The 124,113-nt window shown below is 37.0% G+C and overlaps 3 protein-coding genes across 11 annotated transcripts; all 3 read right to left on the bottom strand.

Annotated features, from left to right (window-relative positions):
• Positions 1-5,113: 5,113 nt before the first annotated feature.
• On the bottom strand, positions 5,114-27,404 carry LOC109275064 (transmembrane protease serine 11B-like). Its single transcript, XM_053900716.1, is given in 12 exon segments — positions 5,114-5,275; positions 5,916-6,058; positions 6,434-6,547; positions 6,784-6,926; positions 14,765-14,939; positions 15,755-15,793; positions 17,194-17,374; positions 19,011-19,082; positions 19,168-19,283; positions 23,387-23,390; positions 23,686-23,800; positions 27,313-27,404. Coding segments are annotated over 12 exon segments (1,356 nt in total).
• Positions 27,405-27,727: 323 nt separating this feature from the next.
• LOC109278246 (endogenous retrovirus group K member 13-1 Env polyprotein-like) lies at positions 27,728-36,619 on the bottom strand. Of its 7 annotated transcripts, none has more exons than XM_053901506.1 (3): positions 35,849-36,619; positions 35,513-35,617; positions 27,728-30,698 (listed from the first exon to the last, which is right to left on the bottom strand). In XM_053901506.1, the coding sequence occupies exon 3, from the start codon at positions 29,377-29,379 to the stop codon at positions 28,528-28,530; it is 852 nt and encodes a 283-aa protein (XP_053757481.1). In that variant the 5' UTR covers positions 29,380-30,698; positions 35,513-35,617; positions 35,849-36,619; the 3' UTR covers positions 27,728-28,527. The 7 variants fall into 7 exon arrangements, with proteins under 7 accessions (XP_053757481.1, XP_053757484.1, XP_053757483.1 ...); XM_053901509.1 differs by having other exon boundaries at positions 27,728-30,666; XM_019468421.2 differs by having other exon boundaries at positions 28,729-30,698; positions 35,849-36,613.
• Positions 36,620-52,201: 15,582 nt separating this feature from the next.
• LOC109278226 (transmembrane protease serine 11E-like) lies at positions 52,202-94,701 on the bottom strand. Of its 3 annotated transcripts, none has more exons than XM_019468402.2 (11): positions 94,598-94,701; positions 79,128-79,252; positions 74,733-74,854; positions 72,334-72,401; positions 69,307-69,470; positions 67,451-67,510; positions 65,623-65,661; positions 63,377-63,554; positions 62,002-62,261; positions 61,270-61,412; positions 52,202-55,822 (listed from the first exon to the last, which is right to left on the bottom strand). In XM_019468402.2, exons 1-11 carry the CDS (start codon positions 94,603-94,605, stop codon positions 55,661-55,663), a joined length of 1,329 nt encoding a protein of 442 aa, XP_019323947.2. In that variant the 5' UTR covers positions 94,606-94,701; the 3' UTR covers positions 52,202-55,660. The 3 variants fall into 3 exon arrangements, with proteins under 3 accessions (XP_019323947.2, XP_019323950.2, XP_019323956.2); XM_019468405.2 differs by having other exon boundaries at positions 67,451-67,495; XM_019468411.2 differs by lacking the exon at positions 67,451-67,510.
• Between the last annotated feature and the right edge of the window lie 29,412 nt (positions 94,702-124,113).

The raw sequence follows: 124,113 nt of genomic DNA, 5'->3' as shown, positions 1-124,113 counted from the left end.
CAAAATAGATTATAGACCTAAATAGAAGACAGGAAACCATAAAACTCCTAGAAGAAAATGTAGCAGTAATTTCTTTGAAATCAGCCATAGAAATATTTTTCTAGATATGTCTCCTCAGGCAAGGGACACAAAAGCAACATTAAACTGAGACCACACCAAAATAAATGCTTTTGCACAGTGAAGGGTACTATTAACAAAACAAAGTGTTGCCAATGCTTTCTGTCCTTTGGATCTTAACTATTAAAATCAGAAATGCCAGTTTCTATCCCTTCCCCTGGCATCAGTTTTCCATTATTCTATGAATTACCCTTGAGGCTTAGCCTAGAGCCTTCATCCCCAGCTGTTATGACAATTTTTGACAACATAGTTTTCTGCTTCAAACTCCTTTCTGTTTAACAAGCCTTTCCTGCTCTGAACTATGACTGATACATTTGTAGATCAATATAGAAAGACTTCAAGAAAAAGTATTGAGTGAAAATATGAAATGCAGAGGTGCACCTGGGTGGCTCATTGGTTAAATGTCCGACACTTGATTTCAGCTAAGATCATGACCTCACAGTTTGTGGGTTCAAGCATGTCTCCATGCAGACAGTGTGGAGCCTGTTTGGGATTCTCTCTTCCTCCCTTCTCTCTGTCACTTGCATGCATGTGCTCTCTCTTTCTCTCCCAAACTAAATAAATAAACTTAAAAAAAAGAAAATACGGAATGATAATTCAATATGATATCATTAATACTTCAAAGGAAGAGTAAATAATACTTCACATTTAAATGGATGCTAATATGTGTACTTAAATCGATGTATTAATTTATGAAATATTATTTTTTTTCAAGTATGCTTATTGAAATGAAATAAAACTTTGTCCTTAATATGATCTGAGTCGAGGAAAAAAGTGAAATTGGCAATAAAAGACAAGCTCCCAGGGAGTCAGGTCAAGTTAATACTGACTAAAAATAAATCATATCTGTTGGCTTTGTAGGACTTTCCAGGGTGAGATGATGGCTTGATGACAATAAGCACAAAATCCATGAGAGCACAAAGGATAAAAATCTCCCAAAGGTGTCAGATAATTTTTAAAGGATGGAAGGGGTTTACCAGAAAAAAAAATCAGGGAAAGACATTCTAGACAAGGAGTACATCATTTGGAAAGGCCTGGGATAGCACATTTCAGAAATCTCCAGTAACAGGAGATTGGAGAACAGGTTAAATGCAAGGGCCCAATGGGTGATATAACAGAAATATATGTAACAGCCAGATCCCAACAGTGCATTTCAGCATCATTCCTTTGGACACAATGATTACCTCCATTGAACCAGCCACAGGTCCAGGAACACAGAGATGAAAAAGAGCCCTTGAGAAGCTCATGGTCTAGTAGGATATTCAGATGCATAAATAAAAGTTTTGCATCTTGTGGAAAGCATAAGGACCAGATGTACGCCTGGGGCAATCTGGAGCACCAGCCGGGGGATGTCAGGAAAAGCTTCCAGGTAAAGTAACACCTGAACTGTGTCTTGAATGAAGAATAGGAAGAGTGAGTCAAGGCTTTTATGGATTCACAAGTCATAATACAGAGTTTAGGTTTTATTCTCTGAGGGTGTTGAGGTTAGAGTGGAGTAGGATGTTAATTAAGGAGGAGAAAGAGATGCTCCTAGACTAATTCTCCCTATTACTAAAACTTTGTCCTTCCTCTGATTGTGGCTTTGTTTGATTGCTCCTAATTCTCTTTTATCAGTGAGCTAGAAGGAAAATGTGCAGACAATCTCCCATTACCCTGGCTAGTAATTCCTCCCTTGCTGAATCACTTTTTCAGAGATAAATGTGACTTAAAGAGTATAAACATAGGCTTTTAAAACCAGAGATGGTTATTTAATTGAATTCTCACATAATACGTACTCCTATATTTAGTGTAAATAAAATTTTTTTACTCAGCTATGTCAACTGTGACAAATTTTAAGTGAAGATAATTAAATTTTTTGAAGAAACAACATAAGAAAATAAGATAGGATTATTTTATTTCCATAATTAAATGTAATAATTGTAGAGGATACAACACATTGTAATAATAAATAATTGTCTTTTCTGGAATCCTTTAATCACTACAAACTGCAAATCTGAAATGTCCTTGACAAATCATTATGACATGTTTCAAAGATAGCTTCTTCTGGAACTTCCTTTTGCATTAAAATTACAAAAAATGAAAACCAGTATCAAGCCTCATTCACCTCAGTGATGAGCACTTAAGGCACTCAATAAAACATCTGGCACAATGACCAAAAACCCAGTTTGTAATGTCAAGATATAGAAATTGTGCTCCAGTTGCATTATCTGGTGTTTTTTTTTAAAGCATAAATGAAGAATAGGTACATTCAGTGATGTACTGGTAAGTATTTAAACCAGGTGTCAGGGTTAGGGGTTTGTGTCACTAATTTGTGACATTGGTCAATTTCTATGGTATAAATACTGACAACATGGACAATTTAGAACTACGCACATTATATCACTGAACATGAATTTGGGAAGGGATGAACAATAGCACTCTATTATATTTATTTTTAACATACAGATACCATAGATATAAATAACCTCAAGACCCAAAGTACTAGTAAAATGTAGTAACATAATTAGGACATGATGAGTTTTGGATATTTAGTACTCTTAATTTTCAACTGCAGTGTGTTTCACAACTGGCTAACATAATTCCTGAAATTTTAACATTAAACTCATACATTGGTACAAGCTAGTTTCAGCACACCACTGCTGCACTTTTAAATATTAAACTTCAAAAAGATTTCACAAGTTTACATATTTGAAAGGAAGCATAAGATTCCACAGGGAACACTTACATAAAGCTTGTATAACACTTACATTCCATAGGGAATACTTACATAAAAAAAGCAAAGGATACAGTACATTGAGAGAGTACAGGCAAGCATTGGAAGACCAAAAGATACACAGGTGTAAACTCCCACTGTCCTTATTCACACATACATATATATTTTGTCTCCAGATTGAACCACCAAACTCTGTTAACATCAAGATCCAGAGGATCTTGGATTGGGAAACATACTGGCTCAGAGTCTGCAAGGACAGTTTCTGATTTTAAACCTCATGTAAATCTCACACAAATCCTTTGGCCTTATTTTAGCCAAGAGTCAAAACCACATATCCAGGCATTTCCAAAGATAAGGACAGACCTTTCCTAATCCAATTGTAAGTTCTACATGAAACCCAATAAGGAAAATTACAAAGGATAGCATTTCAAATATATTCCTACCCAGGATGACTCCAGGATCTTTTCCCTTTTTTAGATGTAGAAGACTCAGGAAATATGAAGAATTCTGTTTTGAAATGCTAATATAAGTTGTCTATTAGACCTTCAAGTAGAAATTTTAGTCATGCAACTGAAGATCCAAGGGGAAGTCAGAACTAAAGTTAATACGTTTAGAAATTGTCAGCAAGCAGTTAGTATTGAAAACACTGGACGGGATATGATGATATAGGGTATGAGTGTAAGTGGAGAAGAGGAGAGATCTGAGGATTCAGTCCTGGGACACACCAATGTTCAGAGCTGGGGAAAAGCTAGTAGCAGTTCTGGCAGTACAAACTGAGAAAGAATAGCTGATGACATAGAAAGATTGCAAAAAAGTACTCTTTTTTTTTTCCTGGAATCCAAGTAAAGAGAATATTTCATAAATCAGACAGAGAAGGACAAGTACCATATAATTTCACTTATATGTGGAACCTAAAAAAAAAAAACAAACAAGCAAATCAAAACAGACTCACAAATACAGAGAACAAACTGGTGGTTGCCAGAGGGGAGGGGCGAAGCAGGGAAGGGGTAGAGTCAATATGTGTCACCTGCCTGAGAAGAGAGTGAGGAGAGAAAAACACCAGCTTGTCACACCTGGCTATAGTTTGGTTTGACATCATGTCATTTGAGTCCTACTTTATAATAAAGAAAGAATGAGAGAGTAACATCACAAACAATTGAAGGAAGAAGTATTTTTTTCTAGATTGTTTTGGCTGCTTTTGAAAACTTCAGCTGCTTTTACCTATTTTAGGAAATTACAAAAAGTAAATTATTTTCAGAGACTACAAAATCAGCCCCCATACATTTATTTGCACATACACTATAAAGAGACTTATTATAATAGATGCCACACAGTCACCTGCCCTTGAGGACCTCACATTATTTTTGCTACAAGTGAAGACAAACACATGACAAAAAGAGGACGTGAGGAGAATGTTATATAAGTAATTGCAACCTAAAAATCATTTAAAACTTCCAACTAATTTTGCATCTAAATTCTACCACATGAGGGTCACAACTTATAGGAGAGGCTGAAGAGTGACTTTAAGCAAGCAAACTTTCCTCTCTAGTCTTCGGTTTTCTTATCTATAAATTGAGAAACTTTTTCTAGCTCACACATCCCTTCTCCACTCCAAGATTATATGATTATGCAAGGTATGCAAACGATTTCATACATAAATAAGAAATGAATGTGTGTTATTTATCTGACATATTCCAGTTTAACATATTCCATAATTTACAGAATTAAAAACAATTTATTTGGTAGATCCATCATATATAACAAAATATATTTTTTTCAAAATTCTGATAAATAGGTGTGCCTCGGTGGCTCAGTAGGTTAAATGGCTGGCTTCAGCTCAGGTCATGATCTCATGGTTCATGAGTTGAAGCCCCATATTGGACTCTGCTGTCAGCACAAAACCCTCTTCAGATCATCTGTCACCCTCTCTCTCTGCCCCTCCCCCGCTCATGCGTGGGCGCTCTCTCTCAAAAACAAATAAACATTTAAAAAAATTCTGAAAATTAATTAAGGCGAATTCTAAATATAGTGGTAAGATAAATCTGAACTAGGCTATTAATAAAATATTTTGGCCCTCGTTTCTTTTTTCCCCTATATTCATTAAATAGGTAAATATATGAATGGATAGCATTTTAGATATTATAAAATATTAAAGAACTTTAGGTATTTGAATGTAAGAAAATGATTTATATCAACAATCAAAAGTGAAAAAGATTTGAAGCAACGGATAAGAATACCCTGTGGCTAGCTGTCTTTATGGTCCGTTCCAAAGTTACTTTTCTTTCAGAGCCCAGTCTTGGATGTAATCCAATCATGATAAGCAGTGACTGGAGTATAAACACCTGGCTTATTCCTTTTAGCACATCCATCACTCCAGCTTACTATTCCAACAAGGTGCCAGACTTCTCTAGAGTCAGGGTAAGCTAGCAGTCCACCAGAATCATTCTAGAAGAAGATAGGAAGACATGTTTCTTGTCCTGTCAAAGAATATCCTTTTACTGCTTCTCTGGACTTATCAGAAGCCCCTGGGTACTGAAAAGAGTCCACTTTCTTTTGAGCTTAGAACTGTGGAACTTAGGTTTATTCAAAACCAAGGGTAACTACAAATCAGAATATACTGCCTACAGCTGCCATATGTTGGATTGACCAGAATTGAACTTTATAATGAGTTCAGCCTTGACTATGAAGAAAAAGTGACTTGTCTGCTTCATCATGAATGAAGCCTGAGAAATGGGTGACATGTATACATGCTAAACCTCTGGCCACATTTCTGGATAAGGAAGAGACAGCAGCGCATTGTGCAGATGGCCCAGAAAATAGGGCCAAATTTATTTTATCACCGTGTAAGTATTATCCTTTGTATGGATTCCTAGACTGCCATGAAGGCAGAGATTTTGTTCAGCAATACATCCCCAGCATCTAGGCTGGTGTCTGATATATAAGTGGGATTAATAAATATCTGTTATGTGGATCAAAATAAGCTACTCTATGGAAATCATTAATACACAAAAAAATTGTACTGATAAACACTTCAATTCAATTAGTACTTTGGGACAAAATGATTTGATAATATGTCTAGACATACCTGACAGGCATCAGCTTTTCCTGACTTAAATACAGCACATAGCATTTTGTTGGTAACCAGACCAGATAATGAATGTGGATGATTGCAAACTTTGTTGTCAATAACCTTCCCAAAGGCCTCTTGAAGTATCACTGGAAGAGGACCTAAAGGCAACAAATTCTGTGTATCATGGGGATCTTAACCTTGGTTGTAGAGACAAAGAATGTCTATAGAACAGATATTCTCTTTTTTTTTTTTTTGGTCAGCAAGAACCAGGCCAGTCCCAGGGTAGATTTCTCCCTTTCTGGTGTTTATTGTAACTGGCTGCCTCACACATAATTCCAATTTTTCCACTTCTTATTCCCAAAGGCATTTTAGGAATTGAAGACAATGCCAAGTTTTTGGTCCCAACACTTGTTTGTTTGTTTGTTTGATATATTTAGTGACTGATTAATTGCACGAGAGAGTGGTTGATTGGCTAACTGATTGTTGAAATAATTATTCCCATGAAGCTATTACCCTTTTACAGAAAAACTTACCATTCATAAAGTGTTCCCATCCGGTAACTACAACACTGGCATTTTCCGGAAGCTTCATTTTGGCTTCAGGAAGACAAATCCTGCGAACATACTTTGTAAAAGAGACTTCTTCAGGGGCTCCTGGGTGGCTCAGTTGGTTGAGCGGCCAACTTTGGCCCAGGTCACGATCTCACGGTTTGTGAGTTCAAGCCCTGCGTCGGGCTCCATGCTGACAGCTCTGAACCTGGAGCCTGCTTCGGATTCTGTGTCTCCCTCTCTCTCTTTCCCCCTCCCCCACTCATGATCTGTCTCTCTCTGTCTCAGAAATAAATAAGCATTAAAAAAAATTAAAAAAAAAGAGACTTCTTCAGCAAGCTGTACAAGGGCAATATCATTAAAAACCACAACCCTGCTGTAATTTTCATGAAAAATAATGTTTTGGACTTTCTGTGTCATATATGGTTTATTTACTATAGTTCCAAAGTTGACAGTCCAATCTCCTGAATTATTTTTCCTGGAAAACACAATTTAATTAAAATATATGTAGTTTTCGAGTGACAACAATGTTCATTAGTGGTCATTATCTTATAAAGCGTTAGGCTCCCAACCAACACTAGAAAGCACCAAATTTTAATTTTTAAAGATGTCTTTGACATGGAGATGTTACAAATAAAATAGTTCAAAGGACAATTAGAGCTGTCAGCTTTCTGCAAATACTCCTAAGTAGAGTCACCGATATCTTCTGCTACTAAAGCCCCATCCAGTTCCTGAGTATTCGACTTAAGTGGGAGTCATAGAAGCAAGTCAACGCATCTTGACTTCTAATTTAAATTTTCTGGTCATTTCTCCAGTTCCCCACTGAAACTCTTTCTCAATTTAAGACATAACATACTGTCTAACTATTCTCACTTTCCCTCAAAATGTCAGGTGCTGTTTTTTTTTTTAATTTTAATTTCTAAGAACTTTATATAATGGTGACATTGTTCAATCCTTCTCCCGTTCTATAACCTTCAGTGACTCCACACTCTTAATGTGTTTCTTAAACTCAACTCCCTTAGAATCAATTCAGGCTTCACCTCTTGAGATTTATATTTAAAAGGTCTGGTGTGATGCTTAAAGATCTATACTTTTAACAAGTCCCCTGGGTAGTTCACGATCCATTGACTACTGTTTGAAAATTGCTTCAGAAACACAAATCCTGCAAACATTCTTTCTAAAAGAGATCTTCAGGAAGTAAGCATCTTGTCATTTAGAGACATGCCCAATCAATATAACAAATTTTCTGAATATATTTTCTAATAATGTTTTCTTTTTTTTTGATTTAACTTTATTTTTTATTTTTTAAAATTTACATCCAAATTAGTTAGTATATAGTGAAGCAATGACTTCAGTAGATTCCTTAATGCCCTTTACCCACTTTGCCCATCCCCCCCCACAAACCCTCCAGCAACCCTCAGTTTGTTCTCCATATTTATGAGTCTCTTCTGTTTTGTCCCCCTCCCTGTTTTTATATTATTTTTGCTTCCCTTCCTTTATGTTCATCTGTTTGTCTCTTAAAGTCCTCATATGAGTGAAGTCATATGATTTGTGTCTTTCTCTGACTGACTAATTTCACTTAGTATAACACCCTCCAATTCCATCCACGTAGTTGCAAATGGCAAGATTTCATTCTTTTTGATTGCCGAGTAATACTCCATTGTATATATATACCACCTCTTCTTTATCCATTCATCCATAAGTGGACATTTCGGCTCTTCCCATACTTTGGCTATTGTTGATAGTGCTGCTATAAACATGGGGGTGCATGTGTCCCTTCAAAACAGCACACCTGTATCCCATGGATACATGTCTAGTAGTGCAATTGATGGGTGGTAGGGTAGGTCTATTTTTAGGTTTTTGAGAAACCTCCATACTGTTTTCCAGAGTGGCTGCACAAGCTTGCATTGCCACCAACAATGCAAAAGAGATCCTCTATCTCCGCATCCTCACCAACATCTGTTTTTGCCTGAGTTGTTAATGTTAGCCATTCTGACAGGTGTAAGGTGATATCTCATTGTGGTTTTGATTTGTATTTCCCTGATGATAAGTGATGTTGAGCATTCTTTCATGTGTCATTTGGCCATCTGGATGTCTTTGGAGAAGTGTCTATTCATGTGTTTTTCCCATTTCTTCACTGGATTATTTGTTTTTTGGGTGTTGAGTTTGATAAGTTTTTGTAGATTTTGGATACTAACCCTTTCTCTGATATGTCATTTGCAAATATCTTCTCCCATTCTGTCAGTTGCCTTTTACTTTTGCTGATTGTTTCCTTCGCTGTGCAGAAGCTTTTTATTTTGATGAGGTCCCAGTAGTTCATTTTTGCTTTTGTTTCCCTTGCCTCCAGAGACGTGTTGAGTGAGAAATTGCTGCAGGCAAGATTAAAGAGGTTTTTGCCTGCTTTCTCCTCGAGGTTTTTGATGGCTTCCTGTCTTGCATTCAGGTCTTTCATCTGCTTTGAGCTTATTTTTGTGTATTATGTAACAAAGTGGTCCAGGTTCATTCTTCTGCATGTCGCTGTCCAGTTTCCCAGCACCACTTGCTGAAGAGACTGTCTTTATTCCACTGGATATTCTTTCCTGCTTTGTCAAAGATTAGTTCCCCATACATTTGTGGGTCCATTTCTGGGTTCTCTATTCTGTTTCGTTGGTCTGAGTGTCTGTTTTTGTGCCAGTACCATACTCTCTTGATGATTACAGCTTTGTAGTATAGCTTGAAGTCTGGGATTGTGATGCCTCCTGCTTTGGTTTTCTTTTTCAAGATCGCTTTAGCTATTTGGGGTCTTTTCTGGTGCCATACAAATTTTAGGATTATTTGTTCTAGCTCTGTGAAGAATTCGGGTGTTATTTTGATAGCAATTGCATTGAATATGTAGATTGCTTTGGGTAGTATCAACATTTTAACAATATTTGTTCTTCCTATCCAGGAGCATGGAATCTTTTTCCATTTCTTTGTGTCTTCTTCAATTTCTTTCATCAGCTTTCTATAGTTTTCAGGGTATAGATTTTTCACCTGTTTGGCTAGATTTATTCCTAGGTATTTTATGGGTTTTGGTGCAACTGTAAATGGGATCGATTCCTTGATTTCTCTTTCTGTTGCTTCATTGTTGGCGTATAGGAATGCAACCAATTTCTGTGCATTGATTTTATATCCTGCAACGTTGCTGAATTCATGAATCAGTTCTAGCAGTTTTTTGGTAGAATCTTTTGGGTTTTACGTATAGAGTATCATGTCATTTGCAAAGAGTGAAAGTTTGACCTCCTCCTGGCCGATTTGGATGCCTTTTATTTCTTTGTGTTGTCTGATTGCAGAGGCTAAGACTTCCAATACCATGTTGAATAACAGTGGCAAGAGTGGACATCCCTGTCTTGTTCCTGACCTTAGGGGGAAAGCTCTCAGTTTTTCCCCATTGAGGATGATATTAGTGTTGGGTCGTTCATATATGGCTTTTATGATCTCGAGGTATGCTCCTTCTATCCCTACTTTCTTGAGGGTTTTTATCAAGAAAGGATGCTGTATTTTGTCAAATGCTTTCTCTGCAGCTATTGAGAGGATCATATGGTTCTTGTCCTTTCTTTTATTGATGTGATGAATCACGTTAATTGTTTTGTGGATATTGAACCAGCCCTGCATCCCAGGTATAAATCCCACTTGGTCATGGTAAATAATTTTTAATGTATTGTTGGATCTGGTTGGCTAATATCTTTTTAAGGATTTTTGTATCCATGTTCATCAGGGAAATTGGTCTATAGTTCTCCTTTTTAGTGGGGTCTCCGTCTGGTTTTGGAATCAAGGTAATGCTGGCCTTATAGCAAGAGTTTGGAATTTTTCCTTCCATTTCTATATTTTAGAACAGTTTCAAGAGAATAGGTGTTAACTCTTCCTTAAATGTTTGGTAGAATTCCCCTGGAAAGCCATCTGGCCCTGGACTCTTGTTTTTGGCAGATTTTTTATTACAAATTCGATTTCCTCACTGATTATGGGTCTGTTCAAATTTTCTCTTTCTTCCTGTTTCAGTTTTGGTAGTGTATCTGTTTCTAGGAATTTGTCCATTTCTTCCAGATTGCCCATTTTGTTGGCATATAATTGCTCATAATATTCTCTTATTATTGTTTTTATTTCTGTTGTGTTGGTTGTGATTTCTCCTCTTTCATTCTTGATTTTAATTATTTGGGTCCTTTCCTTTTTCTTTGATCAAACTGGCTAATTGTTTATCAATTTTGTTAATTCTTTCAAAGAACCAGCTTCTGGTTACATTGATCTGTTCTACTGGTTTTTTTTTGGTTTCGATAGCATTAATTTCTGCTCTAATCTTTATTATTTCCTGTCTTCTGCTGGTTTTGGGTTTTATTTGCTGTTCTTTTTCCAGCTCCTTAAGGCATAAGGTTAGGTTGTGTATCTGAGATCTTTCTTCCTTCTTTAGGAAGGCCTGGATTGCTATATACTTTCCTCTTATGACCACATTTGCTGCATCCCTGAGGATTTGGGTTGTGGTGCTATCATTTTCATTGACTTCCATATACTTTTTAATTTCTTCTTTAACTGCTTGGTTAGCCCATTCATTCTTTAGTAGGATGTTCTTCAGTCTCCAAGTATTTGTTACCTTTCCAATTTTTTTTTTGTTGATTTCGAATTTCAGGGCGTTGTGGTCAGAAAATATGCATGGTATGATCTCGATCTTTTTGTACTTGCTGAGGGCTGATTTGTGTCCCAGTATATGGTCTATTCTGGAGAACGTTCTATGTGCATTGTAGAAGAAGGTATATTATGCTGCTTTAGGATGAAATGTTCTGAATATATCTGTTAAGTCCATCTGGTCCAGTGTGTCATCCAAAGCCATTGTTTCCTTGTTGATTTTTTGATTAGATGATCTGCCCATTGCTGTGAGTGGGGTGTTGAAGTCTCCTACTATTATGGTATTACTCTTGATGAGTTTCTTTATGTTTGTGATTAATTGATTTATGTATTTGGGTGCTCTCACATTTGGCACATAAATCTTTACAATTGTTAGGTCTTATTGGTCTATAGAGCCCTTGATTATGATATAATGCCCTTCTGCATCTCTTGATACCATCTTTATTTTAAAGTCTAGATTGTCTGATATAAGTATGGCTACTCTGGCTTGCTTTTGTTGCTCATTAGCATGGTAGATGGTTCTCCATCCCCTTATTTTCAATCTGTAGGTATCTTTGGGTCTAAAGTGGGTCTGTTGTAAACAGCATATAGATGGGTCTTGTTTTCTTATCCATTGTGTTACCCTATATCTTCTGATTGGAGCATTGAGTCCATTAACGTTTAGAGTGAGTACTGAAAGATATGAATTTATTGCCATTATGATGCTTGTAGAGATGGAGTTTCTGGTCCTTTCTAATCTTTTGTTGCTTTTGGTATTTATATATATATATATATATATTTTTTTTTTTTTCATCTTTTGTCCCCTCAGAGAGTCCTCCTTAATATTTCTTGCAGGGCTGGTTTAGTGGTCAGAAACTCCTTTAATTTTTGTTTGTCTGGGAAACTTTTTATCTCTCCTTCTATTTTGAATGACAGCCTTGCTGGATAAAGAATTCTTGGCTGCATATTTTTCTGATTCAGCATACTGGATATATCCTGCCACTCCTTTCTTGCCTGCCAGTTTTCTATGGATAGGGCTGCTGCAAACCTGACCTGTCTTCCCTTGTAGGTTAGGGACTTTTTTCCCCTTGCTGCTTTCCTGATTCTCTCCTTGCCTGAGTATTTTGTGAATTTGACTATGTTGATGGTCGGTTTTATTTTAATCAAATGGGAGTTCTCTGTGCTTCCTGGATTTTGATGTCTGTGTCTTTCCCCAGGTTAGGAAAGTTTTCTGCTATGATTTGCTCACATAACCCTTCTACCCCTATTTCTCTCTCTTCCTTTTCTGGGACCCCTATGATTCTGATGTTGTTCCTTTTTAGTGAGTCACTGATTTCTGTAATTCTTAAATCGTGCTCTTTTGCCTTAATCTCCCTCTTTTTTCTCTGCTTTGTTATTCTCTATAAATTTGTCCTCTCTATCGCTGATTCTCTGTTCTGCCTTGTCCATCCTTGGTGCTGCTGCATCTGTCCATGATTGCAGCTCAGTTATAGCATTTTTAATTTCATTCTGGCTATTTTTTACTTCTTTTATATCTGCAGAAAGGGATTCTAATCTATTCTAATCTAATCTAGTCTATCGACTCCAGCTAGTATTATTATTATCGCGATTCTAAATTCTGGTTCAGACATCTTGCTTGTGTCTGTGTTGGTTAAATCCAACACAGTGGATTGTTGCAGTGCTCGTGGGTGTGCATGCGCATGCGCGGGAGGGGTGAAAAATGGTGCCACGCAGCCACACGGTCTGTTCTCCCGGATCAGCAGTCGTGCCCGATCCTCTGTCTTCAGCTCTTGTCCACTCCCAGCTTTTCCACTCTCCATGACTAGGCCCCAGGGAATACCTCTCTCCCAAGTTTTGTCTCAGATGCAGCTGTTTTCCCCAGCCCTTTACTTTCGAAGGACTGCGGCTTTGACCGGCTCTGCTCACCGAGCGATGGCTGAATGAGCAATGGCCGAATGTCGCCTGCACCCAGGAATGCCTGCTGGATCCTGCTGTTTCCAGTGCCCTGAGACTGCAGCCAGGTGCCAGCCCGCCCCCCCAAAAAATCGCGAGACAGTGTAGCCTCAGCTTTTCCGGGACCATGGAAAATCACAACACACATCTGACACCAGGCTTCACCCTCAACAACCTTGCCCCAGCACCAGCGAATGTGGCTGCCTTCTGGGGTCTGCTGGGACCAGGTGACTTCAACAGTCTCTACCAAATGTCCTTCCAGCAGTGGAACCACTTTTCCCCGTGTGGCCCGAGAACCTCCCGGACCCCACTCTGTTCCTGGGGATTCACCTTTCCCACCAGAGCACCACCAGGTATCAAGCTGCTGAGTTGCAGCCTTTGCACTCCCCTTGTTTACAGTCTTAGTGAAATTGAAACCCTCTCCTTTCTCCTTTCTCCCTTTTTAGTTTAGTGCTTGCAACTGTTTCCAATTTTCCACTTTCTCTCCAGCTGCTTTTGGGGAGGGGTGCTTTTCACATATGCTCCCCCCTCCCCAGTCTCCATCCTCTCTTCTACCACTAGAGGGGTTCCCTACCTTTTGGGGCTTCTTGCTCCCCAAGTTCAGCTCTTCATGTTGCGTACCTGCTGAATTCTGTGGTTCAGGTTGTGCAGATTGTTTTGTTAATCTTCCAATCGGTTTTCTAGGTGTGTAGGATGGTTTAGTGTTGGTCTGGTTGTATTTCATGGATGTGAGACACACAAAAAGCTTCCATGCTGTTCCGCCATCTTGGCTCCTCACTAATGTTTTCTTTTTTTTAACGTTTGTTTATTTTTGAGAGAGAGAGAGAGAGAGAGAGAGTCAATGGAGGAGGGGCAGAGAGCAAGGGAGACAGAATCCGAAGCAGGCTCCAAGCTCTGACCTGTCAGCACAGAGCCCAACACGGGGCTTGAACTCACAACTGTGAGCTCATGACTTGAGCCAAAGTCAGACACTTAATAAGCCACCCAGGTAACCCTCTAATGTTTCTTTTAACAAAGTTTCTCTACTTCAAATTTGCTCTATTTGCTGTCCACAGAATGCAAATTGTGTTATTCTATCTCAACACATCTGAAAAAAGTGGTTTCCCCAACCCAAAATGCATATTATTCTTTCCCATCTACCCACTGTATCAATCATATCTTATATCTTTAGAGTCCTGGTCAAATCTTACACTTTCATACCTCAGCTGGAATGCTCCTTTCTTCATCAAATTTTCATAGAACTTACTATCTTGTTGTATATGTGACATTTACTGCACGATGCTGCCTACCAGTTTTAACATATCACATTTAAATATCTTCAGTTAGGTAGTAAACCTCTGGAGGGTAAGGAAAATAAGCACATAATAACTGGAGTCAGACATACCTGGGCTTACATTCAATTTCTGTTATTTAGGAGCTGTATGAACTTTGCCAAGTTACATCACCATTTCTGAACCCTACTTTCCTCATCTTTAAACAGGTTAAATTATAACTTCCATACAGAACTATTGTTACGATTGAATAAAATGATGTAAATAAAGCACTTAATGTCAGGCCAAAGTAGCTTTTTGGAAAATGTGAATTACTTCCTCTCACTTTTTCCTCTTTGACAAATTTAAATGCCTCTGCTGCCCTTTGGTTATTCAGGTTAATTATAAATTTCACTTGGCTTTGGTGAACATTCATGTATTTAGGTTAATCCCCACAGTTTACCCCAAATCCTACATTTAGTCAGATGTTCACACTTACTCAGCAAAGCAGTGAGCTGCAGATGATAGCCACCTGCTACTGATCAGAGATGCCCCACAGAAGTGCTGGCCTTTCCATTTCATGCTGGCTTGTCATGGCCATGCCCCCACCAGGGCATTCTTCCCATTCACAATTTGGTTGCCTGCCATGATACTGTTGGCTGGTCTTCCACAACCTGAAGAAAGGATGTATTTATATAAAAGCAGCCATCTTTGATTATGCTTTATGAGAAATACATCTTAAAACAATACTTGAAACCCTTCGGTGATTGTCCAGAATCTCCTAAGCAATGCTACCTCTTTCCTGGAATGTACTGTGATCATGGTACCTGACTGTATCTTGGCTTGGGTGACTTTTACTTATCCTCTTTTTCACTCTCAATCATCTTCCAATGACTGTTATGTTATCTATTTGTTGTAAGTCTCATCTCTCCAAGTAGATTGCAAAATTCTTGAAGGTAGAGACTTTACTTCTGTATGCCTGCATCTTGCATAGCATATGCAGTGCTGTCTGTAAAGCCCCATGTGGATAATAGATACACCATAAATATCCATTAAGTGAAAGAATGCATATATGTATCTTGTGGGCAACATGATAGTCTAAAGAGAATTTATTTAGAAGATACAAAACTATTTTTACTCTATAATAAATGTATTTGGGATAGCCTACTTTTATATTTTCTTATTATCCTTCGTTGTCCTTTTTCCCTTCAATCTTTTTTATTTTAACTTACTCAGATATGATATTCTTCACTAATGATTCCATTCTTTGGAAACAGCTCTTATTTCATCCTTTTGGACAACTCTTACAAAAGTTAAAATTCACAGGCCAGTGTTTTTCAAAAAGCAATTCCAGATATATATCTGATATAGCCAATAATTTTGAAAGACTACTATAGATTTCCATATTACATATTTCAAGATACTTTTTAAGAAAGTGATAGGGAAATATTTGTGAATGAGTTAAGTTTGTCATAATTTCTGAACTTACAGTTGTTGGTAAACATTTCAACATTAGCCTTGCTGAGTTCTGAAATCAAAACAAAACATAAAATTAATAAAATATCACCAAGAAATTATCTTCCATCCAAGGACATACGTGCTAACTTTTCTAGCCCAATTACACCCAGCATTTAACTATTCAGACTAATTCACATATTAGCTTTCAGCCCCTCTACCTCCTACCTGTTATATTTTGACCATCTCTCCACATCTCTACTAGCTAGTAAAGGAAAGGGGAAAGGGAAATAAAAAAAAAAAAACAAAGTTCTCAATTTTACGATAGTTGCAGTAAAATATTTAGTGAGATAACAAGCTGACATTCTCACTAAAAAAGGCACTGGGAATTAATTATCTTTGGATTTATTTCCTTATGATAATTCTCATATGAATTACTCCAAGTTATCTATAAAGAAAAATTTTCCAATTAAAATCATATTTCATTGGGCTTATCCTTTTCTTTAGAGTCATCTCATTACCATGACTGAATTATGAAATTTTGAGAATTTAACTTAAATTCAAGTATCTTTTCTATTGGGAAGAGACTTGAGAGACAGAGAGAAGGTGGGGAACTACAATAGGACCCACTAGCAAGTGTTCACTTTAAATCCCTAGGACACAGAGAGGCAACCTTCTTTCCCAATAGCTACCCACAGAGGAATTGTATTGTTCTTTTGAGAAGCTCTGCCTCAAACTCTGTTCTCATAAGTGGTCCAGTGATAACAGGTATTCTGAGGTAAAGGAGCTGTAACTGGCAGTTGTCAGCCTTGATAGCCTTAAAGGACACTAGGATCAACTGTTGGTCTGGAAGAACCACAAAACTGGGTTCTGGAACCACACACTTATCACCTAACAGGCCTTTTAACAATCCAAATGAGAGTTTCAAGACCTTTTCAGGACCCTCAAGATATTTACAGACTTCATTTTCTGAACTGGGGCAAAATCCTATCATTTTCTTCCCTTGTTTTCTAGGAAATTATTCCAAACAATTGGTTTTTCTTTGATAGTATCATTCCCATTCTTCCACAAGAGCAGTGAAAACTCCCTATCCCCAACTTCCTTCTTATTCTAGCAGTCTCCACAATGAATGATCAACTAAGCCCCAAATCTGTTTCCTGTAATGAGATCCTGACAAGAGTAGAGGGAAGGGAGGAATAATGCTTTGCTTAGAGTCCTTCATCCCATTTTTCAAACATAAACGTGAAACCTTCCAAGCTCACATGCATGTCCATACTTTAGTCCTCCTTTCTATCACTCTTCAAAGATTTTATGCCACTGTCATTTCCAACTCGTTCATAGGATTGCCAAAACGTGAGAAGTATATTTTTCCCCGAAGCAAATACCTGAAACTCCTTATTAATTTTTTTCTAATATTTTTTCAAACAGTCCAAAAACCTAAGTAATAGAAAATAATGGAAATAAGTGAAATACCTATGAGTCTAAAGGAAGTATGGACTGCATTCCAGGATGCCATGTTGTTTTTCAATATCTGATGTAAGATAGCTTCAATTTCAGTCTTCATGCTGTGCCTTTTTGCTGGAGGAAACTTGAATGTCAGTTGTAACTGTACCCTTGAACCTTTGGGATCAGGACGAGAAACAACAGAAATGTTCTAGTGTGTTGTTTCTTGATATTTCAAGATGTCTTGTTAACACATTGAATTTCCCACATTTAATCATCATATTTCCTTTACATATATATTAAAGAACAATACACAGATATTATCTCAGTATATATAAAGTGCAAGTGTCCCTAAAAATCTTCTAACTTGTTCAAAGGTATTATTCATGGAATAAGATATGAACTACAAACTAGAAATCAGAATAATTCAAACACACATGAGAAACTGAGTACTGGCCAGCAAATGATTGGTGTAAGATTTTATTAAAACAGTAAAAACCTGTACAGATATTTTCTAATTACTTTAGAGAAAGAGATAAATGGAAACAAAAATGCAGTACCAGGAAACATTCAAAAGATAACTCCTAGCATATATTCAGGAGTCAGTACTAAGCTTCTCCCTATAGTTTCTCATACATCTCTACCCCAGCAGAACTGCACAATGAGAAAGCTCAGAAAGATAACTCTAAAGCATAGAGAGAATCTTTATTATCTATATATTCATTACATCCTTTTTATTAATTATGAAAGGAGATTAATTCATTTTTGGAGACTTTCAAAACAAATCACATTTTTAAAAAAATATCCACAACTCTATTTTCAAATAATTATGATCAATAGAAGAGTCTTTGAAAGTTTTTGTTTGTCTATAGGTAAGTAGGTTAGTTGGTTGGTTTTTTGGCAAGCTGAATTTTTTGTTTTATTTTGGTACTTCAGAATTCCCCCCGAATGGATATTGGCAATTACCAAAATACAAGTACTGTCCCTCTTTATCACTCATCCCCAGTGTTCCATGATACTTCCTCCTTGCATCCTTCCTGTCTACCCCCGTACTCAAACCACTTCAAAGACATATTCAGACAAGTATTATCTTAAATTATTCACTTTGCTCCACAGTCATTATAGTGATAGTAATTATTAAAGAGACCAAAAGTAAGTTATTATAGTAAAGATATAGCCAGATGGGAATGGATGGGAGAAGAGGAGGCTAGTATATGAATACCAAAACAATAAGATTGGACTCTGTTTTCCACAGAGTTACAATGATCTTTCATCATAGTAGTCAGTTAGGACTGGCTGCTATCAACAACCTTATAATTCCCCTTCAAGTATGGAGGTTACAGGTTTGTACACAACAGTTCTTATTCTGAACAGAAATTTGTTAACTGCAATTATATTTTGATTTATGGAGATTTCTTCCTTCCTTTCTTCCTCTTTCTTTCTTTCTTTCTTTCTTTCTTTCTTTCTTTCTTTCTTTCTTTCTTTCTTTCTTTCTTTCTTTCTTTCTTTCTTTCTTTCTTCTTCTTTCCTTTTATTGTTGTTATTTAAAACCACAGTTGAGGGGCGCCTGGGTGGCGCAGTCGGTTAAGCGTCCGACTTCAGCCAGGTCACGATCTCGCGGTCCGTGAGTTCGAGCCCCACGTCCGGCTCTGGGCTGATGGCTCAGAGCCTGGAGCCTGTTTCCGATTCTGTGTCTCCGTCTCTCTCTGCCCCTCCCCCGTTCATGCTCTGTCTCTCTCTGTCCCAAAAATAAATAAAAAACGTTGAAAAAAATAAATATATAAAACCACAGTTGATGTGACATATCATCTACCTCCCTTTCCATAAGATCCTGACTGAATTTGTACTTACAGAAGTTTGATGACCTGAGAGTTGATATATTCTTTATATATACTAGAATTTTGAAAAACATCAGACATCTGTCAAGAGAAAAAAACAAAATAGCCATCATGTCTGTTTCAATCAAATTTATTATGAAATTATTAAAAGGAATCTCTGATTTACCTTAGTCTCTATATTTTTGTCCAGATCTCTGCTGGCTTGTGAAGCTCCATTTTCACAACTATCATTGTGTGTAACTCCAGAAATATGAAAATCACCTTGGTAATAGAAAATATTTCCTATGAAACAAAGAAATACTCAAAGAATTTAAAAATAACAGGTAGACTCAAATCCCTCCATACTTTTGTCTCAAAATTAACATTCGACCCAGATTTTTAAATTATCAGAGGGAGGGAGAAAGGAAGAGGAGGGAAATGAAGGGGAGTGAATATCCACCCATTCTAGAAATAGCAACTACCTAGTATTCATGAAGTGATCCCCCTCCTTCCTTCATATGGTAATAGACACCACTGCCCTGCCAAGCCAGGTATACCCTCAGCATCCACAGCAGAATGGCAATCCAGGCAGCCACTAACAATCCACTTTAGTGTGCACTAGAAATGAAACCTACTTTTTATGTGTCATCTAAATTCTTGATCTAGTGATTACCCAGTTAAACTTTCTAAACACTTCTGACACAGGAAACATTACAAACATTTCCCTTTTCTTTCTGGATGATCTATACCCTTTTATAACTTTTCTTCTGCCCCATTTCCTATCTGCGTGCTTTCCACTCCTTTAAGTCATTCCTTGAATTCCTGCTGCCATCCTACTTGCCTCTAGCGTATATGGTGGAGCATCACAAGGTCTCACATTCCCCATTCCTTCCTGTCCCCAAATGTAAAATGTCTCACCTAATATACTAGGGCCACTGTAATGTTAAAATAGGACAAGCCTAGAGGTAGTTCTTCTACATTATGCATGTACTTTTAAAAATAGAAACTCATATGAAATGGTACTCTGTTTTGGTTAAGCAATCATCCATTCATATATTTTGAGAGCAATTGTACTTTTGATTCACCTTAAAAAGTACTATAGAGTCTCTAAGAAGTGCTAATAATAGGCTTTGAAACATATATGATCTCTGAGACGAAATAATGCATTATCCTGGGAATCAGAAATATCATTTCAATCCAAAATAAAAATTAGTTTCCTATATTCCAATGGTTTCCTATATTTTTCCTTAGAGCAACTGGTATATATGAAAAGCAAATGCTAGGTTCTAGCTAAGAAGTTACCTAAGGCCATTCTGAATAAAATAATGCATATGAAGTTAGAGAAACTAGTTTAAGCTCTGCCACCAATGGGCTGTGCTGTATTGGTATATCACTTCAGCTTTCTGGGATTTTTTTTCACTAATCACAAAGACTAAATTGCAATAAATAAACTCCAAGATCCTCTTTCATACCACTTCATGATTTTAATCTATGAAGTCTTTCATCAAATAGAAGACTGACCAACTAGAATCTGCTAATTTTGTGTTATATCCAGTATGCTGAACTTGGGTATTTACAGGTAGGCAGATTAATTTGTCAAAAGTCACATATATCATGCCCATATTCAAAGAAACCATGATGTTTAGATACTTGAGTCTAGTTATATTACTGAAAATCAGATTGATTTGAGGTACAATTTTTAAAACATTTTTTTAAGGTTTATTCATTTTTCAGAGGCAGAGAGACAGAGTGTGAATGGGGGAGGGGCAGAGAGAGAGGGAGACACAAAATCCAAAACAGGCTCCAGGCTCTGAGTTGTCAGCACAGAGCCCGATGGGGTGCCCCAACCCATGGACAGCAAGATCATGACCTGAGTCAGCTCAGGTCTGACGGACGCTTAACCGACTGAGCCACCCAGGCGCCCCATTGAGGTGTAATTTTTAAGTTTATTTTCCCTTGGTTTTTATTTTTATTTTATGATTTGATTTGATTTGATTTGACTTGATTTGATTTGATTTTAGAAAGAGAGAGAGCGAGTAGAAGACAAGGCGGGGTGGGGGGGAGAGAAAGAGAGAGAGAGAATCTTAAACAGGCTCTATGTGCAGCACAGAGCCCAGTGTGACCCTGGGATCATGACCTGAGCCAAAATCAAGTGTTTGACACTCAACCAACTGAGCCACACAGGCGTCCCACCCTTGATTATCCTTATGAACTGAATTGTCCCCTTAAAATTTATATGTTGAAGCCCTAACCCCCAATGCACCTATATTTAGAGATATGGCCTTTAACAAGGTTATTAAGGTTAAATCAGATCATGAATCAGGTCATAGGGTTAAGTCAGATTCTAGTAGCCTTATAAGAAGAGACACCAGAGACCCTTCTCTCTTTCTCCACAAACTACCCACCAACTCCATATGCCACAGAAAAAAAGGCATGTGAGGCAACATTGACCATGCTGGCACTCTGATCTTGGCCTCCAAACTGCAAGAAAATGAATATCTGTTGTTTAAGCCACTCAGTCTCTGGTATTCTGTTATGGCAGCCTGAGCTGAATAATACAATTATTTAGACAACTTGAATGGGAATCTACCCTGTACCTTACACTGTGGCCTATAAAATCATAGTCAGTTTTACAGGCATAGCAGTAGTCAGTATTTACATTAAATCTGAGCCCATCCCAAAGTTTATAATAAAATCTTTTATTTTAAGATAGAAATAAATGTTATTACCTTTATAAAACATTGCCTTAGATGCATAGATTGCAACACTGTCTATCAGAATAACACTATCAGAATAACTACAGAGCTCCTAAAGGCACACATGGACAGGTCCTGCCTCAGTTCCACTGAATCATAAAACATAAGGGAAGGGCCCAAGGAATGGATACTTCTTTAGAAGAGCTCTACATGTGATTCTGAGACAAAGCCAGGGCTTAGCACTGCTAGATAAACAATCTGAAGGACTTTTTAATTGTTTATAAATGTCTGGGTAAGCTTTTGGAAATAGTTTAAATAGTAGTTAAATAAAATAGTTAAGAAAGGGCTGAACCAGAGTCATTTCTAGAATAATGATCCTTGTGGAATATTAATTTCTGAGGTAACTCAAGAAGTAGAAACTCAAAACAATGTCTTGAGAAACAATATATTCAACAGACAAGCGAATTTCATACCACTTGAATGAGAGATTAGGTCTCATCCAACTCAAGTTGTTCTTAGTATTAACAAAGACTGTATTGGTTCCTAAGCCAGAATCTGAGAGCAAACCCGTCTTTTAAGCTGACTCTAGGTGACCTTTACAACAGAGTTTGGGTACCCATTTTTACTTCACAAGGAGCCCAGTTCAATTAACTTCAGGTAATAAAAGTCCATCTAGCCTTATATTTGAAATATTAGGTGGTTCACCATACAGAGAAAGTCAAGGGCAAATTCTCATCCCACACATATCTTGCTTAAGCCAGGATGCCTACAGTTCTCCTTTTGTCTCCTGTTCATGAATGCATTGTTTCTCCAGAAGAAGGGACTTATTAAAATGCAAATTATATTTTGGAAAGATTACTAATTAAGCTACTGGGCTTCTTCACTGGGCTTGATTTGGTAAACTCAGAGCACTTTCCTTAAGGAAATTATATAATGGATGTTATTCTTTAATGAGGAGAATCAAGCAGAGGGCAGAAGAACCCAGACTACAGAGAGTTCAAGGACAGAAATGGCACGCAAGAGACTGTAAGCATACATGACCCTTCTGAAGGACAAGTTTTGAAATTGGGAGATCAAGATGGTTAGAGAAAACAAAGGAGAGGCCAGAATGAAGGAAAAACTAGAATTTTCACTGTATTAGGCAAAATGTATCCTACACTGGATACATATCCTACACTATACAGGGTAATATATTTCAGAGGAATAAAAAAGAAAAACTTATGATAAAGTAAAATAATACACTTAAATATTAAGGTTTCAGTTTATGCTCATCTATGACATTTAAAAGCCTATGATAACAAGTGTTTGACTTTTCTTAATCTTGGTTTTTTGCATGTGAAAAAAGAGATAGTAAAACCTACCCTCCTTCACTCAAAGGATTAGTATGAGGATCAAGCAGAATAATGGATATCAAATTTATTTGAAAACATTAAATAGCTACACAGACTTAAGGGTTTATTTTTCTGAAAGGTAAAAATAAGTTGGAAAGCTAAACTTTTTGATTGTAGTATTAATTTTTTTTAAATAAGATCAAATTTACATAAACATTCAGCCATTTAGCCACTTCTACTATCTACTATTAGATGAGCCATTTGTGGATTATCCATTCTTATTTTGCAATTGTATCTTAACAACCAGAATTGAGCCAAGAAGAATAAGGATTTCCAAAATTTTAGGTATATTTACTAAAAGACATAACAGCTCAACTACTGACCTAATACATATGTTCCTTTATTGACAATGCATCTTGGCATCAAAATATTGAGCTTTTCAGTCTTGCCATACTCTCATAGTTGGTAATATGTCAGAGTGGCTCAAGGAGGCATTTGATTCAAAAAAATTTTTAACTGGTATTAAATAATAGAGAATGATTATGTTGGAACATAGTTAATAGATGAGAAAACTTCCATTAAGAAATTTAATATTTATATTATTTCTTATCAATTTCTAAAAGTAAAAGGAGATTTAGTAGTAAGGGTGAAAATGGAAAATAGTCAATACTGATGCACTGCCAGAAAATGAACAAGGAAACCAATAGTTACTCCCAAGACTGCTGTCACTCCAAGAAAGATAAGGATCACCATCCATACTGGCCAAGATCTTCTCTGGGAGAATATTCTATGCCTATGAAAAGAAGAAAATAGCTCAAACCATATGGGCTAGACAGTCTAAATTTGCCTGGCTCTCCTCACCTCATACAACACAATTTATAATTAGGCTCTTATGTTAGTATGAAACATAGAAACCTTAAACATCTCAGAGAAGATAGACTCTAATGTCCATTCCTTTAACAAATCATATTCGATTTGTTAGCTATGTTAGCTTCTAGGGATATAGCAGTGAGCAAGATACACATGGTTTTTGTCCTCAAAAAGAGAAATTAATTTGCTCTTTTTATTGATCTAAAGCAAGTTACAAAACATTAAGTGTGGTCTGATTGTATTCTTGTAAACTATAGTCACATCATGTACATTAATATATATAGACTTAAAAATAAATATATAACCATTTATAAGTTTTAATTAAATGTGAAAGGAAAATCATGAGGTCAACTAGAGTTGTCCCATGTTATGAGATTATGGGTAGATTATTTTCTTTTTTTGTTTACTTTTTTCCTAACTATATTTTCTAATCTTTCTATAATAAACATGGATTCTTTGCATCATATAAATTAAGAGACAGGCAAATTTCATCACTAAAACCAATCAATTAGATGAAGAATAATCAGAAAATATGGTGACTTGGCATCACCCTAATAGAGTGATCAAGGTTACAATTAGGTCTTATGGCTACCCTTAGTCTAATCTATATAAAGTTTGACACTAGTTATTTCATATACTTTGAAAGACATGATGTCATGAAATTGCTGATTTGGAGGAAGTACTATAACACATACACATAATAATCTGATTTCAAATTTCAAAATAGCCCCAGCTCTTTCCTCAATCTTTTGTGTTCATCATCCTAAACAAAACTTGCAAAACAGAGGAGTTTGTAATCAGGGGATATATGTGGCAGATTGGCAGATATTCCTTATGAATATGAGAATCTTTCTGTTTTGATTCCTCTAAGACCAATTTATTTTTCGGTAGAGAAGTTCCTTAAAAAAAAATTACCTTATGACACAACTGTGCAACTCCACCCAGTCTTATTTCCTCTCTGCCCTGTTCTCTACTCTTAATCCTGCCTCTTCTTGATACCCCTTTGATGATTTGTTAATGAGTGCTTCCCAAAACTGGGATTATTTGTCAAAGCTCTTCAAAGGAACTCCCTATTTCAGATGCATTGCATGCATGCCTTCATTCTGGAATCCTGCTGCTTAATCTCATCCTCAGAGCAAAAAGGCTATTCAGGTATTATGTTTCTTACACTAGATAAATCACACCTTAAAAGGAGTATGCAATTAAGGTAATTGATAATAATATTTACAACCTTATGAATATCTGATAATATGTCTCTTTTAATAACCAGAAAAGTTTACCGTGATACTGAGGTCTCAAATATGTTTTGGATTAGCCAGGTGGAGGTTAGTCTGGTAGCTTAGTCTTTCTGAGACATGCAAATTAGTTTGAGGGACTTAAACATTTATGTAGCCTGAGTGGTGACTCTAAAGTGGCTGAAATGGTTTCTATACAAAGAATCACTATGCTACAGCTTATAAAATATTTTTCTTTGAAAGCTTCTTTTAGAAGCTCTGGGAAGTGGTAGAGAATACATACTGTTGACTAGAGCACTGATGCTTTTCTCCCCCTCATTGTGGATGTCTTCCTATCATAAACAATTAAGGAGATACTTTTATATCTAAAAGATCACAGTGGTGTGTGATGTATTCAACCTTTCCTCCAGAAAATGTGATACTTGGGCTCGAGGAATTGGTCATTATTTTTGAATAATAGCTGAAATTATTAAAATGAAGTTCTAAATATTTTAAAAGTTCCATTCATGAAACAACTTACTTTCTCATTTACCAAATTAATCTTGGCCATTTTTTAAAAAAACTTTATTTATTTTTAGAGAGCGGGCAAGAGAGAGAGAGAGAAACAGGTGGGGGTGGTGGGGAGGAGCAGAGTGATAGCGAGAGAGAATCCCAAGCAGTTTCCACACTGTCAGCACAAAGCCCAAAGCAGGGCTGGAATTCACAAGCCTTGAGACCATGACCTGAGTCGAAATCAAGAGTTGGATTCTTAATCTCCTGAGCCACCTACATGTCCCTTGGCCATTTTTAAAGACAGAAACCTGCCTTCCAGGATGAACTCATTGAACAAAGAGAATTGGTTAAAAATTAATCTACAATGAATTTAACCAACTGTATGTACATAATTAAACTATAACTGCCTCATTTTTGTATTGAATCTAATTCAAGTTAGGGCTCATCAGTATTCTGGTATAATCAACTGTTCACCTTAATCAATTACAATAATAATGTCGATAAAAATAATGGTAACTACACGATTCACAATTTTAAAACATCAGTCTCACTATAATTTATCCCCACAGTCCATACTAGGAATCATTTCCTAGATTATATTCTAACTACATTCTGATATTGCATTAGCTGTTAAACCACAAAGCATAAACATAACTATAGTTTTCATTTATTAGAACTTCATTTACAAACCATTTGAATTAGATGCACCTGAATTCTGTTATACAGTGAACAGCGTGTTAAAAAGCAAGATTCCAGTGCGAAATTCCCCAAATTTTATAAAGATAAACCTCCCCCCCCCCCCAGAGGACTTTAAATCATTAGGGAAAGAGTTGTGAATAAGGAACAGGGAAATTAATGATCAAATGAGTTGAATGATCTCCACCTCTAACTTTCCCCTAAATTCTAGAAAAGCAGAGAGCCTACAGAAGGGAATTCATTTCAAAATCTATGAAGTTCTGAACCCCTCTGTAGTCTGCCTGCTGCCAATTCAGGACCTAAGTTACAAAGTACATTATGCCAAAAATCCATGATGGAATTTATATTTTTAAATTATTTCCCAGAAAACATTTTCATATTAGAAGATACGATTTCAATTACATTACTAAAGAACAAAAATGGTAGGGTTCTTATAAAAAAAGTAAGCAAAATTTTGCTAAAACTGGATTCTTTTATTCCAACTTTGTAAAACTTTCCCAGAGACTTTGCAGAGCCTTTAAACCTCAAAAACAGTAGCATGTTTTTTAGCAGTGTCTAGAAATAAAAATCCAACTTATAGAAAGCAACCAGTTTTTAAAAAGCTAGAAGATACTCTAGCAACTTGCTAGGGTTTGTAACTTACCTCCCAGATAAAATCCCATTTACCTGTACATAATATTCTGATTGTTGTGGTGGTGTCAGGGACAATGGTGGTGGTGATGATGATGGTGACAACGATGATAGTGATAATTAAAATGACCTCTTAGAGTAGCTTTTAAGGTGATCAATGTTTCACAGGCTTATGTGCTACATTCAGTGTTGATTGGTTTGTTTTTATGGGCTGTGTGAAATGTACAGAACAAATATGATGAAACTTGTCTGACTAGTACTAATGACTACCATTTTTCTATGGTTTCAAGAGAGGAGTCATCCAGAGAATCACAAACTTCCTTGACTTGACTATTTAGAAAAAAATAACAGCCTAGTCTTAGATTGGTCACCTAGAAGGTACAGCCAAGAAACAGGTTTGTGGTAAAGAGGGATAATCCTAAATCTGTGTTTGACCGATCCATTATACTGGCTTCTTCTTCCACAGTTTGACATCGGCTATAACGAGGCAGAAGTTTCTGTCAAATGATTTTTCACAAGGTATCCATTTTAATATAACTAGTATTGCCATCATTCTGATGTAAATGAATTGTATTCATTATGGTTTACATTTAAATTTCCCTAATTGCCAGTGAGAATGATTCTCATTCTCATTCTGGGCTTCCTCTTCTGAGAATTCTATTCATATATCTAGCTTACTTTTTCTATTGGGTTATTTATCTTTTTTTTTTCCTATGGATATGTGTGAGTTCTCTCTGTATACCGGATATTGCAATTCTGCATGTAAGGAGCTTGGAGGTTGCCATTCCATCCTGGCTGATTTATTGTAGCAAATGTGGCATTATATTTGCTAGTGATTTCCTTATAGCATACGACATCTATGTTTTTCTAACATTACCTAATTTTAAAAACGTTCCTTTGTGTAATCAACCTTTAAGAAATAACATCGCGATTTTCCCGTAATGTTCCCACATACCCTTTGATTATTGATTAATTTCTTACATTATTCCATTATGCATCTGCGTTTATCTATAATTATCTATAGTCTATGAAGCATTTGCTTTGCTGTTCGCATGAAACACCTCAAGTGGAACAGTTACAGGGACATGACCTCCTAACCACTTGAAGCCAGAAGAACAATGTGTTTGCCTCAGTCCGAGGTGCCAGAAAGGGGCTGAAAAGGCCTTAGAAACCCATGCCTCCTACATTCTCAGAGAGACAATGCACCTAGGAACCAATGAACCATTCTGTACCTTAACCGACTAGTTTCAGTCATCATCTGGAATGCCTCCGGGGGGCCAGGTGGGGCTATGGGTTGAAATCACCTGTGCCCAGAGATACACTCCTTAGTTGCCAGAGTGAGGCTTTCAAATCCTTATGTCTCTCCTTTACAGGCCCTCTTTGCTAGCAAATGCATGAGGCTATCCTTCCTGTAAGTAGAGGAGTCTCCATAGGGGATGGCAAGGGCTAAACATAAGGCTACACAATTTCTTGCGGAACCTTATTTTCTTTCCTAATGGTTCTTTTCCCAGGGGGCCTGTCAAGGGCAATTCCCCAACAGACAATACCCCAGGTTGTTTTAAGGCCGAATTACCTAAAAGCGGGAGTACAAGAAGCTTCACTGTCTGTGGGCCGCCTTGCAGTCACCAATCTGTCCACAGCCTGGGCTTTGCCACTCAGGCTGGGATAGCTCAACTTCCAGCATCTCCCCCTTTTTATTTTTTAATTTAATGGCATGAAGTTCCATTGCCAGCCCCTGGATACTACCCCTCAACAGTCTGACGATGACTGGAAGCAGAAGAAGAAGAATTATCAATCCTCCAATCAAAGCCACTTTAATCATAGTGGTAAAAAAGCTTTTATGAGAGACATAAAAGGATAAATTTTGAAAAAATGTGTTTGATATTTGTGAGGCAGAAAACTCAGCCTCAGCTTGACTAATATCACGAATATCTTTATGTAAAGAATTTAAATCAAAATTTAAATCTGAGTGATTCCAGATACCTAGGATATGATTTTTAACTCTCTCCCAAGAATACAGAGATTCGTTAACTTTTAGGGGCATTACACAAATCCAATGAAAATCAATATGACATCTCAAGGCAAGGCGAACCTTAAAAGAGGTCTGTTCCTGACCAATCATGGGAACAGCTTCTTCTAAAGCATTAACCTTAGAGTCTAGTTTACTATCTATAATTTCTTGTGTAGGTAAAGCCATGGGTACATTTTTTGATAATTGATCAGTAAAAGTTGCTGTGTGAATTTCTTGAGATAAGGCTATAGCAGAAAGCGAAAGGGAAGTTGCTAAAGCTATAAATGCTGTAATTCCAAGAATAAGAGGAGCTATAAAGCGACGACCATGAACAAGAAGTGCATTTACATCCTGCAAAGCTTGCAAACCATAACTATCAAACCATGTAGTATTTAGAGTGACAGGAACCATTAAATATGGGGGTCGCTGAACAATCATCAGTGTTTTTACATTTGTTAAAGGGGAAACACAATTTGTAAGATTACAGCGGATACAAGATACATGATATTTGTCAGCATACTCAGAGATATTTACGGAATTATAATCTCCGGAAATTAAAATGCATATGGAGACTGTAAGCAAGCCTGTACCTGATATCTGCTCTGATTTTCCGGCCTGCGCAGTGTTAACCAGTTTTGTGGCAACAATCACACGCCATATTTCAGATTGAAAATATCCTGCCTTTTTTTGTAGAAATAGTCAAGATGCTTGGTACCCATCCATTAATATGCCATCTATTAATTGGCATGCAGCAAGGGATATATTCATTTTTCCAAGAGTATCTAACATTAGTTGATTCCAAGAAAAGCCTATAGTCTACAGAAGAATCTGCACAACTTCTATCAATTACAGTTAAATATGTTCCAGGAATAACAATATGAATCTCTTTTTTATAAGCACAATATCTCCATTTTGGGAAGCCTATTTTAGGGTTAACAAAGGCCCATTCCTCATTAGTGTCATCCTTCTCTGGAGGAGATGCTGCACAAACAGGGAGGGCTTTCAGATAATCTTTAGGAGTAAACATTTTAGGAGAAGAGTCTCCAGGTAAAAGCAAAATTAGAGACCATAGGAGTCTTTTGTCTGCAACTGCATAATTAGGAGAATCTGTCAACACCCCCTTATAAGATGTTGGAGCACAGCCATTAATGGAGGGAGACTCATCCTTTATAGTATTGGGGATAACAAAGCAGATAGGAACAGAACTTGAAACTCCATAAAAGGAGAAGTTTTTAGTATTAACAGCCTGTCCCAATTGAATAGGAGACTGAGCTCCTCCCATCAAAGAAGGAATGTTAGTATAAAGTGGAATAACCTCATTCTCCCAAGTTACCCGTTGAAAGGAAGGAGGGTTAGGTAAATAAGCCCAATAAGAAGTACCCGGTTTGTCACATTTTGCCTGACAAGCTAAAATGGCAAGTATAGCAACAAAAAGAGTAAAAGGAGAAGGTTAAAGTCCTTGGTTGAGAACCAGTCTCTCAGCTTCATTCGTCAGTTTCTTTATTTGGCCCCATGCTGGTGGACTACTGTCTTGAGTCGCTTGGGTCAGTCTGTGCCGTGGCATCGGGGTTGGTCTCAGCGGTTGCCAGTCATCTTGAAGGTGAAGTTCTCTCATGCGATATGTCAGTGGTCCTCCTCGGCTCTCCTCCGATAGACGTCTCTTGTGTTGAGTCGATGTGTGGAAAGATGGAGGAGGTGGTGGCGGGTTGAACATGTCTAATGAGTCTGTCCGGAATCCACAAAGGAGAATCTGAATCCTGTGGGAAAACACAAGCATATCCTCTCCCACAAGTTAGTAAAACATCAGGCCCTTTCCATGTTCCTGTAAGAAGATCCTTCCATTTTACCAATGGTTTAGGAGCATCAAGATCAGGGTTCCAGTGACGCTGCATGGCAGAAATGCCCGCAGTATCCACATTAAAATTATTAATAACAAACATGGCATGGCTCAAAATATGATGAGGGGAGCTATACTTAAGCTCTCCTTCTTGCAGTTTGGTAGTTTGATGTTTTAAAGTCTGATGGGCTCTTTCTACAATAGCTTGTCCCTGAGGATTATAAGGAATTCCTGTAGTATGTTTAATGCTGAAGGTGTTGGAGAATTGCTTAAAAGCTTTTGAAGTATAGGTAGGTGCATTATCAGTTTTTAAATGAAGTGGCATACCTAAATAAGAAAAACAATAGAACAGGTGCTGAATGACATCTTTGTGGGCTTCTCCAATTCTGGCTGAGGCTAGAGTTACATGGGAATAAGTATCTGTAGTAACATGTACATAGGAAAGTTTCCCAAAGCTGGAAATGTGAGTTACATCCATCTGCCATGAATCATTAGTTCGTAGGCCTCAGGGATTAACTCCCATAGATTGTGCACTGACATGCATAGGACAAGTAGGACAATCTCTTACTATCTGTCTAGCAGCTTCTCTGGTAATCTGAAATTGATATCATAAGGCAGCAGCATTTTGATGATGAATTTTATGAGCTCTCTGAGCATCCTCTATTGCTGTTCCCAGAACAAACTTCACGTATTTATCAGCCAATGCATTTCCCTCATGTAAGGGCCCTGTCAAATTACTGTGAGCCCTGATGTGACCTATGTAAAAAGGATCTCTTCTTTCATGAATAAAATTTTGTAATTCCAATAAGTATCTAGGAATAGTAGTTTTATTAATAGCTATTGTAGCAGTTTCTATATGGGGAAAGAGCTTAACCACATATTGAGAATCTGTGTAAAGATTAAAACTTTGTTCAGTTAGTGTGGAAAAAACAAACAGGATTGCCATTATTTCTGCCTTTTGAGCTGAAGTTTCCTGAGTCTCTTGTATATGCGGGTGATAGTCAATAATAGCCACAGCTTTTCCATTGGATGAACCATCAGTAAATACCAGAGATGCATTAGGAATAGGAGATGATTTACATTTCTCTGGAAATATAACAGGATGTTCACGAAGGAATTGTAATATAGGATTTTTTGGCAAATGAAACAGTATTTCGCCTCTAAAATCACTCAGAGCTATTTGCCAATTTTCACTGGATTCTATTAAATCTTGTAATTGGTTTTTGGATCTCCATGCTTCTTCTTCTGTCCTTAGTTATTAAGCTGGCAGTCAAATCAATGTATGCTGTTAATATTTTCTTTCCAGTAGCTGGCATATGTAACCATTCAAGTGACCCCTCCTGCCATAGGCAGCCTGTTGGAGTATATATTGTGGCCAGAATTATTAGAGACCAAGGTAAATTATAGTTGATTCACCTTAAAATCTACTTATTAATGGCTTATTCTACCATATTCAAGGCTTCGGAGGCCTCAGGAGTTAAAGTTCTTTTAGATAAAGGATTAGAGTCTCCCTGTAATAAATCAAATAATGGTTTTAAATCGGCAGTGGGAATCTTAAAAAATGGCCTAATCCAATTAATATCTCCTAATTGTTTTTGGAAATCATGTAAAGTTTGTAAATTGTCCTTTCTAAGTTGCAAAGATTGAGGTGAAACTGTATGTGTGTTTAATATCCGTCCCAAGTATGTATGGATTTTTTCTGGTGCCACCTTTAACCCATGAGACGACAGGGTGGAGGTGGTTTTGATTAACACTTCTTGTAAAAGTGTCCGGTCCAGATGAGCGATTAATATGTCATCCATATAAAGGACCAAATAAAGGTCAGGATAAAGGCCTCTTATTTCTGTTAAAGCTTGATCAACATATTTTTGACATAAGGTAGGACTGTTTTCATACCCTGTGGCAACACCCTCCATTGATATCTTTGATAAGGCTGCTTAAGATTATCTGATGGCAGACTGAAAGCAAAGTGCCTTCTTAAAGGAATGGTGGACTTAAAGGACTTAAGGACTTAAAGGAATGGTGAAGAAAACAATCCTGCAGATCAATAACAATTATGTTATGAGTGGAGGGTACTGCCACAGGAGAAGGGTTGCCTGGTTGAAGAGAACCCATATCCTCCATAGTAGCATTTACTGCCCTTAAGTCTTGTAATAATCTCCATTTTCCTGATTTTTTTTTAATGACAAAAATAGGTGTGTTCCATGGACTATTGGAGGGTTCTATATGCCCTGCTTCTAACTGTTGCTGTATTAACTCTTTTGCTGCCTGTAACTTTTCTAAGGGTAGAGACCATTGTTCCACCCAAACTGGATTGTCATTTATCCAATTAATGGGATCAGCAGCTCTTTCAGCAATGGCCTCCATTAAAAATTTTGATATCCAAGTCCCTGTCTTTTAACATTAGATATTGTCTGTATAGGTTCTTTAATGTCCTGATTGTGTTTTCCCAGTCCTTTATCTGGATCAAAATGCATCTGTAGCATCTGTGCAGGCACCTTGTCATCTGGACTATATAGCAGCATCCCCATGTGGGATAATATGTCCCGTCCCCATAGCATTATAGGGATAGTGGGAATTCCACAAGGACAAAAAACTCCAGATTGACCCTCCTCGTTAGCCCATGGCAAAATTTGTGTGCTTTTAGCAATAGAAGGAGCTCTTCCTATACCTATAAGTCCTATAGGAGCAGCTTTAGTGGGCCACTCAGAAGGCCAATCCTTTCCTGCAATACAAGACACATCTGCACCTGTATCGAGCAAACCTGTAATTTTTTCCCCTTGAATTAATAATTCCTTAAGAGGTCGCCAAGCTGTGACCTCTTGGATCCAAAAAACCAAATCACTAGACCCAAATCACTTTGGACCTCTATCTTGTTGAGAGTCTACTTTTCCTGTCTCATGGTAAGGCAATAATAATAATTGTGCTATTCTTTGTCCTTTCTCTATTTGAACTGTTCTTGTTGGAGGAGAAACGAGTACCTGGAGTTCTCCAGTGTAATCTGAATCAATCACTCCTGGAATAATTGACAGCCCTGTAAGGCCATAGAGCTTTGACCCAAAATGATTCCCACTATGCCTTTGGGCAAAGGTCCTTTTACCCTGGTGAGTATAGGGGTAACAGCCACATCTGGTGTTAATATTGTTGAGGTGGAGGAACGTAGGTCCAATCCTGTGCTCCCTGGAGTGACTTTGAAGAGTTCTAAGACGGGACAAAAGGAATGAACGGGTTCAGGGAAAATGCCCCACTTATTGTCTGGGCCTGGGACAGGCCCCTCTGCCCGTTTCCAGAATTCCCTTGATTAAAATCTAACTCTTGTTAGGGTTCAGAGGAGTGCCATCCTTATGAAACATGGACCTACAATATTTGGCCCAGTGAAATCCCTTCTGGCAGCGAAGGCAAAGTGCCTGAGGAAGGCGAGTATTTACATTTTGTCCGGACACTTGAGAAACAAATCTATTCTGGGGACATTGCCGACTAAAATGCCCTGGTTGCTTACATGTAAAGCAATTTACATTAAGACCCTTTAAATGTTGTTTACCATTTTTATTAGACAATCCTTGCATGAATTGAGAATAAGTTTCTCCTTTCAGGGCTGAAGCAATAGCTACTCCCTATATAAAAGCAGGACTGACATCTGCACATTGTTTGACATAATTGGTTAAAGAGCCAGTTTTTCGTATAGACCCCAGCAAAGACTGACAAGTAGTATTGGAATTTTCAAATGCAAGCTGCTTTACCAAAATGTTGGCTGCTTCCTCATCTGTTATAACTCTTTTTACTGCCACCATTAGGTGAGAGACAAAATCCTCAGAAGGCTCCTCTGCCCTTTGTTTAACATTCCCTAATGCTGTTGCTTTTTCAGTGGTGACTGGCAAGGCCTTCCAAGCATTGACTGCACAGGAATTTACTTATGCAAGAATATCCTTGTCTAAATACATCTGACACCAGGCAGTATTATACTCTCCTCTTCCTAGCAACATGTCTAAAGTCATAGGGGCATCCTTGGACTTCCTTTTCATAGAAACCTGCCTCTTAGCCAATTCCTCATATTCTGCCCTCCATAACAAGTAATTACCTCCAGACAAACAGGCCTTGGCCACTTGCACCCAATCATAAGGTGCCATCCATCGGTTAGACAGTGTATCCAAAAGAGTTAATGTATAAGGAACAAGAGGACCATAGTCCTGACATGCAGCCTTTAATTCCTTGAGTATTTTATATGGCAGAGGTTCCCAAGAGATCTCCTCATCAAATTCGCCTCCATACATGACAGGAAAACATTGAGCAAATTCAATATCCCCTGCCTGTTCTGCCTGTCTTAGTGCAGCCAAAAAGCCTGAAGTTCTATGGACCTTCTGTTGTGCCAAGGTCATTGGAAGAGGGGGACGAGGTGGCAAACGTCTAAACAATTTATCACAATGTAAAGGACTAAGGGGAGCCCGAAAAGGTGTAGGAGGCTCTTTATTATTTAGTGGAGCTGCACAAACCCCTATAGGGCTTCCCTCATCATGATATTTGGCTGCAGCATCCTGCAAATCTTGTTCCTCCTCAGGTGTAAGCTTATCGTCATCAGGCAGGGCCGAAGCCAGCATTGCCTGAGACTTAGCAGGAGAAAGCAAAGGAGTACCTTCCCCTAAAGAAAAATTCTCCCATTGGGGGAGTTTTTCAACCTTTGCTAGGGTTCTAAACATCTTTAATTAAATTCCAAAGAGCAAAGGCATCTACAGTTACCTTTTCTGGTCCATGGAGAGTATAATACTCCCTAAGCTGATCTCCTACTCTATTCCATGTCTGTAAGTTTACTGTATCTTCTTCAGGAAACCATGGACAGCATTCCTGAATAAAATGTAAAAATTTAGCCAACTGGCTATTAGTAACTTTAATTTTTCTTTTTCCAAGCATATGCAGTAATACTTCAATAGTCTTCTTTCTTTAGACTTAATATGGCCCATAACTTCTCAAATTTTTGTTCTGACTATCCACCCTTCACTTACCTGTCTACGTCTGCAGGGGTCTGCAGCACCCCAGGTGGAGTCCTAGCCCTCCCGAATGCTCCTATCTGATTACCTTTGGGTCCTGTTTGGGGGCCACTTGCTGGAGATGAGCTCCAGCAACCAGGGGTTCCCGAAGCAAGAACAGCGTCGGTGAAAATAAAACAAAACTAAAATTAAAAAAACTAAAAATAAAAAACTAAAATAAAAACCTAAAACTAAAATAAAAATGGACACAGACAACAGCAGTGTGTTGAACTGGCTGATTTATTGTAGCAAACGTGGCATTATATTTGCTAGTGATTTCCTTGTAGCATACGTCATCTACGTTTTTCTAACATTACCTAATTTTAAAAATGTTCCTATGTGTAATCAACCTTTAAGAAATAACATGGCGATTTTCCCGTAATGTTCCCACACACCCTTTGATTATTGATTAATTTCTTACATTATTCCATTATGCATCTGCGTTTATCTATAATTATCTATAGTCTATGAAGCATTTGCTTTGCTGTTCGCATGAAACACCTCAAGTGGAACAGTTACAGGGACATGACCTCCTAACCACTTGAAGCCAGAAGAACAATGTGTTTGCCTCGGTCTGAGGTGCCAGAAAGGGGCTGAAAAGGCCTTAGAAACCCATGCCTCCTACATTCTCAGAGAGACAATGCACCTAGGAACCAATGAACCATTCTGTACCTTAACCGACTAGGTTCAGTCATCATCTGGAATGCCTCCGGGGGGCCAGGTGGGGCTATGGGTTGAAGTCACCTGTGCCCAGAGATACACTCCTTAGTTGCCAAAGTGAGGCTTTCAAATCCTTATCTCTCCTTTACAGGCCCTCTTTGCTGGCAAATACATGAGGCTATCCTTCCTGTAAGTAGAGGAGTCTCCATAGGGGATGGCAAGGGCTAAACGTAAGGCTACACAATTTCTTGCAGAACCTTATTTTCTTTCCTAATGCTTCTTTTCCCAGGGGGCCTGCTGAGGGCCATTCCCCGACAGACAATACCCCAGGTAGTTTTAAGGCCAAATTACTAAAAGCGGGAGTACAAGAAGCTTCACTGTCTGTGGGCCGCCTTGCAGTCACCAGTCTGTCCACAGCCCGGGCCCTGCCACTCAGGCTGGGATAGCTCGGCTTCCAACATGTTTCACCATTCAGTAGGATGTTTGCTCTCACTATATCAGATTAAGGAAGTTATCTTCTGTTTTTAGTTTGAGATGTTTTACATTAAATGAATTTCAAATTTGATCAAATGTGTTTTTTTGCATAATTGAAATAATGATACTTCTTTTCTACCTGTGTTTGATCAATGTTGTAAGTCACATTGACTGATATTTACATGTTAAACCGACTTCGTATTTCTGGAATAACTTCAACTTGATTGCAATTTATTATACATTTTAGGTATCACTGGGTTTCATACACTATTTTGTTCAGGATTTTTGCATTCATGCTTCTGAGAAAGAATGGCACAGTTTTCCTATCTTTTAATGTCATTGTTAAGTTTGTAATCAAAGTTATGTTGGCCTTATAAAACAAGTTGGGAAATATCTATTTTATTGCAAATAAATTTAAAAATTTATATGAAGTTAACAAATTCCTACAAAAGAAACTTAAGGGTGCCAAAACTGACATAATCACCACTATAAGAATTGTTACCTGCCCTTTGAAGTATATCACATTTTGGACTTTGCATAATCTTGAAATACACTTTCCGTTTTACCAACTCACTGAGATTCAGTAATTTATCTCTTGAAACAGCTAATAGAAATATCATCTATAACAAATATAAATGCTGTATAATATTTACTGTCAATTTATATTTTTAAAACAAAACTTAAACATTTGAAAGTATTTATATTAGATATAACTCTTCCCATATGCATCTCTTCTTGCTTTTGATTTGCTTCTAGTATTAGAAATAGAAACTGTGGTTCTCCACCACTGGACAGTGTTGCTGCTGAAACAAGACAAATCTTTCTTCCATTTTGAACAAAGCCTAAACTTTCAGTACTCATGCCATTTTTCTCCTCTTAGCCCCATAATCACAGAAGTCCTGTCAGTTATAAAGAAAAAGTACATACGTTATAGTTATGGTCTTATTGAATCATCATTCTTTAAATGGATGATTTACAGAGGCGCCTGGGTGGCTCAGTCGGTTAAGTGGCCGACTTAGGCTCAGGTCATGATCTCGTGGTTCGTGAGTTCGAGCCCCGCGTCGGGCTCTGTGCTGACAGCTCAGAGCCTGGAGCCTGTTTCAGATTCTGTGTCTCCCTCTCTCTGACCCTCCCCTGTTCATGCTCTGTCTCTCTCTGTCTCAAAAATAAATAAACGTTAAAAAAAATTTTTTTAAATGAGTGATTTACAGAATGTACCTTTGTTCCAAGGACACTCCCACAGACATCATGTTCTAGCTTCAATGCAGCCATGAAGTCTCAATGTCAACTTGGATAAGAATTATTCAAATGCTTTGCAGCCACTGGAATTATCCACCCCATGACAGCACTTTCTCTTCCTGGGTTTATATTTTCCCCCAAAGTTTTATCCTGGTATTTGCATCTATATCCATTTATTTTCAAAATCCTTCAAAACTATCTTAAAACTTATTACAAAACCTTCCAGAAAAACTCTGGCCCACATTAATTTCATTTTTTCTGATAAAATTTCATGTACTTCATAGCAACTAATTATTACTTACTATTCTATTTGTTCCATGTTTATTTCCCCAAGTAGATGACAAAATCCTGAAGTATAGGGTTTATGACTTATACTAATTTTCTATACATTCCAGATTCTTAATAAACACTTATGAGTTGTCTAATTCTTACAACGTGGAACAGGAAGCAAGCACCTCTTCTCTTTTCTTTCTATTGGTTGTTTATTCCTACATAGTATTTGGTTCTTCTTACTACTATTTTCTTCTGTATTTGCAGTAATATTTTGGGTTAGCTTAGCGAACTAACAGAGACTTTTTTAATTACAGCTAAATTGAAGCTCAGTAAAGCCCCTATGACCCAGCTGTAGGAAATTGTTTATATTTATCAAACTCATAAGACATATTTATCTGACCAAGATGTCATTTAGTTAACTTAGAATGGGAGCTACCCTATCCCCTGTGTATAAAATCCATAACTAGGAAATTAGCTTCATATTCTCAAGGAAACTGTACAACCTAGCCAATAGGCCTGTTAGTTAATAAGCAATGTATATGCATCAGAACCAAATATTCTGATGCTTGACTGCCTACTTCCTGTAAGTCCTCTAGAGTTAAACGTAATTTCCTGAGCATTGGTAATTCTAATTGCTAAAATTACAACTTGATTATATAATCTGTTCCTCCAGAGGAAAATTAAAGGGGGATTGACATGCCTTGCCAGCATGAAGTGAAGCCCAACATTAATAAAAAGATTATGAGACCAAATTGCTGTTCAATGAGTTTCAGTCTTCTTGTAAGATGAATTACTAATAGTACTTACAAGAGAAACTGTGGCAGTGTTATAACTAGTGTCTGTGGAATTTTGATATATCATAAAATGAGAGAAATACAAGAACAGAGATAATACAATTTATTTTTTACATGAGTAAAGTTGATATTTAAAATCATGAGTGTGACACCAATTTTAGGTCAAAAAAATCCAGAATAAATTATTAAAAGTATGGCTTGGGCAAATCTAAAAATTGGAAACAATTGTTACTTGAAGCCTGTGTGTTGTCAGATTCACTTTATATCCCCTTTAGATTAGAAGATTAGGGCAGTGTGGTGATCAAGATGGACGAGTAGCATGGAAACCCTCAGCTTGCCTTGTGCCTGAAACGCAGCTAGATGAGCACCATTTTGCATACCTTGGAAACCATTTTGCATACCTTGGAAATTGATCCGAGGATTAACACAACAATCTGCATAACTTGAGCCACAGAACTCAGAAGATACATGGTGCAGAGAAGTGAACAGGTGGAGAGGAAAGCCATGGAGGATAAGGAATGTTTCTGCAGAGAAAGGACAGAGGGGGAGAGTGCAGGAAAAACACTCGCCTGAAAGTATCTGGAGAGAAAGAGTGAAAGCACTTGCAGGGGACCGAACAAGAAATCTGTTCCCCCAAATCACTGATGGGAAGAAAGGAGAGGGTTTCAATACCACCAGGATTCTATAAACAGTGGAGCACAGAGTCTGAAGTTCCAGAGCCCAGTGCCTGGCAGTGCTCTGATGAGACAGTAGGGTGAATCCCCGGGAGCAGGCAACAGGGTCTGAGTGGTCCTCTTGCCACATGGGGAGAAGTGGTTCCCCTGCTTGGAGTTCATTTGGTAGAAGCCATATGGTCTCCCCACAGGTAAAGGTCCCAGTGGACCCCAGAGAACAGCCATGTTTGCTGATATTGGGACAGAAACATCGGAGTGTGGTGAAATCTGGCACCAGCTGTGTATTGTGATTTGCCATAATCTCTGAACCTCTGCCACTATACAACTTCACCAACGTTTTCTGGGGCAAGCTAGCACCCTGCCTTTGCTCAGCAAGACCCTCCCCTCCCTTCAGGAGTCTCTGAAGTATGGGGTTTTGAAACACAACCCCATCATAGATAGAACTCTGGAGGGAGGTGCCACCTGCCAGGCTCACGGCTTGGACACACAGGGTATAGGCAGGGAGTGGATGGAGGCGTGAGACAAAGGAGGGGAGGGGTAGTGGGGGAGTGATTGGGGGTCGTGAGAGCACAAGGTCCCATACCAGAGATTGGAGAGCCGGGTGAAACCAACCCCACCTCTCCTGCGCACCCACATGCATGCACAAGCGCATGCTCACCACACCTATCCACCCCAGTAAGCTAAGCAGGGCCAACTAATGTAGAACAGAGCCATTACACCAAGCCCCACCCAACTGTGCCCTCCAAGCACATCCCTTAAAAGAACAGCACAAGTCCCTCCACCTGCTTAGTGTACAGACAGACTATAGAGTGCTTCATAGTTTTAGTTCTAGGGGAAACTGGATGTAACTTCATTTGGGTTTCATTCTGTTTTCTGGTTCATTTCTAGTTTTTTTTTTTTTTTTTGGCTTCCATTTTTGTTAAAATTGGTTTCTTTTCTTTTTTTTCCTTTTTTTTTCTTGGATACAGAAAGAGAAAATTTTATTTTTCTTTTCTTTTTTTTAATTTTTAATTTTAAAATTTAAAAATTTTTTCACTTTTTAATTTATTAATTTTTTATTCTATTTCATTTTCTTTATTTCTTTATTTCATTTTATTCTATTTTATTATATAAAATCTTTCTTAATTTTTAATTCTTCTCCAAACATCATCTTCATGTTCTAACTGGAACCTGACAACTCCAGCATAAAGGTTTCTTTGCCACCATTTCAGGTGGTGGCTACTCTTTCTCTCCTACCCCTTTTACCATTGTCCATATAGGTAGAAAGGATATTTCCTTGCTCCTCATTGCCAATTCCAAACAGTATCCCTCCCTGCTCCCCAAAATCAAATTGTATGCTACAATTTGCATGGGATATATTTTGGATTCCTATGGAAGGTATGGTAGGCTGAATAGTGGCCACCAATAGACATCAGGTCCTAATCCATGGAACCTAGAAATGTTACCTTATCAAGAAAAAGGGTATTTGTAGATGTAAGTTAAGGACCCTGACATGGGGAGATCATCCTTGATAAGTTAAGGGGACTGTGAATCTAACTGCAAGTGTTCTTATAAGAGAGAGGCAGAAGGAAATTGGACACACAGAAGAGGAGAAAGGCATGTGAAGATGGAGACAGAGATGTGACCACAAACCAAGGTGTGTGGTAGCCACAAGAAACTAGAAAAAAAAGGGAGTGGATTCTGCCCTAGAGCCTCTGAAGGAAGGCTACTGTGGCTTTTAGCATTAAGAGTGAGGGACAAAGGCCTGAAATAAAACTGAGATATAGTCAGGGGCCAGATCCTGTTAGGCTTGATAGGCCATGTTAAGGATTTGTTCATTCTGAAACCAAGGTACTGTTATTGGCTATTTTCAAGTGGGGAATGATCCAATCAATTTTGTGTTTTAGAGAGATCACCTTGCCTAGAGAAGGGCTGTTGTGTGGAAGCCAGTAAGAGAGGATGTAGAGAACTGTGTTACAAAGTATTTATAGAAGTCCAGGTTGGTCACTTGGTCATGAGGGCACAGCCCTCATGAATGGTATTAATGCCTTTTTATAAAAAAGACACTGAAGACCTCCCTTGTCCCTTCTACCATGTGATGACATAATGAGAAGATGGCAGTCATTGAACCAGCAAGTAAGTTCCCACCAGGTACCAAATCTGCTGGCACCTTGATCTTGGGCTCCCTAGCCCCCAGAGCTGTGAGAAATAAATATCTATTGTTACAGACTATCCAGTCTATGATATTTTGGTATAGCAGCCCAAAGGGTCTGCAACAATTGGCCAATGAGTGAGGAGGAAGTTGTTTTAAAAGCCCTAGTATCTTTGCTTCAATCTAGGACATGTCAGAGAAGCCAGGACATGTCTAAATGGATATGTCAGCTTCAGAACTCTGTGTGGCATTGATTGAAACCTTGTTGCAACTTTTCCCTCTTCCCAGTACTGTATCCAACTGTCTTAGAGACACTATTTCAGTGAGCAGTGTCCAATAAACACATATACATAAATCTCTGTCAGAGAGTCTGTTTTCTGGGAACTTATGAGACAGAATCTCTAGCTTTTAAAAGAATTTAACTTATTTATATTTTTTATAATTATGTGTTTAAGGTTGTTTCTGCCAATTTTATGGTTTTGCTATGCTTAATTTGCTTTAATTATTTATGCTTTATAATGGATTGAGCATATTTATCTTTTATCATTTCTTAGGTAGTTTAGAAATTACACCTTATTTCAGGGCACCTGAGTGGCTTAGTTCGTTAAGCATCTGACTTCAGGTTATGATCTCACCATTCGTGAGTTTAAGCCTCTCGTCGAGTTCTGTGCTGACAGCTCAGAGCTTGGAGTCTGCTTCGGATTCTGTGTCTTCCTCTCTCTGCTCCTCCCCCACTCATGCTCACTCTCTCTGTCTCTCTCTCTCTCTTAAAAATAAATAAACATTAAAATTTTTTTCAATTACATCTTATTTCAATTTATAAAATGATAGCCTTCTAGGTTTCTAGCAAAAATTTAAACATATTTTTCTATTATTCTCTAGACTGAGTAGTATCTATCAGGGAAGAATTTTGGCAACCTTTGTCAACTAAAATAATATGAGATTTTAATTTCAGAATTGTTTTTTGTTTGCATGTTATACAAGAAAATTATTGCAAGTTAACCAAGTCTTCCTGGTACCTTTTAATAATCTCTCTTTCTTGATCCAAGGTAGTTTTTGTAGTGTTCATTAAAAACAACAAAAATCTATTATTTTTTTTTACCACTTGAATGCCAAATTTTGAGCTCTACTCACACCAAGGTAAATTTTACAAGGTAAATGTAAATAAAAATAAAATGATAAAAATAATAAAAAAAAGAATGTAGAAAACTTTATACATTCTTCAATGTAAAAGACTTGCTAAGCAAAACACAAAGCCTAAAAATGATAAAGGAAGGGGTGCCTGGGTGGCTTCATTGGTTAAGCATCTAACTCTTGATTTTGGCTGAGGTCATCATCTCATGGTTCATAAGATAGAGCCCCAAGTTTGTGAGATCAAGACCCACGTTGTCAGTGTAGAACCTGCTTGGAATTCTCTCTCTCCTCTCTCTCTCTGCCCCCCCACCCCCACTCACTCATGCTGTCTCTCACTCTCTCTCTCTCTCTCTCTCAAAATAAATAAATAAACATTTAAAAAAAAAGTGTCAAACTGAGTTTGACAACCTAAAAAATGCAATATGGTAAATTTAAAAAGTTAAAAGAAGTGACAGACTGGGAAAAAAAGACTTACTGCATATGTAAAAGAAAAAGGATTACTTCTATAATATATAAAGAGACCTAGAACATCAATATGAAGCAGGCAAATAACCCAGTAGAAAAAAACAAAAACAAACAGTAAGCACTATAAACAGACAATTCACAGAAGCACATTGAACAGTAAATCTTTGGAGAATTATTTTGCCTTAATTGAGTTGAAAAAGCTTAATAGTTAATGAAGTGCAAATTAGAACAATTAGGAGATTATTTTTATTTATCAGATGGGGTATTGAAAATGTCAGGTTGAAGAGGATGCAAGGAAAGTAGTATTATCATGCATTTTTAGGTTGTTAAAATCTATCTACAAGATTATTTTACAGTATATATCAAAACCCAGCAGTAACATTTCTAGGTATCAATCCTACATAAATATGTTCAAATAGCCATAAAAAATGTATTACAAGTATCGTGGCAGAGACTAATAGCTACCCAGGAAATTGGTTTTGTTTTTCTAGCTGCGTGCTTTCCAGCCACTGTTGTACTTAGGTATGAATGTGTGACCGATCCACTCTCCAGTGGTATGGGAGTGGAACTGTTGTGTACTCCACTTGTGTAGGGCTTTTAGGAAAAGCAAGTGTGCCTCCTCCATGATCACTTTCTTGCTCTGCAGACTAAATACAAAGAATGAAGTGTCCCTAATGGATGGTAGAGCTCCATGGTGGAAGCATCCTAGGTCCCTGAAACACTGGAGAAGACCAGTAGATTATCTGGACCACCTGCCTTGGATAATCATGTGAGCAAGAAATAAAATTCTATTATGCTTGAGCTATTATGCATTTTTGCTCTGCATGTTATAACAGTTTTGTGTTACCTGACAAATACAAGTATGTTCCCTGCAGTGTTCTCTTAATTAGAGGAAACGAGAAAGAGCTAAAGTGTCCATCAATATAGAAGTGGTTAAATAAATTATAGTTAATCTAAACTAATGTTTCAGCAGATAAAAGAATGAAATTGCTGAAAACTGAAATTTTCATGTTGGATATCTAACCTTATTGATCATTGATTAACAAATTATTTTTAAAGTGCCGTTTTTAATAAGAATGAAAGAGATAAAGCAATTGTCAAGAAAATACATAATGAAACATTATTTTTAAGAGTTATTTTAATTCTTACCACCATCTCTTGGCCATTACAAAGCAAACATCACACAGATAACCCATTGATCCTCACTGAAGATCCATTGTACCTATTGTAAGCCAATCTTCTGCATTAAATCTTTAAAAAACTAGCCACATGGGGCACCTGGGTGGCTCCGTTGGTTAAGCATTCGACTTCAGCTCAGGTCATGATCTCGCAGTTCATGAACTGGAGCCCTGCACCTGGCTCTGCGCTCAGAGTGTGGAGCCTGCTTGGGATTCTCTCTCTCTCCCTCTCTCTTTGCCCCTCTCCCACTTGTGCTTTCTCTTTCTCAAAATAAATAAATAAACTTAAAATAATAAAAATAAATAAAAATAAAAAACTGCCACACAATTTTTATCTACTCAAGAAAAACCATCCCTTCATTCGGGAAAGATGATAACAACAAAGGCCTAAAAGACACTGTGCCAATTATTTTATTTTTTTTTAATTATACCAATTACTAGTCTATTTCTTAACCTAAGTTACATAAGAAAACTAGTAAGCCTTTTGCCAGCTTTATGATCCAGGAATGTCTTTCTCAAAGACCTGAGAAGCTTATCTTTAAGATGTAAATACCCTAAGAGATGACACCCCCATCTGCCAGTTTCTCTGGGAAGGTAGGAGCCTAACTTCCATCTTGCTCCTATTTGTAAAACAAGCTCCTGTCACAATGATATGCAAAGTTTCATTTTTCTCCGGATAAAGCCAATTAGCCAACACAGATGGTCACCCCAATTACAAGGTAAAGTTAGGATGAACCATGTTTGACAAACTGAATTCTACAATCTGCTTCTTATTGTCAAGCCCTAGTATCCTTCTCTCCATTTTCTACCAATGCTGTCTTCTCTGCCCAATTTTTAGGCAGCAGTTTTACCCTCCTCCATACTCTCTTCAGATATGAGTTTCACAATACATATTTATAGATAGATGCTGCTGGAAACACCACATCTCAGCAAATAATATATTTCCTATTTAAATTCTGGAAGTTTTGGGTACATTATTCCCATGTTTAGTATGGTTTAGAAACCTAAAGAAATAGAAATTATATCAGAAAAATAATATATTCTAGTGCTGATAAAGGCATCATTGCCGTGCTAGCTTTCTGCTACAAGTTGTTTCTTTGAAGATGTTGTGTGAATTTCTTGAATGTCACAAAATGTAATTATTAAAGTCTATATGCTTACATAAAAAGCTATTAATTACAATAATAGTTCTATTATTAATAAAGTGCCTTATTGTATTAGAATATATGACTGGCCCTGCAAAGTTTCTAAGTGGCCGGTAGGTACACAGGAGGACAATGCAGCAGAGGCGGTGGTAAATGTAGAATTTGTGCACCAAAGGAGGTAAGATGTATGTTTGCATAGTAGATTATGTAAGATTGGGGAAAAAAATGGGAAGGTACAAACATTTTGGTGCTGTGCTAACTGGAGTCAATACAGTTTTTTGTGTGTGATCTATTTGCTTCCCCACCTCTAGAGGCTGGGTTGCTGCAGGACTGATTTTACTGCCTTGAAGACCTTTTACAACGTTTGTGGCTATTGGGGTTCTACCCTGTATCTTGTTCCCATTCTCTCTTGCATGATGTAGCTACCAGATAGGATGAAAATTTATATCAGGAAAAAAAAAAAAAAGACAGGTAACCTATGTGTTCCTCCAGGTAATGCATGCATGTTTTAATAGTAAAATATAAGAACTGATATTAGTGAGTCATTCTTTTAAAAAAAAATCAGTTTGAAAGACAATTGAGGAAAGATTTTTCAAAACCTCTTCAGTATATCACATTGATTTCTGCCAAATCTGCTTTTAATCCTATGTTCATCAAAGAGTGATACATTAGCAAATGTTTGTTTAAAATACACATTCTAGGCTCTCCCAACCCAACTGTATATGCATGTAGGGATGGAACCCAAGATAAATTGTTGACAAATATCCCTGGTAAGTTTATAGACACCAAAGTCTGAAAAACATTGCTCTAAGAATATTCATATGAGTTATAACAAAAAGAAACCCTAGGAGCTAAAGAAGTTACTGTATTTCCTTTAAAATGTTAACGAGTTTTAATCCTGAAAGGATGAGACCAGTAGTTTTAGGCATGTACTGAAAGTATTAAAAGAAATTATTAATATACCCTCCAGCACCCAACTGCCAGTTTTTTTTAATAACTCAAATAAGACCTTAGGTTAACTAATAATACTGTAGTAATGTTAATTTCCTGTTCTTGATAATTGTACTATGGTTAATGTTTGCATGAGACATGGTGGGGGGAGTAATATAAGGGAACATTGTTTACGATTTTTGCAACTTTCTAGAAGTCAAAAATTAATTTGAAATAAAATGTTTTTTTAAGCCACTAAATCTTTTGAATAATCCTTAATAAATGTCACTGCAGAAATAATAAAATAACCCCAGTATTTTGAACTACTATGGCTGTATTGTCAACCTTAAAAATAAAATGGCTGGTTATTTTACCAGCAAAATGAGTTCATTAGGAAATAGTAGGGGAACTGCACTTGTGGACAAGCAAACTATGGTACACATTGGGCAAGTCTAAAGAGAAAAAGGGGAAGGCTTTGCTAGGTTCTACCATATCTAGTTCAGTGTGTAATTAACTATGGTAATAGTTCTCTTCCTAGAGCAAGTCCTCCTTCTAAATTTTTAGGCAGTTGAGGGGGGAAGTAAAGAGCTCTTCCTGAATCTAATGGGTTTTAACTGCTTTTTTAATTCAAAATAATCATCATGACAATGTGGCTCATCTTGTGGCCACCTGCCACATGTTTCTTTTTACTTTTTTAAGTGTGTCCACTAGAAAATTAAAATACATGTGTAGCTTACATTATATTTCTGTTAGAAAGCACTGATCTAGAGATGACAATCACTTTTATTATTTTGGCTTATTTTTGGCTTATTTGATTTTTATCTTTTTAGATCCACGACTATGATATAAATTAACAGCCCAGACCTTAAGACCAATGCCTTTATAACAAAACTATTATATTTATGTATGTGAATATTTACATACATAAATACATGGGAGCAGTGAGAGCAGCAAGTCAATGGTTAATCTGATCAACAGTAACTTTAGGGCACAGAATAGTTAGGCCTTACACAGGAGGACAGCCATAGTTTTTAGTCTTGAGAACTAAAATGTGAGGGAAGGCATATGACAGTTATGTAGGTGAACTATTTCTGACTTAGAAAAGGCAAATTCTTTTGTCATTGAATTTCCAATTTCTCCTAACCTCTCCCTTTTACCATAAATCTCTTGGGCACTCTTTATTTCTTCTTGGTCTCACCTCAATTCCAAATGCAAATATGGCAAATAGTTCCGCATAGACTTCAGACATCACTTCACCTCAAGCATTGTAAGACTTCTTTAGAAACTTCTTTAGAAACTTCAGCATGGGAGCAATGGGAGTCAGATCAACCCTGATATTTGCACAACCTGGAAGCGCAAACAGGTAATTCACCATGGGGCAGCTCTCAATCAGTGAGGGGAAATGTTCCTTCTTTATTTTCTCAGATGGATAATTCTGAGAAGCATTCCATACAGCCCTTCAGAAATCCCTGTGGGATGGAGAACCATTCCCCCAGAGGTTCCAACTCAATCACATAGCCAAGTCTTGGTTTTCCCCTTGCTATTTCCTCCCAACACCTCCACCCCGCCGTCCGTAGGATCACTTCCAGGAGCCTATCTGCATGGAAGCCATTGTTTCAGCTTCTGCTTTCAGGAGAACTAAAGCTAAGATCATAGAGTCAATCACAGCAACAGGTTGGAGCCTTAACTTCAAAAGACCCCTTCCAAGTCCATGCTCATGGTAGGAAGCCTCTAAAATGGCCCTCCAGAGTGTCAACCTCCTGGAATCACCCTTGTATGACACACAAGGGTCACAACCACCCTTGTTCAATCTCCTCCCCTGAGGATGGACTGGACTTACTGACTCACTTCTACCAAATTAAATGCAGCAGGATGTTGCTTCCAAGATTAGATTAGGTCACTTCCAAGGATACAAAAAGACTGTAGCTTCTGTCTTGGGCACTGTACTGTGTTGAGTATTGTCCCCCAACTGGAACTTCAGAATGTGACCTTATTTGGAAGAATAATCTTTGCAGATGTAATTAAAATGAGATTATACTGGATTATACTCAGTGTGTGTGTGTGCATGCGTGTGCATTTGTGTATGTGTCTGTGTGTGTGTGTGTGTGTAGTGTCAGGTAGAAATGATTGCTATAAAGATATGTAAAGTATGGTAAAAAGGAAAATGAAAGACAGAAGCGATTATACAAGATACAATGGTCAAAGTAGGCTTCTCTGAGGATCAACATCTGAGCAGAGACTTGAATGAAAAGAGAACCGGGAAAATCACATGACTGTTTAGGGAAATAGCTTCCCAGGTAGAAAAGCAGCAAAAATGAAAGTGTGGAGGCAGAAGAATTCATGAAATGCTTGAGAGAGTGTGCACAGTGGGGGAGAGTCAAAGAGAGAGGGAGACACAGGCCTTGGAATTTTGGAGATTCAGAGAATGGAAAAAGTAGCAAATGATATTCTTTTCAAAGGGGAACAGAAGATAAATTTACAAATAATTGATAAGTGAGCTTGAGTTTAGGCAAAATTCTAGAGAATATTATACTAGAAAATTCTAGATCTGGGATATGAAAGAAAGAGAGAAGTCAAGAGTTTTAGGGCCTGAGCAACTGGAAGACTGGCATTGACTGAGGTGGGGAAGACAGTGGGTACAACATGTTTGGAGACAAGACACATTGTGTTTGAAACGATTATTAGAGGGACACATGGGTGACTCAGTCAGTTAGGCACCCAACTTCAGCTCAGATCTCACAGCTCGTGAGTTTGAGCCCCACGTCAGGATCTGTGCTGACAGCTTGGAGCTGGAGTCTGCTTCAGAGTCTGTGTCTCCTCTCTCTCTGCCCCTCCCCTACTCATGCTCTGTCTCTCTCTCTGTCTCTCAAAAATAAATAAACATTAAAAAGAATTTTTTTAAAGAAATGGTTACTATACATCTTAATGGAGATACCAGTAATGGAGATACCAATAGACCATTGGACATAGGAGTTTGGACTTGAGAAGAGAGGTCTGAGCCAGAGATAAAAATCTGGAAATGTCATCATATAGATGGTATTTAAAACCATGAGACTGAATGAGATCACCAAGGAAGAATAATAAGGTCTTAGCCCTGGTGTAAGCTAACATTAGGAGCGCAAGGACAAGGGTGGCAACCAGAAAATGAGACTACCTGTGAGTACAAAGTCTGAGAGTAGCAGGAAATCAGGAATATGTAGTGACCTGAAAGAAAAAGAAGAGGATCTAACAAGGAGGAGGCAGGGATTAACTGTGCCAAATGCGATTGATGAGACATGTAAGATGAGAACTCACCATTAGATTTAGCAACATGGAGACTATTAGTGTCCTTGTGAAGAGCAGTTTTAGAGAAATTACGAAGCCAAAATTTGATTGAAATGTGCTTAAGGAATAACAGAAGCAGAGGTTATAGGAGGTAGTAAACAGGTAGTAAATATAGAGTGATTTTTTCAAAAAGCTTTCCTGCAAAGTCTTGGAGCTGCAACGGGTAGAAAAAGTTGAGTGGAGATCATTTTGGTGTGTGTGTGTGTGTGTGTGTGTGTGTGTGTGTGTGTGTGTCTGTTTTAAGGTTGAGAAAATAACAAAAAGAAAATTTGATGTAGGAGAGGGAGGGAGGAGTTGCTGGAGCGAATTACCTACGTAGGTGAGAGAATATGGGATCTAGTGTATAGGTGGGGAAATTGGCTTTCAATCAGAGCACCTGGGGCAACAGGCAGGAGGGCCAAGTGTGCAGAAGTAGCCGCTGACACGCGAATAGAGGTGGTGGAGGGTTTCTTCAGAATGCTTCGATTTCCAGTGAAGGAGGTGAGAAGCAAGATCATCAGTGGAGAATGGGATGCAGAAGAAGGTGATAGGGGAGTTGAGGAGAGGAAGAGATGTGAAACAGAAATCTGGGAGAATGGGAAGGTGAACAGTGAAGTATCATATGATGTTGGGGAAGCCCTGAGAGTGCACTGGAGATTTGTGATCATGCATTTGAAGTCAGATCTGTCAGAGTGGTTTTGTGTTTTTCTCCAAACATGTTCAATGGCACACTATAGGAAAAGAGTAGGTGGAGATCTGGATTTTATCAGGGTTGTGGTAAAAAGCAAATGTCATAGGGTGGTGAAGCAAGAATGAAAAGCAGGAGTCAAAGGTATGTGCAGGGCAGTGATTATAGTGATTGACACTGTTATTTATTTAAACTGGCTACAGCTGTGCCAAAGAAGTATTGATTAATGGATCAGTGTCGACTAAGGCACATCTAATTACATGTCACAGGCCTCTCTGTCTTCCACCCCACCTTGAGAGTTGTACAATAAAAACATTACTAGAACAAAAAACTCATAGAGTCAGGGTTATAAAAATTAATACCAACACAGATATAAGATATATCCTTGTACTTGAATCCACTCCACAAATACAGCGTAGAAATTGATACAGATTCATCAGAAAACCATCAAAGACATTATGTATCAGGAAATAAACAGGCACAAGGATAAGATTATCACATAATCCGTGTCTTTTAGTCTGTATTTGATTGTATACCATGTGGGAGAGTACAGAGAGCAAGATTATATATCAAGCAATATGAGGTACTTGGAGGTACTGTGGTAAAGTCCAGAATTATAAAAATTATGGCATAATGAATTCATGAAGGCAACACTGTTAATTTTTTTCTCCCCAAAGTAATTCCTTTTTTAAAATTTCTCATGTATTCCTATTTGCTTTCTTTTATTACTGTCTTCAATCTTTATTTCATAAATCTTTATTGAGTATGTGCCATAAATATACTTTCCTATGAACTATAAAGGTTATAAAAATGAAACGGCCATGGTCCCCACCTGAGAGGGCTTATGGTCTAGTTGTTGTATCAGATCTATTCACACATCTCTAAAAAAACATGGGGAGGGGTGCCTGGATGGCTCAGTCATTTGAGCATCCAACTCTTGATTTCAGCTCAGGTCATGATCTCAGGGTCATGGGATCAAGCCCTGTGTCAGGCTCTGTGATGCCAGCACAGAGCCTGCTTGGGATTCTCTCTCTCTCTCTCTCTCTCTCTCTCTCTCTCTCTCTCTCTCTCTCCCCCCCCCCCCTGCTTATTCTCTCTCTCTGAAAATAAATAAACTTTAAAAACAGTTTTAGAAAACATGGGGAGAGAGTGTAGGTACAGAGAGGTTTAAAAAAATGGTAAGAAACCAGATGAAAAGAATATAACAGTTTCTTTGAAAACTAAGCATGTGCTTACCATATGACCATTAATGCCCTCTAGGGTATTAGTCCCATAGGAATGAATGTTCACACAAAACCTACACACCGACACACAAATGTTATAGTTGCTTTATTCATGATAGTCAAAAATTGTACACACTTCAAATGCCCTTCAGTGAGTGAATGGTTAAACAAACTGTGGTACATCCATACCATAGAATGCTACTCAGTAATAAAAGAATGAACTATTGACACACATAACTTGGATTGATGCCAATGGAAGTATGCTGAGTGAAAAAGCTAACCTCTAAAGGTTTCATAGAGTATGATTCCATTACCATTCTTGAATTGACAAAATCATAAACATATAGAAGAGATTAATGGTTACCAGGAGTTAAAGACTGAGGACAGGGATAGGGAAGGAGCCAGGTGGCTATGGGTAGTTTGAGGGATCCTTGAGATCAAACTATGCTGTACCTCATCTGTGGTGGGGATTACATAAATCTACACATGATAAAATTACAGAATTAAACACATACATACCCACATAACTGCATGCTTTCAAAGCTGGTGAAATCTGAATAAGGTTGATGGATTGATGGATTGTCTCAATGTTGACTTCTTGGCTGTGATATTATATTATAGCTAAGCAAGATGTTTACCATTGTGGGAAACTAGGTAAATGATACACATGATCTCTCTGTTTTATATTTTACAACTATATGTGAATCTATGATTATCTGGGAAAATCTTAAAGTGTTTTTTTTTTAGATGGTAAGGAATTTCAGAAAAGAGGATGTTATATTCACTTGAGGGAGTCAAGAAAGACTTCCAGGAGGAGTCCTAACTAAACAAGAAATTGGCCTATTCTATTATTCTAATTATCTAATGATCAAGTACCAATTGTTTAAAACAAGATTGCCGTTTAATTAAAGTAATAATTATAATAGCTACCATTTCTTGAGCACCCACTATGTGCCAAGAACTCTGCTAAGCACTTTCAAATGTTATCTCATTGTAGTCTCTACAATTGATCATTTGAGGTAATATTATTATCCCTGTCTTATAAGGGAGTATATTGAGGTTTAGAGTGTTTAATCACCTGGCTTAAATCACAGTTAATGTAAAATCTGGATTACTTCTTAAAGTCAATGTGTAAACAATAATAAAGCTATGTTTTCTGCATAATATAAAAATAAAGCAACACATTGAAAGACTATGACATACAAAGCACTTTACTAGGTACTGTGGGAAGAGAGATAAAAGATATAAAAGGAACTGCATACCGCTTATACAATTAATAAATGTTATTTCAGTCATGACTTAACTTTCTCCAATGACATAGTTAAAATAGACATGTTCAAAAATGCTGAAACCCTCCACATGTTATCTTTTTTCAAAAGAAGTTATTTTAAAAATATGACCTATCGTATTATCTATTTCTCTGTGCACACAAAGTTTGAACTACTGCTCATATTTTCACTGTGACCCAACCTCTGTTTCTCAAATCTTTTGTAAAAGATAGTATCAAAAGTATTTCTCTGAGGACTATGATGCCATTGTGAAATTAAACTCCTAAAATTTCTCCTTAATTTAAATCTCTTCAAGTTGGCTTGCAGAAGAAATTCCTCACATCACATGTTATAAATTTTTAGTTTGGAAACTCGCCTCCAGAAATCTGGAAAATATTGACCATGATGTCAATTTATGTGTACTTATTTTTAAATGCCTTCAAAGAGAGGAATTGTATTCTTTTGCTTTTATAAAAAAATCCCTAACACAGAATTTCTACTACGGTTTTTAGCACTTGAAGATCCAGACATCTTTTTCTATCTTCCCACAGCTTACAGGTGCCATCTAGAGGCCCAACTACAGAAGATACTGAAACAGGGGGTCAATTTTGAATAGAACACTGAGAGTAATTTAGTTTGAAATGTACTTAAATCTTTGTTTAAAATTCATCACTTGCCTCAATTTTATTTTTTTCAGAATATTAAATGAAACAAAAATAATTTGTGCAAAATATCAAACACGTCCATTCATGTCAGTTTTCATCTTATTTTAGCCAAGTGCCTAAATTTTACCAGTTCATATGCCAATATTATTCAGGTCAATAAAAGTCAAATTTTTCCTACTGATTGTGGTTTTCAAAGTGGTTATGGCCCAATACAGAATTTGGTGAATAGCTATATATGAGCAGGTAAGGGTAATGAAAACTTTAGTGAAAGCTCACCATTAACATGGCATGAGTTCTAACTTCATGATGGCCTAGATCACTTGCGTGTTATGTCTCTCACAGCTTAGTAAATTACCAAAAATAAAATTATGAAAATGGCTGATATTTGGCTTTCCGTCTTCAGTTTTGTATGTAAGCAGTTAGCAATTCTGTGCCATACTAGACACAGCAGGGAGGATATCTTCTGATCCAAGCCCAGGGAAGTGCTCAGGCCATGGGCTGGAAAAGCAGGTAGCAGGCAAAGATGTGTAATCATCTCCAATGGAGGTCTCACTTCCATTTGCATGACTACAACTATACATTAACACCTGGACCTTATTCCTTTCCAGGCTTTGTAGCTGGAAAAGCTTTAATCACAAGCACACAAGCCCTTGGTGATAGTTCCTTTTCATTAAATACTAATTCTCTCTTCATTCTCGTCTAGTCAACCACAAAAAAAATCTTAATACGTAAGGTATACTGGTTGTTCTTAAATGAATTTTCATAACCTCAGATTTTTAAAGCATTTGCAATACATTGAGTAGTGATATTTTCCCATCTTCCCCTTCTTCATGGGCTATCATAATATCAAGTAAATGGATGATGTTTTCATTATAATATATTGATACTTTCAGTAATGCAAGACTAAATAAATATTATTTGCTTTAACTTAGAACAAGTACATTATATAGAATCTGTATAATTATTGTAGGTCACAGGAAAACAGAATTGTCCCCACACTTATCACTGTAGATGTTAGCTAGAAATGAAAATAAAACTATATCTTGGTTTCTCTGTACTTCCTTAATTCCCATTCTTTCTCCATCATTAAGTGTTTTGTATTCTGCTTTCTGTTTGCTTGACCTGTCATAATGAATATTATCATTTTCCTCATTCCTTTAAGGAAAAAGAAATTCCTAATACTTTTTTGTACATAAAAATATAGTTCTTTCCTTTTTACATTTCCTTTGACCCTTTGTTCTGCACCTTGAAAGCAGAGATCTGAGATAAGAGAAGTTGGAAAAATGAAAGAAGGACTTGCTTCAAATTATATATATATATATATATATATATATATATATATATATATGCATAATATGCATAAGAAATTTACGTCAACAAGCCAAAATTTTGATGAAAAAGCTTCTAGAAAACAAATGAACGCAAATTGGGACAGAATCTATCTGACAGAAGCAGGACGCTCAGTGTGGAGCAGAGGTAGGAAGGAAATATGTGCATCAAGCAAACAGGTTAGTTAGACGGGTCATATCCAAGTGACCTGCAAGACTTCTGCAATTCTGTATCTTTGAGAATGGCCTATACACAAAAATGTGTTCCATTCTACTAGATTTTTCTCTCTTAGATACCAGTTTTGGAATGGATCCAGTCTCGGAAAGCAGTCACTCTAGTATAAACACCAGGCTTGTTAGGTTGTCCACATTCATCTCCCCAGCTCACTATTCCAGCAAGATACCAGATATCTCTAGCATCTGGACTAACCAGTGGTCCTCCAGAGTCACCCTACAGGAGAAGAGAGAGGTTGGTAACTAATAATTCAGTTCATTATGGCAGTTTTTGTTATTTTTCTAATTTGAATTTAATGAAAGGGAAGTTTTCAAAAATCAGTGTGCTCAGATGCAGAAGTGATACCCTGTGTCAGTAATTCACATAAGGGAGGAGATCTACTACTTGAAGCATTAGCTTAGATTCAGAGGTGGGTACACTGAGATTAAAGGAGCCATCTCTTTGGAGAAGAGTACTCTTATCTGGTACATCTGAGACTATAATTCCTCATATTCTTTATCAGTGTAACATAGCTCCCAAAAGAAGGGTGGAGAGTCTATTACTGATAAAAAGGACAGACACTAGAGTCAGACACCTGGGTTTAAATCTCAAGTCTGGCTCTTCCAGCCGGCTAAGACCTTTAATTTATATATTTGTAATGCTCCTAATAATACTTACCTCTGATGATAATTTTGAAGATTAGATAAAACAGTAAATATAAAGTGCTTAGCATAGAGCCTGGCATAAAATAGAACTTAGTAAATACATATTTAAAACCACAAATTCCGATTGTTTATGCCTTGTGAACTCCCGAGGGCTGTTTCTTTATATAGCTCAGAAAAACAAGGTACAGGCTGATCTTGCCTCAGAATCATGGGGTCTTTAGTACTGACCACCCATTAGGTGTTCAGCACTCTATGGAGCTCTGAATTAACATATTATCTAATTCACTCATGTTAATTCTGGCAACAAAACATGGAGCAAGATTGCATTTTCTCCATATTAACAATGAGGAAATCAAAACTTGGAGAAATTAAGTAATTTGCCTGATGGCACATGTATTCAGTAGCAGAATTGAATTTGAATCCAGAGTGCTCTAACTCAGACATTTGGCTTTTCCCCTCTGCATTATACTAACTTCTTTGTGCATTTTCTTTTGTTCATGTAAACATGTTAACTAATGCTAATAGTAACTGAATTTGGAATAACGTGTTTGTAATTTTTAAATCAATTCACCAATAAGTGTTGATGTATAGCCTCGTAGGTGGTAGGAGATACAAAAAGAGTGTAAGTACAGGTAGCATCCAAATAAATCATTTTGATAATTAAAACCCAAGCCTATATGAAGGCAGAGCAGATTAGGATGCAGAAATAGACATTACAGAGACAACAAAATTTAAATCTGCTTAAGAGATAGGAAAAAATGAGTCTGAGAATAAAGTAATTAATGGAAAAATCAGAATAGCTAACAGATTACAAGATGCATCAGGTGATGTCCACCAGCAATTATCAAAAACGGAAAGATAGTCTGTCCTACTGAAACTAATTAGTTCACACATTATCAGGGAATTATGTCATTATAAGATGGAAGTTGTGATGGTTTATATGTGTTTTGTCTTAGGCATGAATGCCAGAACAATGGGAGTAAAATTATGCCATTCAGAAAAAGAGAAAAAAAGCTCTCAACTGAGCTGTTGCACAGGTAGAAGTCTTTGGGGCTCTATTTTTAAAAAATATTTTAAAGGTGTCTGTGCCCTATCCGGAAGCGATGGACAAATTCCTAGAAACATATAAACTACCAAAACTGAAACAGGAAGAAATAGAAAATTTGAGCAGACCCATAACCAGTAAGGAAATTGAATTAGTAATCAAAAATCTGCGAAAAAATAAGAGTCCAGGGCCAGATGGCTTTCCAGGGGAATTCTACCAAATATTTAAAGAAGAGTTAACACCTATTCTCTTGAAGCTGTTCCAAAAAATAGAAATGGAAGGAAAACTTCCAAACTCTTTCTATGAAGCCAGCATTACCTTGATTCTAAAACCAGACAAAGGCCCTACTAAAAAGGAGAACCATAGACCAATTATTCTGATGAACATGGATGCAAAAATCCTCAAAAAGATATTAGCCAACCAGATCCAACAATACATTTAAAAAATTATTCACCACGACCAAGTGGGATTTATACCTGGGATGCAGGGCCAGTTCAATACCTGCAAAACAATCAATGTGATTCATCACATCAATAAAAGAAAGGACAAGAACCACATGATGCTCTCAATAGATCCAGAGAAAGCATTGAACAAAATACAGCATCCTTTCTTGATAGAAACCTCAAGAAAGTAGGGATAGAAGGATCATACCTCGAAATCATAAAAGCCATATATGAAAGACCCAACGCTAATATCGTTATCAATGGGGAAAAACTGAGAGCTTTCCCCCTAAGGTCAGAAACAAGACAGGGATGTCCACTCTCGCCACTGTTATTCAAGATACTACTGGAAGTCTTAGCCTCAGCAATAAGACAACACAAAGAAATAAAAGGCATCCAAATCGGCCAGGAGGAGGTCAACCTTTCACTCTTTGCAGATGACATGATACTCTATATGGAAAACGCAAAAAATTCCACCAAAAAAACTGCTGGAACCAATCAATGAATTCAGCAAAATCACAGGATATAAAATCAATGCACAGAAATCCATTGTTTTCCTATATACCAACAATGAAGCAACAGAAAGAGAAATCAAGGATCGGTCCCATTTACAATTGCACCAAAAACTGTAAAATACCTAGGATTAAATCTAACCAAAGAGGTGAAAAATCTATACACTGAAATTTATAGAAAGCTGATGAAAGAAATTGAAGAAGACATAAAAAAATGGAAAAATATTCTATGCTCCTGCGTAGGAGAACAAATACTATTTAAATGTTGATACAACCCAAAGCAATCTACATATTCAATGCAATACTTATCAAAATAACTCAAGCATTCAGAGCTAGAACAAACAATCCTAAAATTTGTATGGAACTAGAAAAGACCCTGAATAGCCAAAGCAATCTTGAAAAAGAAAACCAAAGCAGGAGGCATCACAATCCCAGACTTCAAGCTGTATTACAAAGCTGTAATCATCAAGAGAGTATGGTACTGGCACAAAAACAGACACTCAGATCAATGGAACAGAATAGAGAACCCAGAAATGGAACCACAAACGTATGGCCAAGTAATATTTGACAAAGAAGGAAAGAATATCCAGTGGAATAAAGACAGTCTCTTCAGCAAGTGGTGCTGGGGAAACTGGACAGTGACATGCAGAAGAATGAACCTGGACCACTTTCTTACACCATACACAAAAATAAACTCAAAATGGATGAAAGACCTCAATGTAAGACAGGAAGCCATCAAAATCCTCGAGGAGAAAGCAGGCAAAAACCTCTTTGACCTTGGCCCGCAGCAACTTCTTCCTCAACATGTCTCCGGAGGCAAGGGAAACAAAAGCAAAAATGAACTACTGGGACCTCATCAAAATAAAAACCTTCTGCACAGCGAAGGAAACAATCAACAAAACTAAAAGGTAACTGACAGAATGGGAGATGATATTTGCAAAAGACATATCAGATAAAGATATGTAGACATATAAGATAAAGGCATAGATCCAAATCTATAAAGAACTTCTCAAACTCAACACCCAAAAAATAAATAACCCAGTGAAGAAATGGGCAAAAGACATGAATAGACACTTCTCCAAAGAAGACATCCAGATGGCCAACCGACACATGAAAAAATGCTCCACATCACTCATCATCAGGGAAATACAAATCAAAACCACATGGAGATATACCACCTTACAACTGTCAGAATGGCTAACATCAACAACTCAGGCAACAACAGATGGCGGGGATACAGAGAAAGAGGATCTCTTTGGCACTGCTGGTGGGAATGCAAACTGGTGCAGCCACTCTGGTAAACAGTATGGAGTTTCCTTAAAAAACTAAAAATAAAATAAATAAAATAAAATAAAAACTAAAAATAGAACTACTCTATGACCCAGCAATTGCACTACTAGGTACTTATCCAAGGGATACAGGAATGCTGTTTGAAGGGGCCCATGCACACCAGTGTTTATAGCAACACTATCAACAATAGCCAAAGTATAGAAAGAGCCCAAATATCCATGAATGGATGAATGGATAAAGAAGATATGGTATATATATATATATATATATATATATATATATATATATATATACATACAGTGGAGTATTACTCAGCAATAAAAAAAAATGAAATCTTGCCATTTGCAACTATTTGGATGGAATTAGAGGGTATTATGCTAAGCGAAATTAGTCAGTCAAAGACAAATATCATATGACTTCAGTCATACGAGGAATTTAAGATACAAAACAGATGAACATAGAGTAAGGAAAGCAAAACTAATATAAAAACAGGGAGGAGGACAAAACATAAGAGATTCTTAAATATAAAGAACAAACAGAGGGTTGCTGGAGGGATTGGGAGGGGGGTGCTAAATGGGTAAGGGGCATTAAGGAATCTACTCCTGAAATCATTGTTGCACTATATGCTAACTAACTTGGATGTAAATTTATAAATACATAAATAAATAAATAAATAAATAAACAAATATCAAAGGGATACATGTTCCCCTAATAGCAGCGTTATCTATAACAGCCAAGTTATAGAACAACCCAAATGTCCTTTGACTGATGAATGGATAAAGAAGATGTAGTGTATATATATATACATATATATATATATATATATGTATATATATATACACACATATATACACATAGTGTGTGTGTGTATATATATATACACATACATATATACATATTATATACATATAATATACATAGGTTATATATATAATGTATATATAATGGAATATTACTCGGTCATAAAAAGAATGAAATCTTGCCGTTTATAATGACTTGGATGGAGCTAGAGAGTATTATGCTAAGTAAAATAAATTGGAGAAAGATAAATACCATATGATTTCACTCAGATGTGGAGTTTAAGAAACAAAGCAAACAAAACAAAACACTCACACTCTGTCTCCCTCTCTCAAAAATAAACATTAAAAAATTTAAAACAAAACAAAACAAATGAGCAGAGGGAAAAAAAGAGACAGGGAAGCAAACCAAGAAGCAGACTCTTAACTGTAGAGAACAAACTGATGGTTACCAGAAGGGAGGTGGGGGGGTTGGTTAAATAGGTGATGGGGACTAAGGAGTTCACTTGTAGTGATGAGCACCAGGCATGATATGGAACTGTTGAATCACTATATTCTACACTGGAAACTAAAATTGCACTGTATGCTAACCAACTGGAATTTAAATGAAAAAAGATAAAAAAAGAAAGTGATAGAGAAGTAAGTGTTACTATAAAGGAGATCTTTGTGGTGATGGAATATCTCTCAGCTGGAGTGATGGTTACACAAACATACAACACATGTAAAAAAATATGCCATAGAACTAGAAGCACACATTGCACCAATGTCAATTTCCTAGATTCTATATTGTATTATAGGATGTGAGATGCAATGTTTGGGGAAAACGAGGTGAAGAATACATGAGACCCCTCTGTAAACCTTCTGCAAATTATAACGATTTCAAAATAAAAGATGAACAAAAAATTACACAGCATACTTCTGGTCAAACCACGTACCTGGCATGCATCTCTTTTTCCTTTCAAGGAGCCAGCACATAACATTCTAGGAGTTATGGCACCATTGTAAGATTGGGGTTCGTTACAGGTTTTAGTGTCTATGAGATCCACCTGTACTTGCCGAAGATGATTTTGACCACTACCTAAAGACAAAAAAATTCTTTATATGTGTAGATATACATATATTCTATAAACCTTGAGAAAATCTTTCATAATTGTTGGATAAGATGGCAATTTAGGATATGTATTTTTTCAGGTACAGTAATATTTGGGAAAAGAATGATTTCCTTACTACTTTAAATGGAAAGTTAGATACTTATGAGAGAGCATCATGTTGTTTAAGTGACTTCTGTTCCATTGTGAAACTTAGAATGTAATTTCAGTAGGGAGAATGGTGGCTATACGATTCTCTCATCTTCACAATTGAGTATATTAGTGATTCCTAATCTCCTATGCAGTTAAATCCCTAGTAAAAACTTCAGACATATTTACTATTTCAGACACCTTACCAAGCACCATGACTACAGTAGTAGTGAGGCACTTGATAGTAACCTAAAGCAATGAAGGAATCTTTGTGTCTTATAAAAGACCTAATTTACAAACAGGGCCTGACTTACCCAGGTCCACAGGACCAATGCACCAGCATATTTTGGCATCATGACATTCCATTCTTTAAAAGGCTTAGAATACCAAACTGGGCTACTATGGTTTGATTTCTCTTCAGATGCTCACCATCATTTTCTAGTGCTCCAAATCCTGTCACAAACATCTCATCCCCTGGTAGGAACTCATGAGATGCATCAGGAAGACAAATCCTATGTACTGCATTTGTGTAGTGGACCGGGCTAGAAAGCTCTGCAACTGAAATATCATAGTCATGTGATGGATACTTGTATTTTTCATGGACAAATATCCTTCGAAGGCCTTGCTTCATCTTTGGAGTCTTTATTGTTACTCCAAAGGAAGCAGTCCATCTGGTTGGGTCCTTATACCTGAGGAAAAAAATATGAACAGCAAATTCCACTTTATTATGCTACCAATGTAAGGACTTATATTACACATTTTAGGCTGCTGGTGTCAACATACGTTTTCTTTTTAAAATTACAGTTTCTGGGGCTCCTGGGTGGCTCAGTCGGTTAAGCGTCTGACTTCGGCTCAGGTCATGATCTCGTGGCTCATGGGTTCACGTCCCACGTCAGGCTCTGTGCTGACAGTTCAGAGCCTGGAGCCTGCTTTGGATTCTGTGTCTCCCTCTCTCTCTCTCTCTGCCATTCCCCTGCTTGCTCTCTCTCTCTCTCTCTCTCTCTCAAAATTAAGTAAAAACCTTTAAAAAAAATAAAAATAAAATTACACTTTCTATGTATAAAAATAAACTCTTTCCAATCTGAGAATCTGGCTCAGGAGTAAGGTGAGGTGGAAATGCCACAGTGGTGTGGTTTTTAGGAAATACATGCCACTCTGCACTGAATCACTTACTCCAGATCCTAGAGCCTTTTGACATGTCTAGGAATCAGTGACTCCAGGAGACATACAGAAAGCATATTTTGTACAGATGCAGGAACAAATGTATTCTATGTACCATGCTCCCTACTCACAAACATACACATTTATCTGAAAACTGAAAAGGCTACACATAAATTTAACAAAACATTACTATCCTATATACATAGGCATTTTGCATTAGGTTGAAAGGTCTTCATTCCTTGGAATTCTTCAGTTGTATAATTTGTTACTACCAAATGTCTTCATATTTAATTATTTCTTGCCATGTAGAATTTCTCCTTTGAGGTCAAATCTGCAATCCACCCAGCCCCCATTCCTGATAGATACACAGCAGAGAGATAAGGCTCTTTGACATCAGGCTCAGTCAGGCTCTGTGCTGGCGGCTGGAAGCCTGGAGCCTGTTTCAGATTCTGTGTCTCCCTCTCTCCCTCCCCCTCCCTCGCTCGCACTCGGTCTCTATCTCTCTCAAAAATAAATAAACATTACAGAAAAAAAAAAAAAAAACTCATCTCTTTCAAACTTCGCAAGGTATTTCCTTCCTGCCAAGCCCGAGTGCACGAGTGCACTTTGCTTACCCCAGTCATTCACAAGTTTCAAGACTTACGTTCTAAAGCAGTGAGCGGCACTCACAAGCCACGTGCTATTAATTAAAGTTGCTCCACAGCGATGCATCCCATCCCACTGCAGGCTAGCTTGCCAAGGCCATTCTCCCTCCTCTACAGGTGTCCCACCAACGATCCTGAGACTCTGTCTTGCAGTTTTATTCCTTCGTGTCCCACAGCCTGCCAAAGAGAGACAATGCCTTACTTAGCAGTTGCTTCTAAGTATCAAATTGCGTTACTATCTCAATGTTTTTCATACTTTGTGCTCCAATAGTACCAAACATTTTCTCTTGTCCTTACTTTTCCTTAAACTATAGTGGTTCATTAATTTAACATCTTTTCATCTTGTAGGATTAAGTCATTCATTACCTCCTCTAAGATGCCTTCTCTAACAATTCCTCTGCCCCCAAACTGGATTAGTTATGGCTTTTTTCATACTTCTATCATCATCATCATCATTTCTCTCTCTCTCTCTGTGTATATACATATATATGTATATATGTCTGTTTATATATACATGTATATATGCTAGTAGAGTTACCAGTACTAATTATATATAATTATATATCATATATACACTAATTATATATATTATTTACATATAAGCATTGTTTATAACAGGGTTTATTATATGTGCTAATTATACATATACATATATAATATTATATATGTGTATATATATTGTTTGTAACAGGGTTTCTCAGCCTTGGCTCTATTGACATTTTTGAGATGCATAATTCTTCACTGTATCCTGTATATGATCCTGTATATGATCGAATGTTCAGAAGAATCCTTGGCCTATACATATTAGATGCCAGTAGCATCCTCCCCACAACCATGATAACCAAAGTCACAGTGGGTCATGATCCCATGGGGGTCAAAATTTCTCTTGCTTGAGACCCATTGCTTCAGAAGTATGTGTTCATACATTAATCTCATACATCTAGTCTCACTAGAGTAAAAGCTGCTTTACACAGGTATTATATCTCATCCATTTTATATTTCTATTGCTTAATACATCACTAGCACAATAAATATCAGTGGCAAGAATACATGCCATTTACGTAACAGGATTATTCTTTGGTCTCATGTTTAATCAAGCTCATGAATTAACTGATATTCTAAGCTGGTGAGTAGCACATTTCCTTCCATCATTTAAGAAAAATATATTATGTACTAACTCCATAATTATCAAATGTATCCTCTAAATCATGGTGGAGTAATCTGCTGTAGGTGAAGGGAAATACTAGGCCTAGAGTCAGTACTTTTAAAATATAGGTAGGAGTGCCTGGGTGGCTCAGTCAGTTAAGCGTCCAACTCTGGATTTCAGCTCAGGTCACAATCTCACAATTTGAGAGTTCAACCCCACGTCTGGCTCTGCGCTGACAGCATGGAGCCTGCTTGGGATTCTCTCTCTCTCTCTCTCTCTCTCTCTCTCTCTCTCCCTCCCTCCCTCCCTCCCTCTTTGCCCCTCCTCTGCTCATGCTCTCTCTCTCCCTCAAAATAAATAAAGTTAAAAAAATAATAAAATATGGGTAAAGATACTATCTGAGCCTTCAATAATTTTATCAATATATACCCAACCCCATAGTTGCCTGATATTTCCATAGTGAAATAAAGGGGCATGAAGGGGCACCTGGGTGGCTCAGTCAGTTGGGCATCCGATTTCGGCTCAGGTCATGATCTCAAAGTCCATGGGTTCGAGCCCCACATTGGGCTCTGTGCTGACAGCTCAGATCCTGGAGCCTGCTTCAGATTCTGTCTCCCCCTCTCTCTGCCCCTCCCATGCTCATGCTCTGTCTCTCTCTGTCTCTCAATAATAAATAAACGTTAAAAATTTTTTTAAAAATCATCATTAAGATTTTGTTTAGAGTAACAATGAGCTTCTGCCTATAGCTGAAAAATGCCAACATGCCGTTTACTTTTATATAATCTTTAGAAAATGTTTGTAAGAGTATTATAGATATCTGCAGCCAGAACACTGAGTCTTTTTTCCCTTCTTTAACAAGTGTACAACTCATTTCCACTATACCTGTGCCACAGAAACCCATATATCCACTCCAAAGTTCTCCCAATTTTTTTCATTATTTAGTAATCAAATGTGCTTCAAACAATAAGATAAAGCACCATGAGCTGTGCACAGATCAATCAAACTTTATTCTGACCCTATAATATCACACAAAGTAAGCCTAAATGATCCAGTGTTAACATTCAAGTAATGCAATTTTAATAAATATGTTACACTTACAACTGTTCAGAAAGTTGTCTGTTTCTGTCTTGTTGATTTCTGAAATACACAGAAATGGTGAATAGAACAGGGCCAGCACATCAGGATTTCATAATGCCTCTGAGTACTTTAAATAGGAAAGGCTGGTTAATTCTGTTATAAGACAGAACCTCTAGATTGTAAAAAAAAAAAAAAAAAAAAAAAAGCAACACAGTTATTTTATCATATGTAGAGCATGTTCATTACCTTGGAGAAAAGGGAGATCTGAACAGCGTTTTTAAACTTTAGTCTGAATAACAGTCACAGAGAGAGCATCTTTATACTGTCAGTTCCTGTTCCTCTTCCCAGTAATTCTGATTCAGTAGTTTTATGATGAAACCCAGGAATCTGAGTTTCATACCACAAATAAGATGCAGTATTTCCCCCTTTTGTGGAAATACTTTTCTAAACCATGGTATTGATTCCCTAAATCCAATGATATTTTTACTGACCATTATTTCAGATTTTTTCCCCACTAAACTCACAGGCATAGTCCCATTTGTATAACATTTTTAAAAAAAATTTTTTTAACGTTTATTCATTTTTGAGACAGAGAGAAACAGAGCATGAACAGGGGAGGAACAGAGAGAGAGGGAGACACAGAATCTGGAACAGGCTCCAGGCTCTGAGCTGTCAGCACAGAGCCGGACGCGGGGCTCGAACTCAGGGACCATGAGATCATGACCTGAGCCGAAGTCGGACGCTTAACCGACCAAGCCACCCAGGCGCCCCTGTATAACATTTTTGAATGGCAGGTCCATAAATCCATCCTCACTCTCACTTAAAAAGAATGTTATCTCTCTAATTTTTCTTTCTGCTGAAATTTGCAAAGACAATTTGCCCTCTTTTCAACTTTAGCGCATGGCTCCTTAGCTTATTTATTTCTCAACAATCAGGCTCTAACCCTATGCAAGCATTAAGCCAACCAACAGATACATAAAACTCCACACAGTTAAATGTCCTGATTCAGTAGATTTCCAATGACCAAAACTATTCTCTTTGAACATGGCAGAATCAGTGTTCTAAATACAAAAATGTTAATGTTAATTTTTCTTTTAGTCTTTAATAGTATTTATATGCCAGGAACCTATGTTCTAGAAAGCTTCTTTCTGACTTTCTCCATTCTGGCTATTTTGGGGGGAAATGGCTCAAATAAAGAAGTGACTATTTATTCTCTGTAGATATTAAATATCATCACCTCTTATCTCCTTGTTTCAAATAACCTGTTCTTCTCTAGCTCACACTTTTCCTAGAGAAAGTTCTGGCTTTGCTCTTGATACTACTTAAAGGGCCATCTTAATGGATGTGTATCTACATTGGGCTATGCACTCAGCATGACTGTGCATTTGGTTTAATGCTCACTGTCTTGAAATTCTTAATATTTTATATTTTATAATTTGTGCTTTAAAAGTGAAGTCTGGGGGAGCCTGGGTGGCTTAGGCAGTTAAGTCTCCAACTCTTGGTTTTGGCCCAGGTTATGAAGTCACCCTTTGTGAGATACAGCCCCGCACTGGGCTCTGCACTGACAGCACACAGCCTGCTTGGGATTCTCTCTCTCTCCCTCTCTCTGCCCCTCCCCCATCTCTCAAAATAAATGAATAAACTTAAAAATAAAAATAAATAAAAGTGAAGTCTGAAGAGCAATGGGGTATGACATGCACAGAGGAGATAACACACAATATATGTGTCCATGGGCTCCTGGCGCCCATTTGCATATATCATTTGTGATACCCAATGAACTCAGAATTCCAGTGGATCCACAACGTTCAGCACACTCAAAGTGAGTACAAAATAAGTGTGTGATGCTTACCATTAAGGAACCAGGACGCAGTGACAGTCCAGGAGACCATGTTTTCTGTTTGAAGCAGGACTTGCTCAGAACACAGAAAGAAAGCAATAGCATTCTACTAGACACAAACCACCCAAGGGCCCTATTATATCCTTTCTTGCTCCCATTACTTTTTTATATTAGCCAACAGCTTCTGCTGAAAATAATGACATACAAGGACTTTTCAGGTCTTTCTTACTTAAGCCGAAGGTAGAGAACATTGGTAAAATGTGCACATATCAACAAGGGGAAAAAAAAAACTGTGAAGCTAGTCTTGTATAGTTTTTCTATCGATCTGATTAGAGCCAAATTCATGCATGTGTGAAATACTGTTGTATAATTTTCATAATTCCACATACTTAAATGCTTTTACATTTGCATTTGAAATTGATATTTTACAACATGAAGAGGAACAATACATCTCATGCTAGTAATTTAAAATTTTAATTTTTTCACATAGAATGCCATTAATTAGCAAATAAAAATACCATGACGAGTCAAGAGAGACTGTAGAAGAAAGAAATCTTATATATTAATACTCTTAGTGGTAAGTTTTTGTTGCTTTTTGAAAAGAGTCCAGCATTTTGCAATAGGCCTCATAAATTATGTAGCTGGTCCTAACTACCCAAGTCTTTCTTCCTAAGCAAACAGGGTAGGTGACCATTAGGTCATGCTGCTAGTTAGGTCTATCAGCTTTTATGTTAGCACATTATGTTCATACTTTCTACTTGTTCCCTCTTCTCTATTTTCTAGTGCTGTTCAATACTGTGTCCACTAGCCACATGTGCCTAGTAGCTCTTGAAATGTGGCTAGTCTAAACTGAAATGTGCTATAAATAACAAAATATACACTAGATTTCAAAGCCTTAGTACAAAAAAAAAAAGAATATAAAATATCTCATGAATAATTTTCTATTGACTACTTGTTGAAATAATAATACTTTGATATAGTGGGTTAAATATCAAACTATTTAAATGAAGCTCACATGTTTACTATTGCTTTTTTAATGTGGATACTAGAAAATTTAAGATCATAGGGTTGGCCCACATGGTATTTCTATGACTAGCATTGTTCTATAGCACACAACTCTTAACCAAACATTTATTTCCACTGAGGATCTCCTATATTTCTTCCTTTCTGGTAATGAGGACATACTCCTGCTTATTTCATTCCCCTATCCTCCACAAAAAAAGCTCAGACTTTTTAAATTAGTTGTAAAATATATAAAAATAAGTATAAATAAATTATAAATTTTTCATTGGTAAATGGTCTAAGGAAAGAAGCTATAACAAGGTATATCAATGCAACTTGAAGGCAAATGTGTGAATGGCATGAACCTTACATCATACTCTCAGAACATAAAGTGGAAGCAACAAGAAGAAGAATGTACAAAACCACTTTCTCCATGTATAATTGGATGCTAGAGCTGAGGTGTAAGTCCCAATACAGAGAAAGAACACAGACCCGGGGTTAATGAGAGATGTGCATAGGAGACATAAGTTTAGGGTAGTATTAAAATTAAAATACTTTATTAGGACCAATTTAGTCCCAAATAAATGTTCTATTGATGGCAAGACTCCATAATTAAAGGATATCCAAAACAATTTTTAAAAGTCAGTGCCTAAGAGGGCACTTGTTGGGATGAGCACTGGGTATTATATTTAAGTGATTAATCACTAAATTCTATTCCTGAAATCATGTTACCTAACTTGGATTTTAAATAAATAAATAAATACATAAATAAATAAATAAATAAATAAAATCAGTGCCTAAGACCAAAACTAACATGGAGCTGTTCTATGTAAGAAAATTAAACTAAATAACAGAAAGAAACTTACTTTTAATTTCAACTGATTCAGGATCTAATTTAGGGGGTCCTACAGCATCATGCAGCTTTTCAGTTAGAACACGTTGAATAATTTTATTGATGGCTTCAGGATCCTCAGTAGAGCGAAATCTAAAAATCAGCAGCATATGAGCCAACACTCCATGTTCCTCTGGACTGTGGATCAAAAAGAAAAACAGAAAAAAATGGTCTTAAAGATAAAGTTCAAAATTAGATTTGTGGTAATATCACAATCTAGTTTTTTCTTTATCATCCATTTGAAACACACACACAAAACAAATCCATAATGTAATTTAAAAGATCCAATTTGTTTCATTCTATATTCCTATTGTTTTCCACATATAAAACTTCCAACTTAGCCTCCCTGATAGTAAGATAGTATGTTCATGGTGTCCCTTAACACCAAAATATCTAGTTATTAATATAAAAAGATACCCTCTTGTCAACCATTTAATACTATTAAATATACCATATGATCAATGTGAAATCAACTCTGGGTTTGGCCTCCAGGTTTAATTCCCAGTGGCTTAAATCCAGTGAAATCTCCTAAGCAACATCATGCTTTCCTAAACAACTTCTAATCCTAGGGATATTAGAAAGCTTGACCAAATTGTTGTTACTTCATGTGATTATATTTTCAAGATAAAGCATTAATTAGCCTTAGTGTTGTTTGGATGAATTACTTCTTGGAGTCATCCTTGACTTCTCTTTCTCATTTTCTGTCAGCTACTCTACCTCCTTTTTTTTCATATATAATCAGTTCTCAAAGAATTTTACTCCCCACTATACAGTGTATTGACTTCTCATATAAACTGTAAATGGGAATGTAAATTAGAACCTTATTTTTAGAGGACAGTTTTGTTTATCAATTATACATTTGATGATCCATTTCTCTGATACAGCACTCCCTTCAAATAAACTTTTGTGTGTGCAAAGAGATTTATACAAATGTTTATCATAACCTTGTTTTTAAATCAGAAAAAAATATGTAACAACCCAAGTGTCCATCACAAGGGCATTGGCTAAATCAACCCTGACACATACTTGTAGTGAAATACCACACAACCAATTGTTAAGAAGCTATGTTACTTCTGCAAATGGAACTATTAGAGAGGGAGTTTTTGCCTTCTATTTTATGTGATATTGTGTTATTTGAATTTTATATATTTTATATTGTTTTTGTAATCTGAAAAAACAAATAGGACTGTAATGAGAATATTGTTATGTATCTCACCCCTTTCACTGACTCAGCAACACCGTACAACAATTATTCTTTATTCCTTCTCTTAAACTATTCCTATACTGGTTGACTAATAGAAACAAAAACAAACAAAACTGTCTCTCTACCCCAGCTATTCAACTTATCTCTCACCTTATCACAACAAACCTTCTTGAAAAGGTAAATTACACTGTGCCTCATATTTACTTCCTTGCAATCTACTTCCTCCCTTTCCATCCCACTGAGTCTTTTCTGTACACTAAATGACTTCTTCATTGGCATATCCAGTTAATTCTTTCTGGTCATATTACTTGGTCTCTCAGGAGTATTTGTCAATGCTGACCATTCCATGCTTGAAACTTTTTGTCTTTTGTATCAGTGGTGCCTTTCTCATGATATCTCTTTTTTCTTTCTCCTTCCCTATTTCCTTGGCTCCTATTTTTTCCCCATCTCCTTACATATTATTTTCTTCAGGCTTTCTTCATCATCATTTTTTTCCTTGCATTACCCTTTTTCTGAAAAATTCTGTTTACATCCACACTCTCTAGTACTTTGATTGAGAATGAGCAAAGGCATATCTTCAACTCAGCTCCCTTTTCCTCCCCCGAGTGAGACTCGTATTTCAGGCTCATGTCCCCTAGTATCTCAGCTTAAAATCTGTAAGACTAACTTCATCTTTTGTACAAACTTGCATTTCTTCCCACTGATTGTAGAAAAAATACTAATGAGTAAGAAGGTTACTAAGATGAAGAGGTAAACAAATTGGAAAGTGATTTGGAAGGTAGAACTGGAAGAACATGGTTATTCATAAAATGTGAGGGGCCCAGGAAATGGAGGAGAGTAGGATGATGTCCAGGTTTCCCATTAGTGTCAGTGGGTTTCACTTGAGTTAGAGAATTTTCTGTGGAACCTACATGTGGAGATGTGCATGGGCAGGCAGATAGCTCTAGAAATCAGAAAAACAGTTTAGATTGGAAATAGAAATTTGAATTTCGATAGTATGAAGTCATGTGGGTGCATGAAGTCCCCTTGAGAGAGTGAAAATTTAAGGATTGGAGAAGTAGATACAGATCAAGAAAGAATAGTATTTCAAATCCCAGGGAATACAGACTTCTCAGAAGAAAGTGGTCAAAGTAACACCTCATTTAGAGATGTTTAGACATTTAGAGATGTCAGCTAAATGATAGACTGAGAGGTAACTTGCAGTTTTTGTCATTGAAATGATACTGGAAACAGCTCTCATTCTATTTTTTAAAAATACAAATAATTTTTATTAAGACAATATATTATTTAAGATACTTATATAGTATTTTGCTTAAGATGTTGTGCTCTGAACTTCTATTTATTGATGGTAGATGATCAGATCTGGAATTTTCTTAAATATATATTTGGAGCAGAAAGAGACAGAGATGAAAAAAGTAAACAAAATTCATAAAGAGGAGAATAAAGAGGGTAAGACAAACCTCATCTACTATGCTATTTTATAGAGGGAACAATTGGTTATTAAACTAAGGAATATGGCTTAGGTACCTATTTTTGTAATTAGATTCCCAAAGAACAATTCAATAATATAGCCACCAATAATACTCGTCCCTTACCTCACCTTGCAAATGCTTTCTTATGGATTTAGAGAATGAGTAAAGCAAATTATAATCCATGCCTTAGAACAGTTGTCAAATGAATATTGGTTTAATTGAATTATATCATATCATTAATATTTCCAATAGTATTTATTACTAGCCAAGTTAACAGCTTTAGTTTTAAATTATATTCAGAAGTCAGCATTTTAGATTTACATACCTGAACCTGATAATGTGAGGCTTGACAAACTCTCCCCTCAATGGAGATTTATGAAATGCATTTTTTACCTGTTCCAAAAATATTCAACATACATCAGCAAGAATAATTTTCTACAAGTCAATTTAAAGCTCTATGGAAAATTTAAAAACAAAACAAAGCAAAACAAGAAACATTAATCAACACTTCACAATTCACTCAACTTGAAGAATCTCAAAGAATCTTTTCTGGTATTCTACTCAGTGATTTCAACTGAACTCTGCCTTAGGAGTTATCTGGGAACCCCAGTAGTTGGCCAAGAATGACATCTGCTGTGTACACTCAGAAAGAGACTAAAAAGGAATAAACACACTGTTTTATGAAAAGAAAGAGTAAATATTCATACCCTGAGATACAGACTTCTACTGTAGGTAAACAAAGGAAATTGAATAGTTCCGCCAACTGATGGTTGGATCATAGATATGGGTGTATGACAGTGTCATGTGGTTCTTAAACCTTGTGAAGAAGTTACCAAATATCCTGGCATTATCTGCACCCACTTCAGTACTCAAAATGCTCTTAGGCCCATGTGAACTAGGATACTTAGCCTAATATGTTCTGTAAGGTTTACTTTAATAAGATACCAGAATGTATCTTGTGGAGATATTTCTTACTACTATAATTAAGAATTCTATCCAACTTGGAGCTCCTGGGTGGCTCAGTCGGTTAAGCATCTGACTTCATCTCAGGTCATGATCTCATGGTCTGTGAGTTTGAGCCCCGCGTGAGGCTATGTGCTGACTGCTCGGAGTCTGGAGCTTGCTTCCAATTCTATGTCTCCCTCTCCCTCTCTGCCCCTCTCCAGCTTGTGCTCTGTCTCTGTCTCTGTCTCTGTCTCTCGGTCTCAAACATAAATAAAAACATTTTTAAAAATTTTTTTTAAAAGAATTCTAGCCAAATTAAAATTTTAAATTAGAAGTCAAGGTAAACATGTCAAGTATTTCTTGGTTTCAAGTGTGTGAATATTAACCAAACACAGTTACTACAAGCTAGTGATTGACAGGAACAATGAGCCTTTTTATTCTTTCATATCTTTTGCTGACTCCTCTTTGTGCCCAAGAGCAGTTACTTCAATTATAAGACAGATCAGCATAGTACAAGTGAGTCCTCTAATGACAACATTCACTTGGATATTTTTATTTAAGGGCTTATATTTAATCAAATAATTTAAAAATTATTATTAATTTTAAGAGTGTTCAAGAGTCCTATCTATATTTCTTCATAAGTAAATCATTTTGGATCTTATAAAATTTATTTTAGTGAATGTCACAAAAAACAAGGCAAATAGTTGCATCTTTTTTGACCTTTTTAGTTCCATTTTCTTTTCTTTATTTTATATATATATATATATATATATATATATATATATATATTTATATATATATATACACACATATATAGACTGTATATGAATATAGTCTTAGAAGAGAGTATATTCAGATATTTTCCTGATTTGTTGTTTATAAGTACAAATTCAACCAGGATTTGACCCCCTCCTTACAAATGTATTTAAATCCTCAGGCTTCTAGTCTATTAGGCAGTTTCTATGCACATAACTGCCATTATGTTCTTACTCAGGATATTGGATATGGAAGACAATTTTAAAATTATTTAGTCTAATACCTTAATTTTCACATAAGAAAATTTGTCCAGAATGAAAATTGGTAACAGGTGGTTCTAAAACTAAGTGTCCCAACTTCTAGTTTAGGGTATTTTCCATCACATCATATGCCACAAATTACCTCATACACTGTCAGGAAAAGTCCAAATTATTCTCCAAGTAATATGATAATGATTCAAATCATCACACAGACTGTTGCTCTCTTGGCCTAAACTGATAATTTTTCCACTTTTTAAAATATTTGATTCATCTCTGAGGATGAATGTTGATGTCTTAAAGGTAGAGATGAGTATCCATGTATTTCCTATAGACTCATATACCAAAAACCAGCCCAAGGTCAGATATTTTTGAATACCAAAATACCATTCAAGTATGTGTCTGAATAGTTTCAGTCTCATGGTCTTTTGCTCAAGGTGTCTTCTATAGGATACAACAGTCATATTTTGGGTCACCCTCACATTCCCAAAATTCCTGGACTCCACTCATCAAGATTGTAGCATTAGCTATGGAAGAGCAAGTAAGAGGGACATAAAGGAAAGTCTACAGTTCACTTGCCTCAGCCCTGCAAGGTGTGCTCTCCAAGTCATGTACTGTCAGTTTGTTTTATATCTTTCAGGCAGGGCTGCTTCCCATTTTTCAAAGATACACAAGATCAGTTGAATGGATGTTTTGGAAGCTAGGTACCAAAACTTATGATATAAAGTGATTGCAAATGCCTAGAAATGGAGAAAAAAGTGCTTACCATTGATTCAATTTTCTGGCTCATTTCAGTGAAATTTTTAGAAGCCTCTTTTCCAAAGTCATCATATAGTTTGTTACTTGTAAATGACAATGTGCTATAGTAATTGTAGGTCTTCCTTTGGTCTATGAGGAGAGAGGGAAAAAAAAACATAATACTTTTAATTAGATGTGTGTAAAGCATCATTATTTCCCTGTTTAGACCAGAAAGAGTGTCCTACCCCAGGTCGTCATCTCCATTATCTTGCCCTGAGCTTCCTGGTTATCTCAGAATAAAAAACAACACTCATCATCATAAGATTTAGAGTGTAAAAGCCATAAGAAATGCTTGGTGATCCTGCGGGCTGATTAGTCATTTGTTACCCATTCCTGAATTAGCCACGAGAGGCAGCAAGTTACACCATCAGAACGTACAAACAAGAATGGACTCAGCAGTCAGAGAAAGATAAACATCATATGATTTCACTCATATGTGGAATTTAAGAAACGAAACAGATAAACAGAGGGGAAGGGAAGGAAAAATAAGATAAAAACAGAGAGGGAGGCAAACCATTTGAGACTTTTAAATACAGAGAACAAACTGAGGGTTGCTACAGGGGTGTTGGGTGGGGGAATGGGCGAAATGGGTGATGGGCATTAAGGAGGGAACTTGTGGGGATGAGAATTGGGTGTTATATATAAGTGATGAATCACTAAATTCTACTCCTGAAACCATCATTACACTATAAGTTAACTTACTTGGATTTAAATTTTTTAAAGAAGTGTCAAAATAAAATGGACTCAGAAGTTTCCAAAGAGTAAACTTACTTTTATATTCCAGAAGTAGATTTCTTCCAATTCAGGAAACTACATATCAATTCTGGCCACAGGGACCATAGTGTAAGAAAATGTTTTGGGGCTAAAGAAGGAGATAACAGTAGAGATGAAAATGCTTGGAGTTCAGGTAGAGAGCTAGAGCTGCCATCTGACATAACCTTCCAGGGACACTTAATTTCACCTGACTCCCTTCTCACTCCACTTATTTTCTCCCACCAGCCATAAGGAGTGTCCTGTTTCCTTAGCCATTGTCTACACTTTCTTCATCCGGTTTAAGCAGCCCTCATTTTGGGCCTGCTGAAAATTAACGCAGTATTCATCTACCCTTCTATACCTGAAGCAAGCATGGGACCTTAAGAAGATTCATTCATTCAACAAATATTAATTCTTCTATGAAAGACTCTGTGTTGAGTATTAGGAATATAATGGTGATCAAGACAGTTGTGTGTGGTTATTGTAGGAGAATGGAGTGTGCCTCACCCAATCTCAATTTCTTTCCTCTTCTCTCTTGCTTCTCATTCTTTCCCTCTTCACTTGAACCCCAGAGGAAAGGGAAACTAACATTAATTTACTATAATCTCCATGGGAAGGCAGTATGTCCACATTTAACAGGTAAAGACTACAGTCTCAGAAATGTAAGGAAATTGCCCAACTCTAACATGACATAGCCAGAAAAGACAGAACTGGATTTCAAGTCAAGCTCTAATTCTCATAACACAAACTTTCTTTACATACCACTTTTTGGGTGGGAAAAACCAAACCCACTCACTGAAGCTGTATAAGAAGTCTCTCATACATAAGAGTTTTGGGAAAAAACTACTGGTAAATTTCAAAAGAACATCCGAGCCATCCAGAGGATTTGGTTGGGTAGGCAAGGCTAGGGAATGGCTAAGGAATGGTCAGTGATGCAAAAGATGTTGGATGGCAGCCTGAAATGTTAGGACCTCCTGGAAATGAGCCACCAAAGTGAGGTGCTAGGGAGGTTTTGCCTTGTTCCCTCTTTCCTTACCTCCCTTTCACTGAACGGTCTTGCCCTGAAAGGCCAGAATGACCTGAAATCCAGGAAGTTCCCTGGAAATACACATAATCCCAAAGAAGGTTTTTAACTTATTGAAATACTGAACATTGGGTCTAAATTGGGCATAATAATCCTCATTTCTAACAAGCTCCCATGTAATACTACTGGTGGGGTACCTATCCCCTCACTGAAAAAGTAGAGAGAACTGACTTATACATATTATTCTTATTCTGTTTTAAATTATTAGATTGACTTTTTGAAACTGCCATTTGTATAAGCCAAATATGCTCAAATATGACGATTTCATATGTTTCACCCAAATGAACAACTTATCTGTAGTCAATATTTTACTTTGCTGAAGAGACTCAAATAGGTCACTAAGAGTCAAAATATATTCCCAGTTGCCAAAATTATATGGCATGTGTAGCTGTTGGGAAATATTATTGAGGAATATTAACAGAAAAGTAAGAAAAATAAGGATGAACACTAGTTTGCTGATAATTTTCTAACAAGTTCCTGAATCTGTAACCTATAAGGATATTGCTCATAAGAGAGTCACCTCCTGTCAGACAATTTACAAAAGGGCAAAAAGGCAGACCTAAAGGCCACTGGATAGAAGCCGCCCACACAATTCTATGCTGTCCTGGACTTTTTGCCAAAATGATGTTTTTTTTCAAGGTGAATTACCTCCATCCTAACCTGTCTGTTTCCGTAACTATTTGGTTTAGTTGGTTATCTAGGTGTGCCAACTCCTCAATGCTCATGTGCTATATCCACTCTGTTCTTTGTTTATATCTCCAAACAGAGGGCGGGTCATACATGTAAGACAGTAACACATATCACAACAATCACTATTTATTCAGATGTGCTGTGTGGGCAGTGGAAGTTGAGTGTTCCATATTACCATACCGATCATCCAGACAATAGGATCCAGGAACAAGTTACTGGAAAAACCTTGCCAGGTTTTCATTTTATGCATGTGAGTAAGATTTGTAAGCCTTATAATGCATGGCTTAGAAAAAGCAAAGGAGAAATAGTAAGAAACATTTTCTCTCACTTCAGTAATGAAACCTCTAGCATTACTAGGAATTCCTTGTGAAGTCAGACAAACCAAAGTATGCCCCCATGAAGATATCATACATATGACTTACTAATCTTTTTTTAAGTTTATTTATTTTGAGAGAGACAGAGACAGCATGAGCAGGAGAGGGGCAGAGAGAGAAAGGGAGAGACAGAATCCCAAGCAGGCTCTGCATTGTCAGCACAGCCCAACCTGGGACTCAAACTCACAAACCGTAAGATCATGACCTGAGCTGAAACCAAGAGTCAGACACTTGACAGACTGAGCCACCTAGATACCCCTCACTAATCTTTATCATACAGTGCTAGGCATCTGTAGAGAGAAATAATGATGATTATAATATAATGAGACTCAATATATTCATAACAGAACTATAGAATTAAGTTATTTTAGCCATTCTTTTTTTTTTTTAATTAAAAACATGCTCCAGAGAAATCATCAAAATATAGATACTCCAAATTTAAAGATTTGTGTGTGGGCAAATTCTACCAAAACAAGTATTTACTTTAAATATTTTTACTTTAAACTACCCAGAAATGGTCCACCTTGCTTTAGAAATTGAGATTGGATTTGAGATTGGAATTGAGATTATGTCTGTTAGTGGAAGTAGATAACCAATTTACTGATCATACTGTCTCTTTATAGGAAAGCAACTTGTGCAAATTTGCAATTAAATTTGAATCAAGTGATTAGCTTCTTTGGTTATAGTGTCTTGACATCAAAGAATTAGTTAGTCACTAAGGGAGATATTAAGCCAATAGGTCATAGTGGAGTCAAGTAATTACAACCCCAAGCAAAGTAGAGGGAAACTTCAGAAGGGTTGTTATAGAAGAATAGTCCTAAAGCACCCTGGGGACCTTTCTAATAACATAGCACACTCATGGTTCATCTAGATGTGAGACACCTGACTACCAGAGTGAACCTCTTTATAATTAACCTTCTCAGCATATCCTATCCTCTTTAATCACATGTAATATATTCCGAGATTAGATTTAAAATAACAGAAATGGGCACTTATTCAACAATATATCATTATGAGCATTTTTCTATCTTACTCGTAAAGAATAGAGCCTACTTCTCTCTGATCCTTGATTATGTAATTAATTTATTGGGCTCTCAGGATTTCAATAAGTTGGAATAATTTTAAATCAAGGTGATTGTCCTATGTCTTCAAACAACTCAACACAGTGGACTCTAACTCTCCTATGGTCTTCCTATTTAATATTTGATTATTGCTTATTAACGAATATTAAAACTAGCATGCTATTCCCAGCAGGAAGCATTGCTACATCAAAGATAGATGAAAGAATCCTTCTTGGCTTGTGAGGATTAAGTAAGAGACAGGTAGGTAAAGAATTCTTTGTACCAGCTATGCAAATAAGTTGTGGGCATGAATGAATAGGCCTGAGGCAAATCAAAACTGGAATGCACAAGAGGAAATATTTAGGGGTAAATCACATGATGCCAGGGCAGCCCATACTTACTGTATCTCACATAATGAACAGTAAGTCCAATGCACACTGCCAGGACAATCAGGGATATAAAGGTGATAAGGCCAATAGCCCAGGGCTCCAAACAAGTTCTCTTCCTGGCCCTCACCGCAGCTCGCCTGAGAAAGAAAGCAAATAAATGGGTTATGTCACAGTATGCCCACATGTACTCCTTAGTTAAAGCAGACATTTCTGGGGAATTCAGGACACTCAGGTGGTAGAGTACTGTTTTGGTTTAGAACATGCATGGTCCCAGGCTGCTGAAGCCAATCCTGGCTTCTGGTTGCCTGACCTTAGGCAAGTAATTTGACATCTCTGTGCCTGTTTCCTCATCCATAACGTGAAGATGATAATGACAGTACGTATCTCATTGGATTTTTAAAAAATTTTTTTAACGTTTATTTATTTTTGAGACAGAGAGAGACAGAGCATGAATGGGGGAGGGACAGAGAGAGAGGAAGACACAGAATCGGAAGCAGGCTCCAGGCTCTGAGCCATCGGCCCGGAGCCCGAAGCGGGGCTCGAACTCACGGGCCGCGAGATTGTGACCTGAGCTGAAGTCGGACGCTTAACGACTGAGCCACTCAGGGGCCCCTCATTGGATTTTTGTAAGGATTATATGAATTACTATATGTAAAGTGCCTACCACAGTGCCTGGCATGTAGAAAGTGCTGTGTAAGTGTTAGTTATGATTTACAGAGCTGGCTAGGTTCAAAATACTGAGTTAGGCACTGTAGAGGTTATAAAAATGTTTAAAGCCTATTTCTACCACTCTAGAATCTTAAATGGTCCATGAAACGCATTACAGCTTGATCTATACTATTCCAGATAGAATTTCTAATTCTATTCTCCTTCCATTTTTCTAATTTGTCTCCAAACAAACTTTGAGGATACACATAAAAGATACCCAGAACTCTCTTCCAAAGAACCTGTTTGACTCCAAATTTCAGTAACACTGCAGGAAATCCCTTCTGTGTAAGATTCCCTCAACCTCTCCCACTTGTTCTTTCTTCAAAAGCATGTTACTGAAAAATGTTTGTCAACCAGGTTTTTGTTTAATTATCACAGTTGCTGTTCCCTTGTGCTATAATAGTTGCTAAGCAAACTCAAAAGTTGGAGAAAATAAAATAATAAGTCAGAGTTGCTGTTATTTTAAATAAGGATGCTGTTATTTTAAATGTCTTGAGATACTGGTAGAATCATTGGCACATATGCTTGTCTCCAGAGCACTGTCTGGTACATGAGGACGGGTGAGAAAGTGTGGTGCTTTCCTGGAGGAACACGGGAAGTTCAACCAAAATAAGGAGGACTCTGAGTCCACCTCTTTCCTTAGTAGCTATGAAACTTGGAAAAATCATTTAAACTCTGCCCGATGAAAGTTGCCCATTCATTGATAAGGGACAGGATAGCCATTCTGTGTAAAGCACATGATTGATTGCAGAATCCTGCATGAGGTCAGGAATCTGAAAACTTCTTGCAAACTGGAAAGCATTTTGCAATAAATAATTTTTGCTTACAGGAATCAAGGGGACTCTGTTTCCAGTTATGTAGGACGAGGAAGTGATATCATTTTGGTCCCTATCATACCTCATCATACCCTGGCTCTGTCTCGATGTTTTATTCTGTGGGAACACTGTCACAGAAGTCAATACTATCATCATTGAGATATGATTCTGCCCCTCCTGAAAACACAGAGATATAGGGAAAGACTCCAGAGACTCTGTTTGGTCTCCTCCCTTGTTCCTGTGATTTTCCTATGGGATTATAGCCAAGGAAACTTCATCTTCCTCTCCCCAGTCTCTTCAATCTTCAGTCCTCCCTTGAGTGATATTCCAAACACCTGATCCTAGAATGGCAATTACTGCAATATAAAAAGACTGCTTTACGAGGAGGTTATTATTTTTTATGTGCAAATGTGCCTAAGAAACCTAAAAACTGATCCCTGCTCCTTCATCTCTGAATGCTTGCTATTCACCTGTTGCAGAAGAAAGGAGATGGATATAGCAGACGTAAGCAAAACTTTGGGGGTAATGTGGGGAGGGAAGGGCTTCTCAACTAATGTCAAAACATGCCAGATGAAGAATATGAATTTGTAATTGTTGGAAATGTGCTGTAATTATCAAAAATATATGATCACTATGTAGAGTTGTGAAATATGGCAGAAATTCTAATTACTCTATGATAACTTTTAATTAAGACAGCAAAATAAAACAATGCAGCTGTTAAATTGATGGGGTAAATCTAGAAGTATTAACATTCAAATAGTCAATGATATATTTTAATGAAAAAATGTTGCAGAAATATATGCATTCTATGTTCCGGTTGTTTTTAAATAATGAAACTACGTGTGTGCATAGCAAAATGTAGAGAAAGAGACACAAATTTACTAATAGCAAGAAGTGGAATAGCAGAAATATGAGAGACTTTCATTTTATTTACTTTTTGTGTTATGATGCATTCGTTTTCTTAAAACCACAAACATAATAGCTTTTGAATTAAACAAAAGAGAGAGAGAGATTTTTAAAAAGGTAAAAAAAAAAAAAATAACAAGGAAGATTATACCTGTCTTTTTATGGATTTCCCATCACTATTGTGCCCAAGGTACTGTCCTAACCCCCACGATTCACAACAATTTTGGTGATGCTCTGTCTTTGGTAATTTGAAGGGACAACAGGGACAGCATGGGACAAAGAGAAAAGGGAATCTACCAAAAACACTTTGAATAAACAATAAGAGAGTCTGATTCTGAGTCCTGCCACCAACTTATTTATTGTATAATCTTGTACCAATAGATTCTCTTATTCTCGCTCTTATTTTCTACAGGTCAAAACCAGAGATAATAATTTCAGACCCCACCTAACATGATGAGCTATATAGAGATTAAAATGATAATTTTTTTTATTACTCTGGGTTCACAAGTAGAAAACAGTCAGCAAGGACTATTATTAGTATCGTTATTTTCATTATTAATAATAATGGTAATGACCACATTGCTGAGATGTTAGTCATTTGAAACATTATCTCTTCTCTTCCCAGTCTATATGGCATTGTTTTTCAAACTGATTCACCCTGTTTCTTAATTACTTTTTTTGTTGCTCTCTCAGCAAGAGATCCAATACTGAATTATTCCTAGTTACATGTGGTTGAAGTATGCTCAAAAAAAATAGGTAAAATGGAGGAATAAAGTGCCTATCCATAGACACTTAATGTAATTAACCCCTCTTGTACAGAAATCTTGTCCAACGATTATTGTGGCCTGTTGAAACTTTTCTGAACCTTTTCATGTAAAATCACACCTTCAGACAGACTAGATAAATTCTAATAGTTTCAGTGGCATCAAATTTCCTTTTTTCTGTGATTTTTCTTTTCGGTTTGAGGACATGTGTGATTAGACAATGAATATAGCAAGTGAATACAGCAAATAAAATATAGGTACATTTTTAGAAGCCTAAAATGGCCAAAAGATAAGGAATATGTCCAGAGTTGTATTATCATTATCACTTCCTAATGCGTCAGTTTAGAATTGTACTAAAAAAGAAAAGCAGAGATAACAACAAAAAGGCAAGGGCAAAAAAAAAAAAAAAAAAAGACACTAAGGCAAATAAACCTCATGACAAACACTGGAGAGTAAGTCAGGGCTCACAGTGCTTCAAAGGAAAGTTTATCAGCACAAGCCCGCACATCACACCACCATCATAGACTGATTAACAGTGGATCTCAAACTCTTTGCTTATTCTCTGTAACGGTAACCAGCACTGATATTCCTAGTCTGCGTGTTTCACCAGACCAGTCCAGCTGAGATGTTTTGAATGAACATGTGCACAGTATCTGTAAAGCTGATGGTTCCAAAGCATTATTATCAACTACTTCAACTACAGGTCAGCAAACTCTTCTGTCAAAGTTCAGATAGAAACTATTTTAGGGGGCGCCTGGGTGGCGCAGTCGGTTAAGCGTCCGACTTCAGCCAGGTCACGATCTCCCGGTCTGTGAGTTCGAGCCCCGCGTCAGGCTCTGGGCTGATGGCTCGGAGCCTGGAGCCTGTTTCGGATTCTGTGTCTCCCTCTCTCTCTGCCCCTCCCCCGTTCATGCTCTGTCTCTCTCTGTCCCAAAAATAAATAAAAAACGTTGAAACTATTTTAGGCTTCCTGGGCCACACATTTTCTGTTGCAACTACTCAGCTCTGCCCTTGTAGGCCCAAAACAGCCATGGACAATATACATGAACAAATGAGCATGGCTGTGTTCCGATAAAACTTTATTTCTGTACACTGAAATTTGAATTTCATATAATTTTCATTTGTCATGGCTTTTGATTTGTTTTCAACCACGAAAGTATAAAAATCATTCTTAGCTCAAGCACTGTACAAAAACAGGTGGTGGGCCAGATTTGGCTCTTGGGCCATAGTTTACTGATGGTTGACTTAAGCAATAACCTACAAGTCAATGCAAATTGTGTTGGGAAGCTATAATAATCTTTTAATTTTCCAGTCTCATCTGCATGGCAAATTTAATGTAGTCTGTCTGTAATCCCATTGTCACTGACCTTATTCTGGAATTCTCATTAAAATTTTTCCTGTAGCTTAACAAGTTTTCTTTTCTGTCCTCCCAATCTCTGGATCACTCTCCATTTCAGTAAGCTATCTTTCTAGAAGTGATATAGCCAGTTGAGACTACTAGAAACCCAAACTGACATTCCCCCTTTTCCCCATGAGCTTTCAGGCTCTTCACCTTTGTTTCTGCTGCCTCCTAGGTGGAGTAACAGAGTTTAAGCTCTGCTTGCATCATAAAAACTCATGTGTATTTAAGAGCCAGTTCAAAAAGTCCCCTTAGTTAGGTCTATCCCCCTGCCCACCCCCCCCCCCCCCCCCCCCCGCCAAGCATCAGAGCATCACGTTGAAGTATGTATTCTGAACTCCTTGAGGATAGGGACTGAGCCTTACTTATATCTATATTCTCTGACTTAGATATGTTCACAGAGGGAAATGAATTAAAATTGACTAAACCAAATTAAACTGAATGTTTGTCAACACCATAGTGTAGGTTTTAGTTTCTCTCAAAGCACTTCTAGTCTGCCTTAGCCTTGGAAAAGAACTTGGCATATTACACACAAGGAAAGACAGGTCAGAAGTTGTGAAGAATAATTACTATTAAGTAAAACCTGATTTCCATAAAACACTTTATGTAATGATCAAGCTTTGTGGTTAATATTTCTATTTCACCTGAAAACATATGATTTTCCAACTGTGATTTGATCTATCCACTGTAAAGTGTGATCGTAGTACAGAAAGTGATAAATGCAAATGAGGGACATTAATTTCAGGAAACATGTTATCTGGGGCTATTAAAGGTCTGTATATTATAATATCAAAAGAAAAGCATGAAGAAAGATACCACAATAAAGTAACAACCTGGTACCTTATGACATTGCTAATCCCCTAAGTCAGCACTTAGGATTTCAAATATCAGGTAATAACTATTTATTCAATTTTTATTACATTTTTGGCACTTGTTTATTTCTTTAGCTTATTGAGTTGTGCCTGCTTGTTCTATCTACACAAATACCTCAGGTGCTTTCTCCTCTGTGGAAAACTCATACCAGTAGGCATTGGAGAGATCTTTAATCTTTCTTATACTTTGTAGAATGAGACTATAAAAATATACAGGGTGGAATTAACATTTGTATATGTGTGCATGGATCATATATTTTCATTGCTTTTTTTAAAAGAAATACAAATTACTTCTTATAAAATTGCAAATAACATATTTCTGTCCTGTCAACTGTTACACAAATTTATAAAGTGTCTAATAACATCAGTCAGGCCTTTGGACTGAATTATGTGTGCATTCTCAAAAATGATAACTATGAAAAATTCACATAGAGAAGTTACAATTACAACAAGGTGGTAGTCTAATTACCAGAAAATCTTTTCCATTTTCTCCTTACAGCTAAGGTAAATGGTGAGAAGCTCATTGTTTTTATTATAAATGTTTTTATTTATATTCCATCTTGTTCTAGATTGGCTTAAGGTAACTTAAAAGGACATTAGGTATAGATATAGATATAGACATATAGATATAGATATAATATAGTATATATGGTATTAAATTAAATTTAGAGATGCAAAGGGCACCTGGGTGGCTCAATCAGTTAAGTATCTGACTTTGGCTCAGGTCATGATCTCACGGTTTGTGAGGCTGAGCCCCACATAAGGCTCTCTAATGTCAGCGTAGAGCCTGCTTTAGATCTTCTGTCCCCCTCTCTCTCTGCCCTTTCTCCTCCACTCTCTCAAATATAAGCATTTTTTTTAAAGTTTTAAATTTAGAGAGAATTTAAATTCTCTGCAAGGAGAAAACAAAACATGAGTGAAAACATAAAATGGGAGTAATACTAAAACTATGTAAATTCCCATTTAGACATTTCCTTAAGTCCGGCCACAAAATTTGTAGCTTACCAGCAACGAACTCAAAAACAAAAATAAACAAACAGAGCAAACAAGCCAACCATGTTCAGGTACATTCTTCATGGCAACCATAAAATAAATACTGATCAATTATTCAGTAGCAACGCCACATTTTTCTCACAAAAAAAAAACAACGTATATAATGTAATAAGTTCTATTCTCCACAATATTCCTAGCATTGAAACAAAAATTAGTTTTGTAACACTCTTAGTGTTTCCTTCAATATTAGCAGGTGACACCAATTACTACCTAGTGAAAGCAATATGATGGGGAAGGGAGGGGAGCAGTATAAAATCATTCATACCAAGCTCTACAACAATTTTTAACATATCTGACAACACTTCCTTGATTATTACTGAAATGACTCCATAATGGGATTTCACATTGTAAAATATTTAAAGATTATTGAAATTGTAGGCACAAAAACATAATATTACTTAGTACAGCAATAAATACAGTACTTAGTACAGTAGGAAGTTTTAAATAGATATTGTGAATAAACATTGTTGACGGAAAACCCTACCCCTCATTAACTGTTAACTTAGCCAAAACCCATAGCTTAACCATTCCTATATTTAACCAACCATAAACTCAAGTAATAATATCTTTTCTGGCACCTAATTTAAATGGAAGTTGTGAAAATCACACATGTGATCATTAGACTTTGTTAAATACACATGTTATATTAGTGGCGAGTATTAGTGGCAACTCAACAGGAAGGAATGTCTCTGATCTCCATTGTGTGATCATCAAGGTATTTATTAAGTTCCCAGACAGATATGGTGCAGCACAGGAAACCACAAACTGAAATTCAGGTTGACACTTAGCCTGACCTCTAGAAATATATAATCATAGGTAGATGTGGTGAAACAGAACTTAAAGATATTATTAAGAAATTAGGTATGGGTTTATAGACTTATAAATTGAGCTATCTTAATCTTTAATTCCGCAGATATATTTGCTTTCTTTTCCTCAAACTCTTTCCACTTCAAGATATTAAATTGGCACGATCTGAGTAAGGAACTTGAAAAGCCAGTTTCCCACAGAAATGTCGACAAGGGATGCCACTGCAACTAGTCGTGGGAATTGTACGCACTTAAAAGTGTAAAAGAAAATAGGAATTCACAGGAAGTGTGTATGTGGCGGCAGGTGTTATTAGAAGAAAAATAGTTGAGAAACCTCAGTTTGGGGCTGCTCTGAGGCTAACATATAGACTTTCAGAAACTTTTTGTAACGTTAGATATCTTCCTACCAAATCTTTCTCATAACTTTGCTTAGATGCCTCCTATGAGAGTTGGCATGATACAGTAGAAATAGCTCTGAACTATAAAACCAGTGACCTGCATCTTAGTCCTGAGGGTTCTTGCTTAAGGATTAAGTCCTTTCTGGGGCGCTTGGGTGCTCAGTCAGGATAGCCCCCGACTTTAGCTCAGGTGGTGATCTTGTGATTCGTGAGTTCAAGCCCCATATGGGGCTCTGTGCTGACAACTCAGAACCTAGAGCCTGCTTCAGATTCTGTGTCTCCGGCTCTCTCTGCCCCTCCCCTGCTAGTGTTCCATCTCTCAAAAAAATACGTTAAAAAAATTTTAAGGATGAAGTCCTTTCATCTGAGCCTGAAGTTTCTCAGCTGAAAAACCTGAGAGCATATGCAACATCACACAAATTCCAACATCCCTTAATCGCCAACTTGCACCATCGTTGCACGTGCTCTCATTTTCTTCATTTGTTAAAAAAACAATGGGGACTTTAACTGATCTAAATGCTCTTTAATTTCCAGCAAAGTTAGTGTTCCATGTCTCACATGACTTAAAAATGCTTAATATTTTTGTAATAAAAATTCAGCATTTATCAAACAAGTAGCTTTAACATAATTTTCTCTGGTTGCCACATGCCAGATAACTGGAACAAAGTAAGGGATTACAAGTAAGGGACTGCAAGTGATCCAAGTTTTGTAAGAGGAAGTCATAAAATGTCTTTACTGCTTGCCTCCTAAGCCAGTTTAAAAATCCCTAGACCCATGACATTTCATTTTACATAAAACAGTAATGGCCCTTAAAATTGGAACGTATCCATTGAAACACATGCTAAGACTCTGTGGTGTCTTCCAGGTTGCTGTTTTCCTGGCAAACACTGTTAGCCACAATCAAAGAATCCCTTCAGTAGTCTAGAAACTCCTGTTTATAATATCTGAATTAATTTGTCAATGAAGGACAATTGGAAAATTACTGATTCTGTTAATATTTATATTATTCTTCCAGATGTGAGATTTCTTGATTAATGAATCCCCTGCCCCAGTTGTTGACCTGTAATATAGAAAAGTATTGGGTCTTAACTTTTGAATGGAACACAGAATTTATAAAATTGATCATTATATAATTACATTAATAATACCCTAATATATTGGCATTTTAATGATAATAATGAAATATGCTCAGATTCATGTTAGAATAAGGTAGAACTTGCTGTGCAAATCAATATCATAAAATTATAAAGGCAGTGTTTTTTTATCCAAAAGAATAAAATATTTTCAGTTACCAACACCCACGGCTTTAATTCATATCTATATGCTGATGGCTACCAAATCCATAACTGCAGCTCAGATCACTTTGCTAACTTCAGACCCATATGTCTACTGCCTGCTGTTCATCACAATAGGATACACTTACCATCGTTCAAACTTAACATGTCTGTAGTAGATACTTGTAAATGTATATCCCAAATATTTTCTTCTTATTAATAGAATTTTTGATATTTGGTTAAGCACGTGGCCATTTGGAAAATAGAATAGTGTCCCTTGTCCATAGGAGTCACCGTGTGAATAAGTTCTGACTAATTAGTCTCTATTCCAGTGGGTGGAATCCTGATGTGCATTTCATAGCTAGAATGCATATGTGCTAGTTGGAGCTCAGGCAATCATATTGGACCGTGATTTAGAGGATGTATATTCATTGCTAGTGGGACAGCACAACAGCAGGAGCCTAAATTCCTGATTACTTTGTTAATCTCCTGACAGGTTTACCTGTTTGCCTCCAGACTTGTTTATATTATTTCCCTTTTATATAAACCTCTGTTACCCTAAATTTCTTGTCACTCCTACATAGAGAAATCCAATGCTATTAAAATATGCAAAACAGATTAATTGCAATCAAAGTAAATTGCCACTTTTATGTAATTATCTTTGTGAAAAGAGAACATCAAGAAATATATTACTAACTTTTTTATAGTTTCTGTATATGGAAAAGATGATAAAATACTTTTAGTTAATATTGTCTAGCAGCTGATTTTAAAATACTCTTGATTATGCTCTATGACTTTAAACAAAGGACTTCCATTTCCATGTCTGGGCTTTGGCATCAAACTCATTGGCATCCATGAGTTTGGATTTAGTCCTGGCTCTGCCTCTCACTAGCTAAGTGGCTCTGAAATTACTCACTCTCTCTAAGTCTACATGTCCCCACCTATAAATGGGGCTAATGATAGGACCTAAGTATAGGGTTCTTCTGAGGGTTAAACAAAATAACACCTATAGAGCAATTGGCATCAGACCAGGCACATAATAAAGGTTCAACAACTGTTGGCTCTTGTCATTATTTCCACCATAATAATGAGAAATTAATTTGTTTTAAAAGTGGGCTGAAAAATCCCTCAAGTTGCCTCATGCATGCCTAAGGGGATAAGAAGACAAAGCAAGTAAGGCTCCCAAGCCTTAGTGCCACTTCACCCACAGCAACTCTGCTCCATGTATCAGGAGTTTGCTTAGGCCTCATGTGTAAAAAGAAATTCAACTGATGAATTAAACTCCAGCTCTACCAATCACTTACTCAGATTTGGAAGTCTCGGTCTTCCTAATCTTTGGTTTCCCTACCTGTAAATTCATGGTACTATTAAAATTATCTACCTTACAGGGTAGTTGATAAGTACCAAATAAGAAAATATATGGTGGAATCATCTATATGTATTTTTTCCTGCTATATGTACCCTCTCTGAATTTTGCTAAATGCAACCTGACAAGCTTTTAAAGTAAACAACTAATTTTTAAAAGGTCATATATTTCTGTACATATTCAAATGGAAATAATAATAATAACAGTAGTATTTCCTAGATAATGTAGACACCTGTGTTAATTTAACTCTTCTACTTGACAATATTGGATTCAGTTTACAGGTGAACAGGAAAAACAGATCCTCTCTCTACTATTGACTGACTCACCCATTCCTGTAACCACATGCAAATTACCTAATCTTTGAACATTGAATCCCCTACTTTATAGAACACAGATAGCAATGCTGCCTGTCTACCAGGAGGAAAACTGAGAAGACTACCCATTGAATAATAACACTGTTGCTTATAATTATAGCTTCTATAGCTTTTGACACTATGAGACAGTTAAATCATCCTTGCTGTAGAACCATTGTGGTAGATACAGGAGACGGGAGGATGGTACAACATTGTGGTTAATAGCATAGGTTTAGAGAGAGATAGATCTAGGTTAACTCCCAGTTCTGCAATGTGTTACCTCTGAGCAAATAATGTTACCAACTGAGCCTCAATTTCTTCACCCATAAAATGGGAATAATAATATAATCATAGGTTGTTATAAAGATTAAATACTCATGATATTTTAAAACGGTAGTTGGCACATAGGACATGTAAAACAAATGATGGCAATTATTATTTTGTTCTTCACTGACTCACAGGTTGACTTGAAACAAAGTGCTAAATTCTTCTGCATCTCCTTTTGCAGCTGCAAAAAAGAGACATCACCTGACATCTTCAGACAAAAGATTGCAAGAGAGAATTTAGTGATGATGTATGGTACTTCTGATTTCCCTAGCTTAGTTCTATTATTTCAGAGCTACTATTCTAAAAGTCTCACAAATTGCCCAACCACACAGGCCATGTAAGTAAGTGGGAGAAGTTCGGGCTTGCAGATTCTGGCATAACTTGATATCTCTGCAACCCATTTTTTTTTTTTCTCAACCTCTTAATACTTTCCTATTCTCTAATCCACTCATTTCAAATGTATTAAATTATGCTTGCAGTTGTGAGGGCATTCTTCCTAATTCTCACCCACCGTCTTTGATGAGAATATGTCCAAAGGAGTGTGCTTTATGAAGTTCTTCATGCAGTTCCTCTAAATCCTAATGCTGACAAAGCCATGGAAAGCAGCCAGAGCACCCATTTCACCACCTTCTGTCTTAGAAGACCTGCTCCACAGCTACCCAACTCACCCCATTCTCGATTACTAAAGCCATCAGGCATACTTATAAAGCTCAATGACGATACTGAAGCACATGCTGTTGCTTTTTTTCTTGAATGTTTCTATTTATTCCCTCTTTGTATTGAAACAATGGCATATTTTTGGAGGAAAGCTGACAACAATGAAAAAAATAACAAAGGTCCCTTCAGACAGTTATAGTTACAACAGACAGGTGACTTCTTTCCATGATATGCCGCTCGAATCGAACTTGATTTTCATGCAATAGCAAATGTTGTAATCCTTTTTAGAAAACAGTGATGATGTAATTGAGGTATTATACTCTCAGTCACTGCTCACCTTTGAAACAGTGTGGAAAAGTTAGGTCACATTTTCGTCTTGTTTTAGTACAAAGATAGTTTTAAGAAAATTAAATAAGGGCAGTCCATGCATTCTTTAAAATGTTTCTAAAAATGTACCAATGAAAGTAAAATACATGCCACCACCTTTCCTCCTTCAGCATTTGTGTACATTATTTCATATCAATCTGTATACGATCTGTTTCTTTGGCTAGGACATTGTATAGCCATATATGCCTACACATACATGCACATTTTCTCCAGATCTGTATATGTGTGTGTGTGCGTGTTTTCCCTTTCTCTATTAGAATGCAAACTTTCCAAAGACTCTTCTTTTAGCTCCCCGCATATGATAGACAATGTGTTGTGGCAGTAACAGCATAGACTTTAGAGCCAAGAAGGCTAAGATCAGATTCTTATCTGATTCAATATTTACTAACCCTGGACAATCTGAGCCACACTTATTTCAACTCTTAAAGGAGCAATCACAATAAGTTGGGGAGAGGGGGAAGTTGTGTGGTTTTTTTTGTTGTTGTTTGTTTTTCTTTCGAGAGAGAGACAGAGAGACAGAGACAGAGACAGAGTGCAAGTGGGGAGGGATAGAGACAGAGAAGGAGACACAGAATCCGAAGCAGGCTCCAGGCTCTGAGCTGTCAGCACATAGCCCCACGCAGGGTTCAAATCCACAAACTGGGAGATCATGATCTGAGCCAAAGTCAGACGCTCAACAAACTGAGCCACCCAGGTGCCACTCAATAAGTGTTTCTCAAGGTATTTCCAGAATTAAATAAGATAGTATTTTAGAAAATGTACAATACATAATAGGTGCTCAACAGATAGTTTTCTTTCTTCAGGATCCCATAGCAACTCTGGGCCTAAACATCAATTTGGTGACCTTTCAGTATCACTATCTCTGAATTGATTTGGGTTAGAGGGTGGGGCAGGGGGATATGCTTGATTGGTTTCACGTAAGGTTTCCCTCTAAACAAACATATTTTTGATCCATATTAAGACCCTCCCTGTTGGACACAAACTACCCAAATCATGTCTGTATCCACCCTTCAGTTTCCCATACCTTCTGAAATTATCTTCTCTTCCTTAATCATCACTACATTGCATAAATGAGTACTCTTCTCCCTTGGAGGGAAAAGTGACTAGGGAGAGATTACCTCCCATTATGCTATAATTATACCAATTTAAATAAAACAAAGGGCTATAGCTCTCTTAAAAGCTGACCTATTTCATTTGTGCTTTAATTCCATTCCACCTTACAAGTTCCTTTCTTTTTTATAGCTTTACACTGTAATCAGTACTTCTCAAACTTTAGAGTGAATAAGAGTTACCTGGTGTAACTTTTAAAAAATGTGATTCCCATGCCTCAACCAGAGATTGATGAGAATTTCTAGGATGAGAATTGGGCTTTTCTATTTTTAATAAGCCCCCATTGAATCTAATGGAAAGAGTCCATGGGCCACACACAAACTGAGAGGTAGTTCTCACCCTACTGAGTAAAAACTAAAGTTGTCCATTTTTTTAATTTGAATATTACTCATTTCGCCTTTGTGCATCTAAATTTGTGTAGATACTGTCTATAAATTCAGTCTGTTTATCTTTCATTCTTATCAGTGGTTGCGGATAACTACAGTTAGCATACACCCCATCATAAATAAATATATTTAATAAATATATTCTTCTCTTCCCAATCTCTTCCCTATGAACTTATTCCTAGTAAATTTTTCTTTAGCCTTCTGCTCTCTGTGTGTGTGTTTATAAAATCCATGATATATTCTCTTCATGCTCAAAGGATAGTATAAAATAAGAATTTGGGGGAAACGGTAGCGTATAAAAAGAAAAAAAAATAATATTTACCTGGTCCAAATTTCTTTTTACCTTTAAATTCTAAAATAGTGGTTCTCATTTAGAACAGGTGCAGTGAGTGAGGGGGCTCTCAGAAATTTGGCTAACGAGGAAGGAATGTGACATTTGATAAAACCCTCCAGTGTTTCTTATGTTTGCCCAGCTATGAACCAATGTCCTTAGAAAGAACGTATTTCAATTACACCTCTTTCTTCAAAGCGTTCCTATTGGTGCAAATGTGCATAGTAAATTTAGTCCCTTTCTACTCTAGCCCATTCTCTTAACATCTCCTAGGCTGACAAACATAGATATGCTCCCCTTTTTTTACAGTTTTAGATCAGGGAGGAGTTTTTTGTTTGTTTATTTTGTTTTTCCCTGAGAGATATCTTCCCTCTGCTCTGAAGTAGGACCAGAAAATAGGTACATCTTTTCCTTCAAATTAGAGACTCTACTCAGAAAAATGCATTCCAATACCCCCATGTTATAGCTCCTCTACACAATTTCTAGACTCACTCATATCTAGCATAGACAAAGTCTGAAATCTATTTAGTACCTTAAGTTTGATAGAGATTATATGTTTAAATAAAAGCACTCTTTTTTTACAGTAATATTCTTAAAGATAATGTAGTAAAAAGTGTAGGACAGAAGAATCATCATGGATTATAGGGAAGTACTTGCAAAAGGTAGGGAGCCTTGAAGTCTGACTAAATTTATGTCTGTAGCTCTTAGTTGCTTCATCAATGTGTATAGAAGAGTATTAAACTTTTCATAAGTATGTGGAGCTTTCTATCAATGACAGAGACTGAGTGTTTGCCCCTATTAAGATTCTACTGGAAGTTTTTCCGAACTGTTTCCTTCTCAAAGTAGAATCAAAAAAAAAAAAAAAAAAAAAAATGACATGCCAATATATCACTTAGAGAAAATAAAATCTTAATCTGAAGATAAAATTATTTTTCAGAGTCCAAACTAGTACATAGAAACTTTGTTACTGTTTAGTTTCTAACTTTGAATGAAAACAACTTCAAAATAATTATGATTTATCTGTTAGAGAAGTGATTGTGGCCAGGTATATCACTGGATTTATTTTTTAAATCCAACTCTAATAATTTGATCAGACTGTCTCCTTAAATTATTTTTTTCCTTTCAAAACATCTATAATTTTGAAATTTAAATTATTTACTTCTAGAAATGAATGTAATTTTGAACTGCATGATTTCAGATTTATTTTTTCTCACGTATACCTTTGAAAATAAGAATATTTTCTCAATAGCACAAAGCCCAAGCTAAGAACACATTCTATTCTTGAAACTAACTAACCAGTTAACTAAAAGACAGCTGTCAAACCCCATCTACATTTATCATTTATTGAACCCATCTGAAAATATATACAAAAATATTTGGGGATGAAGCCTTACATCCCAGGGAACACTAATGCAGAAAGAAGAGAAATGTATTTCTTGACATAATTTTATTTTAAAATCAAAAATATTTTCTTAAACAAATAATAAATTAGAGATCTACACATTCTGTGGTGTGGTTTATGCCATTTTGAACTACAAGTTAATTTAAGACAAAGAAAAAAGGAACTCACCGATACATCGCTGACCAGCAGGGAAGAGCCCTGTGGAGACCGAGGTCTGCAATCAAGTGTGTGCATCCAGACTATATCAGCAATTTCATGGGCTGGATTGAGGTGAAGAAAGAAGTCACTAATGATGTAAATAGAACCAGTCTGACGGGTCTTGGCAAGTGTAGTGGGGACTGTTTGTATGGGGAGCAGGACTAAGTCAATTTTATAGGGAGCATGAGAACATAAATAATTTATAAGCACTTTCTAAGAGTGGAAACTTAAAAGTTATTGCCTTAAGATCATAATAGCTTAAAAGTGTTAACGTGCACCAGGAGTTTTGTAAAGTTCAGAAGTTTAAATCTAGGAAGAAATTTTAAATCATATTGCTCAGCCTCCTCATGTTTTCAGTGAAGAATCATTTAATTAAGTTAAATGATTTGGTCAAAATCACATTGTTTATGACCCACCAACCCAGGAGTAACAGCTATATTTTTTAATTTATCTAACATGCTTTCCATTCTACCATGCATATAATGAAAATTCTCCTTTGGTATTGACTGTAAGTCATCTGTTGAAAATATAGTAGAGATCAAAAAAGTATTAATACCTTAAAATTATGTGGCATCATTCTTCTAGAAAAACCAAGTAGTTTATAGATATTTACCCCCAATTGAGATAGTATATGTCTTTTATTATACTGGAGAAAGGCATATCAGCCAACACAGTCATTACTGTCTTACTTCTGCAAAGGAAGTGATGTATTTAAAAAATGTGTTTTCATACATGTATATACAAATATCTGTGTATTTGTGTCAGGTATAATCTTTAAACTGCCTTCCCTAATCCCCATAAATGACACTAGGTGTATCTCATCTGTACTTTCATGGTATCATAGCACTTACCATATTGAGCTAGAACTTTTTGTTTTCTTGTATCTCAACTCCACTAGACTGAATTCTTAACAGACAGTAACCCCGTTCTTAACATGTATGGGATCTCAAAAATATACATGGAAAGAGAACAGAAAGGAAAGAGGAAGAGGGTATGTGTGACCAGTCCTAAAAATCACCATACAGAAGGCAGATTGGTACTGTTTAATATTACCAAACATCCATTTAGCCACTGGCTTATCTCAACAGATGCAGAAATTGGGATCCGTAGTAAGGCTACCAAGAACTGGAATCATTCTCTAGCAATAACCCAAGAAACCTCTATGTTGGGGCAAACTGTTCTAGGGACTAGAGAGACCGTCATATCTACCCTTTTTATTCAGCCCAATAGATCACTTAACACTGAAGAATAGCATGTATATTTACTTGAAGTTATAGTATCAGGTTTTTGTCTACTCACTTGAAAGTACAATTTAGCCAAAAATAAAGAGGCAAAAATAATGAAGTAAAAACTTCCAGGTTATGAGATTAAGTTGTCCTATTACACAGCCTTTAAAAAGTGAAATCCTCATTAATAAAACGTTAATACTGGCTTAATAATGCTATATTCTATTTTATTTCATATTTTGTGAAAATATTGACTATACTCTTGCTTTCAAAAGAAAAAAGTTTCCTCTCTAGTATAACTTTGGGCTAAGACCAGGTCAGACTCATTTTAACAGAATCTCATGACTTTTTTCTTTACTAAAATCCAGATTCCAACTCAAATTCTTTATAAGGTCCGATGGTCGTGTAAACTTAGGGTTATGTACATCTAAAGATGTAGATGCAAAAAATAAGAGGGCTTCATGATTTTTTAAAAACCCATGGATAAATCCTAAAATTATAGAAAACCAGAGATTAAGGATATGTGAATAGAGGATGAGTGGTTATCAACCAAAAGATAATTCTAAGTATACCCTTCCTGTATTAATGACCTTCATTCAGTCTACTCAGAGAGCATTTGTATGTGTCACCAAATTTCATGGTACTGCTTATACTTCAGTAGACATTTGAAGAGTGACAGAGAAAGAGGGAGGAATAAAACATTAGACTAAATTATCCACCAAATAGAGCTTTTCATGTATTTAGGCATTTCCTTAACTGTTATTCTTAGAGGTAGGGTACAAAAGCAAAGTCAATCATTTTTAAGTTAATTGATATCTAAGAGGGTGGAAAAAGGATTTTAGAGCAAAAGTTTGTCTTTTATTCAAATATTTATTTTCTCCATTGCTGTTTCCTTAAATCATAAATTTTATTTTGTGATCCTTTTGCCCTAAACTGTGGCATAAAGAAGATGTATTCAATGAGTTACCCTCCTTTTCATGACTGAGATCAGAGCAGTCTGTCTTCCCTGTGTCCTTCTGTGCCAGGTGGAGGCAGAGTCAAGAAGAAATATATTTGTCCACTTGAGTCTCTTGGAAACCCACAATAGATACGTTACATTGCATAACTAGTAAAATAATAACTTGAACCACAGGTATTTTTACCAGCCAACAAACTTTTCCATAGTCCTTCCTATACTTAGCAATGTCATAGCAATGAGGCATCTAATAGCCATAAGCATGAGTATGCTGAAGAAGTATAGTGCCAGCATGGCTAGTCATGGATGATTTTTATCACTGTTTAAATATCCCCTAGCTTGAGTCAAGTTCTTTTATGCTTGATAATATATGGATGTTTATGCATAATAATATAATTAATTTATGGAAGCCCTCAAAATTATACCTAGGTTATGTCTCTGTAATGCTAAAGCAATCCTCTTATTGGTCAATTTATTGGGTTAGCATTACAGATTGACTAATGTTAAACCCGTGAATGAGCGAGTTATCAGAATACACACAGCTATTGTCAGTTGTGTTTCCATTTCCTCCTATCATGTATTGTTTTGAAGCTACTCATGCACCTTAATTTGTTCAAGCTGAGAAAACAAAGAACATCAATATAATTAACCTTTGGACTCTATCTCAGTAAGGAGATCATGTAAAAATGCTGCCGGATCACCAACTCTCCTTTTTTCTGTCTTATTTTCTTAACCAAAATGTGATTTTTCATTAACCTATCTGTACCTGTCTGTGAAACCCTTTTTTGCCTCTATGTCTTTCCTAGCGAGTGTCACTATGTGATGGTTGTTTCTCAGCCTATCTCATCCACTACTTTTTTCAACAGAGAAGACTACATCAGCTAGCCCAGGGTTGGCTTTTAACCCAGTATCGCACTTCGTGGGGTTCCTGGTATTAAAGCAGCCACACACAAATGGCCAGAGATGGAATCGTTTGCCAAAGAAATTTCTGGTCCTTCCCTTTGCATTACCTGTATCAGGGAAGAATCCTTATCTCTAGCTTGGTTTCTACATGTTTTTTGAGGTGTTTGAGGAAGGGGAAGGACAAGAAACCTGTCATGTAGTTAGGTAGGCAAGAAATCTTATTAATCTAGATTATTTTATTATCAGTCTTTTGTTTGAGAGGTGCTTACCCAGAGGATTTTTTTAAAGTTTAGTTTCACAAAAACTTTTTCTCCCTTAAATTATTTTTGGGATAATATTTAAAATGAGACATGTTTTTTATTCCTGTAAAATACATAGAGAATATAACATTTCAGTGTACACAAAGAAGGCAAATTCTTTCAAATAAAAAGTATTATAAAACGAAAAAATAAATTCCTCCATGAGATGTTCTGCATCTGGTACAACTATCTTCATGATGCTAGGAATAATTTTTCTGGGTATTGATGTGAGGTTTTACTAAGCTTTACAATACCTAATGATGCTTATAGTAAAAATAAGACATGAGTTTTTATAATTAATACACAATAACAAGCTAAAACAATCTTCTCATTGTTTAATTTGTTAGAATATACAATACAGATTAGTTAGTGTTGTTACACTAGTGAATGAATGAAGATTTTTGGACCCATTTTCTTTTAAAACAATTTTTTGCAATTAGTCTTTGAAAAACATTTTTAAGGTTAATTGATTTCATGTTAAGAGATCAGCTTTCAGTCTTCTAAACAAACCCTTTCTGGGATATGAATCTCTACAAGTAGACTTTCCCCCAAACATACAATAAATTGATAAAATAGGGATCAAATTCAAGAAAAAAAGTACAAATGCACGTATGTTCTATATATCATTTGACATACTTGCTCTGATAGAGATGAAAACAGCTCTGAACATCCTGGCAACAGGGAAAACAAAGGAAACTTAGAAAGTTTTACAATTCTCATCTTTGGAAGAAAAAAAGCACATCCAGAGAGATTTTTTTCTGCCACTAAGTTGATGAAGACATTTCCCAGAGAGGGGCTATACTGAGCAATGCATTGAATAATACCAGCAATATTTTTACCAAAAAATAGAAGAGAATTTTTTATAGCTGTTTTTAATAATAAATTCAAAGAAGACTGAGAACATAACTTTGAAGTTAAGGTTGGTGACAGATTTGTATAGGAAATATATTTATGAGGGTATACTCATAAATGAGGGTATACTTCCACTGGTCTAGCTTGACCCAAGGGTAGAACTCAAAGTCCCTAGATTAGAGGTACCCATGTTCCTTAGATGAATTTCTGAAATATAATTTCTCTTGGAAGACTTTTGATTTTTTTTTTTTTTTTTTTTTAGTTTATTTATTCACTTTGAGAGAAAGAAAGAGCACGTGAGCAGGGGAGGGGGAGAGAGAGAAGCAGAGGGAGAATCCCAAACAGGCTCCAAGCTATCAGTGCAGAGCCTGTCTCAGGGCTCCATCTTACTGTCGCTGATTGAGGGAAGTTCACATTTACTTTGTTAAACCAAAAAGACAGTTGACAGAATCAATGCTTTATCAAAACTGAGGAGCTGGATGAAAATTTACATTTCAATGTTTCAAAAATTCCACAAGATTATGATTTTAGATTAGTGCATTTGCCTCCTTAGTAGATCCTGCGTGCTTTGTATTATTATGTTTTATTGCTTGGTTACATCTCAACAGGAGCATAAACGCTAAATCATTTTATTTTTATTCTAGTGAAAGCTTCCAACCATGATGGATTGAATCTCCTTTTCATAACTCTTCATAAAATCTTGGCACATGTGATCATTTTCTACTAATTTCAGTTGCTAGAATTTTTGTCTAGTATAAAATTTCAACTGTGAATCTAATATAAATAAGTTTGCCTTCTTTTTCCCCTCAACATAAGCTTCAACTGTGACGCTGGCTGCTTGGAGTAGAGAAGTTGGAAGATCTGGCTCCTCTCTCCTCACTACTTAGTTCCTCTAGTTTTGGGGTCAGAGGGGGAGATAGAGGTATGAAATCTTACATAATCAGGCCTGTTGGTGTGGGACAGTGTCCCAGGTCTTTCCCTGGTTCAGTCCAGTTTGTCTATGGCTATTAGATTCTACAATTGAGAGCTCTGTGCTGGTGATGTGTTTGTTTTTATTTGGATGATTTTCAGCTTTTCTCTAGCTCTCTCAGCTACTGAGGAATCCCTCAGAGAGAATCGGTCATGTCCATTCTGGGCTCTGACACCAGTTCTACCCCTAATTCCTTCTCTAGCTAGAGTTTCCCTTCACTTAGAAGCTATCCTGCCCTTTTCCTTTCCTTCATGCTGCTCTGCATATAGCTATGGTAACCATTGATAACCACCTTTTGAACCTTCAAAAACCACAGAATAACAGCCTTAGGTAGAGGAGGCTATTTATTCCCTGTCAGGAACAAATTCTGGACCACAGTCCTTTCCTACCCTGTTAGTGTGAGCTACTCCAGTGAACTCTTATTCAAATCTGAAGACTAGAAGTGAGCAGCTATGTTTGATTCACAAGTGGCTCCCCAACTTCAGTGGCAAGTTCTTAAATTCTCCAAGAAGACTCTCACCACACGACTCTGCCATAGAAGCTCCAGGAAGACTTGTGTGTTCAATAGCCTATCATCCATCCAGCTGAGGAAAGAGAAACCAATCTCCCCACTTGCACACATGTGGACACACATGTGATCTTTACATGTGATTCTCCCAATGTGCTTTTATCATTGAGCTTCAGGAAGAGAAAGAGGAATAACCTTTTCCTATGAATACTGTGGTGTCCAAGAGTTTGTTGAATTTCACCACTCTTTTCCCTAGTTTCCTCTTTATACATGTTGAGAGTTGAGTGCTGGGTACTGTTAGGAGAACAAGTTATTTCATCCCACAGTGTGTCTACTCTTGGTGAGGGATGGGGTCTGGCCCCAATTTTTGGTATCTCTTTGCAGTTTCTCATAGGAAGGGTGGGACTTAGTTCTTCTTTTCCGTTATGAACAAGAGAAAAACTCCTTCTATTCAATATCCTAAAGTCTTTCTTACAAACTTATCTAATGGTAGGGACACCTGGGTGGCTTAGTTGCTTAAAGTGTCCAGTTCAGCTCAGGTCATGATCTCATGGTTCATGGGTTCAAGCCCTATGTTGGGCTCTGTGCTGACAGCTCAGAGTCTGGAACCTGCTTCAGATTCTGTGTCTCCCTCTTTCTCAGCTCCTCCCCCACTCATGCTCTGTCTCTCTGTCTCTCAAAAATAAATAAACATTAAAAAATTAAAAAAAAATATCTTATTGCGGTCCCTAATTTCCATAATATTTTATATTTCTTGGAGTATTTTTTAAATCAGTTCCATCATTTCTATTGATCCATTGAAGGTATCTACTATTAATCAAAAATTATTTGGCTACTCCCACCTTATCTCCAAATGCTACATGTCACTCCTTCTGTTTGCTCTTGACCCCTGAATTTAGTTCTGCCTCATTGTCTTTACACAGGCTGTTCTCACTTCCTAGAATTCTCATTGATTTTCCCAGAACTTACACTATCACTTCACTCTTGTCTATGCTCAAATATTATTTCCTCCAGGGAGTCCTGACAATTCTATTTAAAACAGTCTGTGCCACTAATATCTCCCATCTGTCTCCATCCTGTTAGCCTGCCATCTTTTTCTTCAAAATATTTATTAATAGTTAAAATCATTTACAGTTTCTTCCATTAGGATGAAAACCCTTAAGACTAAGATCTTTATATTGTTTTCTTTGGCTCTATCCTATTACCTAGACAGCACCTGAAACATGGCATTCAAAAATACTCATTGATTGAATTATTTACTGAGCATTTCTTTGTACCCAATCTCTTTGTGTCCCAATAGGAGACTACTGGTATAATTAGGTAGCAGGTTTTTATCTTCAAGTAAAAAATAATAATAGGTAACATTTATGAAATGTTTACCTGTGTCATATCCTCTTCAAGACACTTCATGTATGTTTTAATCTTCACAACAAGCCTGTAAAGCAAGCATCATTTTTATGTCCATCTTGCAGAGAAGGGAACTATGGTACAAAGATTTATGTAATTTTTAAAAATCTTTATTGTGGTAAGAACAGTTAATGTGAAACTTACTCTTTGAACAAAATTTTGAATATACATTATTGTTGACTATAAGTACAATATCGCAGAGCAGATCTCTAGGTTATTCAACTTGTGTGTAACTGAAACTTTATGCCCATTGATTAGTAACTCCCTGTTTCTCCCCTCAGTCCCTGGAAGCCACCATTCTCTTTGATTCCATGGATTTGGCTATTTTAGATACCTCATATAATTGGAATCATGTAATATTTATCCTTCTGTGACTGCTTATTTCACTTAACATAATGTTCTCAGGGTCCATCCGTGTTGTCACATATTTCAGATTTCCCTCCTTTTTTAAGGCTAAATCGCATTTCAATATGTTGATATACTATAGTTTCTCTTTTTTAAGCTAAATTGAAAACACATTCATCAGGAAACATATTACACCATAACCTTTAAAAATATGAATACTTATTTCATCTCAGCAAAAGGGATGGTATTAGTATAACCTCTTTAATTTTTTTAAAGTTTTTAATGTGTAAAAAAATTTTGAGTATGGTTGACATATAACATTACATTAGTTTCCAAGGTACAACCTGGTGATTCAGCAACTCTGTGTATTATTCTATGCTCACCACAAGTGTAGCTACCATCTGTCACCATGCAACACTATTACAACATCATTGACTATATTCTCAGTGTGTACCTTGTATTCCTATGACTTATTCATTCCATAACTGGAAGCCTGCATCTCCTATGCCCTTCATTGATTTTTCCCATCCTCCCAACCCCTTTTCCTCTAGCAACCATGAGTTTGTTCTCTGTATTTATAGGTCTGATTCTGCTTTTTGTTTGCTTATTCATTTGTTTTGTTTTTTAGATTCTCCATATGAGTGGAATCATATGGTATTTGTCTTTCTCACTCTGACTTCTTTCACTCAGCATAATGCCCTCTAGGTCCATCCACATTGTCATAAATGGCAAGATCTCATTCTTTTTTTATGGCTGCATAGTATTCATGTGTGAGTGTGTGTACCAATCTTTCTTATCCATTTATCTATAGATAAACACTTACATTGCTCCCATATCTTAACTATTGTAAATAATGCCACAATAAACATAGCATGCACATATCTTTTCAAACTGATGTTTCATTTTCTTTTGGTAAATACCCAATAGTAGAATTATTAGATGATATACTATTTCTATTTTTAATTTTTGAAGGCATCTTTATACTATTTTCCACAGTGGCTGCACCAGTTTACATTCGTACCAACAATGCACAAGAGTTCCTTTTTCTCTACATATTTGCAAACACTTGTTATTTCTTATGTTTTTCATTCTAGCCATTTTGACAGGTATAAGGTGATGTCTCATTTGGTTTTGATTTGTATTTCTCTAATGACCAGTGATGTTGAGCATCTTTTCATGTGTCTGTTGGCCATCTGTATGTCTTCTTTGGAGAACTACCTGTTCAGGTCCTCACCCATTTTTTAATTAAATTATTATTATTATTATTATTATTATTATTATTATTATTGGTGTTGAGATGTGTAAGTTCTTTATATATTTTGGATACAAACCCTTTCTCAGATATATCATTTGCAAATATCTTCTCCTATTCAGTAGATTGCCTTTTTGTTTTGTTGATGGTTTCCTTTACTGTGCAAAATCTTCTTATGTAGATGTAATCTCAATAGTTGAATTTTGCTTTTGTTTCCCTTCCTTGGGAGACATATCTAGAAAACATTTGCTACTGCCAATGTCAGAGAAATTACTGCCTGTGTTCTCTTCTAGGATTTTTATGGTTTTAGATCTCACATTTAGGTCTTTAACCCAGCTAGAGTTTATTTTTGTGTGTAGTGTAGGAAATTGGTCTAGTTTCATTCTTTTGCATGTAGCTGTCTAGTTTTCCCAATGCCATTTGTTGAAGAGACTGTCTTTTCCTCATTGTATATTTTTATGTCTTTGTCAGAGATTAATTGACCATATATATGTGGTTTTATTTATGAGCTCTCTATTCTGTTTCATTGACCTGTGTGTCTGTTTCTGTGCCACTACCATTTTTTTTTTTTTTTTTTTTTATTAGTATAGCTTTGCAGTGTATTTTGAAATCTGGAATTTAAACCTCCGGATTTGTTCCTCTTTCTCAAAAATGTTTTGGCTATTTGGGGTATTTTGTAGTTCTATAGAAATTTTAGTATTATTTGTTCTAGTTCTGTGAAAAATGCTGTTTTTATATACCACATTTTCTTTGCCCAGTCATCTGTTCGTGGACATTTAATTTGTTTCCATGTCTTAGCTATTGTAAATAATGCTGTAATGAAATAGGAGTACTAATATCACTTCAAACTCCTAATTTTAATTCTTGGGGATAAATACCCAGAAATGTGATTGCTGGATCATGTGGTAGTTCTATTTTTAATTTTTTGAGGAAACTCCATACTATTTTCCATAGTAGCTACACCATTTTGCATTCCCACCAACAGCGTGCAAGAGTTTCCTTTTTTCACATTCTCACCAATATTTTTTGTTGGTTTGTTTGTTTTGTTTTGTTTTGTTTTTAATAATAACCATCCTTACAGGCTTGAGGTGATATCTCATTCTGGTTTTGATTTGCATTTCCCTGATATTGATATAGAATTTGTGTGTGGGGTGGGGGAAGCATTTGTAAATCTTCTTCGGAGAAATGTCTATTTAAATTCTTAGCCCATTTTAAAAATCAGGTTATTAGTGTTTTTGCTGGAGTTGTAGGAGTTCTTTATATATTTTGAAGATTAACCCTATATCAGATAAGTGGTTTGCAAATATTTTCTCCTATTTTATAAGCTGCCTTTTGACTCTAGTGATGATTTCTTTTGCTGGGCAGAAGTTTTTAGTTTGGGTATCCCCACTTGTTTATTGTTTATTTGGTTGTTTTTTGGTTTTGGTTTTGATTTTGTTTTTTCTATTTTTATTTATTCATTTTGAGAGAGAGAAGGAAAGAGACATGGACAGAATCCTAAGCAGCCTCCGTGCTGCGAGTGCAGAACCTGATGAGGGACTTGATCTCACTAATGGTGAGATCATGACCTGAGCCTAAATCAAGAGTGGGACGCTTAACCGACTGAGTCTCCAGGTGCCCCTTTTTCATTTTCGTTTTGCCAGGACTTAAATAACTCAACCTAAGTGACACACTGGTAAGTGTCCAAGCTGGGATTTGAGCCCAATCAGTCTAGTTCTAGGTTATAGGCTGGGTAGTTAGCTACCATACTTTAATAGTGCATTTTTAACTTCTAGATTGGTGGTTTTCCAGCAGTAAAGTATTTTTGATAAGTAATTAAACTCAAGACCTGAAAGACTGCCCCTTTTGAATCTATAAGGCTAACCAGAAAAAGAATATATGTAAATTATCTAAATTATCTGTGGGAAGGCAATCACTACTCAACATCCAATCAAAGATACAATGTCTTAGTTGGTTTCTTTTTTAAACTTACCTACTTGTATTTTTATGTAATGCCTCATTCTAAAAAAAGAGATAGGACTGAATATTTAACAATATTAATTATTTGGTGGATGATAATATAAAAGACTTTTTTAAATTTTTATTTATTTTTGAAAAAGAGAGATAGAATGCAAGTGGGGGAGGTGCAGAGAGGGAGACACAAAATTCAAAGCAGACACCAGGCCCTGAGCTGTCAGCACAAACCCATGAGCCGTGAGATCATGACCTGAGCCAAAGTCAGACACCCAACCACTGAGCCACTCAGGAGCCCCTGACATTTCTAATACCAGAAGTGTCCAGGTTAAAGGAGGTTAAGTGGTGCTAAATTAATCAAAATTGGACTGCAGAACCTAGCAATGACCGAATAAGTTCTAGCAAGTTGTGTTTGGCACAATGCCTCTGGGAGTTACAAAATTATCTTGTTCATAATGAATGGAAAGGCTAACTGTTATTGCAGTCTCTTTTAAGGAAATAATTTTGTTTTTATTCATCTTTTATTCTTCAAAGCATCTAGCATAATGCCTAGAACAGCAGACTCACCCAAAAGTATTTACAGAATGACCAGAAATATTATCATAAAATATGTTGTTCTACTTGTTTAAAACCTGACCTAAGATGAACAACTCTTTTGATTTCCTTTTAATGTCACAAACAAGGCTATTTTGATCTCTGGAAGCCACAACTTCCTGTTACCAACCCAAATCCTAATATACTACCGTGATATGTTTTTCTACCTGTTAGTGACTTTTAGTTTGTTTGGGCCTAATAAAGTTAAAACAAAACACACAAATGATAATGAGACCCTGCCCTATGTGTAGAATTTCTGGAAGTATAGGATGTAAATTATTAAAACTGGAACCCCCAAACAGGCTGTCAGAATGGATGTGCCATTTTTTTCATGGTCTGAAAATATTTCAAGGTGAATATCCAGTGTCAAGAGTCAACTTATAGTATATTTGTGTCTGATATATACCTGAAATGGAAAAGAAAGGAGGGCTAAAGTTGGAAAATAAAAGTCTAAACATCAAACAGTCTTTTGCCTAAGTAATTTGAGGTGCAGGGCTATACATCCATAGAGGGCCTGGAAAGGGTAGGCACAGGCCTTTCTTCATCTGTTTTCTCTTTCAGTTTTATTACCCAGCCCTGATCCACTGTGTGTGGATGAGGCCTATCCCTCTCTCTCCACCTTAAAGGAGCTCACCATTGATTGGGAATGATTGTTGCTGAATTACTCAGTAGGAAATGAGTCTCACATCATATTCACCCAATCAAGACAATTTCAGAACAAATGCCAATGTCACCACCAATACCTCATTCTTGTATTGAGAAACAAGAAAGAGAAAATAAACCTAAAATTTCTGAATCCTGAGATAGTATAGACTTTTAATGATAAAGTGATCAAAATAATCAGTAGACTATGAAAATAAAATAAAATTTGAATATATTTAATCCATATATTTGTTAAAATATCTATTGTATCTAAGTGCTATACTGAGTTCTGAGGTTAGAGGTGGAATGATCAATTGCTTTCCACTGGCAGGAAGACATAGCAGGAGAGGCAAATGAAGATGCTCCATGTGCGGTATGGAAACAAGGGCTAAGGGAAGGGAGACAAGGGAGCAATTGATTCTGTTTGGCAGAGATTTTACAGAAAGCCAAAAACTCACAAATAATGAAGATTTCACCAGGATAACAAAGAAAGTTCATGAGCAAAAGTACTGAGACGGATAAAATACACACTACAGTTATAACTGTATAACTGAACTACAGTTCACCCAAAAAAAGACTTCATCTGAAAGAAATACAATTTTTTTTTTCCTAATCCATACCCCTAAGTGATCAAACTCTTTGTGCCAGTCCCTTCTTGTTGGTTCAGCGTAATCAGTAACCCCGGAAATAAGTTCCCATATTGAATTCTTTTTTAACAATCCCTTTACTTCTCAGAAAACATTTTGCATGGTTGTATAAGACTAAGTTTTCTTTCAAATATAGAAAATTACCACCTAGCCACTCCCTTCCTTGTCTTTCCTGTCATTATACTACATTGCATTCTTGGAAGACATTCCTTTTTTTTTTTTTTTTAATTTTTTTTTTTTAATGTTTATTTATTTTTGAGAGAGACGGCGACAGAATGCAAGTGGTTTAGGGGCAGAGAGAGAGGGAGACACAGAAGCAGAAGCAGAAGCAGGCTCCAGGCTCTGAGCTGTCAGCACAGAGCCCGATGCGGGGCTCGAACTCACGAGCTGTGAGATCATGACCTGAGCCGAAGTCTGACGCTCAGCCAACTGAGCCACCCAGGCGCCCCTTGGAAGACATTCCTGAGCCACTTAAGGGACCCTGCTCTGTGCTTCATAGGACACAGTACTTCACATAATGTTGTACTTCTTCGCCCACTTTGTAACTGTCTGTACATCCGTATCCCCATGACAGTGTAGGCTCCTTAAAGACAGGATTGTGTTTAACCACAGTATTCCCAAGGCCTGCCCAAGTGCTGGACCCATAGGTGGCACTCAATAAAAATCTATTAAATGAATGAGTGTTGCATTGTTTGGGGTTTATGGCCCCAGCATCCTCTTGTGGGGTACTGGATCAGGCCTGGCCAGGACAGGAGTCAATAGGGCTGGCAACTGAGGATTACTTCCCAGGAAAGGACACACTAACTGAGGAGGTCTGTGGTAGAAAAAGCAAGAGGACTAAATTCAAGCCAAAGTCCTTAAAAAGAATGGAGTTTCACAGTCAAGAAAACAAAAATCTAATGGCAGAATCAGAGTCTTAAATGAAAAGAAATCCTAGGCTGTGCCTCTCAAACTGAGGACCTTGTGTTCACAGGAGTATTTGTCAGGGTGCCTTGGAGGACAGGAAGCCATAAGACCAACATGGACCAACTTCCTACTAAGTCAGATTTATTCAATGGTGAGTAAATTAAAACATTCTATTTCTGTTAAATATATAGAGAGTGAAATGCCAATATTCACAGATTTTACAAATAAAAATGAGATTTCAAAATAGCTCTAGCTTTCAGTGAGACACTTCATTTGTATGCCCAGGTTCCTAGAGGCATATGCTTTTCCCCCTCATATTGGGGATCCAGCAGTACAAATTTCTGAGAAGCATAGGTAGGGTAAGATGCTGAACAAAACCAAACTTTCAGATACATTGGGCCCAATTCAAGAGGGATCTTGAGCAATTTACAAGAACAGTATTGGGCTATCCGTAGCTTGGTTTTTCTGATTTGCATAAAGGTGAATTCTATGAATTAGAGAAAATGTTAAATAGGTGACTAGATCCTAAGTTTTTTTTAACTAAAATCAAGTGTTTCTTACAAACAATTACAAGGCAATCCATAAAACAAGATTTGCCACAAATTGATCATTGTTGAAACTAGGTAATAGATACTCTGAGGCTTCATTATACTATTTCCTTTATTCTTTTATTTATCTGAAAGTTCTCATACTAAAAATGTAAAGAAACTAAGGTGCTTAGTTATAAATTAATGTGCCGATAAGCAAAAGGAAGAAAATGTACAAAAATACAATTCCATCACCCAGATACCACCATTTTGTAGTATTATTTTTCTAGACTATCTATACATAGAGATAGATAATTTTTTTAAATCTATAAGAAATATAATTTTATTGTTCAGACACTACCATATTTTAGCATTAATTTTCTAGCTACTCATAGATAGAGATTATATGGATATTTTAAAAAGTGTGTTTGACTCTCCAAACTCATTCTACCTTACTCTCCATTGAATAGCAGCACTCTGGTTTCAGAAATCAACCTTACTTAACTCAGTGTGTGAGCCTGACTGATCTAAAGAGAATCACAGTCCCTTTACCAGCAAATGATGTAATTCTAGCCAATGATATATGAGGAAACATTTGCTAGAGACTTCTAGAAAAGTACCTCTTCCAGTATTTACAGCAAATGAAAGCCATTCTTTACTTCTCTATCTGAATATGAATGAGGAAGCAAGCAATTCTTAATTGCACCTGGAATCTATCTCATATTTGGAGAATCAGTTGTAGGATGATGCATAATTTGGATGACAGTGCAAAGTAAAACCACCTGGTTCCTTGATAACATCATTGGGTCACTGAATCCACCAACCCTGAAGGGCGTCCTACATCTGTGCTTAATGAATTGAATGAATAAATCTAATAATTTTAGCTATAAAAACAAATATATCATTTTGAATTCATTTTGAATTGGATGCTCTGTTACTTGCTGCTGGAACTATCCTGACAGCATGCAGTTTAGTCTTTTTTCTGCTTAAGGATGAATCATGAACATCTGTCTGTATCAGTAAATTCAATTCCTCAGCATCATTTTGAGTGCCTGTGTAGTACTCCATTGTGTACCTGTACCTTGCCAACATCTCCAAAGTGTATTATGCAATCTTCTTGTACTGCTAAATGCATGAGGTTCCCTAGCAGTGACTCTATTAAAGACATGGTCTCAATATCAGTATCCTTTTTGAAGGCAAACTGCCCATCTGCTGAATGGCCACTGTAATAATAAATAGCAGCTGTATGTTCAAAATTATTTTATCTAAGTTCAAGATCTGACACCAAGATAGCAGTTCTTTCTTGTGAATCCATGGAAAGTTTTAGATGGCATTGTCTTCGTTTCCACCTGTCATGAGCAGGCTATGAAGGCACACACACAAGTAGTGTCTTTCCACAACATCAGCTTTATTCAATCACAAAGCAAAGTCAATCACAATTATAAAGCAGGTTCAGGATTCCAAACTCAATGACCTTTCACCATGTGATTAAACTTGGTTTAATCACACAGAGCAGAACATAAGACAAACCACGCAACAAACAAGACAACAGAAGGGTGTAGGAAGTTAACAAACCAAACTAGAAGTCAGTCTATGGGTGCACAGTTGAAATAAAGACCAGGTCTGAGTCCGGATGAGCTCTCAGAATTTCCTGCTTATTATGTTCAAGCGGTGAAGGATCTCAGTTCTGTTTGGAGATCAATCCAGCAGAGTCTTCAGGCACAGTTGCTTTTTTTAAGTGGCCAGACATAGAGGGGTCATGTCTGAAGAGTCTGACAGTTTGCTGCAAAAATCTTTCCCTTTTAAAAAGGAGTTAAATCGGTCTTGGGCCCCCTACCAACCTCCTTTGCTTCTGCTTGTTACCAGTTCTGGGTGTCAGCTGATGCTGATCCCAGCGATATATCATAGCTGCAGTACCTTTGCTTGCATCATCACTTGACATAGTCCCTGCTTGACACAGGCTCCTGCTTGACATGAGAGACTCCATTTTGCTCTCTGCACCACGTTTCATTAAGGAAAACGTTCCTATAACCTGATACTACAGCAATTCTGCCACCTCACGCGGGATGCCATGCAAAGTTCCTCCTCACTGAGCTCCAGGCAAAGGTAGAGTTCAGTGGCAAGAGATTTATTAGGACTGTTTTCCCAGCATATTCATGCATCATTCAGAAGTGTCAGAAAATAGTGCTCCCCAAAGAAACTCTGGCTGTTGTAGGGAAAGGTAGGTTTTGAGAAGGTCCCATTTAAGAGTTTTTAAATTTGATATGTCATGTTAACCAGCTATCCTTTGACTGGATGCAATCTTCTCAAAAAGGGCATTGTATTACCAGATTAGGATTAGGATAATCTAAAAAGAATAGATAATAATTTCTTTGAGCTATAACATTCTTATCTGTTATCAAGGACCCCTAATATGGGTATAGAAAGTGTGAAAAGGGGCAATAATTTGTGTGTGAATAGTCAACTAGTCATATCAAATACTGTATCATGATTAAAAGAACATCGTTAAGCCATAAATATTGCAAATATCAGTACTCTACTAAATTTGCACTTGTGCCACTTCCCTGGTTATTTGCCTTTAATTTGAGGTGGTTTGTCAAAATCTCAAATACTCCCGTTATTTTGGATTTCACGAACAGACAGGCTAATTTATGTCCTATTCATCTCCTTTGTTCTAATAAAATAGTGCTGCTGAATTGGCAAGGGTCCTAATTCAGATTATTTTATGAATAGAAAATTAAATTTATTGGCATAAAATAGAACAACAGTGAATATTCACTACAATCTACTCTTTAATTGCTTAGCACATATCCAAAGACATACCTATCGCTCCAAAAATATCTTCACCAAGCACAACCCATGTGCCACCCAAAACACCCACCTCATTCCCAATGGGAATTTGTACTGAGTCCTGTCTATTCGACCTTCACAAGGTCCTGTGGTAACTGTTCTTCAAGTTCAAGCTTTCTGTACAATCTCCTTCAGTACAGTTGAGTCAGACTCATGTCAGCCGTGGGTTAGATGATGAGTTTTCCTATTCTTCAATCAGGGTCCCAAGAAGAAATAGATAGCACAATTAAATAGGTTAACTTCAAGGAGGAGTATTTACAAAGGAACTATTTACTAAGGAATGGATGTGTGAATTACAAGGTAAGATGTAGGAACCTGGAGTTTTTTAGCAGTTGAGCTATGACCCCTATACCAGAAGTTACCAAAGGAGAGAGTCATGTAGAGTGATTTGGCTTGAGACGATCAGTGGCCTTCCGTGAGGGACACAGAAGGCAAACTTGCAGAAAGGAAGCCAGGAGATAAGTATCTTGACCCTATCTTCTCCCCTCCCTGTGATTCTCCTTATACCAGTTAGGCTCACTCATTGAGCTAAGGTCAATTTTTCAAACCAGAGTGCTGCTGTTCAATGGAGAATAAGAAGGAATGTATTTGGAGAGTCAAACACAATTTTTAAAATATCTATCTAATCTCTATGAGTAGACTAGAAAATTAATCCTACAATATAATAGGGTCTGGGCAATGGAATTCTATTTCTTATGGATTTTATGGTGCATACTCTTAACAAGAGATCACATTCTTCCATTTCTTCTCTCTAAATGAGATATTTTATTATAGTTACTCTGCCTTTGGTGTGCCTTTAATTGCCCCTCTGAATGTGCTGTTTTCCCTCTACCCTCCTTCTACCTTTCTTTACCCTACTCTTTGTCCTGGGAGGCTGACCCATATAGACACCATTAATGGATTCTTATGTCCTCTGGCCTCCAGTTGGTCTAAGCCAATGGGGAGGCACAGCAGTAGATCTGTGATGCAAAAGTTGGTTTGGGAGTATGCTGAGGACAAAAGTAGGTCTGACAAATATGTCAATATTTTAGAAACTCTCTATCAGGTATGAGGATAAGGAGCAAGTGAGAAATAAGTTAAAGGAATGAAGAAAGGACTGATGATGCAACAGGGCAGTATTCCTGAGAACCATGGGGGATCAGGTTCCAAGTAACAGAGAAGCATCCTTGAACTTGGGTTTGTATGTAAGAAAAAGGTAGAAATCCCATTGAACAGGACTTTCTATAAATGCTCATGGAAGCATAATGACAGTGAGTGTTCTCTTTTATAAACCAGTCTGAGAACTGAGGACCTTTCCTTGGGCTCTTTATCAAAATATTCAAAACATAGGGATGCCCGCATGGCTCAGTTGATTAAGCATCCAACTTTGGCTCAGGTCATGACCTCATGGTTCATGAGTTCAAGCCCCGCATCGAGCTCTCTGCTATCAGCACAGTGCCAACTTTGGATACTCTGTCTCACGCTCTCTCTGTCCCACCCCCACTCTCTCTCTTTCTTTCTCAAAAATAACAAACATTTTTTTAAAAAAGAAAAAATATTCAAAACAAAAAAATGTAAATCCCTAAGAATTTTTTCTGAGAACTCCCTATGTATATTCTCCATATTCCATATTGTTTGTCAGTTCTTGATATCAAACCTGAAAAAAAAAAGTTAATTTTTCTTCCCAGTAGGAGACATTTTGTTTAAGGCATGATATACTTAAAGATTTAAGATAGTCAGTCACATGATAAGTTTTTATTTTTCATTACTTTGAGAGGTTAAAAGATCTGAGTTATAGCAGGATATGTAGTTGGGTTTAAAATAATAACTATGAGGATAGGCACCATACAAATACTATTTATTTTTAAAAAATAAGCCTCTTCCAGTCAAACACATATTCAGTCAATAAAAACTCAAAATACATGTATATGCAGAGTTTATTTTTCTTTAATGTTTATTAATTTTTGAGAGAGACAGAGACAGAGACAGAGACAGAGTAAGAGCAGGTTAGGGGCAGAGAGAGAGGGAGACACAGAATCCAAAGCAGGCTCCAGGCTCTGAGCTGTCAGCACAGAGCCCAATGTGGGGCTTGAACTCACAAACTGCGAGATCATGACCTGAGCCAAATTCCAATGCTTAACTGACTGAGGCACCCAGATGACCCATATTTCTTTCTTTCTTTTTTTTTAATGTTTATTTATTTGTGAGAGAAAGACAGAGTGTGAGTGGGGGAGGGCAGAGAGAGAGAGGGAGACACAGAATTGGAAACAGGCTTCAGGCTCTGAGCTGTCAGCACAGAGCCCAACGCAGGGCTCAAACTCATGAACTGTGAGATCATGACCTGAGTCAAAGTCAGACGCTTAACCAAATGAGCCACTCAGGCCCTCCCAGAATTTATTTCTGATTTGCTTTTGATATTTAAGAACTGAGAAATAAATTTCACAAATGCAGGAGCAAATCAACAAAGTTGAACACAGCTAAGCTCTCCATGCCAAATACCTACAGTTAAAAAGAAGTGTTTTAATGATGAGTCCATTCTATTAATAACTTTAAAAATATTATTTTTGAAAAAAAAAAAAAAACTTGGCCTCTTAGGACTGTTATTTGGCATGAAGAAAACTATTCTTTCCCCTAAATCCTAATGTTTAAACATTAGGAAAAATAACAGAATAGTATTAATCAAGCTGTAAATAAATAACTTAAAATCTAAATGAATGCTTCCCCCATCTCTGTTCCATAGTCATGACTAATAAGGTTAAAATTCAACTACTTTAATATATCAACCATACCCTCTTGGTTTGCCTTCATTACTTCTCCATCATCATTTAATGAAGGATTATATTTTCAAATTATAGTTTAATCTACCTATGATATATGATATATCATATGATATATGATTCATGTTCCATGAATAGAGATAATGAAATCCAGGAGAAGGAGCTAGACTGAGAAACAATTGGTAGGATGATTAGTTGGAGTACCACAGAAGCAAGAGCCAGGCAGGTCAACCCATGCATATCTCCTTCCTCCCCATCCTGCATAAGAAATGGCAGTATCTACCTCCAGGCAAGAAAGATGAATATGGGCACTTACTGCAGAGAAATAGGGCAATGTTCTTGAGGGCTAGCGGCACAAAGAGGAATGGGGAGAATTCAAAGCCAGACCAGTTATTAAGTTACCCTATCAAGTATAACTTCCTTCGCTAGATTTAGAGAGAATTTAGTAGAAGAAATATTTCAGGACAGAATCGTCTAGAATTTTCCAGAACTGCACAAGGACATGAAACCTCACAAAGAGTCAGCAAGGGCCATACAAAATTAAAAATACAGAGAAGAGATAGTGAAATCTTAGAATATAAAGTGAAAGAGGAGAATCCTGAGGCCACTTGAGAGAAAAGATAGATTCCTTACAGGACAATAAAAACAGACTTTGCATCAACATATTGCTTACAATGAAAAAAATGAAGAAAATATTGAGTGAAAAACCTTCGAGCCTGAAATTCTATAGTTAGTCAAGTTATCAAGTAAACAAACCATTTTCAGAGAAAACAATAACTGGGAATTTAATGGTCTTGTTTTCTAGTTCTGTATGAGTTTAGCTTAATGTTAAGTATCAAACAAGTTTTAACCATATTTCAGACATAATATGCAGCTGATCCTGTCCTTAGGTCCCCCTGCCAATTGCCTGCTATGGATGAATGTGATTGCTAGTTTCCCTGCAACTAATTCAATTCTTTAGAAGCTACACTCAATTTGTTCCTTTGTCACACACTTATTTTCTACCTGTTATTCCTACTGCCTCACAAAGAATGATGTAGGGCTTTTTAAAATTTTTTTTTTAATGTTTATTTATTTTTGAGAGAGAGAGAGAGAGAGCACGAGCAGGGGAGATTCAGAGAAAGAAGGAGACACAGAATCTGAAGCAGGCTGCAGGCTCTGAGCTGTCAGCGCAGAGTCCTACTAGGGTCTCAAACTCATGAACCACGAGATCATAACCTGAGCCAAAGTTGGAGCCTCAACTGACTGAGCCACCCAGGGGCCCCTAGAATGACATAGGTTTTAAATTTATGTGGAGTCTCATGTCTCTGCCCTGAGTCCCATATCTCGAAAGCCCATCCTTCTACAATCCTACATATCTACCAGACTTGAGACAAGGTTTATCCCAATCCGGCTCATCCAGATACCATTTAAACCTTGTTTAGAGCAAATTAAAACTTTTAGAAACATACAAGATTATATGTTACGTTAGAGTTTGAGGCTACAATGTGTCAATAATAAATCAAAAGAAATTAAAGAGTCCTCTAGCCTCTTTAAATTTTTTTTTTAATATATGAATTTTATTGTCAAATTGGTTTCCATACAACACCCAGTGCTCATCCCAAAAGGTGCCCTCCTCAATACCCATCACCCACCCTCCCCTCCCTCCCACCCCCCATCAACCCTCAGTTTGTTCTCAGTTTTTAACAGTCTCTTATGCTTTGGTTCTCTCCCACTCTAACCTCTTTTTTTTTTTTTTCTTCCCCTCCCCCATGGGTTTCTGTTAAGTCTCTCAGGATCCACATAAGAGTGAAACCATATGGTATCTATCTTTCTCTGTATGGCTTATTTCACTTAGCATCACACTCTCCAGTTCCATCCACGTTGCTACAAAAGGCCATATTTCATTCTTTCTCATTGCCACCTAGTATTCCATTCATCAGTTGATGGACATTTAGGCTCTTTCCATTCATCAGTTGATGGACAATTTCTTTATCCATTCATCAGTTGATGGACATTTAGGCTCTTTCCATAATTTGGCTATAGCCTCTTTAAATTTAAATCTTAGTCCTGTAATTCACTAGTTCTGTGACCCAGGACCAGTCTTGGGCCATGTAAACATGCCTACACCTATTTTAATAAAATGAGGAAAATATCTGTTTTACCTCAGGGTTATTGGGCAAAACAAATGACATAATATATTTAAGGAGCCAAAACAATAGTAGGCTGTCAAAAGATTTGAGTTTTCTCCACTTCCTTCCTGTTAACAGCAGTGCAAGTTCTGCAGATAAAGAAATATAAATTCATTTAACCTTGAAAAATAATTTGAGAAATAGAAACAAAAATTCATTTTCCAGTCCATGAATAAAGAAAAGTTAAAAATGAGTTGAATGCACCAGGTGATACTTTAATTTACCCATGTTGCTATCTGAACGCCTATGTAAAATCAAGTTATCGGGGCGCGTGGGTGGCTCTGTCGATTAAGCCTCCGACTTCAGCTCATGTCATGATTACTTACATTCCGTGAGTTCGAGCTCCATGTTAGGCTCCGTGCTGACAGCTCAGAGCCTGAAGCCTGCTTTGGATTCTGTGTCCCCCTCTCTCTCTGCCCCTCCCCTGCTCATGCTCTCTGTCTCAAAAATAAATAAAAACATTTAAAAAAAATAAAAAAAATTAAATCAGGTTATCAAATATATGAGTATGGAAAATACGTAAAGCACTCCCAATGTGTTTATACCACATAGTCATGTATTTGTGTAACTAAAGTATATAGTCAGATGGGCACCTGGGTGGCTCAGTTGGTTAAGCATTCTACTTCGACTCAAGTCATAATCTCTCAGTCATTGAGTTCAAGCCCCGCCTCTAGCTCTTTGCTGACAGTTCAGAGCCTGGAGCCTGCTTCTGATTCTGTCTCCTTCTCTCTCTCTGCCCCATCCCCGCTAGTTAGTGCGCGTGCGCGCGCGCTCTCTCTCTCTCTCTCTCTCTCTCTCTCCCCCAAAAATAAATAAGCATTTAAAAATAGTTAAATAAATAAATAAAGTATATAACCAGAAAATTTGTTAGTTTCCAATGAGAAATATTGTCAATCTAGCTAAATGGACCATAATTTTTAGTTTGGCCTGACCAGCACATTCTTTTCTGGTTGGCAAATCTACTGGGAAAATCAAACCATCAGAATATTCTCTACTGACCATGCAATCACAATAGACATTAGTTAGGTAATTCCAGTGTACCTTATGTGTCTTCTCCACAATGGATGTCCACCTTTTGGGTTATCCAAAAACTAGAGGTGGCCTCTCACCTTCTCCCCAGTGTGATGTTGTTTCTTACTGCTGATAGTAGACCTTGGGATTCTGCTTGTTTCTGCTTCCGTGGCTGAATTGTTCTTCCTTTAAATTTGCTTTGCCTTCAGTTGGAGTTCCTGAACTATCTAGTGGAAAGTAAACTGTAAATTTTGAAGCAGGAGAAGCTTCCAAGGAGAAAAAGTGACATGCGGTTTTCCTGCATGGTGTGGAAATTAGGTGGGCCTTTTACACTTACAAACAAATAGCTTTCCATTATTCTTGAGGAGAGTCCTGAATGTAGAGAAGTAGTCCCCCAGCACAGAGGCCTGACATTGGGCGTAAGTGTTTTCCTCAGTATTATAAATTTGATGTCTACCAAGGCTGCCTCCACAGAGATGAAGACACTTTCTCTTAAACCTGAAAGTTACTGTTTTATTCCTCAAAGCTGTGTTTATAATCTCTGTTCAAGGTGGTTCAGTCTCCAGGAGGGTAAGAGATGAAATTGTATTATATGTGCACTTAGAACTTTTCCTTGCCTCATCCTGAAGGTGAGACTGAGGAAAACTGTATTGAATTTGGTACAGTGGCATCAGGACTATAACGTAATCCTTTCCTTTACAGTGTTATTTGAGATGGAATCGGATAAACCATGTGACTGTTTTAAGTAGTTGGTTAGGCCGGATTCCATTAGCGGAAAGGATGTGGGTTTTCCTCTGATAAGAATGGAATTCTCCCTCACATGTTCTCCCTCACATGTGTGTGTTGACTCATGCATGCCATGTGGAAATCTGATGGTTGCTATGCAGGGACTTGGAAATGTAGTTGGGCTATGGGTTCTAAGAGCAGCTACGTATAATAGCAGCTGTTAGTCAATGATATATAAGTCAGTGGCCCACAGTCCTATTGAGGTCCACAGAGATGTTGCGTTTGGCCATGGCAGTGTCATATAAAAAATAAAAGAATCAAGTGCCACTGTTGAGAAGAAAAGTTTTACTTAAAAATATTAATTTCAGGGGTGCCTGGGTGGCTCAGTCGGTTAAGTGTCTGACTTCGGCTCGGGGTCATGATCTCACAGTTCATGGGTTCGAGCCCCGTGTCGGGCTCTGTGCTGACAGCTCAGAGCCTGGAGCCTGTTTAGGATTAGGTGTCTCCCTCTCTCTCTGCCCCTCCGCACCCCACCCCGTTCACATCCTGTCTCTCTCTCCTTCAAAAATAAATTAACATTAAAAAGATTTTTAATTATTAATTTTCTTGCAAAATCAGGTCTGGCAAAACTAGGTCTTTGTTACAGCAGCTTCTCTTCTTCGAGGGAGCGTGTGCTGGCCGGTTCACCAGCACTCTCACATTGTCTATTATTTGTTGACATTTAAGTCAATTGTCATGGCCACTTTTGTTATCTTGGTTTTTTTCATTTTTTTTAATGTTTAATTTTGAGAGACAGAGGAAGACAGAATGTGAGCAGGGGAGGGGCAGAGAGAAAGGGAGACACAGAATTTGAAGCAGTTTCCAGGCTCTGAAGTGTCAGCACAGAGCCCAACGTGTGCTCGAACTCACCAGCTGTGAGATCCTGACCTGAGCCGAAGTCAGACACTTAACCGACTGAGCCACCCAGGCGCCCCTGTCATGGCCACTTTTCTTATACCATACAGTCCTCACACTCCTCCGTTACTAGCTAGACTTCTGTCAACATTCAAGTTGCAATTCCTCTGCCTCCCAAGCCTTGCCAAGCTCCTAGCAGGGGTTCAAGCATCTTATGGAGAATTACCTGAACAGTGTCACCACTCAGCAGCTGGGCAAGCAATGTCAGTGGTAGTTAGAGGCAGAGTGGCAGTCTGATAAAAATCAGGAGCAGAAAGGTAGCAAACATCCTGTGAGCCAGCAGGATGGGAAGGCTGGGGGTAGGAACCTGACCTTAGCAGAGCTCCTAGCCACATGGAAGGCAGTACCCTGGAAACTCTCCAAACAGTGTGGTAGACAAACAGGTGCCAGTATCTGATAATCAGATAGACAGAGTCTTTAGCCATGTTCATCTAGACACAGAAATGTAACCTCAGTTTGTAGTGATGAGCTCATGAAGCTGGAGATGTGTGTTGCACAAGTTCTGGAGGGGTCACCTCCTGGTCACCTCTTCACTTTCTCATTTCTCATTTGTTTATCGCTCAGTCTGATCTGCATGTGAAGGCATGCTTTGGCTTTAAATAGAGCAGAAATTAAGCAGTTTTTCTTTGGAAACAGGAAATGGAGCGGGGAGGGGGGGTGACATTTTTTTTAATGGCCATGGAGTAGCACTCTTTTAAATGTGGGTCACACCTTGAAAGCACATCTTAAACCTTTTACTTTCCTCTCTTTTCACAAATATTTAATCCATGTGATTATTTTCAGCATATAGATAATAGAATTGTATATAATTCTGTATTTTAAAGAATTAACAATGCACAATTTGTGCTGTTGTATTTGCATTTAGAAGGATCCGCTGTGCTGCAGTTGAAGACTGAGAACTTAGACAGAAGTTGAACTACCTGAGCTCAGATGTAATGGGGAACTGGGGTGGGCATCTTTTTTTTGGAAAGAACCTTGTAAAGACAAGAGTTGGATCTCCCACTGAGCATCATTATACAAGGAATAAGATTTTAAGTTTATTTATTTATTTTGAGAGAGAGAGAGAGAGAGCACACAATGGAAGAGCAAAGAGAGAAGGAGAGACAGAGAATCCCAAGCAGGCTCCATGCTGTCAGTGCAAAGCCCAACATGGGGCTTGAACTCACAAACCTCAAGATCATGACCTGAGCCGAAACCAAGAGTCAAACACTTAACAGACTGAGCCACCAAGGCGTCACCCAAGGAATAACTTTTTAATTCACTTTGTAATTGTGAGAAGTAATTAGGTACAATGTCCGCTAATTATAAATTTTATATAATCTATATGTTATAAATGAAAGAGAAACATGTGAAGCAAATGTAGAGAAATAAGAGTTTTTTGTTTTGGTTTGGTTTGAGAAAGAAGAGGTTTTAGAAGTACAAACTGAGACAGGAAATAGCTGGATAATAGGGTGTGTCCAAATGCAACTTTGCAAAATATTGCCAAATTGCTTCCCAATGTCTTTTACCAATTTATACTCCCGGGAACAGTATGTGAGAGTTCCTGTGTCCGTCTATGGTTATTTGTCATTATATCTTAAATACCTAAGACAATGCTCAACACATAGTAAGAATATAAATATTTGAGGGTCACCTGGGTGGCTCAGTCGGTTAAGCATCTGACTTCGGCTCGGGTCATGATCTCAGTTGTGAATCTGAGCCCCGCATTAGGCTCTGGGCTGACAGCTCAGAGCCTGGAGCCTGCTTCAAATTCTGTGTCTCCCTTTCTCTCTGTCCCTCCCCTGCTCTCTCTCTCTCTTTCTCCCTCTCTTTCAAAACAAAAACAAAAACAAAAGAAAGAAAGAAAGAAAGAAAGAAAGAAAGAAAGAAAGAAGAAAAAAACTTTAAATGATATTTGATGGGGTTCCTGGGTAGTTCAGTCGGCTAAAAATACAACTCTTGGGGCACCTGGGTGGCTCAGTTGGTTAAGCGTCCAACTTCAGCTCAGGTCATGATCTCGTAGTCTGTGAGTTCGAGCCCCATGTCAGGCTCTGTGCTGACAGCTAAGAGCCTGGAGCCTGTTTAGGATTCTGTGTCTCCCTCTCTCTCTGCCCCTCCCCTGCTCGTGCTCTCTCTCTCTGTCTCAAAACTAAATAAACATTTAAAAAAAATTTTTTGAATAAATAAATAAGTAAATAAAAATCCAACTCTTGGTTTCATCTCAGGTCATGATCTCACAGTTTGTCTGTTCGAGACCCACTTCTGGCTCTGCCATGGCAGCGCAGAGACTGCTTGGAAGTCTCTCTCCCTCTCTCTCTGCCCCTTCCCCACTTGCGCATGCTCTCTCTCTCTCTCTCTCAAAATAAATAAATGAACATTTAAAAACATTATAAATAAATAAATAAGTAAATAAATAAAGTTTGATGCATGAACAGATAAATGAGAACCAGGATATTTTTTTAACCATGGGGACAGTTCAAAATACAGGTCTAGCACCAGCTCTGCCTAAAGGCATGTAAGGGCAGATTTAGCATTAGTGCGGTCTGCTCAGAGAAGCAAAGTAGAACACTCTAGATGGGAAGAATGATGACAAGAAGCAGTCAAATCCCAGGTGAGAAAAATGTGACAGAATATGGACAGGACGAGATAGCAGGAAGGTAGTCTGTCAGTAGGCAATACACAGAAATCCAGGGGCACTGACTATCTCAGTGAATTCTCAGCTAGTGGGAACTCTAACTCTGAAGGTGAGCACCCAGTTTCTGGAAAGGAGTGTCAGAGAAACTATTGGCTTTATGGGGAGAAGAGAAAGACATTGGAAGTACAACAGACTCTAAGGAGGATGGGCACTGAGTGAAAACCAGAGAAAACCCCATAGCTAGAAATCAGAGTAGGTCTGTCAGATGGTACCTATGTCTTTAATCGCAGCCCTAGACCCCCAGTGTTCATAGATATCAGTGTATTGCTGGCTGTATTTCAAGGTCCAAGGTGTCAGTTTTCAAACAGATTTCTTCCTTTTCTTAATTCCTTTTACCTTGCCTCTCTCCTCCCTGCTGGCCATCACCTGTGTTTTGTTCCCAGCACTGTGTAGTCTTACAGGCTCTATGACTCAGTCGTTTATTCCCAGGTGCCATCCTATCCTTTAATACTGAATCGTGACTTACTGACTTTAGTTCAGTCCATGGATGGGATAATTTCAAATTAATCTACTAGTATTAAACAGCTCAAGGTATGAGCAGTGAAGAAAAGATACCTAATAGATGCATAAATATCAATTAATTAAGGGAAAACTCTACTTATCTCCGAAAACACTGCTGATCAATCTGAGAGACTTGAACTTCTGCTATAGTCAGAGGTAAGTATTTCATTAGTCAAGTGGTGGACTGGAAACTCTGAACTCTTTCATGAATCTCTCTAAATCAAATAGTTCCTTGGAATATTGACAAATAAAATATTCTCTCCCTTCACTCTTTTCCCAGTATTCATAGGGAATATCTGAAATATTGGATCAGCATATTGTACCACAATACAATGTAACAAATCCCAAGCTTAAGTGCATGGAATGCATAATTAAACTGAGGATTTCTGATCAGCTTTATTCCACAAAATCTGAGCCCATGCCTAATACCATGACAGTAGGTACTGTTGTGAATTCAGGCCTCACCGTCTCTCCTGAGTCCATGGATCTGTGACCTAGGTCTTGCCATAAGGTCAACAGTAGTCTCTGTTTCCCAACCTTTGCATTGTGAGAACTCACTGAGATTATCCGTGTAAAGGAAAGCACAGAATCTGGCACTCGGTAAACTATTGGTTCATTCATTTATTCATGCAACAAATATTTATTCCTAGAGCTACTTCCTAATGTGCAAAACTAACACTATGGTCTTATACCTTACGCCTTAATCTAATCTAGAATATGTGATATACATTCCCATGCAAGCGTGTATATATACTAATCTGCTTATCTTTCTTTTTATCAAGGTGAAGAGAGAGAGCGAGCATATATGTTCATTTTAGGATTAGAATATTTGTAACGGCATACTCTTGCTCCTTGGTTATCTTAGAAATTACCGCAAGAAAGAGAAAGAAGAAATATGGGAGGAGGAAGTGAGATGGAGAAAGAGGAAGAGGATAGTGAGAAAACATGAATCCAATGATATTTTGAAATGATTCCTGTTTTTATTTTCTATTCAGCCTGGGTTTGTTTGCTTTAACTAATTGATATACATTCTAATTTTCTTGGTTTTTCTTTTCCATCTTCTCAAATTTTTTCAATGTATAACTTTAGAGAGTATGCAAAAAAAAAAAAAAAAAACAAATAGAAAAGCTGAAGAAAGAGGAAACAAGATAACCTTAAAGTTATCAGTTATCACCATAGCCCATGAGGGCCCTTTTATAGATTTGGTGCACAAGCTTAAAAGGGCCACCCTCTTTGGCAAACTATGGCAAACTGACCTTGGCAGCTGAAGTGTGGGTTGCTGCTTCAGGCACAGAGATCATGAAGGAAAAATAATGGGTGAAATTAAATGAGACCAGTGATAACCAAGAAATAGGAGAGCAAGAAAATGATTCCAAGATCATTTCAATCTACTTAAAAAGGAGTAGGATGACATTGTAATCATGGAAAGATGTCCTTTCCTCTCAAATCAACCATAGTTAGAGGCCAGGCAAGTAGTTAATAAGTCTTGCTTAAAGAAAGGAAAAAAGCAAACCAAGGCTGTCTTACCTGAAAACTCTCTCTCACCTGTTCTCTTGCTACTTAGATATTAAATTTATAGTTTTACCTGGATTTTAAAATACTATAAGATATGCTCTTTATTGTCACAGGAAAGGCACACGCATTAATACTTTATGCCTTATCCTCTCCTTTTTTGAAAAGGCATTATAACAATTTTTTTAATGGATTAATTGGCAAATGGTCTTGACACATCCATTTGTGCACACACAAACTCTCATTAGGCATGAGAAATGTTAAATGATATGTAGAAACTAACTGGCAAAAATTCCAACATGTGGCATATGCCATTATAGAAAATTTGCCTAGTGTGGCACATGT

This window comes from Panthera pardus, unplaced genomic scaffold (assembly GCF_024362965.1).
Source record: "Panthera pardus isolate Hobbes unplaced genomic scaffold, ASM2436296v1 HiC_scaffold_13, whole genome shotgun sequence".
Lineage (NCBI taxonomy): Eukaryota > Metazoa > Chordata > Mammalia > Carnivora > Felidae > Panthera > Panthera pardus.
The sequence above is the reverse complement of the archived record's forward strand: the minus strand, read 5'-3'. Positions and strand labels throughout refer to the sequence as shown.

What these genes read in the sequence shown, in the direction of transcription:
- LOC109278246 (XM_053901508.1), bottom strand. Translation starts at nt 29,379, where the DNA reads ATGATTGTTCAGCGACCCCCATATTTAATGGTTCCTGTCACTCTAAAT.
- LOC109278226 (XM_019468402.2), bottom strand. An exon ending in GCCAGAAAATTGAATCAATG is followed by an intron (nt 72,402 to 74,732) that starts GTAAGCACTTTT and finishes TTTTTGGAACAG; the next exon opens with GTAAAAAATGCATTTCATAA. An exon ending in CCTCACATTATCAGGTTCAG is followed by an intron (nt 69,471 to 72,333) that starts GTATGTAAATCT and finishes TTTGATCCACAG; the next exon opens with TCCAGAGGAACATGGAGTGT.